We start from the raw sequence: 122,500 nt of genomic DNA, 5'->3' as shown, positions 1-122,500 counted from the left end.
CAGACTATAAACTAGAAACACATTCAAACAAGTCACAAAGCAGTCCTGTTAGTGTGCGGTATCCACCTAGCTTTTAAACCGTGACACGTGTTGTTGTTAAGTGACAGAGTTTCTTCCTTAGGTGCAAATCTGCCCCACTGTCACTAAACACAAAATATTTTAAGAGATGAAAGCAGCATGACGCTCAAATGAATCGTATGAATGGGTGTAGCGACAGGAGAGATTTGTTCAGTGGCTCGTTTAAGTGTTCTTTTGGACAATGAAAGTCTACAGCCCTTAAGGGTCTAGCGGCTGTTAGCTAGACAGACAATACTATTGGTTAATATAAAGATAAACAGAAGAAAATAAAAACTGAAATATCCATTCAACCTAGCTCTAACTCAATACACCTACAGCCACCTTCAGATTAACACTGGCAATAAAATAACCACCTATATATTTAGTTATCTGTAGACGGCTGGGAACAAACAGTACTACAGTTACAGTACAACCCTAAGTAAGAATACAAAATAATGGTAAAAGAAACATTTAATGTAATTAAATATAAAATCATTTCAAGGATTATTATTAATTATATCTTTCAAAACATTTAGCTGTGCTTCAAATGGGCTATTTCACCTCTCAGCACATCTATTGGTTGTAACAGCACACATGATGAATGGATCTGCCAGCCAGTCCAAAGCAATTAATGTATTATAAGGGTTATCCACACGCCTTGCCGCCATCTGAATAAACACCCCGGGGGTACTTCAGAGTGCTGACGGGTACCTTGGGTAAATACCCCATAATGCCCACACAATGGCCTTTCATCAAGACATCACACAAAGAGCGTGCAGTTGTGCACACGCTCAAATCAGCTGGACACACAAATGCATTTGTTCGACACCAAAACATGGTTTCAAAAAGAAGCCAGGTGGTGCGTTGAAAGTGGCACGCATACACGCACAACAAACCAACCGGCCATCAACAGGCAGAGTTGGCTTCACGTGACCAGTGTTAATCTTGTGGTCACATTTAGAACCTCTGTTTCTGCCCTAGGCTCTCTATTGTCAACTGGTTCACCTGGTCCTGGCTACTGGTTCACCTGGTCCTGGCTATGGTGGGGTGGTCCTGGCTATGGTGGGGTGGTCCTGGTGGGCTGGTCCTGGCTACGGTGGGGTGGTCCTGGCTATGGTGGGGTGGTCCTGGCTATGGTGAGATGGTCCTGGTGGGCTGGTCCTGGCTACGGTGGGGTGGTCCTGGCTACGGTGGGGTGGTCCTGGCTATCGTGGGGTGGTCCTGGCTATCGTGGGGGGGGGGGGTCCTGGCTAAGATCAGGTGTTCATGGCTACGATGGGGTGGTTGTGGCTACCTTGGGGTGTTGATTGCATTTATATAGCGCTGTTCAAGGTACCCAACGCGCTTTACACAGTGAGTTGTGCGTATGTGTGTGTATGTGTGTGTAGGGGGGTTACGCCATATCATGGGGTATTCATTGCTACAGTGGGGTCTTTGCTGTGGGTGGCTGGTGCCTATGGGGGAGTATTCACGGCTACGGTGGGTTGATGGTTGCTACGGTTCTGTGTTCCTGTTGGGGGGTGTGTGTGTGTGTGGCTATAGTCATGTGTTGCTGGCTATGGTATGGTGTCCGCGGCCACAGTAGGACGGCTGTTGCTAGGACGGTGTGTCTATGGCGGGGTGTGCTCTGGTGTCCTCCATGGCTACAGCGGGCTGTTTGTGTCTATGGCGGGGTGTGCTCTGGTGTCCTCCATGGCTACAGCGGGCTGTTTGTGTCTATGGCGGGGTGTGCTCTGGTGTCCTCCATGGCTACAGCGGGCTGTTTGTGTCTATGGCGGGGTGTGCTCTGGTGTCCTCCATGGCTACAGCGGGCTGTTTGTGTCTATGGCGGGGTGTGCTCTGGTGTCCTCCATGGCTACAGCGGGCTGTTTGTGTCTATGGCGGGGTGTGCTCTGGTGTCCTCCATGGCTACAGCGGGCTGTTTGTGTCTATGGCGGGGTGTGCTCTGGTGTCCTCCATGGCTACAGCGGGCTGTTTGTGTCTATGGCGGGGTGTGCTCTGGTGTCCTCCATGGCTACAGCGGGCTGTTTGTGTCTATGGCGGGGTGTGCTCTGGTGTCCTTCCTGGCCAGGGCAGGATGCGGGGAAGTCATTGCAATTATGCGTGCCAACTGATGAACTTGAACGCTGACAGATAGAGGATAACTAGCTGACTGTGCATTGGCAACCGCTGTCTGATGCATTACTTTCATTAACTGTGTCCACCCCTCCCCCCACACACACACACACACACACACACACACACACACACACACACCCTGTCCTTCCGTCTGTCCAAACATCTCTCTCTGTTGCCCTTGATGGGTTTCGGGATAAGAAATTGTCCATGGTGGATAGTTTCAAAAATTCAATGAGATTGCATAGTTGGAAGACCTATAGTTGGGCAAGCAGAGAAAATTATTTACAAAAGCATTATATGTAATTGGTAGACATTCTGAGCAACCAACACTACGGTATATGTAGGCTACAAGCATGTGTAAATTGGGCCCGTGAAGCCCTTGAGACATTTGATTCATTGTGACTTAAGTTGCTCTTCTCTTAGTCTGCTCTCTGTTTCCTTTCATTTATACCATTTTGTTTAGTGCTAACTATTGACTTTACAACTACTTATTGATATGTTTATTGCATACTTGAGTAGCTTTCTTTCACTGTGGTTTTACTTATTTGCTAACTATTGCAACTATCTGTACCCATTGAAGTAGAATCCCAGTTTCTGTAAGATTCCTACCTTTCTCCTAAAAGATCTTTGTTCTCCATGTCTGTATTCTGAGATTGACATGTTTGAGCTGAAGATGAGGCAAAGTACCTCGTAAGGTCCTAATATTTGACCTGCTAACAACGGATGCTAAAACTCTAATACTCAAACTAGTTGAGAGGCATCTCATTACAGTGAATCTATATTCACTTTATTTTACATTATATATTTTAATATGATACAATTGCATCTGGCTGGTTGTGGCCGTTTGTAATAGCTGGTAAATTGACTGCACATTATGTGAGTATATTTTATGCATATGTGACAGATATTCCTCCACACACCCCATTCCTCTGTTTCTTAATTAATCCCTTAAGAAGAATGTGTCTATGTTTATTTTGCCATAAGAGCAACTAGACCTTTGTTCTGTGAGTTCATTTTCTGCACAGTTGCTTTTAATTAAAAGTCTACAGAAGGCATATTTATAAAGGTTTATGACTGTAGTATCTGCCAGGTCTCACTGTAATTGCATATCAGAAGTGTGTTGTTAGAAAACAAGCCACCAGAGTACATGGAGGGTGGAGTAAGTTTGTCTTTTGCATGAAAATACTTGAGATTGACCAATGACCAATGCAGAAAACAGCACCCCACAAGTTTGAATCAATAAAAAAAATATTTACACTCATTTACACTCTCAGTAATTGGTTGTATTGCTAGTGTTAAGCTTGTTTTTTTTATTATTATTTTATATATATGATATGTGTTATTATATTATATGTGTAATTATATGGGTTGAATATTAAAATATTCAACACACAAACCTAATGCAAAATAATGGCTTATAGGTATGACGATAATTAATTTGAAATTATTTGATGGCGTTGGCTACGGTCGGAGAGACGGGATGTATGACACCAGACAGGATGGACGCCATCTGTCTTTTCCAAAGTGGCCATCAATCACTCACACATATAATACGGTCCAGCAGATTTCAACAATAAACTAAAGTGGCCAGACAGGTAGCTGGGCAGAACCACGCCTGCTATTCTGCACCGTGTTTCCACTGCGATGGAGCTCACTCTGGACAAGGACAGCAATTCAAGATTTTCATTCCACATCGCCTCACAAAGCATTTGTGCCTTGATTCAAATACTTCCCCTTCATTTAGTCTATCCTACTCGTTTTCCCCATGAGATTGTTCCTCCAGATCTCTGAAGATCCTGGGACGATTTCAGCAATTATCATTGTCTCTGTTCATCTTCAAAATATAATCTAGGAGAAGCAGTGCTGGCTGCTGGCCAGGGAGGACAAGAGGGGGACAGGAGAGGACAGGAGGGGGACAGGAGAGGACAAGAGGGGGACAGGAGAGGACAGGAGGGGACAGGAGAGGACAGGAGAGGACAGGAGAGGACAGGAGGGGACAGGAGAGGACAGGACAGGAGAGGACAGGACAGGACAGGAGAGGACAGGACAGGACAGGACAGGAGGGGACAGGAGAGGACAGGAGAGGACAGGAGAGGACAGGACAGGACAGGACAGGAGAGGACAGGAGAGGACAGGAGGGGACAGGAGAGGACAGGACAGGACAGGACAGGAGAGGACAGGAGAGGACAGGACAGGACAGGAGAGGACAGGAGAGGACAGGAGAGGACAGGAGGGGACAGGAGAGGACAGGAGAGGACAGGAGAGACCAGGAGGGGACAGGAGAGGACAGGAGAGGACAGGAGAGACCAGGAGGGGACAGGAGAGGACAGGACAGGACAGGACAGGAGAGGACAGGAGAGGACAGGAGAGGACAGGAGAGACCAGGAGGGGACAGGAGAGACCAGGAGAGGACAGGAGAGACCAGGAGAGGACAGGAGGGGACAGGAGAGGACAGGAGAGACCAGGAGGGGACAGGAGAGACCAGGAGGGGACAGGAGAGACCAGGAGGGGACAGGAGAGACCAGGAGGGGACAGGAGAGGACAGGAGAGGACAGGAGGGGACAGGAGAGGACAGGAGGGGACAGGAGAGACCAGGAGGGGACAGGAGAGGACAGGAGAGGACAGGAGGGGACAGGAGAGGACAGGAGAGGACAGGGGAGACCAGGAGGGGACAGGGATGTGCGATGAAAGGGTATCGCTGGAGCCAGCAGCAGCACCGTTCACCTTTGACCTCATGTAAATACTCGTTCAATATTAAATAGATTACATTAATCAGTAGTCAAATTAAAACAATATGATCCTCTTCCAGCACTTTCTTCCCATTCTTATTTAATTTTGCTCCATTTCACGTCAAGGAATGGTCCCTTTTTTGCCTTCTATATGTTGTATGATGATGTATGTCTATATTTTTAAGTGATGTTTATATAACTATGGCTTGAATGGTAAAGCAAGGCATTACAACCATGAGGGTGGGGGGGGGGGGTTGATTCCACACCCATGCTATGAAATGGACACGCTGTTGGACAGTTTGGATAAACACAGCCACCGAATGGCATATTATACATAAGAGTCAAGTCAAGCTATTTCATTTGTATTTTTTCATTTTAAAAGTCAATATACAGTAGATTTCAGTATTGACATTTGTGTTCAAATCTTCAACCTATTCATTATGACCTATATACCAGGCATGGATTTATTTCAGTCGGTTCATTGTGGACAGTTCCTCTACCTTCATTTTCAGCTCACTAGACTCTTCCTCTGCTGTTTAGTTTAATGTGAATATGTGAAGCTCTGCCAAAAAAGCCTATCCTCTAAAGCTCTAACCTTGGCTCTGGGCCTCTTTCTCCATATACCTAAAAATATGATGGGGTTTTCGATAATACTCTTCGATTTTCCTAATGTTTTAATCTCCTATAAGGATGTTTCCATGTATCTTACAAATGGGGGTGACTATACTGGCCATGTCTCGGTAGCTGCTCTGATTACGCTTTTCCAACATCAAATATTGAATCATAGAGCAAAGTATTTGTTTTTAAGAGTAACAAGATCCAAGACAACTCAGAAAAAGGATCAATCAATGATAAGAACATAAAAACAATAGCGTTCTCGTCTAAACTAAACCTTATGTGACCTTGCCAAATGAATGAATACCTTGAGATACAAATGTTCCACATGAAAACATGTCGTTGCTCTCTTGACCTTGAAGAAAACAAAATGGCTGAAACTAAAGCTCTCAAACCCGTATGACAAATTATGATGCTATAACTTAAGGTTGCATTCGAAAAGATTTCCCTTTCATTCTCTTTGACGGCAGCTTTTGCAATAAGCAGACATTTTACCCAAAGATACAAACAGTGTCTCCAACGACACTGACAAGTTACTAACATTCATAATACTGCGGATGCAAGCACTTTCAGTGGGCCATAAGCTCAAGCACCAGTGTGTTACCTCGTTCGGCGATATACTGTCTTAACAGTTAGTAACTGGCTTTTACATGAAAATCTTCTTTAACCTAAAATCATACTTTTTCCCATTGTGCTTATCCTATCGCCATTACAACCCAGCAAGCATTTTATAAAAACAGAAACCAGGATGTGGTTTTTGAGCAGGGTCAGGCAGGGAATTGAAACTCAAATCAGTTTCCTTGCCACTAAGAGGAAAGTGAGCGCATGCACTCGTGTTCTTGGGATATTGTGTTACGCTTTGACCACCAGCGAGCAGGTTTACAGACCTGTTATTTCTTATAAAGATAGCCCTTTTCGCAATTGCAACCCAGGCTTTTCTAGCCAGGTTCCACCGTCTTCACGAGCAAATCCAACTCATCATAGCACTGCTCTTGGTGGTGCATCAACACCTACGGACATTCACCTCTATCCCTTCTGGCGCTATATATGCTTATAATGGAGCCTGCTGTATACTTAAAGGACAATTCCAGTATTTAGCACATTGAGCCCCCCTTCTGGGTTGTCTAGGATGAAATAGTGGTATTTGTTGACACCGAAATCTCGACTATTGGTCCTGTCTCAGGTATTTGGCTCATTTCAAATCGCCCCTGCCTGCTTCAGAATGGCTGGCTATGGGCATTCACAAACCTGTCCAGTTCAAGCCCTACTGTTGAGACGTAGAATAGAGCGAAAAGACTACAACCAAACGTAAACAGCCCTCCTTTGTGTTTCCAGTTCCGGTCTGGTTTCCGTTTCAATGGGATTTACAAAATGCCAAATAAAACACAACATAAACTGTATTTCGCTACGATACTTGATTTGGAACATCAACACCATTAACCATTCGGTGAGTTGCACATAGCCAACCCGTAGCCAGCCATTCTGAAGCAGGCAGGGGCGATTAGAATTGAGCCAAATACCTGAGACAGGACAAATAGTCAAAATTTTGGTGTCAACCGCTCTATTTCATCCTAGACAACCCAGAAAGGGGTGCTAAATACCTGAATTGTCCTTTAACATACTGAAGAACACACACAGTGAATATCACATGCATAATTGTAATCATCTTTTTAAATGTTATGTCCACCATGATTCAGGATCTATAATTCAGAATTCAAGCCTATATGTTACGTTTAGTAATTCAAGTGTTATTTATTTATGTAGTTAAATAATGGGTAGTTAACACCACTGCCACAGGTCATTTCAGTAGCCCACATGTTCACGTTGACCATAATTAAATAGTTCTGTCTTGATAACATCTATACAACGAATCAATAAAAATACCTACTATAATTTAACAGCCCTGCCAGTTATTTGTCAGTGCAGAATGAACCCATATATCATAGATAGAGGCAAAATCCATTATGGTCAGACTTTAACAAGAAGAGATATTTAGTAATCGCATGGACACATGAACATATATTTGTAAAGCTGTTGATGTAGGCCTGGTTGTGGAGACATTTGTATGGGGTTTGTAAATAACTAAAAGTATTTATTTGTATGTAACTTGTAAAGAAATTATATGAAAACACTTGAACAAGCAATATGAATGAGACATATGACATGAATGACAAAAAGCAACCTCTTCACATTAATGGAGTTAACGCCAGAGATCCTCTCAAGTGGCTTCAGGTGTGTTTTACATTAAAGAAAGACAGATTTAGACATCAACCTATAAGAATGTAAGCAAACACAACAAACGATTATGTCTGTGTGGCTACATCTGCATGAGTCAGCAAAAATAATCCAAAATGTATTTTCTCTCTCTAGCCAACATATGAGGAGACATTATTTTACCACTGTGTCAAAAAATCCATTACAACAAATCAAGTAAAAAAGAGATAATGACTTTTATCATCTTTATTGTCCATTTCATATACAATGACCCTATTGCAATAGATGAGTATGGGACTCTCATCAACATGGCACTGCTATAAACACAGTTCAAAGTAACGCTGAGCTAAAGCATCTAACCAATCACATTCAAGTATTTTGAATTTGGTTTTGCATAGTCCGATGTCACCATTTAACACATAATATTTCAGTCTATTTTATTCATGCAAAACACAACCCGTACTATAATTTCGACCTTGGAACAAGCATTATGTCTCCATTGCTCTCCTGGAAGTAAACACACCAAACAATCCTGTCATCATCAAGTGTCAGTGCAGAAGGCAACAGCATGGATCGGTCCGCTGTTTGATACTGCAGATAGCCCAACGTGTTCGTTGTGTGTGTGTCCGCCTGGAACCACACACACACACACACACACACACACACACACACACACACACACACACACACACACACACACACACACACACAAGGGCAACATGTCCCAAAATGCTATTGACCACCACAGGGGCTATCCGGACGAATCTGGGCCTTGTGCTTTTCAGTCACTTCAAACTGCTTTGTTCCTTCCCAGCATCATTTAAAAACACATTCAACCGGACCATCAACCCAATTAAAGTAAACTACCAAAATTGTTTTCCCCTGGTGCAGTCATTTTCCCGGTCACTGTCGAAAGACTAGGGCCTAGACTAGTCTCTCATTGAGTTTGCTTAAAAGCCCACCCCCCTTCCTACAGTCAATGTGCATCATAATAAGTCACCTTGGAAGAGCACATTGAGGGGCTAGATGGTGGCTTATCCCCTCAGAGGAGAGAGCTAGGGCTGCTGCTGCTGCTGCTGCCGCCTCTTGAATGAAGCGGAGGACTAGGAATCATCAAGGGCGACGGCACCTTGATCCAAATGGCTGGCCGTCTCCAGCCGGACGCCTTATCAATGGGTGCTGAGGCTGGGCTCTGTAATTGGTTCAACTTGTGTTTGTGTCATTACGTTCAGTCAATGCAGTAGGCCCCACTATCTCTGCTCTCACCACAGGGGGGCTTCGAAAATTGCCTTCTTGTGCTCGTATTATGGAGCGTTTGATTAAATCTTTTTTTCATGGTTGGTGTTGATTTCGAAAGACAATCACTATTTTCTTTAATTTGTGAATGTGCTGCATGTGCGCTAGTATAGGCCTACTGGCCTTAACAGCGACACGGTGGCGGAGGCTTATGTAGGTCATCAATGACAGCGTCTGCCGTGCGAAAGGGGGACGGTGTGTCAGCGTGGCGTTATGAAGATACTACATCTTACCTTCTGCTGTCGCCTCGCCATGTCGGTGGGCTGCTTGGCGTTGAAGGGATACGCGACGCATCGCATCACAAACACATAGAGTTGGAGCTTCTTCTTACGCTCCTCTTCCTCCCGCTGCAGCTTCTCCACCTCCTCCTTCTCCTGCTCGCTGGCGGCCGAGGGGCTCGGGCTGGTCGGGCGGGCGCTAGTGCGACTGCTGCTGGGTGCCAGCCCGCCGGAGCTCTCGCTGGTCCGGCTGGGGGAAATGCGGGATCCGCCTGCCTGAGGTGCCGAAACCTCTTTGCTGCTCTCCTCTTCCACTATCCCATCGGATTCCTCCTCACTGGACGATGGATCCAACATTTTGTTGCCTCACAGACGATGCTTCTCTTTACAGCTTTTCTTTAATCTACTAATCGGTCAATCAAAACAAACCAAAAAATCAAAGGCTGTGATCTGACAAGGTCTCAGTGTCCAAACAGCATCGATATAAACTATGACTATGGAAGTCGGAATAAATTTGTGAAAGAGCTGATCTGAGTGCTCGTAGCAGAGATGCAGTCAGCTGCACGGATGTAGTGCTCGTAGCGGGCTGGGATAGCGTACTGCACGCAGAGCCTTCTCCGCCTGCGCCGAGTCGACTCGTCGATGCTTACGTATTTGGGATCTTTTACTCGCCAGTCACCGCAGCAGATGCAAGAGGGGAGGTGGGGGATAGAGGAGGCGAGGTTGAATAGAAGAGAGAGTGAGAGGGGGAGGGGGGTATGATATAGAGTGGGGGGAGAAGGAGGGTGAGAGAGAGATAGAGGGAGAGGTTTTTTTTTTTTTTTCGTATTATTATTATTATTGTTGAGCAAACGATGGCCTCTTCCTGCTTGGCTAGGACTGGCTAGTACGGGAGCTGGCTGTGGTCCTGAAGCTGAACACACAACAAAACGGTCCATCAGAGAAATGTTGCCGCTACAGTCGATGCTGATGCATTGCTACATCTAAGATGGCTGCCGAACAACTCAATGGATTTGTCAATGAAAAGAGAATTGTATTTGTTAAGGATGGATCTAAAACGTCTGCTGTTTATTTAGAGTGTAAATATACAGCTTCTCGATCTACCCCACCCCCCACCTCCAGCCCTCCTCTGCCCTTGGGTGGGGTTGTACTTACATTCTGTTGTATGTTTCAGTAGGCTTCAGGATTTGCATTGCTGTGGAAGCAAGGACGTGTGACTGAGTGAATTTTAATTGAAGGAAGTTGAGTATACCATGTTATTTTACATGTGTAGGCCTAACAATATAGCCGACCCAGTGGTTCTCAATAGTGACAATAAAAAAAATAAAAATTACCCAGTCAATCAAACAGTGACCTACAGAGTAGATTACCAGGGTGAAAGGTCGATACAAGATCAGAATTATGTTATGTGCATTTTACCGTAATACCTTGGTCATCTCCTCTTGTCTTTAAAAAAATGTGCTGTGTAACATTAGTGTTCATCAAAGCCATATCATTTATCATATTAGTATCTGATAGTCAATTACTTGAAATAGTAAAGTTAAGAGGTCTCACACTTAGAATAGCCTAATATAGAGTGCGGAAGTCAAGATCAAGATATTTGTTTATTTATGTCAGTGCATAAAAGGGGTGGCGCCATTATTTTTGAAAAGTATCCATTCACCGAAATCATGAATTTCGGTGAATTCCTGCATGTGAGCCGTGAGAAACCGAGACGTCAGCACGTGGGCGGAGGCTGGGCCCAGGGTAAACAAACCACAGTGGCCTTCCTTCAACTCAAGCCCTGTGATCGTATGTGACAGCGCCTGCCCAGATGACCCTCCTACCAACCCACCCACACACACACACACACACACCCTGCAACACCTTCCTTCCATGTATACCTCCTCCTCCTCTTTGCTGGACACACTCTTTCTGTTTTGACCATGCATTCTCCTCCCCCTCCACATTTCCAACCACCCATTGTAATGCCACCCTCCAGCTAGAGAACCCCCCCCCCAAGCTGGTGGAGAGCCCCCCTTGCACACACACACACACACACACGTACCGTACACACACACACACACACACACACCTCCTGGCTGCGATACAGGCCAATTTAGTTAGTCTGCCCCCGACAAGCACCTCCTCCTCCTCCTCCTCCTGCTCCTCCTCGGAGCTCCTCCCACGACGTGCTGCTCCCCAGGGACACTTCTAGCACTAACCTCTTCAGCCAACTCTCCCAGCCTCCTCCACATTAATAATTGACTGATGTTCTCTCGCTGCCTCAGACTGAAGACTCAGACGCAGACTTTTGCGGACACAATTCAACTTGATGCACTCAGCATTTTGGATTGTTTTAATTATTTCTGTGTTATTTTATTTAGAATGTTGATGTAGAAAATCTTTTTTTGGCGTAGGTTCAAACATGTTTTTGGGGGAAAATGTTTCCCTATTTTTCCTCACTTTTCAGTCATGTGATCAACAATCACATGACCTTTCCAGCGGGTGACATTTAGCTTGATGGATGACGTCGACTGAATGATTTTTGTGTCAGTTCAGTATCTGTAGATTACTTTTCTCCATTGAGATTTTATTGAATTACAATAACAACATAGATGTTTCATCCTGACCATGGTTTTCACCAAACCGCAAGCTGTCATGGGCCTACAGCATGTGCTTTTTTTAGTCTGTAGGCCATTCTCAAACAGAGGGTTAGGAGAAAGGTGTGTCTAAATAAAGCTAATGCATGTACACAGCCTCTCTGGAGTTAGCCTGGGAGCTCTTTGAAATATTAAAATGCTGCGAGTGCTTTAATCTGAGAGTGATGTAATAGGGTCAGTGTTAGCAGCGTGGCTACTATAGCATAGCTACAGAGCAAACGCTCATCAGCAGTTGATGAAACAAACAGCATATATTCAATGCAGCATATATTTGTGTACAGCATCTGTGTGATCTCGGGTGATTTGTTTTCTATAGTTGCCTATAAAATGCTGATTTGGATTAATCCTCTACTATGGATGTTCCAGGAAGTAAGTCATGTACATGGATGAATACAAACTGTACACCGTGTCTGTACTTCAATGCTCATTCCATTAACCATCATAAGTATGCATTATTCAATTTGAACCACATGTCAATTACCTTTCTGAAATAATCTTGTTTTCCCCTTAGTATGGATGTCCCCATTTGATCAATGGGGACAGATACGTCATTCAGACCATTTGCTTTCTGTTCATGTTGATGTTACCTAATGTTATTCACACTGGTGCAACATAACAAACAGATGATTTATGAAAAGATATATCACAACAAGGCACAATAAGACTAGCCCTTATCCTAGACCAGGGGTGTCAAACCTACGGCCCGCGGGCCTAATCCGGCCCGCAGTGTAATTTAATCCGGCCCGCCAGATAATATCTAATGTCTATCAGAACTGGCCCGCCGGCATATCGCATTTCAGCGTTAACGCACTGACACGCGTCTTGGTGCGGTAACCCTGCCGTGTCAACTCCGACAGATCGCCCTCCCCCCCCCGTCAACAACTCCGGCCCGCGACTTGGTCCAAGACTTCAATTTTGGCCCACTGTACAGTTTGAGTTTGACACCCCTGTCCTAGACAAATGGACTGGGTTAACATCTGATGTCAGGAAAAGTTATATGTTTGATGTTTTTCACCAAGGATATTAAAAAATAACTTGATTTGCTTGCGGAATTTGAGTCATTAGTTCAATACATGATGAAAAAAAGGATGATACCAAAAGTAATACAATATTAAAAATAAATACAAAAAATTATTATGACTATGATTCAATCTCGTGATTGTCAGAACCAGAAGATGATCTGTCACTGTGTGTGTGTGTGTGTGTGTGTGTGTGTGTGTGTGTGTGTGTGTGTGTGTGTGTGTGTGTGTGTGTGTGTGTGTGTGTGTGTGTGTGTGTGTGTGTGTGTGTGCGAGCGCACATGTTAAAAATATAATCAAATTGTTTTTAATTAACAAGATAATGGAATATTGAATTGTTCATGCAGCAAACCCCCAAAAAACCCATTCAGCTTTCCAACGGCCATTAGTTTAAACTCTCAGCCATTACGCCCGCGGCTGAAGTCCTTTGAGTAAAAATAAAACAAAATGGTTTTCTCTGTCGATGCTTCACTTCCTCCTTTGCACAGCGATGTTTGAAGGACATCAACAAACCTGCTTTCTGCTCATTCTCTCACACATTTTAAGATAGTAATGTAGGAAATAAGTAAGGAAGGAAATGGTGCCAAAAATGAATTCATCAATAATGCAAAGACTGACTGAAATATCTCTCTCTCTCTCTCTCTCTCTTTTCTCTCTCTCACTTTCTCTTACTCTTTTTTTTACTTTGGCACAATCCTCAGGCAACCAAGTGCATCTTCTTCTAAAAGACAGGATCCAGCCGGAGACATGTGTGTAGTATACCTCGCCAGAACTCTCCTGCGGCGAACAACTTCTGGGAACGAAGAGTAATAACTGTGGAAAAAAAATTTAGTTTATGATTGCCCATGGCCCAGAATAACCACATAAAGACATTTTTTGGTTTCATTCCAAGGCAACCAAATGAAGTGATTTCCAGCCATTCCATGTTTTATGTTTTTTAATTGTTGTTTGCACGTTTACCATTTATTACTTTTAATTGAGATTAGCTTGAAATGATTGGCCTGTAATGTTTTCATTAAAAGACAATCATATTATTCATACTAATCATTTTAAATGCATACTTAATGTATTTAAAATTGGATTTCTGTCAGCGTGAAGCAATAGATTTTTGAAGAGTGAAACTGTAGTAAACTGGCCATGCCTAAGTGTGTAAAAGAAAACAAAAGGTTCTTATAAACACTTCTTGGTAAACACAAAACAGAAGACCTCCGAGAATACACAGGCATACGTTATTTTTCTTAGGATTACCATTCAGGTGTGGTGTGAATCTAATAAATACGAGCAGGGTTCCTGTGGCTCTGGAACGTGGAATAACAAGCTGCCGTTTAGTATGTGTGCCGCTGATGCCAGAGCGCTGTAGAACTCTAGTGGATAAAGGCTCAATTCCCTCGCTCGGCAGGACTATTTATTCATTTAGCAGGCGCTTTCACCCAGAGGGACATCCCATGAACACAGGTACGATTGAAAGAAGTGACAGGTTTCGTGTTCATGGCTGTTCACAGGTAGGCCGGGGATGGAGAGGATTGAACGCAGAACCGTTGGGGCAGGCGAGCCACTACTGGGCTGTCAGTATATTTTGATGAATTCCAAGGAGGTTTCTGACAGAAGCCATTAAGGCCTGATGCAGGACCATAACACAATTCAGAGAACAGACCTTATACGGCCTTATACTGGCCTGCTCTCTATTCATACGTCTTCACAGAATGTTGAGTAATTATGGAGTCTCGTCGTCTTCAGCATGACACCTTTGAAGATAAAACAATACTATGTAGTAGGCCTACTCAAAACAACTCGTTGTATGAGAAACTCACAGCTAAGACTTGTTTTAAATTCCTCATCAGCCCCTCACCAAAACCCCTTCTGGCCCACTTACCAAGTGTGGATTAATGCATGTTAGATCTCTGACTGTCTCTCCACCATAAGTCCTTTTGGATTTGTAATATGTCTAATTCTCACTGATTACCCAAATCCTGGGAAGTTCAGGCGATGCTATGTGCCGCTAACTAAAAACCAACAACAAAGATAAGCTTTCTTCAGCCCAGGGCAGGCACCCTGCCAATCAAAGGTTTTGGGGAAGGCAGCAACGTTTTTTTTTCAAACCCTATAGGATTGCCCCATGGAAGAAAGGTGTATGATTTCCCTGAGCTCGCCCATCTCTCCCCTCCTCTTCACGTGCTCTGCGCCGGCGGACGGTGCGTGTCTTTAATGAGCACTGACAATCCAGGTCGGACAAATCAAACGGTGTGTTGCGCAATGCCAGCTCGCAGTAGCGGCAGTCACATACCTGCGTGAACACTCGAACGCTTAAGTGCGAATGGATGTCTGACCGATGCGGCGTGAGCACCTCTTAAATCAGTCACTAATGACGTGACATCACTACTTATGCACGACATTGTGATGAACAATAATTGGCGGCCGCCCCATGGCGGTTCAATCACTTTGGCCTCTCTATCGTCCCTCTCGCCTCTCAAGCCCGTATTCAAAGTAGGGATGGGTGACTTACATGACCTTAGGATAATTGCAACTTTGAAGCATTAACAAAGTAGTAGTAGGCCTACGTGGTGCACTCACAGTGAATTAATCATATATAGACGATTTGGTTCGTACTATGTGAATAGGCGCTAGTATACAACGCTTTGTTCACTAAAAAATGATGCACTTCATGAATAGTTCCGGTAGTTAAGATAAGCACACACACACGCATCTAACAGAATTGATAAATCCATCTCTACATGTAATTTAAAAATGCTTAGTTAGCATATATAGTTGGGTTTCCGGTTACTTTGAACATATCGAATGAGAACCCAAACCTTGCCTTTATTCTACATGATTTTCCTGGTATAAGGAGATTATATTAAAGATGTTACATTTAATCCCACATGTTCAAAACCGTTATCAAATACAAACAATTCTACGCTCACTTTTGATCTGCAGTATAGACACCTAGCCAGCAGAGGTCAGCAGTGGTCTATTCCTGAGGATGACGCTTCATGCTGCATGGTATTCAAAGACAATAAATCTCAATAAATGAATAATTTAGCAAATAAGAACCAATATAGCGTAGTATTACGCAATAGCACCATATCAATAAGTAAAAGGATAGACAGATACTGTCTGCTCATCAATATATTATCAAAGATGGGTAGCATGGTGAATAGGCTTTGAATTACACTTTCATTTTACTACCATGTTTAAAAAGTAAAAGCACATGCATTTTAATATGGAAGAATATTTGAGTACTGATGTTATGTTGAATGTAGCTCATTCACTTTATTTAAAAAATGTTTTATATAATATATATATATGTATAAAATCTGTTTGTTATACACTATATTATATTAGATATTTTGCAGTGTGCTCCTCTTCACATGCATTAATGAGAATGTAGGAACAGCAGGATACACCTCTCCCTAATCCACCTCAACAAATAGCCACCATGTGTCAAACACAGTTGTGTCCTCGCAAGGCATTTGTCAACTTTGTGCAACGTCTTGTGCTCATGTTTCCATGGCAACAAGTTATTCTTTGAGTGAGGGTGGTTGTTTTTTTCGTTCAGAAAAAGTCACCCACGTGCAAATCGCAAAATTAATTGAACCATCATTATAAAAAAAAAAAGCCTACAACTGATTGAAGTCATATTAACATATTTAGAAAAAAAAAAAGCCAGCTATTCAGCTATGACCCAGCTGGGTGAAAAAAAACAACAGGACGAATAAAAAGGCCCTCATTATGCTCTAATTACTGTGATTACGTCTCGCTATGACTGATCAATTGTCCACAAGCACGAGAATAGAGACAGGGGCAGGGTTAGGGACTGCTTGAGATCCACATGCTAAATTCATGGGCAATTGAACTACTCTTGAAATTGGAAAGACTATGCAACAGTAAAAACAAGATGGTGGGATGGATGGATAGATAAAAAGTGATAGATAGATCAATAGATAGATGGATGGATGATTGGATAGATAGATAGATAGATAGATAGATAGATAGATAGATGATAGATAGATAGATAGATAGATAGATAGATAGATAGATAGATAGATAGATAGCTCAATAGATTGATGGATGGAGGATTGGATAGATAGATAGATAGATAGATAGATAGATGATAGATGATAGATAGATAGATAGATAGATGATAGATAGATAGATAGATAGATAGATAGATAGATAGATAGATAGATAGATAGATAGATAGATAGATAGATAGATAGATAGATAGATAGATAGATAGATAGATGATAGATAGATAGATAGATAGATAGATAGATAGATAGATAGATGATAGATAGATAGATAGATAGAGAGATAGGCCTATATTGATAGATAGGCCCATAACATAGATACATAAATACATCTATTCATAGATAGAGGGTATAAACAGAGTAAGACATGCCCACAGATAGAGCCAACATGGATACAATCACAGCCCAAATCTCCACCCAAAACCAGATCAATGCCCGCTCTGCCCTCCCACTAACATTTCTCTCTCTCTCTCCTCACCTTACACTCCAGTGACATAGCAACAGTGAGATGAGAAGCTGTTTGAACACCGCGTGGAGTTGAGACTTGTGCTGTGGTTTTTAAATGTGCATGGTAATTTTTGCTCCGGTAAGTGTTATGTCTATATCTCTCATGTTCTGCATATCTCTGATCATTCATTTAGTTCTCAAATACCTGTATATAACTTTATTTTTGTTAATAGTTGGTTGTTTTTCTAATGCTGTACATTTCTGGTACCGCTTAAATTTTATTCAATATATGCTGTATTGTATTATATTCAATATATGCTGTATTATTAAAAATGTTATTGTTTTATTACATATGATGGTGTTTCGAGAGAGTCGGAGCCAGAGGGGCAGAGAGAGAGATAGAAAGACAGAGGGGCATGGAGAGAGAGGGAGAGATAGAGAGACAAAGGGGCTGTGGGTGTATAGCGTCTCTTCAAGTCCTGTCTCTGTACTACTGTGACCACCCTCTGGTTCCCAGCGAGTAGCTCTTCCCATCTTTTCAATTATTCATGGTTTGTTTTCCAAAACTCATTATGAACCTTGGATCCTGAGATTGGTAATTTATTGATGGCTAAGAAGTGGTATGGAACATGAACTGCCCTTTCCAGCCTGGATCGGTTAGGGTTAGGGTTAGATCGAGGGGCAGACTTGGTTTTGTTTTCATCAAATGTTCAGTGAGATTTAAAATGTCACTTTCTCTATGATCACGGCGTGATCATCAGAATCACTTTGGATTTGGAAAAAGGGAAAACCTACACACAGAATTACGCCAAAAAGGAGAAGGCACAGGGAATAAAGTTGTTAATAAGACTGCAAAATATGACAAATAAATGTTGCTGACCAAAACTCAGTTATAAATTGTAATGATAAACATGCATAATGGATAAACTTATCAAAATGTCACCTGGCAGAATTGTAATATTGGATTCAAGCATCCATATGAATTATGTTTTCCATAATGTCGATGCATCCTATTTTTTGTACAAGCTAATGTTTTTCCAACCCCTTCAAATGAACAGGGCTCTGCCTTTTGTTGGAGACAAACAGACGTTGTTGTTTTTTGTGTTCAATTTAGTATACCACCTACGGTCCTTTGTCGAGAGAATATTTTCTGAGAAATATTTGTAACACTTTTTTCCTGAACCTGTTTGTTTGTTTCACAGATTTTTGCCATCTGTGCTTTTGCAACATGCGGGGGCTACACTGGTCACCTGCAGGTTAGAGTGGACTGTGCAGACATGAGGCAGAGCAACCTCAGCATCAATATTGATTTTGGTTATCCTTTTAGGTAAGATAGGTAAATTCCTTACAGTTCACCTGATTGGGAATAATACATAATACCCAGCAGGCCATGTAAGACAGAATGGAATTGGGAGCAAACCTATGTGATTGGATTTCAGTTTGATTAGGCTATATTTGAGGAAAATCATACTGTCTGATAGATATGCCATTTTTATCAAATAATATATATTTTTAAAAGTGTGGGGGGGCCAAATACAGGATTTCTAAAAGTTGGCGGCTGTCCTGAGGGGATCTTACACCAATGCCTACCCACTATGCCACTACCTACCCTCATACTGACTCTTCCGCTCTCTTGTAGACTACAACAGGTCCATTTCCAAGCTCCCCTGTGTGAGAAGAATCGACAAGAGACCCTCTTCTTGGAAGGGGATTGTTCCCCTTCAGCTCAATTTTATTTGACCGTTGGTGTTCTTGCCTTCCTGTACTCGCTGTTGGCCACCATCATCTACATCTTCTACCAGAACAAATACAGAGAGAATAACAGAGGCCCCCTGGTGGTCAGTGAAGGAGTTTTTTTTAACCTCTAAAGTCTTCCTGAATAAAACAAAGGAGTTACCAGTACAATTAACAAACGTGTACTTCCTCTCTATCTCAATCTTGCTGAACAGGATTTCATTATCACAGTGGTTTTCTCCGTGGCGTGGCTTGTCAGTACTTGCTCCTGGGCCAAGGTTCTGTCCGACATCAAGACGGCCACAGACCCAACCCAGGTGCTCCTGCTCATCACTGCCTGCCGAGCCCAGACCAACAGATGTGCGGTCACCCATGAGCCCGTCTGGTCCCGCCTGAACACCTCAGTGGTGAGTAGCCATGGTCCAAACAGAGAACATGGCTGGTCGTCATCGATGAGAGCACTTATCGTTGAATTGGACTTGTTGATGATGTTGAAATTCTACATTTTCAACATTTTGATCATAAAAAACAACCAAAGATGTCTCTGTCCTTTCTGTTTTAGGTGTTTGGCTTTGTCAACCTAACCCTATGGGCTGGGAATATTTGGTTTGTCTACAAGGAGACCGGCTGCTATAAGACAGGTCAGAGGTACTCGACCAGGAGTGCTTCTGGGAAACGGGCCAACAGCATGAAGCAGCGACTGTACAGCGAGAGCAGCTTCGACCAGCCGGCAGACAGAGACGATCGCCGGCAGCTCTACAGACAGCAGAGTATCGCTCTGTCTGAGGGAAGTTTTGACCCACAAATCTACCGACAAGGTAGCCTCAATCAACCAGTTCAAAGTTTAAGCCTGCCCCAGACCCACCTCGGGCCCCCGATGGCGTACAGCCAGGGTAGCCCCACCAACTCCAAAGCCCCGGTGATAATTGTTGACAAGATTTAGGTGTTTGATCGGGAGATAGTCAAGGTGCCAAACAGAATGGTGCCAAACAGAGAGGCCATTTCCTGGGCATTATGGTGGTATATTGACATCCATTGGTAGCCTATACTAGTCTCAGTGCTCACGTACTCTTGGAATGTTGGTCGTGTTACCAGATTAATTTCTCTGTTAACATCCTACATTATCCTGGATTTATAGCTTCACATTTAAAGGCCCAAGACTAGTAAACAATATATAACTTACAAAGTTAGTGAATGGTTAAGATTGGTGAAAGGTTAGATTTCCATTTATTTTAATACTTGAACAATTGTTTATTAAAAGCTGTTGCTTTCTTTTCACCATAAATTAAACGTGACCATTCTCATTAATCTGATATATCTAACACTTGCAAGCAGATATAGCCTCAACGATATCCAAACAGGAAGTGATGAATAAATCATGCAGGGCACTCGCCTTCAGCCTAATCTGACACATTATCTTGGATTAGATTAGGGATTCCATATTACTTTGAAAAGGGATAAATTGGTCGTAGATGAGTCAACCGCTACACGCAGCTACATTTATTTATTTGAATACTAAAAGTGATTATTAATGTTGTTGTTGTTTTGCATGTGGCCAATTTTGTAGAAATTACCATTGTTCTGGTGACTCTTCATTTCATTCTGATAACCAACATGATGTAGACAGGAGATGTTTTTATTGACCCCATCAGTATTAAATGCAAGAGATGTTCATGCTGTATCTTCTTCCTGCAAATTCTGAAACATGTTTATTTAAAAACAAAGTAAAGGTGCTAAACGGTGTAGCTAATATTTAAGAGCTATAATTTGTGTCTCTTTAGGCCAAAATTTAGATTATTTTAGTTGAAATTCTTAGAAAAAAATATACAGGGAGTTTCAAATGGGAAAGGAAATGCAATTAAAAAGAATTACCAGTGTAAATATATGGTTAGCCTACTAACATTATCATGTCAAAGAAAAAAACAATGATCTTCTAATATGTAATGATATGGGTGCTCAATAAGAGAAGAAAATGTGGATTTCAATGTAGTGTAATTTTTGCTTAGTTTTAGCACAGTATATATAGTATACCTATTATGTTTCTCATTTGGGCTATTGCAGTTATATAATATCAAAATTTGTAATGTTTATTAAAGATCATTAACATTGCTGTCTGTTACCCACTGTTTTAGATACCTTAATGTGTGTTGATAATGTATAGCCTACCTTGCTTCATTGTGACACATCTATTGTGAATACTTCCATCCTCCACTACAAATACCAATTCACCAATACCTCACCACCGACCACCGTCATCAAACTACACATCCGTTGGGACTCATTTAGAAAGTAAATACTAAAATATGAATAATAAACACTAGGTAAAGAAATATGCTAATATATTATTAGTTATGAAGACGATGCGACTGCTCACACCTTGGTTCTACAACATATTTAGATGGTCACGACGTTCTCCTTTCAAACAAAGGCAATATGTTTGTATTCGATCGTCACCATATACACCAATACACCATACACCATATGCACCAAGCCGAAAGCGTGCAGGTGCCCCGTTCCATAGGAAATTATAGTGTGTGGGCATATCCAGAATATAGCAATTACAGTCATCCTATCAGGGGAAATGAGGGGTTACGCGCCAGAGCCGCGTTCGGAACGAAAGTGAGGCGGGCACGTGAGCTGGCGTTTTGTCATTTCATCACAGCAGGCTACATTTAGAAGGCTTGCGCTCTCACCATCCACATGCACAGTATCCAGAGAAGAAGGCAACACCAAATGCTTTCCTCAAGCATTTGGTGTGTTTTTGGTATTATTTTTTACTTCCAAAGGGGGGCGCTATGTCCTACTCTTTCGTATGAACAAGCTGACGTGTCGCCCAGTCAACAGTCTGCGCTCCAGGTGGTCTTTCACCCGTGCCTAACTGAATTATGCGCAGTGCTGACACACAAAAGGATGGTCCTACTTTGAGAGACTTTTAAAATAAATATATATTTAAAAAGAAAAGATGCCTCAGTGGTAAGGTTTGTGGCTCTTTGGCCTAACTTGTATAATCAGAATCTGCTCATGACAGATCATGACTGCTGACAAGCTGGCCTTTCAGTTGCTGATATTGTAAAAATAATTGTTACTTATGGGTATAGGATTTGTTGCATTAAAGTAGGCCGACCTTTGCAGGTACAAAAATCAACACATAATACACAAGTTTTGCATGCAATCATTTATTAGCTACTATTTTCTTCTTATTTATAAAATATATACAAGTGACTTTGGTTCAAATCATGAAGTTATTGTCAACGATATAAGTACATGAACATACTCAAATGCCTGATGCTTAATGAATGGATGTGGAGGGTGGAAAGACCACACTAGAGTAGCCATTTCCAATGATGTAATGCTCATAAACTCTCATGCTCATAAACCCATTCACTCACTCACTCTGTGTGGTGCTCACAAATGTTTTGGAATTGAAGTGAAAATCCATTCATTACTCTGAGAACATTTATCAATGTGTTCATTTGGCGATAGTGAAGACAGATGAAACCATTTAAAGTCATAACAAAACCAGAAAAGCACACTGTTTTCAGGTTATCTTTACGATGCTGTGGACACACTGGAGACTTCTGTCTTGCTGCCAGAGACTGAGGACTCATCATCCACAGCGCTTCCCATTCCAATGGTGCTAAGCATGCAGTTACGGAACTGGAATGAGACAAAAAACATACATTTGTTTAGCGTACAACATACGTCAGGTTACAGGGTTGTAGAAACTGGAAGTAAAAAGGAAAAGTGGACTGGTAATGTGAGTGATTAACCCACCTGCTTGTTGAACAGAACATAGATGATGGGGTTGAACAGCGCTGAGCTCTTTGCAAAGAAGGCAGGGATGGCCATGCCGACGGCAGTGAAACCGGCTCCCCTGTTGAAGAAGATCCAGGCGGCCAGAGAGGCATATGGCACCCAAGCAACCAGGAAACCAAGGACCATCAGGATGCACATGCGTGTCACTTCCTTCTCAGCCTTCTGGGTGGAGGCAGATTCCTGCTGCTGGGCTGCAGCCTATATATGGTGGAAGAGAACATATGCAAAGAGACTATAATACAACACTGACACACCAGGGGCTTTAAAGGTACTTATAAAAAAAGGAAATAGTTGTCACGTATTAGTACAATTCCAATAAACACGTTTTGGATACTGGTCACTTACAGCTTTGACTGTCAGCACAAGACTTCCGTAGGTGAAGGTGATGAGGAAGACTGGAACGAGGAAATGGCAAACAAACAGGTAGACGACGTAGGACTCATTGTTGTAGCCTTCAGCCAGGGTGTAGTAGTCTGGTCCGCAGGAGCACTGCATGCCCTCTGGAAGGTACCTGTAGAACAGCAGGGAAGAATCATCAGAATAAAATATACCCACATGATCTCTCTGGTCAGATCACTATGACTAGAACAAGGGGCCATTGTTTCATAAATACCTGGACCACCCAAAGAGGGGAGGGCCGGCGCAAGCAAAAGCCATGAACCAGGTGAAACCAACTCCGGCACCGGCGTGGGTGTTGGTGAACTTGAAGCTTCCCATGGGTTTGCAGACCACAATGTATCTCTCCACAGCCAGGACCACCAGGGACCACAGAGCCACTTGGCCTGGTATGAGAAGGTTGAATATTAAAAAAGGGTGGCAATTTAAATGTTCATAAATCAGTAGCCATGTGCATGAGGCTTGCAAGCCCACCTAGTGCTAATCATTCTTTGCTAGTTTCTAAACTAGTTTTGTTTGATTAACTGCCCTTGTGACGCTGAGGTAGATTCAGGTGTCTAGCTCATTTCATACTTCATCGTCCCTGTGGATAGCCATTGCAAGTTCTGCCTCCAACACAATGATAGAGAGACTATTATTGCCAAAATAAGGCAGGAAGGGGTTCTGGTCTTTACCTCCAAGCGTAGCCATGAATCCCTCCACGGCGCACGCGGTCGCTCCCAGAATGAAGTAGCCGCTGAGGGCAGAGGTGATGGTGATGGTGAAGCCGAAGCAGCACATGATGAGACCAGCCACAGCCAGGTTGACCAGGATGAAGTTCAGGGGTTGTTGGAGCTTCTTGTTCTGGAACGTGACCAGCAACGTGAGAGCGTTGATGGGGGTTCCAGTGCAGATCAGGAAGAACATGTAGATCGCCAACAGCTTGAACATGACCGGATCAGCAAGATAGTACTGCTGGTATTCAAAGGGGCTTCGTACAAGCCCAGTCCTGTTGGACATGGGGATGTAGAAGTTCTTTCCCTCTGTTCCGTTGGCCTCCATCTTCAGAGGGTCTCTGTACCTGACTGGTAGAAACACAAGGTTTGCTCCCAGCCAAGACTTTTTATACACCTCTGCCCACACTCAAACTGACCAAATTAGATTAGTGGAGGATTTTCCAGTGTAAGTCTGTTCGAAAAGTGGTCTTAACGACAGGTAGTGCGCTGTTGACTTAAACATAATTAGTCTAGTTTCCAAAGTTAAACCTCCATAATCCCTTTGCAGGAACTTTCAAACCTTGCCAGTTACTTTCAAACCTTACAATTTTTACCTTCCTAGATACATATCCAACTACGTTGCCCATAAAGGCACGGAAAATCAATCTCTCCCTTCATCCGCTAAGTCTAAATCTACATTATATTTACCTAATTCATCACTAATATGTTACCCTCTACCTTAAATCATCAGAATGAGAAGGCAAACCAGAGATTGACCATTTATTTAGGAGTTATATACCACGGCCAGTGAAAATTCAGTGTTGAAAGGTGTGCATTATGTAAGGGATAGACCACAACGGCTTGTCCTGTTATTGGAAAATAAGGTGATGCAGAGGAGAGCCCCTTCTTTGTCATGCATTGTTCTTTGAACACTACATCTACCACAGTTCTTGATTAGTTAACTGTGCTCTCTAAGAAGCCTTTCTCTAAGCCTTAAGGTGGCCCCGGCGATGTGTAGAGCTCTTAATGTGCTTAATAAGTGAGTGACTTTACACAGGCTTACATATGGGTAAACTTACTGTGGATACTGTCACTCTCTTTCTCTCACTCTCTTTACTTCTCTCTCTCCCTCTTTCTGTCTCTCTTTCTCTTCCCATCACCCTCTATTTTACTCTCTCTTCCTTTCTCTCTCTTCCTCTACCATGCTGTCTCTTTTTTCTCTCTTTCTCTCTTGTTTGCTCTATCTCATTCTGTTGCTCACTCTCTCTTTCCCTCTATTGTTCTCTGGCTCACAGTCTTTCTTAGCATTCAAAAGTTTGACAGAATAGTAAAAGTCTTAACACATGTATCTGGTTATTGGTGGTTATGGTGATCAAAAATATTTTCACTTCAGGCTGCATTCCAATCAAGAACTGTATTTAACATTGTCTGTTAATGTTAATTTTCCCAATCTTTTACACACGTTTCCTGAAACTATAGCTCCATTTCTAAAAACTCTAAACACAAAACTGAAAAGAGTTAACCATTTTGCCAAAACTCAGTCTGCATCCCGCCTCCGATTATGATCAGGCCAGAGGACCATCTACAAGACAGTAGAGCTAACCTGAGGCCTATTTTATGCTCTGACACATGGTTGAAGTGTTTTGTCAGTTGAGAATGAACAGGTGAGAAGTGAGTGAGACTAATTGGTGATTAGGTGTGGCATTTTGAAGGCCAGTGTTTTCCCGGTGAACCAAGTGTGCTAAATTATGTGGTTTGTACATAGACACAAAAATGTGATTTAGAATTAGTATGAGTGAAAACAATGGAATTATGCTTAGAGTTTAGCAGTCTGGAGTCTTGTTGTTGATACATTGTGGCAACCCCGCGCTGACGGGCGCTGACGATCCGCACCAGCGCCCAGAGCGGCTCCCTCTCCGCGGACAAGTGGTCCGCGGGAGATATGTGCCGCTCAGCACGGCGGCGCTGGAGGACACATCGAGCCGACCCCGACAATCAGGGAGATTGCGATCACCTGGGGGGGCGAGACGGGGGAGGGGATTTAAGGGCCGGGCCCGGAGAGGACAGGGGGAAAACAGTCGAGTGGAAGACGGACGCAGCAGGGGTTACGGACCGAGAACGCATTAACGCCTTTTTGCCATTCTTTCAACCCACAGTGCTGAGCGGCGGGAAGCCGGGAGCGAGCTCCACGCCGCCCTTCCGAACGGGCAAGGACCCGAGGCGCATTCCCTTTTGTCTACCCCGCTGGGGCAGTACCTGAGTTATTCTTTGATTTTCCTTTTGAGCTGCCTGCAATAAAACAAACCCGTTGCACAGCCACCTTGTTTCCGAGCATCTTTCCAGAAACCCTACCCGGCCGACGATCGGGGTTGCCACAGTGGTGGAGAATGCGGGCAACGCGATCCCTGGACGAACCCCAAACCAGAACATGATGCAGCCGGCAGGACAACCCGCAACGAGAGACGAGGAGATTGAGGGGTTGAGGAGATGCATGGTCCGGATGGCCGAGCAGCTGGGTCGGGAACCAGCCCACGCCGCCCCCACGAAGCGACTAACGAAAATGGGTCCGGATGATGACGTGGAGGCGTACCTCGAGATATTCGAGCGGACAGCAGATCGGGAGCAGTGGCCAGCAGACCAGTGGGGCCACATCCTAGCGCCCTTCCTGACCGGGGAAGCACAACGGGCCTACCGGGATCTCACGCCCCTCCAGGCGGGGCACTATCCCACGCTCAAACGGGCCATCCTCGCGCATTACGGTCACAGCCTACCAGCCCAAGCGCAGCGCTACCATGACTGGACGTACGACCCGCTCGGCTCGGTGAGGGGCCAGGTCTCACACCTCGTCCGCCTAGCTGAGCGGTGGCTCATGGAAGGAGATGGACCCCCGCTGCTGGACCGGCTCGTGATAGACCGCTGCATCCGGTCCCTACCCCCCGGGGCCAAACGCTGGGCCTCCGGGAACCAACCCCGGACGGTGAACGACCTCGTCGAGCTCCTGGAGAACCACCAAGTCACCCAGCGGCTGTGCAGAGGAACCGCCCCGACTCCGGGAGGGGACGAGACGCGACCCGAGCGACGCGGACGGAGGGCGGAGACCCAGCGCGTCCAGGCACCACCCTTCCGTGCCCCAGCCTACCCGTATCAGAACCCCGGGGTCCGCCGAGGCCCGGGCCCTCAGGCACCAAGAGAGGAGTGGAGGTGCTACACATGTGGACAGAAGGGCCACCTGGCACGCCATTGTCCCGGAGCAGGGGATGTGTCGATGCCCACGGCCAGTCTTACCGACCAGAGGGGAGGAGCCTGTCTCCGGACCACTTGCTGGTCGCACGAGGGCACCGTATCCCCAAGCCTGCCGGTACGGGTGGGGCGACACGACACCCATGCCCTCCTCGATTCAGGGAGCATGGTCACCTTGATCCGACCCGGTCTGGCCGACGGACCTCACGGGCAGGGAGTCGACGTGGGCTGCATCCACGGTCAAACAGAGACCTATGCTACCAGGCGGATCACCGTACGAACCCCGAAGGGGACCTTCACGATCCTGGCCGGGGTGGTGCCGAACCTCCCCGTACCCCTGTTAATTGGACAGGACTGCCCCATTTTTAAAAAACTGTTTGGGGCAGAGCTAGGGCCACCCCAACCCCGACAACCCCGGACCAGACCACGCCGGCTGCGTAGCCGGTCCGCCTATATGGCAGGACGCCCCACACCGTCCCGGTCCGACTCCGAGGACGAAGGGTCCCCCGACCGGCCCACGAGCGAGGAGGTACGGCCGCCACACGCCTCATCCACGGACTCCCTGCCACCGGGGACGCCGGACACGATGACCGCCTCCGAGCAGACACCCCCACCCGAGGAGAGAGAGAGCCCGCCCCTCACCGAATTCTCCGACTTCCCCCTGGCCATCGAGGGAGGTGAGGACCGGGGCGGTCGGTTCGCCACCGCCCAGCTGGAAGACGACGCCCTCAGACATGCCTGGGGACATGTACAAGTCCACGAGGGCGCATCACGGGACTCGGTGAGTGGCCGGCAGTACCCACACTTTAGTACCCGGGGGGGGTTACTATATAGGGTAGTACAGAGGGGGGGCGAGGAGGTGGAACAATTGGTGGTTCCCAGGACATATGTGAGCAAAATACTGTACCTGGCGCACACCCACCTCCTGGGGGCTCATCTGGGGATGGACAAGACGAGGGACAGAATACTGGATAGGTTTTACTGGCCAGGGGTGAAAAAGAATGTTGAGGATTACTGCCGGGCCTGCCCCGAATGTCAACGCACCGCCCCGAGGCCCTCGGTGCGGAACCCCCTCATTCCCATGCCACTGATAGAAGTCCCGTTCGACAGGCTTGGGTTAGACATTGTGGGCCCCCTCCCCAGAACTAGCCGAGGCCACCGATACATCTTAGTCATGGTAGACTACGCAACCCGCTACCCCGAGGCTGTCCCCCTCCGCGCAGCCACCGCCAAGGCAGTGGCAAGGGAACTAATGATTTTATTTAGCCGGGTGGGGATAGTCCGAGAAATACTGACCGATCAAGGCTCTTGTTTCATGTCCCGGGTGTTAAAAGACCTCCTCAGTATGTTGCAGATCCGCCACCTACGGACCTCCGTCTACCACCCCCAGACCGACGGCCTGGTGGAGAGGTTCAATAAGACGTTGAAAACCATGCTGAAGAAGGTCATGGAAGTGGATGGAAAAAACTGGGACCAACTGCTTCCACACGTCCTGTTTGCCATCCGAGAAGTACCCCAGGCCTCCACGGGCTTCTCACCATTCAAGCTACTATACGGCAGACGACCGAGGGGACTCCTCGACATCGCCCGGGACGCCTGGGAGAGCCGACCATCCCCCCACCGCACCGTCATCGAGCACGTCGAGCAGGTGCGGGGCCGGATGGCACAGATTTGGCCCGTGGTCCGGGAACACCTCGGACGAGCCCAACAAGCCCAAGCCCGGGTGTACAACCGAGGGGCCCAACTGCGCACCTTCAACCCGGGGGACCAGGTGCTCGTCCTCGTCCCCACCTCGGAATGCAAGTTCCTGGCCAAGTGGCAGGGGCCATATGACATTATCGACCGGGTCGGCGACGTCAATTACCGGGTGCGGCAACCGGGAAGACGCAAGGCCATCCAGCTCTACCACATCAACCTGCTGAAGCGGTGGCAACCGCTGACCGGCCCGCGGGACCCGGCTCTCCTGACACTGTCCGCTCGACTGCCCTTTCCCGAGGTACCAGTGGGGGAGGCACTGAGCCCGAGCCAGGTCCAGGACATGAGGGCGGTGGTACTCCAACACCTCGACGTCTTCTCCGAGCGACCCGGTAGGACCACAACGGCTAGCCACGACATCCGGACGGAACCGGGAGCCAGAGTCCGCCTACGCCCCTACCGCATTCCGGAAGCACGGCGCGCCGCCATCAGGGCGGAGGTCGCGAGCATGCTGCAGATGGGGGTCATAGAAGAGTCCCACAGTGCCTGGTCCAGCCCGGTGGTCCTAGTCCCCAAACCGGACGGGACATACCGGTTCTGTAACGACTTCCGGAAGCTAAACGAGGTATCAGCCTTCGACGCCTACCCCATGCCCCGGATAGACGAGCTGATAGAGCGGCTGGGCCCGGCTCGGTTCATATCCACCCTAGACCTGACCAAGGGATACTGGCAGGTCCCCCTTACCCAGAGGGCCCGGGAGAAGACGGCATTCGCCACCCCAGACGGGCTCTACCAATACACCGTCCTTCCGTTTGGGGTGCACGGGGCACCCGCAACCTTCCAGAGGATGATGGACCGGGTCCTTCGGGCCCACCGACAATATGCCGCCGCGTACATCGACGACATAGTGATACACAGCACCACCTGGACCCTGCATCTACACCACCTCCGAGCCGTCCTGGGAGCGCTCCGGGACGCCGGACTCACAGCCAACCCGAAAAAGTGCCACCTGGGCCTGGAAGAGGCCTCCTACCTGGGATATCGAGTCGGGAGGGGCAACGTAAAGCCCCAAGAGGACAAGGTGCAGAGCATCCGGACCTGGCCCAGGCCGAAAACTAAAAAACAGGTGAAGTCCTTCCTGGGGCTCGTCGGGTACTACCAAAGATTCATTCCCCAGTTCGCAACGCTGGCCAGCCCTCTCCATGAGTTGACGCGGAGGTCCCTACCCGACCGAGTGGAGTGGTCGGAGGAGGCCGAGGAGGCCTTCTCACGCCTACGGCAGGCCCTCTGCACAGAACCACTGCTCATCACCCCGGACTTTGACCTGCCCTTTGTGGTCCACACAGACGCATCCGAGGTGGGGCTGGGAGCGGTGCTATCCCAGGTCCGGTCAGGAGAGGAGCACCCGGTGACCTTCATCAGCCGCAAACTCCTGGCCAGTGAGAGGGCCTACTCGACTGTAGAGAAGGAAGCGCTGGCCATCAAGTGGTCCCTGGAGAAACTCCGGTATTACCTCCTCGGACGCCACTTTACCCTTGTCACAGACCACGCCCCCTTGAAATGGATGGCGTCGGCCAAAGACACCAATGCCAGAGTGACCCGCTGGTTCCTGGCGCTACAGGACTACAGTTTCCAGGTGGTCCATCGGCCAGGACGGGCCCACGCCAATGCGGACGCCCTATCCCGGAGGGACGCCTGCCTAGGGCTAACCCAAGGGACCCCCGGCTTGCTGCCGAGGGTGGGGGTGTGTGGCAACCCTGCGCTGACGGGCGCTGACGATCCGCACCAGCGCCCGGAGCGGCTCCCTCTCCGCGGACAAGTGGTCCGCGGGAGATATGTGCCGCTCAGCGCGGCGGCGCTGGAGGACACATCGAGCCGACCCCGACAATCAGGGAGATTGCGATCACCTGGGGGGGCGAGACGGGGGAGGGGATTTAAGGGCCAGGCCCGGAGAGGACAGGGGGAAAACAGTCGAGTGGAAGACGGACGCAGCAGGGGTTACGGACCGAGAACGCATTAACGCCTTTTTGCCATTCTTTCAACCCACAGTGCTGAGCGGCGGGAAGCCGGGAGCGAGCTCCACGCCGCCCTTCCGAACGGGCAAGGACCCGAGGCGCATTCCCTTTTGTCTACCCCGCTGGGGCAGTACCTGAGTTATTCTTTGATTTTCCTTTTGAGCTGCCTGCAATAAAACAAACCCGTTGCACAGCCACCTTGTTTCCGAGCATCTTTCCAGAAACCCTACCCGGCCGACGATCGGGGTTGCCACAACATGAGCAAGTTTTCAGAATTGTGTGCATGATTCTGTTTTTTGTGTGTAAACAATGGAGAAATACTGTAGGCCTAATGTTAACCATGTCACAAAGTAGCACATGTAGTTACATAGATTATCATACTTATATTGCTATCATGTGATAGTGTTAGCTGGCTCGTAAGTAGTGGTAATGCTATTATGAAATGAATCAGTAAACACACCATATCATTTTCATGCTTGCATTTATTTAGCTATATCTAGCTTTCAATATTTATAAAATGTACAGCAATGGATCCACATCCATAAAGACTCACAGATAGAAAAAAAAAGAGTCTTCCGGTAGATCAGACCACATATCCGTTCACAAAAAAGTGTTGCCAGTGATGAGGGTTAGTTTGACAGAATAAAGAGTAACCTTGGGATTTTAAAAGTAACACGTCACATCTCACAAACTCAAACAGCTCGTCTGAACTCCAAAGAGGAAAGGAACCTTTGCAAAGTTGTCTCACAGAACAAAACACAGGGCATACACTGCGACCATGACGCATCAGAGAATTTTAACCATTGCGAAAGTCAATTGATGAAAAAAAACAAAAAAACTGGCAATGTCCATAGAAGAACTTGATTGAGTCCAGGTAGAGAGTGGTGTAGAAATAGGAAGGGATGCAGAAGGAGAGGGTCCAGAGATTCATAAGTGTCTTTATATGTGGGAGACAGCAGATCTCTATGCGACAGAGGAGACAGATGAAACCAAGTCATGACAAAACCAGAAAAGCACTCTGTTTTCAGGTTATCTTTACGATGCTGTGGACACACTGGAGACTTCTGTCTTGCTTGAGACTGAGGACTCATCATCCACAGCACCGCCCATTCCGATAGTGCTGAGCATGCAGTTACGGAACTGGAATGGAGAGGAGAAAATGGTTCATATTAAAGTAGTAGGCAGCTGAGGTTCAGGACTGTGCAAACAAACACCCAAAGCCGTTTTTTGAGGTAATTTGAGTTTTGAGTTCATAAATGGTAAATGGTAAAAGTTTAGATAGTGTAACTGCAACCGACTAGCAGAGATCTAGAGAGACAAAGAGATGTTTAAAAACTTTGTGTGTATGAGAAGTACCCAGCACATGTAAGGATATGGACTTATGGAATTGAGATAGCCTACTGGTCATAGGTCAGAGGTCTATATAATAGGCCCATAAGAATACCATGGAGCCTCCACATGCGTGAAACAACCTACCTGCTTGTTGAACAGCACATAGATGATGGCATTGAACAGCGCTGAGCTCTTTGCAAAGAAGGCAGGGACGGCCATGCCGACGGCAGTGAAACTGGCTCCCCTGTTGAAGAAGATCCAAGCAGCCAGAGAGGCATATGGCACCCAAGCAACCAGGAAACCAAGGACCATCAGGATGCACATGCGTGTCACTTCCTTCTCAGCCTTCTGGGTGGAGGCAGATTCCTGTTGCTGGGCTGCAGCCTATATATGGTGGAAGAGAACAGATGTAAAGAGACTTTCATACAACACTGAAACACCAGGGGCTTTAAAGGTACTTATAAAAAAAGGAAATAGTTGTCACGTATTAGTACAATTCCAATAAACATGTTTTGGATACTGGTCACTTACAGCTTTGACTGTCAGCACAAGACTTCCGTAGGTGAAGCAGATGAGGAAGACTGGAACGAGGAAATGGCAAACAAACAGGTAGACGACGTAGGACTCATTGTTGTAGCCTTCAGCCAGGGTGTAGTAGTCTGGTCCGCAGGAGCACTGCAAGCCCTCTGGAAGGTACCTGTAGAACAGCAGGGAAGAATCATCAGAATAAAATATACCCACATGATCTCTCTGGTCAGATCACTATGACTAGAACAAGGGGCCATTGTTTCATAAATACCTGGACCACCCAAAGAGGGGAGGGCCGGCGCAAGCAAAAGCCATGAACCAGGTGAAACCAACTCCGGCACCGGCGTGGGTGTTGGTGAACTTGAAGCTTCCCATGGGTTTGCAGACCACAATGTATCTCTCCACAGCCAGGACCACCAGGGACCACAGAGCCACTTGGCCTGGTATGAGAAGGTTGAATATTAAAAAAGGGTGGCAATTTAAATGTTCATAAATCAGTAGCCATGCGCATGAGGCTTGCAAGCCCACCTAGTCCCCCTAGCCCACTCTAAGGCAACTACAGCTTGTAATGCTGCTTGTAATGCTGCTGCTAGAGTTCTAACAAAGACCAAAAAATGTGAACATATTACACCAATTCTTAAATCATTACATTGGCTCCCTGTATGTCAGAGAATTGATTTTAAAATCATGTTGCTAACCTATAAATCCCTACATGGTTTAGGGCCAAAATATTTAACTGATATGCTTCCACTACATAAGTCTTCTAGACCACTAAGATCCTCTGAGACCAATCTGTTAATTATCCCCAGAGTCAACACGAAACATGGGGAAGCAGGATTTAGTTACTATGCAACAAATAGCTGAAATAAACTCCCTGAGGATTTAAGACTTGCCCCAACTCTGACAGCTTTTAAAACAAGACTGAAGACTTTTATGTTTGCTTTAGCTTTCTGCTAAATCTTAAATCTACAATGCTTCTATTTTTTTATTTTATTAGTAACTTTGCCTTTATTTTCTCACTTTCTAAAATGCATTTTTATTAACTCTGCCTTTCTAAAAAAAATTTTTTTTTACTTTGCCTTTATTTTCTATCTATTTTACTTTTTACTTATCTATTATTTTATTTTATTGTATGACAATGTTTATATGTGAAGCACTTTGAGTCTGCCTTGTGTATGAAAAGTGCTATATAAATAAAGTTGCCTTGCCTTGCCTTGCCTTGCCTTGCCTAGTGCTAATCATTCTTTGCTAGTTTCTAAACTAGTTTTGTTTGATTAACTGCCCTTGTGACGCTGAGGTAGATTCAGGTGTCTAGATCATTTCATACTTCATCGTCCCTGTGGATAGCCATTGCAAGTTCGGCCTCCAACACAATGCTAGAGAGACAACTATTGCCAAAATAAGGCAGGAAGGGGTTCTGGTCTTTACCTCCAAGCGTAGCCATGAATCCCTCCGCGGCGCACGCGGTCGCTCCCAGAATGAAGTAGCCGCTGAGGGCAGAGGTGATGGTGATGGTGAAGCCGAAGCAGCACATGATGAGACCAGCCACAGCCAGGTTGACCAGGATGAAGTTCAGGGGTTGTTGGAGCTTCTTGTTCTGGAACGTGACCAGCAACGTGAGAGCGTTGATGGGGGTTCCAGTGCAGATCAGGAAGAACATGTAGATCGCCAACAGCTTGAACATGACCGGATCGGCAAGATAGTACTGCGGGTATTCATAGGGGCTTCGTACAAGCCCAGTCCTGTTGGACATGGGGATGTAGAAGTTCTTTCCTTCTGTTCCGTTGGCCTCCATCCTCATTCTCTCGATGGAGTCTCTGTTATGTGATTCTGTGGGCGCTACGAGTGTAGGTCCACCTCGGAGTATGCTGGCTGTTTAAATGCGTTTGATTTATATATCCAACTGATCCCAACTTCAAATGAAGTTAGGGAGGAATTTGGCTATATCAGATTAACTTAACACAAGTTAAAGGGATTAGATTGTTTAATCGTTTGGCTCTATTTCAAACCGATTAAGCAGCCAGTTGAGGTGTTGCTTTGTGGTGCACTGTTTGTCTAGACCAGGGTTCCCCAATTAGTTTTTTCAGAGGGCCAAATTTGGTCAAGCATGCCACGCCAAGGGCCAAGATATCGTTACATTTTTTTAATTTGCCATTTTTATGTGCACATTTTGCTTTAATTATCATTACTATAATTATTAGTAGTAGTTGAAAATACCCTGTGTTAGGAGTCACACAATAATGCTCTCTTGAAACAAAATTTGTCCAAAACCTACCATTAATTTATTAAAATGCCGCTGGAACATCAGCAAACAAAAAGTCCAGCAAACAAACACGCACACAGTGCAGCAGCCCCAAACATAAAAACTTAAATAGCATCAGCACAGTGTGTCTTCAACAGGGCATTGGGCCTGGTGCCATCCATCCAGATCAGTGTGTGTTCACATCCACTCTCTTCCCCGCTCTATAAGTCTCTCCCTCCCTCTCTAATGCCGCTTTTCCACCGCCAGTACCTACTCGACTCGACTCGACTCGACTCGACTCGCCACGCCTTATTTGCGTTTCCATTGGCAAAAAAAGTACCTGGTACCTAGTACCGGGTACTTTTTTTTAGTACTACCTCCGTCGAGGTTCCATGCCAGCGGAGTAGGTACTTTTGTGTGACGTAAACAGGCTGCTGGTAACTGATTGGCCAGCGGCTGTAAATGGGAATATTCACTCAAGTTAAGTTGTGTCCGGCGTGGTTGGAGTCCACGAACCCGCTCCCGAGGGGGACACTGATCAGCGTTTCGCCGTGTGTGTCGCTCCTTTCCCGGGGCTAGTTAGGCTGCGCGTCGTTATGTGTGTCGGGCGTGGTTGTGTGTGTCCGGCGTGGCTGGAGTCCACGGACCGGCGTTTCGCTGTTTCGTTTCAGTGTCGTTCCTTTCCTATAGGGCTCGAGTTTCGCCTCTATCAACGTTACCGTATGACAACAATAGACGCGCAGTCATTGCGCTTTTTATTTTATTTTATTTTATTTCCCATCATAACCTTTCCCGGGAATCAGGAAATAGTCTTGATCAGATTCAGATTTCCCGGGAATCGCGTCTCCCGTGATTAAAACCTAATGACGACCCGCCCATGGTGGAGAGGTTCTTTTCTACGACCCGCCCACATTGAAGAGGTACTTTTTTAGATGGAAACGCAACCAAACCGAGTTGAGTCGAGGCGAGTCGAGTCGAGTTGGTACTGGCGGTGGAAAAGCGGCATATGAGACACAGGAAGATTTTAGTTAGTTAGCTTTAAAATGTGATACCACAATATGTGACATTAGTTTTAAACTTTTTAAATATGTGTAGCAAATAACATCAGTCTGTAAACAACAACAACAAAAAAAAAAAAAAAAATTTTTTTTTTACATGTGAATGCCACTGGGTCAGCGCGGGCCGGACATTTGGCTCCTGTGGGCCGGATCTGGCTAATTGTGGTTCACTGGTCTAGACTTTCATGCTAAAGTGAAATAACCTAAAGATTAAAGATTGGTGAAATACTAGTTTATTTTGCATCGTCCTCAACTGCAAGTTTTCCATATTATAAAATTTACTTTAAGTATACATAAACATTAGTGCTTGATGATCAAACACACACACACACACACACACTAATAATGTGAGGCTAAGATATATTAATATATAAATAAATGTATATCTAATAATAATAATTATATATATTATAATAATAAATTATAATAATTATATAATATATAAATTGAATATATACATCTATATATTATAAATAAATATATGGTTAGACTATATAAAAAACTATTGTTTTCATAAATTCTTTAGTTTTGTACATTAATTATGGAAGTGCTGTTTGTAAAAATTTGGTTAAAATTTTTTAGCTGATACATTTTCAACATTTAGCTCACTTTCCTCACATTTAGCGCATTTTCCTCACATTTGAGACAGAAATTCATGTAAAACAACACGTTATATGTAATTTTCATGTTATATCTAAATGTTATATCTAAACCTAAATGTTAAATATAAATATAAATGTTAAATATAAATATAAATGTTACATTTATATCTAAATGTTAAATGTTAAATCTAAATGTTAAATCTAAATATAAATGTTGTATATAAATCTAAATGTTAAATCTCAATGTTATATCTAAATCTTAAATTTATATCTAAATGTTAAATGTTAAATCTAAATCTAAATCTTAAATTCATATCTAAATGTTAAATGTTAAATCTAAATGTTAAATCTAAATCTAAATCTTACATTTATATCTAAATGTTAAATGTTAAATCTAAATGTTAAATCTATATCTAAATGTTAAATGTTAAATCTAAATGTTAAATCTAAATCTAAATGTTAAATCTAAATCTAAATGTTAAATCTAAATGTTAAATGTTAAATCTAGATGTTAAATCTAAATGGGTCGCCAAGTGTAAAGCTAAATGTTTAGAAAATATTCAAATCCCCAAGGAAACCACGCCCACTACAGTGGCTTCAAATCGTGCGGCAACGATCGCACGGCCCCGCCCCCCTCCCCCGGACTTGTGGTGAACGGCAGGCAGGCATGGCCGGTTAGGAGTCCTAGACATCGAACGGGCGGTTATTGCAGCTGTACGGGCTGCACTCCAAGGTGTTGCTCCCCCGGTCTAGGACTCCTAGAGAACCAGCCATGCCTGCCTGCCTTTCACTACAAGTAACATTAACATTTAGGTTTATATTTAACATTTAGATTTTGATTCAACATTTAGATTTAGATATTAACATTTATATATAATTTTTAACATGGATTTCTGTTACATTTGAACATATTGTTGACAATTACAATTCTGTCTCAAATGTGAGGAAAATTCACTAAATGTGAGGAAAGTGAGCTAAATGTTGAAAATGTATCAGCTAAAAAATTGTAACCGAATTTTTACAAACGACACCCCATAATTAATATGTAGAAGGATCCACGTTACACATTTGTTTTACTGCATTGCCATTAGGGGGCAGCATATCACATACTGGATTAGTCCGATTGGTAGCTTTAAATGAACTTATTGATGTCAGTGTCACAACAGAATAAGCAATAAGCAACATCCATTAACATTGAATGGTTGCAATGTTATTGATTTGGATGAACTGTAAATATTTACATCAGAAATATATAACGTTGACAAAGGCCAACCTTTTGCGAAGGTTAAAAGGAGATCAAATAAGGTGAGTCTTTAGCGAGTGCACTGTGTGCAGTGCCCGGGAATAGGCAAGCTTTATTCCAACTCCGACATCACAGGTTAAACTTCAGTAATTAAGGTGAATCCAATCAAGAAGAAACAGGAACGTTTAAGCTACGTCCAGATGGTGTCGGGAGGCAAACGGCCATAATGCGACACCACCGGGGCGACTTAGCGGTGTGAACTTACAACGAGATTCTGCCTGGATTTCGCGTGCTTGTAGTTAAGGGATAAAATTAGCCATAGCCTCCCATTGACGTCAATGGGAGTACGAGAGAGAGAGAGAGAGAGAGAGAGAGAGAGAGAGAGAGAGAGAGAGAGAGAGAGAGAGAGAGAGAGAGAGAGAGAGAGAGAGAGAGAGAGAGAGAGAGAGAGAGAGAGAGAGAGAGAGAGATTCATGATGTTTCAATTCAAAAAAAAAATAATAATAATTGAAGAAACAAATAGGCCTACTAATAAATTGTTTGTTCAAAAAATGTAACCTAAAATGTAGTAGGCTACAATTCATTAAAATACCAAATATATTTATACTAGACGTCTCCTTTTGGCCGTGTGGTAGGTTGCAATTCTAACAATCTGATTATTCCTAATATTAAAAAGGGTTTCTTAGAATACGCTTATCTACGATAGGAGGCAGTACAAAAGTCCCTTGAATTTATTGGATAGTGTAACGTTATTAGGAGAGTGCTGTAGGCAGCGCTCAACTATTGTTCTCTTAGGCTTTATTATAACTTTCGTTCTAAATTATTTTCTACAAACTTTGGCACCACACTTCTTCCAACATTTTCCACAATAGGAGGACGGCAACACCATCCTCAGACTAGTAAAACTTGATTTGTTGTTGTGTTGACCACTCAATGTGTAGACAAGAGGCTATTCAGGACTGGTGTTTAGCACTAATATAAATATGTGTTCCAATGAGGTACTGATGCTAGCTTGAATATCATGTGGTCTAAATAAGGCATTGAAGAAATTAATTATCATCACCGTTGAACTTTGTTCAAACAATAAACAAATCGACACTCATCTTTAAATTTATCTAAACAGATTTTTGATGTCATTTAAACTTGTGGAGATTCAACAGTTTTAGTTTTAATTTATTGGTTTATTGGTTGGTCTCATTGGCCTCTGTTGAGCCCTGGATGCAGTTGCTTTTTTCTCTCCACAATGTAGAACTGTAGTATAGTAACTATAGTGCATATGTCTGGCCTAGTAGGTGACATGACAGAACAACTGAACCCACAGTGTTAATCCGACTTCCTCCATATGCCACCAAGTTGGTGATTTTTAACATTTATTCTATTTCCTCCCTATTCTTCACACGTTTAAATGTATCTTATGATATGACATTGCATTTGGCCCCTGTATCGACTTTCATTTTGATGGGCTTGCCATCGATGTGAACAGCCGTGAATGCTTCACTTCTCTCCTCAGCATGTGAGTCTACTGTGTCAACGTTCTCCAGTGTTATTCCATCCACATAGTATTTTCTGCAGGAAAGACATTTGCTAGTTACTTCATGACCTACAAACAAACAGTTTGTAGGTCAAAAAACTCAGGATTATGGTAGGGGACTTAACTAGAAAGTAGCACAGAGGGATAGAGCGCTGCAGTGTATTTTCTTTCAAGTGTTAAGATCAATTATCCGCCTCTTTTTAACGCAAGCCCACCTCCCAATCCCTCAGTAATCTAACGTTTACCAGTTTAAGGCTAAGTTGGAAGGTATAAAGACTCACAACCGGCCTTCACTTGTGGAGTCGATCAAGACGGTTGCTTGGAGCTTCTAGAGATGGGCTGGGACAGTGGACACAATGAGCCTAACGGCACAGAGGGAAAGAACTTCTACATCCCCATGTCCAACAGGACTGGGCTTGTACGAAGCCCCTTTGAATACCAGCAGTACTATCTTGCTGATCCGATCATGTTCAAGATGTTGGCGATCTACATGTTCTTCCTGATCTGCACTGGAACCCCCATCAACGCTCTCACGTTGCTGGTCACGTTCCAGAACAAGAAGCTCCAACAACCCCTGAACTTCATCCTGGTCAACCTGGCTGTGGCTGGTCTCATCATGTGCTGCTTCGGCTTCACCATCACCATCACCTCTGCCCTCAGCGGCTACTTCATTCTGGGAGCGACCGCGTGCGCCGTGGAGGGATTCATGGCTACGCTTGGAGGTAAAGACCAGAACCCCTTCCTGCCTTATTTTGGCAATAATAGTCTCTCTATCATTGTGTTGGAGGCAGAACTTGCAATGGCTATCCACAGGGACGATGAAGTATGAAATGAGCTAGACACCTGAATCTACCTCAGCGTCACAAGGGCAGTTAATCAAACAAAACTAGTTTAGAAACTAGCAAAGAATGATTAGCACTAGGTGGGCTTGCAAGCCTCATGCACATGGCTACTGATTTATGAACATTTAAATTGCCACCCTTTTTTAATATTCAACCTTCTCATACCAGGCCAAGTGGCTCTGTGGTCCCTGGTGGTCCTGGCTGTGGAGAGATACATTGTGGTCTGCAAACCCATGGGAAGCTTCAAGTTCACCAACACCCACGCCGGTGCCGGAGTTGGTTTCACCTGGTTCATGGCTTTTGCTTGCGCCGGCCCTCCCCTCTTTGGGTGGTCCAGGTATTTATGAAACAATGGCCCCTTGTTCTAGTCATAGTGATCTGACCAGAGAGATCATGTGGGTATATTTTATTCTGATGATTCTTCCCTGCTGTTCTACAGGTACCTTCCAGAGGGCATGCAGTGCTCCTGCGGACCAGACTACTACACCCTGGCTGAAGGCTACAACAATGAGTCCTACGTCGTCTACCTGTTTGTTTGCCATTTCCTCGTTCCAGTCTTCCTCATCACCTTCACCTACGGAAGTCTTGTGCTGACAGTCAAAGCTGTAAGTGACCAGTATCCAAAACGTGTTTATTGGAATTGTACTAATACGTGACAACTATTTCCTTTTTTTATAAGTACCTTTAAAGCCCCTGGTGTGTCAGTGTTGTATTATAGTCTCTTTGCATATGTTCTCTTCCACCATATATAGGCTGCAGCCCAGCAGCAGGAATCTGCCTCCACCCAGAAGGCTGAGAAGGAAGTGACACGCATGTGCATCCTGATGGTCCTTGGTTTCCTGGTTGCTTGGGTGCCATATGCCTCTCTGGCCGCCTGGATCTTCTTCAACAGGGGAGCCGGTTTCACTGCCGTCGGCATGGCCATCCCTGCCTTCTTTGCAAAGAGCTCAGCGCTGTTCAACCCCATCATCTATGTTCTGTTCAACAAGCAGGTGGGTTAATCACTCACATTACCAGTCCACTTTTCCTTTTTACTTCCAGTTTCTACAACCCTGTAACCTGACGTATGTTGTACGCTAAACAAATGTATGTTTTTTGTCTCATTCCAGTTCCGTAACTGCATGCTTAGCACCATTGGAATGGGAAGCGCTGTGGATGATGAGTCCTCAGTCTCTGGCAGCAAGACAGAAGTCTCCAGTGTGTCCACAGCATCGTAAAGATAACCTGAAAACAGTGTGCTTTTCTGGTTTCTGGTTTCTGAATGCAAAGACATTTTTACAATCTCTGGACATTCTTCTCCATGCTACTTGATTTGGAATAACTGTTTCCATGGGTTGAACCAAACTCACCATATCTGAGGAAAAAACAGGACACCTGATAGCAACCATTTATTCCAATGTGACCCAAGGGTACAGTCTGGACCGTATCATTTGTTCATTGCGATCGCTCGGTTCTGCTTGTTGATGTATCACCTGTGAGGTGTATGTAAGTGTGTGTGTGTGTGTGTGTGTGTGTGTGGGGGGGGGGGTGTTTGTGTGTGCATTTGGGTGTGTGTGTGTGTGTGTGTGTGTGTGTGTGTGTGAGCATGCTCAGAATCAGCAGCAGGCCGAGTCATTCACCTACATTAGGCCATCACGGCAGGAAATGGCATTTTCTGGAAGATGGTTTTCTGAGCTCTAAGCACAATGTCTTGGTGTTCTCTAGAAAAAAAGTATTTTCAAGTTGATGGGAACACACATTAATACTGTTAAAGGACCATCATGCTTTCAGGAACAAACAAATGTATATTTTTGGTGGAAAGTACATCAATTATTTTATGGATTTTGTCATCTTGTATTTTATAATTGACTACAACACTTAGCCATAGGTATATAAATAAATGCATGCATATGATTTTGTTGTCATGTCCTATTTACTTCAGCCGCTGGTGCTATCAACAATTCAGATAGCATGGGCTACTCTCCAGAAGACTAAGACGAGAGACACCAGAGCCCTCCCTCTTTCTACTTAGTGTTTACTATTTTACCCTGTATACTTTTACTATACTGACGACCAAAGATCAGGAAGTGTGTATCGCCATTAGGCCAGAGGAACCAGAGCCCGCCAGATATAGACACTGACATTCAGAACACTCCCAGTATGAAGGGAAAAAACATGTTTTCACTTCATACTGGGAAGTATGGTGTACTGGGAATAACATCACTTCAATTGACACAAGTGTCAATCCATATCACTCATTTAAAAGTTGCACACTAAATCTTGACTTTGTGTCCGCCCGACCCTAATGAGTTTTGATAAATCCCCTCTCTACTATTGTAGAGGTCAGAGCCTGTATGGAATATAATCCTAAATGGATAACACCCCTGGTTTCACCCCTAGATTTTCAAGCAACCACATGATTCAGCCAATGAGAACAAACATAGGAAGGAAGAGTGTAGGCGTGTGTTTAAGTTTTACAATTTATTTCATTGTTTCGTTTCACCGTTTGCCTTTGATCCTGTCCTTGAGATTCAAGAAATGCCTAAATGTACCAGACACCTTCCCCCATTTCATCCATGATAAGATAAGATAACACAACACCTCAATATAAAACCATCAGAAATGTCAATGTTTTATGAAGAAATAAGGATCTTGGTAAAATGGGTAAAATTGGGAAATGGTGTCTGAGAGGAAGGTGCTCTTTTTGTCAACAGTGAACAAATCCTGCCTTTTGAGAACGTCACCAGCCGTCAGCTACTGAGCACGCGTTACGTTTGCCGAGGGGCCGCTGCCAATCTATTTCATTAGGACGCTATCCTTTAAGTTTGGACGCACCTAACCTGGTTTTAAATGGATGAATGCGTGCGGGCTGGGAGGCAGCTGGTCAGGAGGCTCAGCGCTGAGACAGGAAGTCTCCTAGTGGGACGCATGTGGAAGAAATCCCAGCATAGCTGTCACCGGGACACAGATCACCACGCGTGACACAGATCAACGTGTTAGCACACATTATGCAACATATTTACCTATTTGAGACCATGTCCTACGTTTGTAGCATATTTTATATGAGTTCATGACAGGGTGTGTTCATGTTAGATTGTTTTGATTTCCTGTGTTACCGTTCAACCGGAAAACCCTTGATTTATGTTGTTTGTGTATTGATTGGCGTTGAATCTTCGTTGCGTTCAGTGACGCAACCCTTCAACTAAGGCCGGCTGTTCACTAACCCACACCCACCAGTGTTTGGCGTACCTACAGCAATCCCTTTATGATCTGTCAAACACAGGTGGGTGTGGTTACATGACCTCCTGAGTTTACTTCATTAGACCTTTCCAGACTTGTGATGTGATTACTTGAAAAACCAATGGACTCCCAAACTCAATTACTCCATGAAATTATCACTGCTAAGCTAATCTAACACATCCCAGTGGTCAGCATGTCAAACAGATAACGTTTAGGAAACATTGGTTAAAACAGAGATAGAATAATTATTAGAATAATTACGATAAGACAGTTAGAATTAATTGTATGTGTGTGAACAAGAAAAGCAACCCCCTTTTCCTTTCGTTGGTGTTTTTTGTTGTTTTGGCAAAAGATGAAATCAAAATGGATGTGCAGTTATGACAAGGCAGTTACGTTGAACTTTGTTAACGCTAACCATGAGAACTCAGTGCTGAGGGAAGGCCTTCACTGAGCATGTGGCCTGTGTCAGACCCTGTGTGTCGCTATATAGTTAGTTCAGTAAACAGTATTTTAAGTCACCTAAGGTAATCCCTTAGTAAGTATTGAACGAGGAGGCTTCAAGTGCATTTCTTAAAATCAACATATGAATCTTGTTTGTAATAATTCATCTAGGGGGGAGGTGGGGGGGGGGAGAAGTTGGTCTGTTGATCCCCTCACTAAGTGCACTAAAAGACCTACCTTGCTGATTAGTGGCTCTGATGCTCTGTGTTTGAATCAAGAGGCAACCGTTGGGGATTTATGGCCCGTAGTGAGGACATTTTATCATAGAGAGAAGATGATACTATTCACTGCTATAACGTTGAGGGGGAAAATCCACAACACAAATTAAAACTCATTATTATTAAAAACATTATTTAGAATTTTTGTTAATCCAATTTTGGCTTCCTTCTTACAATTGTTGATGGGTTAATAATCTGCACCGGACAAATTCTCATAGGCCCGTTCAACCTTCTCTTTTCCCTGACTGGACACCGCTCACAAACATCTTATGTACGAACTGGGTGATAAAATACTAAAACCAGAGAGAGAGAAAAAAAAACGAGAGAGAGAGAGAGAGAGAGAGAGAGAGAGAGAGAGAGAGAGAGAGAGAGAGAGAGAGAGAGAGAGAGAGAGAGAGAGAGTGATGTAAGCAAAGGGCAAATATGCAGCATTTATCAATAGATCTTGGTTAATTTGTCAACGTCTCCACGGGGGATTCCAAGGAGCTTCTCTCTATCCGCTTAATGTAAAAAAAGGTCCCCGACATGCTGTTAACGAGGAGGGGTTTGTACAACCAACCCCCCCCCCCCCCCCCCCCCCCCCCCCCCTAATCTATAAACCCTCACAAATTGGATTCCCACCTCGTACGTAATGCGGAGCTAAAGCTACGAGCATGTGTCGGACATGGCACCTGTCACTCTCAATCGGACGTGCGTGTGGAGAGGCTCACTGCACCTCCACACGGACGTCAGGGGTCAGATCGTAAGGTCATGATAAATGGCATACTGACCCCCCTGCGGCCCCGGCACTACCTCCTATGATTTATTGTGACGTGTTGTTACATTTCCTTATTATCGACTTAGTTGACACTGATGCGAGTGTGATTAAACAGCACACATCCAGGTTTTTCTCATGGTCGGTCTGGCGATATTTTAACCCATAATGCATTTTAACCCATCCGAACTACCTTTGACAAACTCTAACTTTAAGCAGAAATTGATATTATTCATGTATTACAATAAATAAACACATTGAAAAGACTGTCAATGGAATATACAATGTATTTTCTTGCCACTTTGACGATATTTTACAGATACTTCTCCCTAAAGACAAACATCTAACATTAAAATGATATCCATACCAGAATAGCCCTTTATAAAGGCCCGGATACACCATTCTGACTGCCCATCGTCGGCAAAAAAGGCAGTCGGACCGATTTGGTCATGGCCGATTCAACTCACTCAATCCATGCGTACTCGACTGAAAAGAACACAGGCGGCTTTGACGACGTTCGATCGCACAGCACACACCGAACAGACTCAGGTCACAGCACACACCCAACAGACTCAGGTCACAGCACACACCCAACAGACTCAGGTCACAGCACACACCCAACAGACTCAGGTCACAGCACACACCCAACAGACTCAGGTCACAGCACACATCCAACAGACTCAGGTCACAGCACACACCCAACAGACTCAGGTCACAGCACACACCCAACAGACGCATATACATAACGGTCATGTTTTCGTTCAGTTTAAATATACAACAGGGTAATAAAAAAACGTTGTTATCTTACATATTCTGAGCATGTGGCCCACCTCACTGAGTCCCAAATGGGATTGGTGTGGCAGCTTGGAGGCGTCTATAAGCTTCTGGGGAGAAAGCTAAAATAAACGAGACCAATTGGATGTGTCCCGCGTGCCCACAGTCACACTAAGCTAACTGGGATTAGCATCTCGGTTAACGGCGAGGCGAGTGATTAACACTTCCTGCAGAGAATTAGCAGTTTGAAAGTGCGGTAGGAAACTACCTCAAAACTGCACCACTTAAGCTGAACATGTATGATTATAGCAGGCCTCATGCGTAAAAGTGACCCAGCTGGATGCATATCGAATGACCTGCATGCTTTCTGAACTTGATTATTTTATTAATTTTGTTTAATGTTTTTGAATGTATGAGTTAATAGCCCAACATTTTCCCACTATTCATCTCATTTTTACATATTGCCTGGATCTTGCCTATCAGGCGGCAGGCCCACAGTAGCAAATTGACGGCTTTAAGGTTGAATGTTACAGTGACAACATATAGAAATAGAAAAAATTACAAAGAGCATTGAGTAAAATTGTGTTTTGAAAACAATAATAACAGCGTGCAGGCCTATTTGACGTGGGCATGGACACTGATTACCCAAGGACGTTTCGAAGTCTTAACTCATGACATTGTTCAGCGAAAGGGCAGTAGAGGGTAGTTGTTGTTATACATCAGCACTGGAGGGTGCTGGTGAGGCCTGTGTGTGTTGTGTGAGTATGTGGCTGGTCACGGCTCTTGGTATCGTTAACGTTTTATTTTATTTAACAGCCACCAGGGGGCGTATTTTCATAGGAAAAAGATGCTTATAAAATCCTGTACACCGTTTCGTTGACCTACTGATCTCCATCTCATACTGTTGATAGCGCAATAGCGCATAATATTCAACCGTTTGTAAAAATAGATAAAAAAATAATAATGCTTATACAACATGCTGTTCAACGGAGAATATGCTGCTTTTGAGCATTTTTGGAAAATAAATATCACTGTTTTTTCCACTGCTGAAGACCGTATTGAGCTACAAATGGAGCTAATTCATGTGACATGTCAAATGTCATTCCTCGCCACAGGTCAGACCTGGGATGACATCATCATGACCTGCCACCATCCGATTTGAGCTGCTGTCAACCGTGCACACCAGTCATGTGTGAGTAGTCCATATGTCATCTCTGTTCCACCAACAGCAGGGGAGCTGTTGATTGACGGCTCCACAGGTCGCATTGGATGTCCAGAGATCTTTGTGATATATAACTGTGACAGACCGCAAAGTGCACACGCAGCTGTGAGAGGGCAGTGGAAAAATGTATTTCACACGCAAACGAAAGTTACTAGGTCCGATTACGAATATTTGCTGGCATCTTTGAGCAAAATGCCTAACTTCTACATGCTCTTTAATGACCTGTCTCTGAACGCTCACTAAGTCACTTTGGATAAAAGCGTCGGCTAAATGATGGTAAACATTGTTCTCCTCCTTTCATGTTCTTCGCTTGGTGGCCTCTAGGGGCCAGTGTGGACATTAGGTAAATGATAGCGTTTCTGATTTATTTTCTTTCTTTTTCTACAGGACTGTATCCAGAGATGCCAGACGATTCACAGCTTGATTTCTCTGCTCTTAAAGAAGAGGTACTCCAATTCTTGGCTTCTTCCCCTTAAGGTCTCTGGTTGTGTTGTATTTTCCAGAATATTGACCATTATTTATGTTATGTTGTGTTTATCTGTTGGGTTAGGGTTATTTATTCGTTTTGCTTACCTGTTGTTTTCATAACGGGATGTCACAGATAATGCAGAATTATCTAGATAAAATCAGAAGTTTTTCGGTAGGGCACATACAATCTTATAGTTCATTGTAGTCACAAAGAAAAGGCACATAAAGAATCCACTCATGTGTCAAGCAAAAAAAATATTTATTGGTTCTGTCTTTTAAGTAGCCTATGTACAGCATATGGGATACTGCAGGTCTGACCAGTGCATGAAAAGAGACAATGCAATCAAACATAGAGCTGTAACGGCAAGCAATAGAGTCTTATTTAAGAAATGAAGAGCTGCATAGGTGACATGTTTGTGAAAAGCTACATATCTGTATTCACATAATTTACGATATTCAGCCCAAAGAGAGGAATACTTTTTAAACCAAACTAGCTGCATACTATGCAGGGGGCTAAAATGCTGACATACTTTGAATAGTTCAGCAGTAATCTTACTGGGCAAAAAGTGTCGTGCAGTAAACATACAAAGATCAAAACCTGTTCGGCCATCTAGTCAAATATCATGACTCACTGACCTGAAGAAAGGTCTGCCTCATTCACACAACACTCAGAAGTAAATGCACGTGCTTCAGCTTCTGGAATTGTGATCCTATTCTCTGTGTATACTTGATGGTGGAAAACAACGAATTGCAAGTCATTCTTTATGTTTTGGGCTAGTTTCATATTCAGATTTGAAACGTCTAAATAAAGGCAGCAGTCTTGTATCTAATTAGCTATTCAAGCCACATTTGGGATTGAAATATCGTATTTTTGCTCACCCATCGCACATTCTGGTCTTGCATATTACTTTTGAAACAAACCATCAATACATTTTCCCAATCTATAATTGAATAAAATTACAAAGGCAACAATGTCGATAAAGCTATTGGCGTTGTCAAGATGTAGCATGGTTATGGTTCAGGAAAACCTCCCACATCATCCATCACCCGTCCTCATTGGACAAACTAAGACCACGTTGCCATGGCGTCATTCACAATACCCACCTCCGGTGCACTTTCCGAATAACAGTGGATAATGCAGGTTATGTGGCACGTGATTAACATTACGGTTATAACCTAGAGGCTACCAATAAGGTGCCCGATATCACTGAATAATATCCCTTTATAAGATATCATTTATATTACCAAAATTTGGGACATTTTAGGAACTGCTTTGGGGGGGCAAATCATGCTGTTGAATTCCATTTCAAACTGAATCAAAGATACATTGTGACAGTGTTACATTGAAGATACATTATTTCTTAAGAGCCCATTCAAATCAATGTTTTTTTTTCTATTCTATATTCAATTATCCATTATTTTCTCGGGGGAAAACTGAAACTGCATTTCAAGGCACTCTCTCAGGAATGTTTCACCTGAAGGTAAAGTTCAAGTTCTTTCAGTGGAGGACATTTCAAATGGTTGTTGTGCTGTGAGCGATAAAAAGAATAAGAGCAGGAATCTATCGCATCGGGCAGCGTAACGCAGCCAGTCATATACGTTGAAGGGACCGGAAGGACAAGGCTTCACAGTGATGCTTTGGCGGTGACGGTTTCACTAATGTCGCAATCGGAGAATGCCTTGGTGTCGTTGCATCGTAATCTGCAACACCTATAGCAAGTGATGTATTAAGTATCTGATGCTAACTGTACAAACACACAGGCTAAGTATGTACACACCGCTTGGAAGTTTATATACATGTCCTCTTACAGACACATGGCTATCATGGGCACAAAACATAAACCGATTTTTAAATAGAAATTTCAAGTGTCATACTTCAATTGGAAGTACAAACCAACCATGTAATCTGAACGTCGTACAGAGAAACACATAACGGTCCTAAATGAGCATACGATAATTCATAAAACCTAAAACATTCTAATTATATTACTTTAGATATCCGACTACTAGCAATCGTCTCGCACACGTGTGCAAAACATGAGGTATGTGTATGCTAAGTAGATCAAGTAGAACTCAAGACGTATGATAGGCTATGTACACGGGGGGGGGGGGGGGGGGGGGCCACTATGAACACACATGCTGGTTAAATGCCTGCAGCATATACACTGCAGTTCGTCTAGCGCTAGAACGAGAGCTTTTCTCTTCTTTTCTTTGTGTTGTGGTGGATGGAAGGCGCCGCCGCCGCCGCCGCCGCCGCCGCCGCCGCCGCCGCCGCAGCCGCCGAGGTTACAGAGTCCTGGTTTTGGGGTCGGGGGCCTCGAAGGCCGGGTGCTGAGCGGCGGGGGAGGGCGCCCCGGGGAAGGCGAAGACCCCGGCGGGGAGGGGTGCCAGGAGGCTCGGCCACTGCGTCACGCAGAGGGGCGAGGACAGGTCCAGGGGGTAGCTGGACCGGCACCCTGCGGCGGCGGCGGCGGCGGGCTGGCTGAGCGTGGCCGAGGAACGCCGCTCACCCATTGGCCAGGACTGGAGGAGCTGCTGCTGCTGCTGCTGCTGCCGTCCCCGTGCAGGATCTAAGGCCGTCCTCGGTGGAACCTGAGGACGGCCCAGAGCAGCGCGGTTACAATCACATCGACCGCGCAGACGCTTCCGACGCGGTCCTTTCACCTGTTTGGGTCCTGCGTCGGGTTTTAGTGCGCGGACCAATCACAGCCCTTGCTGCCGCGTCGACCTCGACGGAGGGTTACAATTTTTGGGAGGCCGCGCGTCAGGCCCTTGCGGTGGACGCAAGGACGTAAGGGGTCCGCAAACCCCCTTGCGTTGCGTCGACATGGAACCATAACTAAGCCTTAAAGTTCCCCCTAGTTCACCTTCACCATAACACACACGTAGTAGCTACTACCACGCGTGGTGCATATAGGACGGCTGTAGGACGAAGCTGGGAGTAGGGCTCGTTGTTCTTGCACATTGTAGCAACACCAACACATTCATTTGAAGCTCATTCATTACAGCAGGAGTTTGAGGCGCTATAGACTGCCCAGAGCTGACAACAATATGTATGGAAGCTGCTTAATCCATTAGGGTCGTGAACCAGTATGTTAAAGAGTGCAGGCTGGAAATGTTTCTACTTTAGCAAACTGTTAATTGTTAGGGTGAACGCATCGGTTTACGACCACTGGTTTTACTGATCGTCTGTTTATAATTCCTGTTGTTTTATATGTTCCATGAAGACGACGATCAGTCTCCACTCTGTGGACAATGAAACGTCTCTCTGTCCGTCTATCATCAACATCATTCATACGCGCTGACAGTGATCGCCTGGTGAAAACATGCCTGTCTGTCCAGTGTCTGGGTGTGGACCATGTGTGCAGAGCAGACGTGCTCCTGGGTGAGTCTGAGGGAGTTGCTGCGGGGTCTCTGGGTGACCACCAGCACCTCCTGGGCCCAGTTGTCCATCAGCAGCTGGAGCTCATCCGTCAGGCAGCCCTCGCTGATGCCCATCCAGGTCCCGCAGTAGCTGGCCTTCTTGTTGTTGCTGTTGTTGACCTGGGACTGGGCCAGGCCCACCACGGGCTGGTGGGGTGGGGGCGTTGACGTGGCTGCCGGCTGGCCGGGCGGATGGCATGACGCCCCGGGCCCTGCTCCAGACCCTGGATACGCACATGCGCACACACACACACACACACACACACACACACACACACACACACACACACATTCAACCACACCAGACACACACACACACACACACACACATTCAACCACACCAGGCACACACACGCACACACACACACACACACACACACACATACATGCACACAATCAAACACACACACACACACATGCACAGGCATGCACACACACACACACATACAGGCATGTGCACACACACACACAAACCACAAGCACAGACAGGGGAAGACATACACGCATAAACACATAGGTGCACACATATTGATTAGTTTCCTCACAATTATTAGTGGTGAAAAATTTGTGAAAACTTTCTCAAAATAAAGTAAGACTACATACTGCCCCGTTCCTTGCCGAGACACAACCGTTTGAGTGTTGTCCCTGTTGGAGGAAAAACAGCAAGAACTTTAGACAAACACAAGCTAACGTACAGCTGGTATTACAGGTATTAGTCACATAAAAGGAGGGGGCAACGGCCAACAGAGTTGTTAAATCAATTGGTTAGACATGATCACTACGTAAACTATGGGAAGGTTAATTAATACTCTTTATTTAGAATGAACAGGTTACTAAAGGTTCATGCAGGAAGGACCAAGAAGGAGAGAGGAGGATAGAGGTTCCTGTGAAGCAAATCACCTCGGGCATGCTTCTTGACTTGCACGTCAAGAAGCATGCCGTGTACTCTATTATTAATGGTAATATTTATCTTAATTCTAAATGTGTTCCTGTACAGCTGAGACTTGACTCATCTCAACCTCAAATGGGGTTTAAAATAAACGTCTGGAGTATGCAATGTCTATACAGCAACCGAATGATTTTGAAATATTTTAGTAGGTGTGAAATGAATGACGAATCAGCTGTACGAGCAACTACATATCCGATGCAACAAAATATATCCAGCTTGTTTGAAAGAAGAGAGATAGGAATTAGGAAGGGAAAGGCACGAGGAAAGCTAAGGGGAAAACCAAAGAGATACAAACAGATGGACAGAGACACAGGCCCACTGAGAAATCTAGCTCTTGGCTTGCTACTCGATTTATGGGTCACTCTCTCAGATGGTGGAGGGTTATTAGACCAGCCTGGGAGTGAAGAGAAGAGGGCAGAGGGCACCAGAGTCAGAGGATCATACGTTCACGACAGACAAAAAAATCACACAACGTAACATCCAATCAAAAGCCATTTCCGTGAATAAAGGCCACATCAACTCAACGCACAGTTCCTTTGACCCACTGACGCAAGTCTTCCTCTGCTGATCAGTATCAGTCACTGTGGTAATGTAGTAGCATTAGCTCGCATACAAGTCAAATCTGCAAGGATACTGTCACACTTTGCGTTGATGGTCTCATTTGCCTTTAGGTTCTACAAATACAGCTCGGCAGGTAGCATTCAAATCAAATTCACGGCTTTAACACGTAACTAGACACTTCCATCACATCATCATTTTGTTAAGTCATCACTTAACTTAGACAAACAAAGAAAAAAAACTGTTTAGTCTCCTTGCCACATACACAGTGCTGGGCGATCACCTTGTCCGCAGGGAGGTTGCGTAGAGGTCATCTCACCATGGAGACCGGTGTAAATATTATCCGACGACAGGGAGCCCTTGAGCGAGCAGGGCTGCTGGGTGTGCACGGGCTCTGACAGGGGGCTGGGCAGGTGTCCGGTGCCAGACTGAGTGCGGCTGTGTGTGGGGAGAGAGACTTTGGCCGGAGACCCGTTCAAACTCACCGCCGGTTCACCTCCACCTGCAAAACGTAGCAACGTGCCCAGATAAACACACACACACACACACACACACACACACGTTTCTGCAGAGATGTCATTCAGGACATTGTGTTGTACGCAGTTATGCAATGAAACACGCACGGTTGAACAGGGCGCGCGCACACACACACACACACACACGTGGCAATCGGAGCCCGACAAGTCAGCAACTTCATAGGCAGCGTTATAAAAATAGATATTCAGACATAGCAATATATTGACAACACGCCCACATGATTTTCCTAATAAAAGAAGGGGATTCGAAGGAAGCAAAGTAGTAGAAAGGATTTTTTTTCTTGTGAAATGTTTTTTTCTCATGCCAGTGGCCTCCAGGAGAAGATAACCACATGTTTACCCCCTTTTCTTCTTTCCTTCTTCTTTTCCAAGACTTGGAAGGTAATCTCTTCTTCACTGTATACTATTATTTAAATGAACCCATCAAGTCTCCAAAGGGGTTGGATTAAAGACTGGTGTTTCTTTCTGGTGTTTCGTGTTCTTAACCACGCTCGCTAAAGTAGACCCAGTAAAATAACACATTTTCATCTTTACCATAGGGATGAAAAGTACAACTTGATTGTGTATGGAAAAGTGATACTATTGGAGACTTTTCTGGAGTCCCAAAGAGGCAAGAGCTTCTACCCGACAGTTAAGAGAAGAATTCAACCTAGTATAAGAGATATACAAGGTTATAAGAGATAAGAGTTGTCAGATTGAGCTTGCTAGGTTCTTGCGTCTTAACAGGGAGATTGGTAAGCAGTGACTGAAATCCAACACAGGGGGAATGCAAGTGTTATAGGGTTTTTATAGAAAACTCTTGCACACACACTGCACGCACACACACACACAAACACAGACACACACAAACACACACAGTCAATGTTACTGTATATTCTTAGCGGATACTTACTGGCTTTATTACTGTCGCTCATTTTAGTCGTAACGTTTTTAAACTGCTGCACCAGGGGGCTGAGGAGTTTTCCAGCTTTGAGTTTGTGCTTACTGGACTTCCTCCTGCGGCCAGCGGGGGGCGCTGTGTGCACATGGCCGGGCGGAGGGTTCTTGCCAAGGCGGTGATACAGCAGTTCTACTTCTCCCCTCTGATTGGCCTGCAGCTCAGAGATCTCCTTCAGATGTCTGTGTGGGGGGGGTGGAGCCACAAATAGAAACTCATGATCCATGCTTAAAAAACTATGATAAAGACGAGGAATACTACAAAACGGGAGGAATGTCAGCAAAGCGAGGACGGTGGCTTTATTTATACAGCACCCCTGAACAAAAGCAGAAGCTTTACATAATCAGGGGGCAGGACGCTTAACGCATGCACGCGTTCTAGAAGGGAATCACGTTGAGGTCGAACGTTGGGGGGGGGGCACTCACTTCTCCCGCAGCCTCTGCAGCTCCCTCTTCATGTCCGACTCCTCCATCTCCGAGTCGTTGTCGCTGCTGGCGTAGGCGGAGCCCGGCATGCCCGTGCGCCGGCCGGGCGAGTCGGAGCTCTGCACGCTGCTGCTGCGGCCGGGCCGCCGCAGGAAGGCCACCGCCCTCTTCATGAGGTCGCTGCCCCGGCGCTCGGAGCGCGCGTGGCGCGACGGCGTGGCGTGGGCCAGCTTGACCGGGCTGCTCTCGGCGCCCGAGTCCGAGGACAGGAAGCGGGCGTGCGCCGTGGCAGCGGCGGGCCCGGCGGCGCCGGCGGTGGCGCCGGCGGCGGGGGAGGTGAGGGAGTGCGGGATGGCGGGCCGCTTGGCCAGGGGAGGGGGCGTGTCCAGGTAGAAGTCGGGCGGGGCGGAGTAGCGGCTGCTGCAGGTCCTCTGCGTCAGGTCGTCCTCGGCGCTCACCACCGAGAAGCGGCCGATGCGGGTGGCGGCGGCGGCGGCGGCGACGACGGCGTCCCCGCCGCCCACGTCCGCCAGCGCCGCCCCGCTCCGGCCGCAGCCGCCGCCACCGCCGCCGCCGCCGCCGCCGCCGCAGCCGCCGGGGTGCGGCGGCGAGGCGGCCACGCTCCAGCTCCTCAGCTTGACGTCCCGTCTGGGGACGACCTCGGGAGCCACGGGGATCATCTGCTGCTGCCGGGACAGACGGACGGGGACGGGGACGGGGGGGGGGGGGGGGGGAGGAGAACGTCAGGAGGGAGGGCGGCGGGGGGGGCCCCGACGACAAAACACCGTGTGAAGGCGACTTATGCACGCGTGGTTGTACGTCGACGCAGCGCAAGGGCCGTTTAGGGAGCCCTCACGACCTCGCGGACCCTCCGTGCCTCCGCCTCCCGATTTATTTTTGGGAGGCGGTCGCAGCGAGGGTCTGCGATCGGTCACGCTAACGTAAACCCCCCCGACGTGAACCCGACGCAGAACCAAAACAGGTTCCCGGTTCCCCGGCTGCGTTCGCAGCGGCCGCGCGGTGGTTGCGTTGCGTTGCGCTGCGTCGACGTGGTAACCGTTAAACCGACGCTTGTTGTTCCCGTCCCGCCCCGTACCTTGAAGCGGCCTCTGGTGCCGCAGCAGGAGGCGGAGTGAGGGACGTGTCTCCGCGAGAGGGGAGCTGCAGGGGGCGGGGGGGGTGGGGGGGGGGGCGGGGTTACACAGCACTCAGGGTTTTGAACGGTTAAAAACACATTTATTCATTCATTCCAGGGGATGTGATTGGTCTGTCCCACGTGCGGTGAGGTGGACGAGTGGACGCTTGTACGTACCGCAGACTGCCGAGTCACTCAGGGTGCTCAGACTGTCCATCCTCTCCGGGATCTGAGGCTGAGGGGGGGGGGGGGGTCAGAGGGAGGAGCGATTAAGCCAGGCTAATAAACGACTGTTACCGCTGACAACAGGGAGGACATGGCGCCCGTACATCCAACAATTAAGTACTGATGTGGAAAGTAGTGCGATGACGTATCAGACAGCATCCCGTCTGTGGCTTTAGGGTAAGCTCGAATCTTTGACGATTCCAATCGTTCCGTATCACACCGCGCCTAACTTGAACTTTAGTTTATTTATATATGAAAGCAATAGCATAGTTCACTGAAGCCTAAAAATATGTTGGTTGCTGGAGAGGGTGGAAATGTTGTAAAGCAATAGGCACACGGTGAGTGAACTCGATAGTAGGTTAAATTGCCGGCGAACCAAGCTACCGTCTCTAGCCTTCTCTGTGAAGGACGCTACAGTGTGTTGCATAGCAACCGCCGCTCACTTTGCAGGTAGCCAGGAGGGACTACTTTTTTGTATTCGTTAAAAAAACGAATTTTCCGACTTTCTCGTTTTTTCAAAATTGAGGGTGTCTATGACTTTCATTTCGCCATACTTACGTAACCGTTTTATAAAAGCAATAGATCACGACAGGCTGTGAAATGTCCTCATTATACCACAGTTAAGGAGGTCGCTGTCCCTCCACTGCGCGTCGGGACGGACAACGGCCCTTAACTGTGGTATAATGAGGACATTCCACAGCCTGTCGTGATCTATTGCTTAATTAATGGTTGAATCGGTGTGTGTGGTGGACCAGTGGGACCTTCCATTGGGGCGGTGGGGTGCCAGATGTGGTGCCATCCCAATGGTGGAGCCATAAACACGATGCAACTGAGACTGCGCCTTCCCTAAAGTAAGCTGTGAAGGATCCTGATAAGCCAATTGGTTATTTTGAAACCATGCAGAAGTCTGAACAAAACAAGGAACAAACAAATCATTGAGCAAAATGTAACAAAAAAACACGATTGGACCATCAGTCGACAATCAGTCTGGCCAATGAGATTCGACTACGGTTTCAATCGTAACCCCCGACGACGGGCCCTGCTACGGTTTACCAGCTGTTCCCCGGCGCGGTACCGCCCTTCTCCCATGGGCCCCGGGGTCCCGGCGGCGCTGTCGGGCCCGGGGGGCGACTGGACGTACTCCGTCCCCGACCCGGGTGTCTCGGCGCTGGTCCCCGACGGGTACATGGGCGCGTACTCCTGGTACAGCAGGTTCCTCAGCTTCTCGTCCAGGGTCTTGATGGTGCTGTCCACGAAGCCGCCGCCACCGCCGCCGCCGCCGCCGCCGCCGCCGCGGCCCACCCGCCCCTCCCCGTCCGACTCGCCGGGCCCCGCCGGCAGCTGGGTGGGGGGCCCCGGGCTCTGGGGCAGGGAGGAGCCTTTGGCCCCCGCCACGCTGGAGAAGGGTTGGTGGAGGACCACGGGCGGCTGCTGCTGCTGCTGCTGCAGGGGAGGAGGAGGAGCAGCTGCAGCACAGCGCTCCACCTTGGCCGAGGAGGAGGAGGAGCAGGAGGCGTAGGAGAGGGGCGCGGCCGACTCCTGCGGCGGCGGCGGCGGGGGCTCCGTCGCCCTCACGTCCAGGGACAGGGGCATGACCAGCGGGCAGCAGGGCACCTCGTCCACCATGGAAGCCGCGCACGCCCTCTCCTTCTTCTGCTGGGCGCCGCCGCCGCGCTGCACCGGGGACCCGGGCGCCGCCGGTGGCGGCGGCGGCGGGGGGGGGGCCTGGGACTCGTCCAGGGGGGCCAGCGAGGCCAGCAGGCCGCCGGGGGGCTGGGGGATGAGGGTGAGCTGCGCGTGAGGCTCCTCCGACTGGAGCAGGGGCGGCGCCGAGACGGGGGGAGACAAGGCGGCCAGGAGGAGCGGGTCCGTGTTGGACATGATGGGGGGGCTGCAGAAGGCGTAGCCGTCGTAGATGAAGCCCCCGCTGCCCCCGGACATGGTGGAGGACGAGCCGTGGCGGCGGCCGCCCTCGTCTGGACGGGACGAAAAACGAGTCCCGACGTCAAAGGGATCGGAAACATCACGGAGACACGGGCATAAGAAACATCAACCCCCTTAAAGACACGAGCGGTCGTGGTTCTACGGTCCCCCACTGTAAACGCCACGGCAGATGAGCGTGCTGCTGCCATATGGATTGTAGCTCATTTAAAGTGAATTGGTTCAAAAAGTGAATTGGTTCATGACGTTAGTTGGTTTCACTGAGAGAAGACACACGAAGAGAAGTTGCCTTTTTTTACTTTGTTTACTCCCCCGGAGTTAACGTGGCCAATGAGGTATGAAAAGCTATTTTTATGTTGAATAATCAATGTGAAAGCATAACTGATGGTGAATTGAGTTGATTGCACGTTATGCATATTTGTTCAAATACTAGTCTCTGTGAGAATATTCTTGTTTCTTTAACACATGTGATTTCTGTTGTTTTTATTTAGTTCTCACGGCCTGCGTGGTGGCGTCTTACAAGACACGACACAGCTAATAAACGGCCCCCGTAAAAGAAGAACGCCTTGTGTCTGGTGATTGGTTAACTGGAGAGGGCTACATGAAGACGGAGCCGTTTGCCCCGTTCAAGGTCACCTCTGGCGGTGGCGGGCCCCGGGGGCCCCCCGTCGGCCGGCTGGGTGGCGGCGGAGCTCCCGGGGGTGGTGGTGGCTTCGGAGGCGGTCTCCTGGCTGGATAAGGGGGTCTCCTCCACGGGGCAGATTATAAACCAGCGTTTGCCTGTATGGAGAACTGGGCAGTCAAGAGAAGACCAGGGGAGTGCGTATATCAGGACAGGGTCTGGGTGGAAGATCGGCCGCAGGAAGGCAGCCGGCCAACATGCAGTGAGCACAACAGGTCCGATGACACCGAGGAAAAACACAATGCGTGAATTACCATTCTGCTGATAGACCGGCTGGGACACCCCGGGAGGCTGATTCTGCAATAGGAAGACGTAATTGCTGTGTAAGAGAGTCACACTTCATTCAAACAACACAACTTAATGTCCCTCGCTTTCTCTGACTGAGTCTCTCTGCCTCTCTTTCTCTGTCTGAGTCTCTCTCTCGCTCTCTCCCTCTCTCTCCCTCTCTTTCTCTCTCTCTCTCTCTCTCTCTCACCTCACTCACTAGCCCTTCAATCTGGCCCGGTTGGGAACTTCCAACCGATGTGGAGACGGTTTCTCCTTCCATGTCCTCATTCAGCATGTCTTCGGCTTTGTCCACAATGTCCTTCAGCTGGTCAATGAAGATCTCCTTCTCTACGTTTAAGATGAAGCCATTTTCTACCTGAAAAGAAAAACGTAAAAAAAAAAATGGACTTACTTAAAAAAAAAAAAAAAGGTTCAAAGTAAGTGATGCCGCTACAAAATAAATAGGATCTGCTGATTCTCCATTTTTTTTTTAAATGTAATCATTACAGCTTTAGTATTTAATGCATGCTTCATCCTGCGTACATAAGGCTCGATCCAAGCTTACCTGTAGCGACAGCTACAGGTCAACTCCAGGACCAAACTGAAACCACCAGAGGTGAAAGGTCAAATTGACTTAACCATAAACGTGGCGATTTCCTCCGGAGCGTCGCCGTCCAGATCAAACTTGAACGTCACCATTTTGTGGTTGTGCGTCTCCAGCTGGCACTCCACCATTTTGTCCCCCTTGTTCACCACCTACAGGCAGGGAGGGAGCAGACCCACCGTCACATGACAACAGGCGGCAGCAGCTCAGGAGGCAGAGCGGCGTGGGCCGGTAGCCGCAAGGTTGCGGCCTCCCGGTTCGATCCCCGGCTCCTCCTGGCTAGAGTGTCGAGGTGTCCCCTGAGCGAGACGCCCTCACCCTGACTGCTCCCGACGCCCTGCGTGGTCGACTCCGCCGTCGGCGTGTGAATGTGTGCGTGAACGGGTGAATGTCAGGCAACGTTGTGAATCGCTTTGGGGCGGGCCGCTTACAAATAAGGCGTTTACCATTTACCAGGTAACACATCGCCGGAGGACTCACGTTCAGCATGCTGAGCTTCGGTTTGCTGATCTTCTCCTGGCGGGAGCGCGTGCGGGACGACTTGCGGTGGTGCTTCCGGTGTTTTCCGTCGGCCCGCCCGCCGCCGCTGGCCAGCCCCTCACAGCCGTCGCTGGTCTCCTTACCCGACGCCACAGAGTCAGAGTGGACGCTAGGCACACACACACACACACACACGCGCACGCGCGTGTTAACGCACAACGTTTATATCCGCTGCGGCTTGGCTGTTAGAGTGAGATTTAAAGAGCTGTTTGAGTGTGTGCGTGTGTGTGTGTGTGACTGTGTGTGAACGATTGGGCCACACACCTTTCATAAGCATAATTGGGTAACAGTATTGGCTTCTCTGGAAGCACTTCCTACGGATAGAAAATGGTGAAGGACAATAAACAATACTACACTGCAGCTCACTCTATATAGCGTGCAATAAACTGGAATACGATGTATAGGGGAACATAATCACATTTGCAACATGGTGCTTTTAATGCAGTTAACGGCTAAAACAGATGAGTTGTGAATGCGAATATACAGTCGATGCTGTGAGAGACCCAGATTAAGAGCTATATCTTTACCTCCGCAGCCGTCTCTGTTTGTTGGGGTGCAGACGCTGATGCAGAGTCGAAATTTTGCTGAGTTGCAAGCAGGGCCGCATCAGGAGCTTGGGGAATAGTCTGCATGCCAGCTGACTGAAGAACTGGAAGTGGTCCTGATGCGGGGGCAGCTTGTTCAACAGCTAGCTGAACAGACACTGACTGTTCCCCCGGACCTGCGGCTACGGAGACCAGACCTGGGCCCAGGGAGGACGGCTGACCTGAAGCACAATATGCGCTAGGGCTTTGGGTTGTGACCTCCACAGGATCTAAAATGGAAGTTAGCATAGACAACATGGGGCGGCCACCGTTGGTCTGTGGGTGAGTCAGAGGTAGGGCCGGGGCTGCGGAAGGCCCCGGTGCGAGGCCTTGAACCGGGACGGAGGCGGGCGGCGGGGCGTGATGGTGGGGCAGGGCTGTGCCGTGGCCCGGCCCTGGAGCTTGCGCTAAGGCTGGGGCTTGAGATGCCACCTGGGCGGAGGTGGCCTGGGTCGGGGCCTGGGCAGGGTGGTTCATAGAGGACACGGCAGATAGGTCCAGACCGGCTGCAGCAGCTTCTGCCTGCGGACCACTCCCCCAGGCGGGAGGCTCCATGGCCAGCGTCGGGGGCTGGTTCTGAGCCAGACCGTGAACATGTCCCCGGCCCTCCTGGGTAGGAACCGCTTGCATCTGGAAAACAAGCCATTGTTTAGACATCTTTATGAGCGGAGCCAGACGGTGTTAACCTCTATGCTGCGTTCCAGGGGATTTCAACCAAATCACACTTTGAAGGATGGGAGTTGGATTGAAATCGGGCGAAGCCAGCAAATGGGGACAATAATGGTTTGACAGCATCTCCATCCAAAGTTACAGTGTTTTGCACGTAAAAAACGTGTCGCATACAGAGAAAGTAAGACAAATAATGAGAGGAAAACCATCGCCAGGTTCCTGGATAAGCGTGTGCCCGAATCTAGCAGATTCTACAGGTCTTAACCCCTTTGCGATGGTGGTACCTGAGTGACATATTCACCTTGACAGGCGGCTCTGCCCATTCCTGCTCAGGGTTGGGGGCGGGGTAAAGGGTGGGTTGCACCTGGGAGAGAGGCAGGGTGTGGGTGAGATGGAAGGGGCAGAAGTTGTGCTGGGGGATGGCGGGGTACCCGTGGTCCCCCCCGGGCCCCGCGGGGGGCGTCGGCGCGGGGAGACGCGGCGGGGGCACCCACCCGGACACGGACACGGGGGTCAGCGGCGTGCCGAGCGCTGGCGTGTCCGGCAAGGCGGCGTTGAGGATGAGGGGCAGTGAGGGGGGCGGGGCCCTGGGCGGGTAGTGGCAGGCGCTAGGGGGCATGAGGGGGGTGACGGGGCGCATGTAGGCCGATGACAGAGGAGTGGGGGGACGGGAGGGAGGCTCGTAGCCCAGCGTGGGAGCGTTAGGGTATGGCGAGGGAAACTGAGAAAGAAAAGGGGAAAACGATGTATAATATAAAGAACATAAAGTAAGAAGGCAACATTCTTATGAAAGACATTCAGACCCTTGAGTCGTTCTCTAGTTAATCCTAAGGCCGTCTTGTGGCCCCTGAATATCCCTAGTCACAGTATTGATCTGAATAACAAGTCTCAAGTGACACCATAACACACCTGTGGGTTCAGATGCAGAGGAGGCAGAGTAGGATCGGCGTTGGAGAAGGGTAGGGAGAAACTTGTGGCCATGTCAGGAGGACTGAGGTGAGATATTGCCTGACCAGCGGACGGCTGGATGCACAGGAGATATAAAGCATGGACAGCAGAGGGACAAAGAATTAAAGCCACTCAACAGGCGAGACATGTAATCATTATGCAATACGTAATATGCTTATGTTTGATGTACGTGATGTATTAGGAAACCACTTTGGTATCAGGTCATGACTCTGGTAGTGCTTTAACAGTCTGGGAAACTTTCTTTAACCATTAATTAACTAACGATATGAATGTTTTCCCACAAAATATCAAAATGGTCAACTGTGGATGATGCTCTCTACAGTTCATGAGCAGGTCAACGGAGGACTGTGTGTGTTTGTGTGGCTCTGTGGGGCCGGCCCCGGGCCCCCGCCTGTGGCCCCGGGCCCCGGGCCCCCGCCTGCGGCCCCTGGCTGCTGGTTCTACCTGGGGGGGGATACCAGTTGTTTGGACATGATACTAAGTAAAGTTCAAACAAATGAGGGGGGGAGGAAACACAAAAGACAACATTAACGACATCACAACCAACTCATCTCTGCTGTGGAGAAACCACAACGCACACAACACACACAACGTCTCCCCCACCGCCACATACACAACGCACACAACACACACAACGTCTCCAGCACCACCACACACACAACACACACAAACACACACAACGTCTCCCCCACCGCCACATACACAACGCACACAACACACACAACGTCTCCAGCACCACCACACACACAACACACACAAACACACACAACGTCTCCCCCACCGCCACATACACAACGCACACAACACACACAACGTCTCCAGCACCGCCACATACACAACGCACACAACACACACAACGTCTCCAGCACCACCACACACACAGCGCACACAAACGCGGTGGTGGCAGAGCAAATGAATGCTGTTCCACCACCACTGCATACACTCACACATAGAAATCACACAAAGACACACATTCACACACATGTGCACAAACCAATACGGATTAATGCACAAACCAATGAAGCCATATTAACAAAGCTTAAGTGTTCCTACTTATGAAACCATATGAAGGTGGAGCAACGACGCAGCCTAACAACATTTGAATCTGTGTATCCGTCCATCTACTGCATGCCAATGTGACCTGTCAGACTCCTCCTACCTGCTCGTGGCCGGGCCGGGCAGCAAGTTGAGGTTGAGCGGTGGCGTCTGCAGGCAGGTAGCTTTGTGCTCTGGGTCTACTCTGGTATACTGACGGGCCCGGCGTCGCTGGAGCACAAACGGCTGTCTGTCAGGAGCACAGAAGAGCCGGCCTCAGGGGTTCATTCATGTACGAGAAGAAAGGACCGCTGGAGAGAAATGCTCTCATTTAAAATACACAATCAGTTTGTCACAAAGCAGGACACAAGGCCTATCTCCGGCCCTTCAGTTTATGGTGTCAGGCCAAGGCTCTGAGCTGTCTCCCCTCAGAAGTTCTGGGGCAGCGGGGCAGTGGCACCTTACCAATTACCATCAGAGACAGCACGACTTATTAAATCATGTGGGAAGTAATGGCGAATGAAAGCCCATCCCTATTAGGCAGAAAGAAGGCAGTTCTGCTGAAGAGTTATACAATGTATCTTTTCAATCTGACACTATTTGAGTGTATGCTAGCTCCTTGAATGACTTATGTATTGATGTTTATAATTGAAATGTCTGCGGCGCGTGGTATTTACAACTCCTGCCCAGGGACTCAAGAGGAGAATTTGCCTCATAGCTTCTTTTCCAGTGCAATAAATACGCGTTCACCTTCCTAGTGAAAAAAACAAATGCAACATTTCTAAATAAATAAAAGAGTAATACTGTTACAGTACATTCAGCAGCACAGCAAATGCAGAAAGTCACAACGCCAAGTGGCTCAGCATTTTAAGACGGACAGGCCTGTCAACGTGGAAAGTGTTTCACTCTTTGCAATCAGTGAGGCCACGCATGGATGATTGACACCGTTAGTTTGTTAGTCGGCGTCTGCTCCTAATTGCCCTTTTCGATTCCACACCACTTCACACTGTCATACACTTGTTGATACCATTACACCCACACACCCATCAAAACAAACCAACTTCAATCTGTGGGGTAAACAGTGGGGAAGTGCATGCTCGGTGAGTCAAGGAGCAGGGACAGCAGGTGTTAAGCAGGTGTTAAGCAAAGCAGGTCAAAAATCAGCATACAAAATCTGCAAGTACACAGAGCGTCCCCCACGGCCCCCAGTCTGCCGCATTAGGCTGTGGACCGGACGTACACGGCGGACACATAGCAGCCTTCGCCCCCGCCGCTGGCGTCTCTACGCTTACCGTGGGACCCGGTCTGCCCTGGCTGCCGCACGGCGACAGCTGACCCTGGTCACGCTCCTCAGCTAGACGGGACGTGCCGCCGTCCCCCTCGCGGCTGTGAGCGGGCCGATGCGCGGCCCCCATTTCCAGCGGACTCATTGAGCTGGTTCTGCCGCGTCTCACGATGTTCCGGAGACGGTGATGAAGGAGGCCCAGCCCCCCGTCGCCGTTCACACCCGCGTGGCCGAGGTCCAGCCAAGGACCCGAGGCGCTGCGCGAGGGCGAAGTGTCCGGGGACGCTGCCAGGCTGGCGAGAGGCAAACGTCCAGAGGTTGCCGTCGACGTGAGCGTGGGCGACGCCGGTGAGTCGGTGGCAGGGTTCTGGCAGAGAGAACCGGAGCGCTCGCGCTCGTGCGCGAGACGGCCCTCGTCCGCGAGACGGCCCTCGTCCTCTGCCTCGTCCTTCTGGAGGAGGGACGCGGCGCGGGCCTCGCAGCCGTCGGGGGAATTTGACCCGCGCCGGGAGCTGAGACGCGACCCAGAGGGACGCCTTGAGGGCACCGGGCCCGGGACAGCATCGCACTCGGGAAGGACTGCAGAGTCATAACGGCAGCAGGGGCGGTGGTGGTGAGGGTGGTGGTGAGGGTGGGGAGGGTGCATAAGAGATGAAGGCAACGTGGCACCAGGAGATCCACAGATGGCTTCGGAGCCGAGGCTACTAGCGAGCAATGTGTCCTTCTGGGCTTCTACGCTGGCTGCGTGACCCCGACCCCTGCCGGGATGGAGGTCGCGGTGGGGGGGAGGCTGCATAGGGAGAGACATTGTCCGACATCTTGAGATGTCAACCAATGGGGCACTTCCACGCGTTAGGCACGGAGTGCTCTCATTGGGGAGGGGAGCCCCCTGGCATGTATCGGACTCACCGGGACGGAGCTGCTAACGTGAAATTCGGCAAAAGAAAAACGAATGTGCTGTTATCTCACGCAGTCGTGGACAGAAAACCAAAAATGAAGGGTATTCACCCCAAGGGCTCAATCACACTTTGAGTACACACAGACTGAGAGTGCAGGTACTCACTGTTGGGGACTGGTAGGGCCCCGGGGGGCCGTGCAATGCAGACGGTTGGTAGGCTACTTGGAGGGGCTGGCTGTTCTGCTGGTAGGCTCCCAGGTGCGGCTGCGGCTGCGGCTGCGGCTGCGTGGAGGCCGGTGCGTAGCTGTCGTGCGGGGGCTGTGCCGTAGGCGTCGGCAGGGCCTCTTGTTGCATGTGATCGGGCAGGGACGGGGGGCTGTACAGCGTCTGGACGGCGGGCTCCGGTAGGGACGGGTAGGCGCCGGCCCTCTGCTGACTGTCCTCCAGCGGCACGGCGGCGCTCACACCGCTGTCGGCTGGAGCGGCACCAGAACGGTAGGCAGAAGAAGACAGCTTACATTAACACGGGGACACACACACACACACACACACACACACACACACACACACACACACACACACACACACACACACACACACACACACGGGGGATGTAGAGGAGACAGGATGAAGAAGGAACGGGAATAAGCATTTTCCAATTGTAATTCAGATCAGCTCCGGGATGATGACTCATAGGTTCATCAACGTTGGTTTCCTTCCCCAGTGGTTCCTTTCTGTCTCAGTTCTCCTCACGCAGAATAACACGACGATGACGACGACCTGTCATTCTGCATCCACTTCGCAGCCCGCAGCACTAACTGACCATTAAACACGTCCTTAATTATCATGTATCCATCACAAAAACAGATCCAACGGCCCTAATCAGCTTACGGTGCTTAGCGACTTAGCCTGGAATGCGGGTCTCTCTGTGTGTGTGTGTGTGTGTGTGCGACACACAACGGCGTCTCTCACATGCGATGGACGCAGCGTCCGGCACCACGTAGCAGACGGCGACCGGTGGCTCCTCCTCCGGGTCGCAGTCCGCCGCGCCCGCCGCCGCCGCCGCCGCCGCCGCCACCGCCGCCGCCCCGGGCCGCACGGGGGCCGCGCCCGGCACCTGCAGGACGTCCGCCGCCTGCCGCTTCTTGGCGGGCGGCTCCCCCTCGCCGGGCGCCACGGTCCGCTCCCGCCGCCATTTGATCAGCGCCACGCGGTCCCGGATGGACTTGGCCACGATCTTAGCGTCGCTCTCCAGGAAGAAACCCGACTCCACCTGCAGGACAGACGCAGGGTTTAAAAGCCGTTACAAGCCGTTTTTTTTTATTTAAAATCTGCCTCTTCTGACATCACAAGTGGGCGTGTCCACCGCCCTAGATGTGTGCCGGGTAGATCAGTCTACCGGCCTGCCCAGCGGACTGTAGCAAACGTTGCTCCTCTAGCCGTCAGACGTCCAGGTGGACAACACGCCCACTTGTGGGGCCTCGTCAGAAGAGGCAGATTTTCAAAACGGCTTGCAGCGGCTAATCACACTCACACCTGGTGGTGTAACATGTCAACTTTGATTGACGTTGGTTTATTGACTTTGGTTTGTCTGAGAACGTAAATTAGGAGCTTGAATGTGTTTCCGTTATAGTTCCCGATTGATAACGATACTCTGGATGAAATATGGATTGCCCTGCAGTTTACCAATCTAGAACACGGGATGTCTGCCCTATGCCACTCAAAATGTTTAAGGCTACTGATCAATCCACTCAGTTGACTTGAGCTGATCTGGTTTCAATCAATGGAGGACATGGCTCGATCACATTAGAGTCGGCATGTCCTCCTAATTGAGTCCCAAGGCTAAAAGGCCGGAATCATGATTAACTCACACGCAACCATCTCCCTTTCTAAGGCGGAGGGTGTAAACCTCCGCCCCGCTGTTTCTCCCCCCCCCCCCCCCCTCAGGGTACGCAGCTGGAGCCGCTGTGTTTACCATCTCCTGAGCAACTCCGTCCGGGACCTCCGTCTCCAGGTCGTAGCTGAACTCGATGACGCCCGTGTCCTTGTACTTCCCCTTTAGCTTCTTCGGGTCCTCCACCCACAGCTTGAGGGCGATGGCCGACTTCTTCCCGTCGTCCTCCTCCGCCAGCTCCACCCTCACGCCGGTGTCCTCTGCGAAGAAGGCGTGGTTCAGGAGGTCCTTGATGGAGTATCTGTGGCGGGCGTTTTTTTTTTTTGAAAAACAAACGTCGACACTTAATGAGGAAACGCAAAACAGTGGAAATGAGACCAAAATACGGGCGTGACAGAGCCTTGAGCCTGCAGAGGAAATCTGCCTGTGTTCAGGACGGCCACAATTCAAATGAGAGGGGACACTCAGACACACACGCAACACCCCCCCAACCGACATTCAAATGACATTCAAAAAACGTTCGGGTCACTCACCTCTCCTCCCATCGATGACAAATGCATTCGCCGATTATTTCCTTGATCTCCGGGTCGCTGACTTTACAGTAGCTGGCGGGTTTTACTCCCTGAAGTGACACAGAACACGACATAAAACACGTGTTTGTGATCCGTCATGTCCGGTCACAAGTTAGCAGGTCAGCATGTAACCTGCGCCCAGTGGCTGGCTCCCGTTTGAGGTGTCAGATATCTTACAGTACAGACTCCAAACAAAGGCCTGCCGTTGCAGCGCACACACCCACAAATGCACAAAAGGAAACAAAAACGACTACGAAAAACCACAACAGCAGCCCGATGACTTAAGTTGAGCTCGGTGTGTTCAAAAGAGTCAACAACAGTCAACAACAATAAGAGGAGTGCTTGAGTGACAGTAGACCTTGTGTACTCACGCTGGTGACTTTGCGGTAGATCTGCGCAGCGTTCTGGCACTCAGAGTAGGGGTACTCGGAGGTGGCCATCTCCAGCATGCACATCCCAAAGGCATAGACGTCCACGGCCTCGTCGTAGTGCTCCTCGTACATCTCCGGGGCCATGAACTCCGGGGTACCTGGGGAGCAGAGGGGGGTGGATGAGGCAGACTGTTGGAAGGAAATGATTCACCTCCTTTTTCTGAAAGCCTGAGGCTTGGTTGATTGCGTTATTGGATTTGCGCTCTTTGTGCAACATTCTAAAGATTTGTATTTTTCTTTGGTCTATAATCTTAAAATGTTTACTGTTCCTGGTGATTGTTTTGTATGCAATCTGTCCGCTTACTGTTTCAATTCATTTGAACAAATGTATTATTATCATTTAAAAGGATCTAGTTATTTTTAGAATTTTTTTTTTTTCTTGATTGTTATTCCGAAACAACAGATACATGAAAAACATTGAAATGTGAAATCCTGCCAGGAACCTGCAGAGCATGCATGTAACTAGCAAAATCGATCGCTTCCATGGCGGAAAACAGATCCTTCTCAGGTTTCAACTCAAAATCATCAAATATTCAACACGTGTATAAGCCAGCTGAGCTCCACTACTGATCCTACTACTACTACGGGATACTAACCGATGACGCTCTTAGCGAAAGAGGCCCTCTTAAGGGTGGCCAGGCCCAGATCCCCTATCTTGACGGAGCCCGTGGGGCCCGTGATGAAGATGTTGTCACACTTGAGGTCCCTGTGGATGATAGGAGGGGTCCGGGTGTGCAGGAAGTGGAGGCCCTTCAGGATCTGTCTGCACCAGCTCCTTAGAACCTTGGGCTTCATCACCTTGAAGCGCTTCAGATACCTGGGAGAAGATGCATCGGAATTAAGTAAGGTGTGTTAAGATGCTATGGTGGTTTATGAGAGAAAGCGGGCTAGAGAGAGAGGGAGATAGACAGAAAGTGAGGGAGAGAGAGAGACAGAGAGAGAGAGAGACAGAGACACACAGAGACAGAGACAGAGAGAGAGACAGAGAGAGAGGGAGAGAGAAAGAGAAAGAGGGAGAGAGCGATGGAGGAAGCGAGAGACAGATAGAGTGAGATGGGGGAGAGAGAGAGGCAGGGAGACAGAGAAAGAGGGAGAGAAAGACTGAGAGAGACAGATGGAGAGAGAGATGGAGAGAGAGAACGACGCAATAAAACATTAATAAAAGTGTTTGCGAGATCGAAGGGGCCCGTTACAGGCTCTTATTTAGTTATTTAGTGTCTTTAATTCTTACGTTTTAAGTGTCCCTGAGGTCATGAGCTCCGTCACCAGGACGATGCACTTCTTCCCTTTCACCGGGGACTCCCAGAAGTCGTAAAAGCGGACGATGTTGGGATGCTGCAGTGCTTTCAACATCTCCGCCTCCTCTTTGAACCTCTGCCTCTCCACCTTGGAGAGCTTTCGTTCCTGAGACATTAAGAAGACAGGAGAAGGGGGATACAGTAATTCACTGAGCCACTCTCCGTTCACGCCATTTCCTCATATGGCTTCTCACACGTTTCTCAAACCACACCATTTGTCGTATTATTCCCTTCACGATTTGTCGTGAAGGGAATGCTGTTAAGAGACCGAAAATTGTTCGGGTGAACAAACATTTCGTTGCTTCGGCGTTTTAAAGCTAAAGGAGGAAATAATAATAGTTGCGATGAGTGAGGAGAAGCCTTAAAAAGTGTGACGTGTGTACTGTGTACTTAGTGGGCCGAGCTCTGTCAGAGATTTGACCGTACCGTGTTGATAGTAAACACCGGCCAGGCCCTGAAGCAGGCCTAACGTAGGGGACTGAACTGTGTACTCCTCGTATTACGACCGTGTACTGAAAACACTCACCTGCAATAACTTTGTGTTGTACTGGAATGTAGAGTGTATAGCTATGGAAAATATATTTTAAAATATAGACATGACCCAAGAGTGCAGCCTAGCCGGAATTTGACAACGTTTCACACACTTCTGTTACTACAAAGGAACACCTTTGTAGAATAACACAGCTATTGCTGGTTGCATTACATTATATATTATAATATTATGTATATTATTAGTATGTATAATGTACAAATATGTGAAAAAGGGGAAAAATTCTATATTTACAGTAAATTGCGTTTCTGGATTATTAGATTTGGTTTGAGAGCGTAATCCTAGTAAACAGCATTAGGTTAGATAAACGTAACACAGCCTGATCAATATCGGGGGCCAGCCTTGACCGAACTGTCGTATAAATAGAAAACCGCTGACACCGAAGATCCTCCACATTTCTGTTTCTCTTTACTCAGCAGGGCTGATACGACCATCATCTCGTGACCCTAAAGACGGCAATAAAACCCTGCGCGCTGGCCCCCTCTTCACCCAGCCTTTGCGGGGAACCATGAGTGTGCATATATTTCCTTAAGATGTCAGTAATAAGCATGCAAATCCTCTTCTTCTACGGCTCCTCGCATTGATCATTGCAGAGCGATGGAGCATCATGTTTCATTTCCTCACTAGGGCTGCAGCTAACGCTATGACTACTTTGCATAGCATGTATCTTACAAACAAATAAGACAATGGGTGTCGCACAACACAAAACATGTCACCCTGCTGTAGCTGCTCCAGTGATACATGTAGGGCAAAGGATGTTTGTTCAGAGGGCTGGGTGAGAGCCACTGGTGGAACAGGGTTTCAAAGACAAATAAAGAGATGACACGGGGTGGACTGGCTATCTGATCTGCTTCTCTAAGCAGGGTGTGGCCATAACAGGATCCCACAAGCAACACATAATAACTTGTTTGTGTTTACACATCATAAAAGGGAAGGGGGGGGGGGGGGGGGGGATGAGATTTGTGTGGCGTTGGGGATTACGATCCAGCGCTCCAGTGCTTAGGACCTCTTCAAACCCTGCGGTCGTCTTTAAACCACCGTCTAGCAGAAGCCCGGGCCCGAGCCCCTGTCCTCGTGTGACCTGCACTCTCCCACACCTTTTGGTTTGGCTCCCACGATCGCCGACTGCAGATTGTTGCGTCAGCAGCAGCCTTGCCCTCCCCAGACATATCTCTGCACCTTTCGTGAGGACCCCCCCGTGGGATTGGCCTCGCATTTAGTCATACAATTAGCTCATCACACCGTCTAAGTAGTATATAGATCTGTGCTGTAGAGATTTTACCATCAGGCCAATTACCCCTGAGTCATGCTGGGTCGAGTCCCACCGCGGGAGATCGCTACCTGATGATTTAATCGGATAATTAAACAACCTAGTGGGTCGTCTGTCGTGGACTCAACAACATTATGAGGAGTTGATTTTATGACGATCTTTTAAACCGCATCTTCTTCTTTATTTCTTTGACCCATAATGGCTGCCATGCTTTTTGCTTTGTCTCGGACACACACACTCACTCACACACACTCACACACACACACACACACACACACACACACACACACACACACACACACACACACACACACACACACACACACACACACACACACATGATGCATCCTTGCCACAGGACATGAAATACAGTACAAGTAGTGTAGTAGTAGTAGCAGCATGTAGTACAAGTGCAAACCATTTACATTGTATGTTCTGTTGTTTGTTTAGTTAAAGGTAACTGTATGATAAATACAATCTGAACTGATCAAAATCAGTGCTAATATCTGTGCTAAATAAATAGAGAAGACTTCCTTATTAGCATCAATTGCCCAAATATGACTACTGCTGTTTCTTTTTATTCAGTTTGGATTTATTGGAACTGTGGTTGAAGGGTTGCATGTTGAACCCCCCTTAACCTTCAACTTAACCCTTTCAGACACTTTAAATTCATATAAGTGTACCCGTGTCTTTCTCTATGACTGCTGTGACAGCTCATGTTAGTTATAATAGCCTGGATCAGTATTATTAAGTGTGTGTGTGTGTGTGTGTGTGTGTGTGTGTGTGTGTGTGTGTGTGTGTGTGTGTGTGTGTGTGTGTGTGTGTGTGTGTGTGTGTGTGTGATATAATGGAAAGTGAAGTCCAGTGTACCAGGTTGCTTTTTAGTTATGATAGGGCCGGTGTGAGTCGGTGACATGAAGAAAAATGACCACCCACCTGCAGCTCACACCACGCCACCTCCACCCACGTGTCAGTGTCAAGCCCCTTGTAGACCGTTTTGAAAGACCCTCTCCCAAGTTCAATGTCGAACTTGAGGAAACGCCCTCCGGGTGAGGTGGACACGGCTTTCATGCCGGCTTCCTCCTCATTCTCGTCACTTCCTGCGGTGACATCCGACGGCACGTCTCCCTTGTTGTCCCCGTTGGAGACGTTGTCCTCGTCCGTGTTCACGCTGTCCGTGGCGCTCCGACTGAGCGCCACCGGTACGACCACCGCCAAGACCTCTGTCTCAGCCCGGTCCTCCTGGGTGGCCCTGAGGGTCTCAACCACCGTCCTGTTGCTCCGAGTTCGATCCACGATGGTGCGCAGGTGGATGCTGAGCACCGGGCTGCTGTGGAGACTCTCCGTCTGCTCGGGCTGCGGGTCCTCCGTCTCGGAGAACCACAGGCTCCGGCGGATGAACCGCTGCCGGACCATCCCTCGGTAGTCCGCGGCGGGGTATACCGTGGGGTCGCTGGACCCCCGCATGGCCTCGTTCTGTAGGTTAACGTTGTAGTCGGCCGCCCCATTCTCGTATATATGACCGATGGCGTTTGCATTTTCGTCCGAATCCAAATTTGGGACCGAGGAAAATGTGGATCCCAACGGCGCGTCCGTGTCGTCCGCCGACTCCATCCGTGTAGTGAAACCTCAAACGCTTACCGGAAACATCAAGCCTCACAGCCTCCTTCCAGGCATAGGAGAGTATAAGCTCACCTTATGCTTGGCTAATAGCGCCTGCATCACCTGCCGGGGGATGACGCAGCTTTCTCACATGTGACAGACTCAACCTTGATGTGATATCTTGAGTCTTCGGGAGAACTTCTCAGATGTGAACCGAATGTCAAACTTAGGATGAAGGGCGCATCGCTCCGTGCTCCGCTGTAGCCCCTCTCTCACACGCCGATCACCCGTGCCACAGTAGCACGTACAGCCCGTAGTTTAGTCCGGTGCCATTGTCGTTTGGACGGTATAGGCTACCTTCATTAAATCATTGTGTTTCCTTCCTCTTAACGCTTTACTCCCCGTGTTGATGGCGTCTAGGAAAATTTTATGAAAGACCACCGGAGGGTAGGAAGGCGAGGTGGGTGTGCGCGCGTGAGTCCAGGTCTCGCAGCGGTATCTTTGAAGACACGGTCACGCGACATGAGCCCAGTGCGCAGCTGTCATCCTCTGGACGCAAAGGTGCGATTCACAATACTGGTTAATAATAAAATAAATAGTTTGGTAGGCTAGTTCCCAGGAGACAAAACAAATCCGAATTTGTCGTTAATGAAGTGACCCGAAAACACCCCGAGTTAGACCAGAACTAATACTTTTGTATTCTGAGCGTTGTCTTGGGAGCGGGGGAAAAAAAGGCGCCTATCCGATTATATGCCCACTGCGGCAGCGTGCCTCCGGCGGTGGAATATGATGTGCGTAGCAGCGCGTCGCCCATGCACAGACCTCGCCAAGATATAGTCCGGGTCTTCCAGAACCTTTCACCTCGGGACCACGCATCGACACGCTGATACTTGTTCTACCTTCGACGCAGAGCAACACGCCCCTAGCAACAACACGCACCCAATGCCTGGCCCACGTTCCGCGGCTGCAGCCTCAGCCTCCTCGGACTCGGCTTGTTGTGGGCCTCATCACCATCGCCTCGTCCGCCCCATATCGTGACGCAGCACATTTCCAACGGGAAAGCACCGCGCTCATCCCTGCTGTATTATGGATGAGAGCCCACGTGCTCTTTGGAGAACACGACCATACATCTGATCATTAAAGGCCCCTGTGTCTTTATCTTTAGGAATATATGAAGACTATATATATATCGTGAAATATTGCTTATGAAATATAATCAAAGTTATGCCTGCGCATTTTTAACTTTCAATAGGTATATGTGAATATTTTATGATGCGACTTTTAAATGTTTTAACCTTGAACAAGTGAACCACAATGAAGTGAGCTGCCTGCACGTATAGGCAACTTCTGGTGCATAATTTACCGAAGATAGGCCGAAGATAGTTTAACCGTTCAAGTTATGGGCTGAATCATATGGTTGGTGTTAGTTTTAAATAATTAGAATTTCCCTTCCGATGCGCTGCCCCCAAAACACGTAAGTAAGCTGTGGCATATTGTACATTAATGGCAATGGGGAAAAAAAAAAAATAGGCCTATACAGAATATTTATAAAATATATTTGTATAATAAGGCACTATACAATACCTCGATTCAGACCCCACTGCCTATGTAAGCAGCTACTTTTCTATCCACGTATCCACCTGTATTTCTATAAACATTCAATGCATTTGATTGAACAAATATAACAAATCTATATTATATAAAACAAAATATTTTTGTCTGTGTAACATTAGGCCCAGGCTATGCACTACAAGGTGTGGATAACGATGTGTTTAGTAGGCATGTGCTATGAATTACAGCACTATGGGCTTATTTAGGACTAGTTCAGCACTAGTTTAGATAAATGCAAGCCTATCTCTAAATAAAGACACAAAATGAGGACTGGTGCACTTTTCATTTTCTCTTATTCTATTTCAACACTAGAGGGAGCTCCACTTCTATGTGGATATAATGCATGTGGTTATTCTATTTTAAAAATACATGTTGTTGTGTTATTCTTACTTATTCAGTTATTCATCATAGTTATTTAACTATAACTACTTTTTATGAAGAAAAAAATATATAGTCATGTTCAACTGATTTGTCTTTTGATTATCATCAGTTTATTATGAGGCCTATTAACACACAGCTATCGTATGTAGTTCACATGGTAGACCGGTCCTCATGATATAGGCCTGCTATATATTGTATAGTTCTAATTTAACCTTCGATAGCAATAATTTGATGGGGTTTCTTATTTCCCCCAACGTTATTATCAGGTTTTGCTAATTTAGGGTGCGATACTGCGTGCGGCCGCCTGGTGGCGGTGACGTCTCGGTTACCCTGCCGACTCACATACACACTACTGTCTTGTGGAACTTTGCTTTTGTTTTTTCGTCTAGACGCATATAAGTGTTAATATTCCAATGAAAAATAGCTAAATTTATATTTATACAGAGAATGTTTTTTTGTGGGGGGGTTTCCCTTACAAGGGGAGTACGCAAGGTACTCCCCTTGTAAGGGAATCTCCCCCCAGATTAGGGGCGGTATTCAAGCCAATTGTCAGTGTCTCGTCCCAAGTCCACACGACCCGACTCACTCGGTGCGACCATTGACGGTGGAAACACAGCACAACTACCAGTTCGGTCTACTACTACTACATGTAAAACATAGCAGAGAGGACTACGCCTAGTCTTTCCCACTATTACCGAGGATGGCGTCAGAACGTCTGGAGATGAACGGGGATGCTGACGGAGATACAGAGGTAAAATAACTCAGAGTCCGCAACAATGGGGAGAATGCTGCTGTTATTATAGCGATCATTTGCTATTAGAGGCGCAATGCGACGCAATTTCCTGCGATCCGTTACCGTGTGTGTGTGTGTGTGTGTGTGTGTGTGTGTGTGTGTGTGTGTGTGTGTGTGTGTGTGTGTGTGTGTGTGTGTGTGTGTGTGTGTGTGTGTGTGTGTAGGGGCAACACAACCAAATGACTACCGGTTGATGTTGACAATCGGTGTCTTACTTTTTCAAAAGCACTGCTCGACCCACTGAGGGTAGTAGATCCAGGGTACATTGTGTCCGTTAACGTAAACGTGCGAATACAACCTTTCGAGAATACAGGTGTCACTGAATCAAACGTGTGTGTCCTCAGATTTTCCCTGGTCATCTGGTCAGGAGTAACTCGTTTGCATTGCTCTACATATAAAAGCAATTGCATAGGCTGAGTTGAGTTAATAGCCCCCCGATGTCCGAGTGGGTCCAGTTCATTCGAGCTATGGCGAAAGACCTTAATCTGATTAGTTGTAGTGATCTCACGCCACACGAGAGAGGGCTAATAGCTTCCAGCTTTGAACGAAATCCCACTAATATACGGGGTTGGATTAGTGCGCGACAGAGCATGTATGCTCTTGCAATATAATTAAGGATGCCTGTACATGTATTAACAAGACTGAATGGATTAATGAATGTTTATTCAGTCTTGATAATACATCATATGGATTACACAGAGGTCACCTGTAGGCCTACTTCACACATATAAACACACAGAAACACACACACACGCACGCACGCACGCACGCACACACACACACACACACACACACACACACACACACACACACACACACACACACACACACACACACACACACACACACACACAAATACAGATCCACAAGTTGACCTACAAAGTTCATGTTGGCGTAGAATAGAGTTGATAGTCCTTACCTAGGTTATTATTGTAAAGGATCCCCTGTCATTTAGTGAACTATTTCATACTGAGTGGGTTTGTATATGGGTCTGTCATAACATACGATGTAATAGCAGGGTGTACTCTTTGTAATGTGGAAAGCCATGACATGGATGTAACGACAAGTTGGAATACAAATTTAGCTCACATATGCCAGTACTTTATCTAAAAATAACTTTAAACATTGACCTGAGCAGCAGGGGACTCTTCAAACCCCAGATTGTGCTTCATTAGTGGATCTTGTCTTTATACTCACATATGTAATAACTTATTACATAATCATATGACTTTTCTATAATAAATAAAGATTACTTTCTTAAAGGAAATATTATCAGCAAGAAAGACATTTTTCGAGACCAAAGCCTGGTAAAGAGTCAAACATTTGGAAATCTGGCATTTGTCTGAATTCTGTCAGCCGAAGAATAAAGGTAGGAAAATAAATAGCATCTTTAGTTTTGAATACTGAGCGGTATAGTCCAAAAATCCCCCCCCAAAATATTAAAGTGCCTCATAATACCAGGGAGCCACACAAACAAAGATGTTTGGCTTCACTACCCCTAAGGATAGTTCTATAGGATAATTCATTATTCAAATAATTAATCATGGAAACATATCGTTTTCCTTTCTTTTGTCCAGTCCGGTCCCAGTTACAGTTTCAGTCTCAGTTGAGTCACAGGAAACACCAGAGCTAGTACACGTGGTGGCTTGCTATGGTTACCGTGGCAGAGGGGGGGGGGGGGGGGGGGGGTGCAGAGCGTGGTATTGTTCTCCACGGTGGGATGTTTACTTTCCCTCCTTCCCAGTGTTTACTTTAGCGCTGTCTCGCTGTTCAGGGATCCTTTCTCCACACACATTGGGTAGCAGCATGTGGATGTGGATGACGTCATCCTTGTTGCCGTTCCATCTCCAGCCTTTCATTCATTCACAAAACTCGTATCTATTATCTATTATTTAAGGTTCATGATTTCAAAAATCCTCATCCTTGACGATGAGGATGAGGATTTCAAAAGACGGTCGCAAGCTGATTGTCATCGACGGTGCACGCTACAACCAACACACTGAATACTATTTTTTTTAAATATATTTATTAGTTGAATCAAAGCAAACAGACCCACCAGAGCAGGGACAGTGGTGGGCAGGTGCTGGATGACCTCTGGAGCTTTTGGTCTACCATGTTATTTCACGCATGGCCTGGCAGACCTCAGAGTCACAACAAAGCCCTTGTTGTGAGGACAGTTCTGCCTGTACTACACCCTGTACTACACCCTACTACACCCGCTGCTCTCTGCTGAAGCCCTGAGACCAGAGCGAGTGGAGCCGCCCGATGCTGTACTTTTGTGGACTTTGGCTCGTTCCCATTTTCTGTCAGTAGTGTTTTGATTCATTTGTTGACTTGAACATGTGGTTAATTCCTTAAGTGTTCAACTTTGAAACACATGTAGGCTATTTGTTTAGCCTATACTTTTCCCCCATTAAATTATTCACCCGTGTGTTACTGTGGGCCAGCACGGCCTTCTGGGTGAGGAATATCCGCAAGTTGAGGGGCATGAATCTGCATAAGTGGGTTACTTAATGCAGAGTCCAACAGAGATGACATATATTTTCATGTATTTCTTTATGTAGGTTGAGTCCTTAGTCTCAGCGTTTGGAAATATCACGTCATGGTTGACATCATTGCGCCAAATGCCAAACCAAAACAGAGTCTCCCGAATATGGGGTGCTGTTATGGAGGGCTGTTAACTGGTTTCTGGTGGGAGTGGGCTGACACCATGGTAATGAAAAGAGTCTTTGTGTTTCTCTATGATTCCCTCAAAGGAAGCACCGAGAATGAAAAGAAGATGGGTCCTAAAAGGGAACCTTGAAAAAGCCCAGTTAAGTCATTGTTAAAACCAATCTGACTGTCACTTCTCATCATGCTGTTGAAAGGACGAAAAAGATTAATAATCAACAGGAATGTGGAAATGGCCTTCTAGGCCTCATTCCAAAGTATGGGGAAGAACAGGCACACAGGAACATAGATTTCATGTTTCCTGTTTCCTGTTTAGTCCTTCGACGTCAGTGGTTTTCCGCGGTCGGAACGAAACAAACTGAAACTGCTTGTCACAGCTAGCTACAAAATGTCCATTGTCTTATTGCTGTTAAATGTGTTGTATGTGGTATTCCCTGTTCTTCTTTGGAAACTTCTCTTTTCATTGTTACTCACATGGTAAGTGAATAACACTTTGACCTTGAGGTCAAGGTCCAAGAATGAACTTTATTGAAAGATTACAGTAGTGAAACAAAAAGTGAAGCAGGCTTTGGCATTTTTGCCATTGTGTCATTCTGTATTTTCTAGGTTCCAGAATGAGAAGATGCTTTCTCCAGCACATTTCCAGCGCATCTAAAAAAAAAACGAAAACCGTTGAATTGCTAGTGGAACTAACTCAGATGTCAGAATGAACATTTGAGCATCAGTGAATCATGTCATTAGAAACCCATCCTTAAAAATAGGTTAAATCTCCATTCCTAAAACAAATGACAAATTCACGTTCCCAGTGAGTTACCTGAATGGACCCGATGGTCACCGCTCACCTCTGCTTGATTTGTGTGCTTGTGCTCAGGTTCCACCGCAGGGCGGGCGGTACTTGCGGCGACCCATAAACATGAATCACTACGCCAACAAGAAGAGTGCGGTGGAAAGCATGCTGGACGTGGCTCTGCTAATGGCCAACGCCTCCCAGCTGAAGGCCGTGCTGGAACAAGGCCCTGGCTTCACCTTCTACACAGCTCTCATTGCACTGCTGAGCATCTCGCTCATCCTGCAAATTGTCGTGGGCATTATGCTTATCTTCATCGGTAGGTGTCATTGATAGTGCGACTAAATTTTACTCTTTTTGTTTCACCCCCCCTGCCAGCTTTTATCAGCTTATGTATTAGCATGGCATAACGTAACAACATAACAACCCCCTGACAAATTGTTGAGCATTTGTGACTATGTTGTATGTTATAGGCTTTGTTCAGTGTAGTTGTGTTACCAGCATGGGCCATCACTGGCAGTTAAAGTCAATGGCACGCACGATGAACAATAAAATGGGGTTCTAATTTACCTACACAGGCAAATGACACATACATAAACTATAGAGTTCATGGTTTAAGGTCAACTCTGCTTCTGCATTCTTAAATCCTTCCCCTTTCTATACAACATATTTCCATATTTTTTCCATATTTTATTTTTATATTATTTAACATATTGTCAGGCACACCAACTGACTGACTGAGTGGGGAATTTGACCCTGTTAAATGGAACGGGAGAGGGCCTGATTCCACAAGAACCAGCAGCCTAATAATAATAACATGATACTGGGCTACTACTGGGCTAAAAATAGTAGCATCCCACCCACACCTCTCAGAACACTGTGGGGTATTGTGTCGTACAAGATGGAGAGGACTGGGTTACTTTAACAGGAAACAAGACCATGGCAGTCTGCCCATGTGACCCCTTCACATATTATCTGTTGGGGACAGACATGACCCTCTCCTGCCTCCACTACACATGCTCTCTCTGTTTAGGCCAGAGGGGGAAAGCACAAAGGCGTGCCATGCCACTTCTAATATGTCACCGGCAAACGGTTTGCATTCCTCTGCGTCCATGTGCCCCTCAGAGTCCCATTCCTGAGGACGCTGATGCGCGTGATCTCATAATGAACGACAGATACCTGGTCACCGGAGGCCTGTTAGTGTCGAAACAAGTTAATAATGGAATACATTTCTAAACAGGATTCCTAAATGTTAACTCATAAACTCGACAGGGGAATAATATATAAGTGTGGGAACCAGACGCGAGCTCCACCGACCGCGGAGTCCACCGGGACTCCCAGGTCACCCGACCACCGCTGACCTCTCAATCCTCTCTCCCCGCAGTGAAGTGGAACCTGAACGACGCCAGCAACCACTACAAGCTCACCATCCTAGAGAACGTCTCCACGGCCCTCGTCTTCCTCATCGTCGTCGTCAACGTCTTCGTCACCGCCTTCGGAGTCCAGGGGCCGGTATCCAAGGGATGAGCCCTCCACGCAAGCCTCCTCCCCCCCCCCCCGCCCCCCCCACACCCCCGACCCCCTCTCACTCCGCTCCCTATGAACACGTCGGGCATTTGGCTCGTCCTCCCTGACTACTTTGATAAACATTCGGTGTAAACATCGGCGAAACCAGGAGAATGGTTTATGTTGCACTCTGGAATCTGCCCCAGGGTTCATCTTCCTTCAGTTCTCAGGGCCGTATGTCCAGGAATGGCTTCAAGGGTAATACAGGCGAGAGAGGCACGGTGCTGTGCGGTAGCCGATCAATACGTAGACTGATAGAAATTAAGGAAATGGCCAGATTAGTAGGCTGTCCTCTTGGTTGCCTTGTGTAATATATTCTACATATCAGAAGGATATACTATAAGTAACAGAGGCCCTATGCACAAAATAAAATTCAATAATTATCGTGGCATGGGCCTCTTGAGAGAATGAGTGTACCGTCATGTCTGTTGGTTGGAAAAAGTGTGTGTATGTCTTAAGAAAAAAAACTTTTTTTACCACTTTGCTTTAATCCAAAGTCACTGTCAGAGCTTGCAATTCAGGTGTAGAATTTTGTTATTATGATTACTATAACAGTTTTCACAACTACACTGACCATGTGTACTGGCCTTCTGTGCTCTTGCTGCAATTGGGTTCAGGGTGGAAGTTCATCTCCCTATAAAGCCTAGCATGAGGCCTTGTCACAGGATACAACAGCTTTATGTTGGCGCTGGCAATTACAGCAATGTTTACAGTCAATCATGATATCATACCATACATGCTGAGTTCAGATAAGCACTATGCAAAGATTACGTTAGTGATGTTTCAGTTTTCTACGTATTATTATTATTTTTTTAAAATGTCATGCACTGTTGACCTCTTGTACTCCTTCGAAGGACCAAATTATTAGCATTTTTTACTGTTGCGATATATTCTTGAGTTTGTTGAACAAATAAAGTAGTTATACGAGTGACAAAATAAATGGCAAAAAACGAGTGTCTCGTAGAGTGTTTAATGAATTGGGAGTGCATGAGACGTTTGTGTTAGAACAAAACGATGCTATATATATATGACATGGCGACCGCTGTGGGCCTGTAATTAACCTTTCTTACCACTTGAATCCAACATACAGTATGCTTCAGCTAAACATCATTATTTCCAGTACCCTTACATTTCCTTTCAAACTTACAGAAAAGTTAATTCAATAAAAATGAAACAATGAACTGAAGTAGTAACATAGCGAAGAGTACATTAACCAAGCAAAACATTGTATTATGCTGTAAATTGAAAATAACCACTTAGAATGTGTTCTCTGAGAAATATTGTATACCTGTTCAACAATCAGTTGTGCACTTAAGTTTTATTTTTGTTGAATTAATTTAAAGTGTAAATGAAATAGAAATATGGATTGTTCCATCTTGAAACACAACAGGTTTTGAAAACCAGGGGAAATAAATAGTCCCCTTTGAGTATGCGGGACATTGTAGCAGACGACGTTGTAATAATCCGTGTTGATTTTGATAGAAATTAAGAGCACCATGTCATTAAAAAACTTGGTCAGAGATGCCACGAAGTAGGTGGCAATGCCTTAACCGTATATGTGTTGAAGGCCACAAGGGCCTCTTCCATCCTTGTCAAGGGGAGTGCTAACCTTCTCTCCTTTCATACAACACAACAGAGAAAGGCGAACGGGTCTTTATATACCCAGGCTTATTCAGCTAGTTGTCTTGTTATGGTTGTGCTTCCGGTTTACTTTGGACCGGATCATAACAATAGTAATAACGTTCCACTCCAAATCATACTCGTTCAAGTGATATATGATAGTTATAGATAGTTCTAAATAATGTATAATGTAAAACTATGTTTCTGTTTTATACTCCCACAATGCACCGCTCGCTCGCGACCAATCGAAATATTACTGTTGAATCACATCCCGAAAACCTTTTTAAATGTATTACGCGGCAGAAACCGATTGCCATCATTCCTTTCTTTATTTGATTTTAATCGTACTACTTTTTTTTTAAGATTAATACCAAACGCTGAATACACAAATAGTCGCAGATTTGTAGTGAATAGTAAGAATAGTGCCTCTTAGTGGCCAGGAGAGAGCAGCAAATTCAACAAAAATAAATGTAACATACAATAAAAAAAATTGTTGACAGTCTCACACATATTACAGTCATATAAATGTGTAGGCCTATTTGTCACTACACTGTGGCTGGTTTCAAACCCCATTGTGTGCTATATCATATTACTTTTAAGCAATATTTCAAGAAATAAATAGTAGGCTAACAACACCGTCTGTTATTCATGCTTGCGGCACAGAGGCCACAGTACATTGGGACCTCACAAAACATTTAGAAATAGAAACCGATAATTTATCAGATAATAGATGGGGACTTCAAATAAAACAAGGACGGAGTACCATTACAATCTATGAAGGTTATGGCTTAACTTCATGTTGTTACAAATTGAAAAAAGTATATGAACGAAAAAGGCATTTGATTATTTACTCTCATCCTAATTATAACCAATTCATTAATCTTCTAGATAAATTCACTCGCATATTAAAAAAATTAAATAAAACAAACTTTGTGGCAAAACATACTCGTGGAAAATCCAAATTCTTCCCTTTTTAGATCAGCAAGGCAACATAGTTAGTTATATACAAAAATAGTATTCAACACGTATAATAACAAAAAGGTTTTCACCACCACCACCACCACTATTTGGTGGAGCCTTCCTCCGTGTACCAGATGAGGACCTCCCTGGCCTGCCTGCTCAGCCCAAGAGCAGCCAAACCAACAACCCGGCTTCCTCCAGACACTTTGGACTCTACAGGGGAGGACAAGCATGTCAGCCATTTTGGATGTACAGTATAAAGCTTAATGAACCAAGACTCATACATTAGTTTGTGATTTAACTGAAAGGCAGACGAATGGTAGTGAACAAGTAAGGTGCATAGACCCACCGCTGTAGTAATACAACACGGCCGCTCCTACCGCTAAACTGAAACAGCTGAGGAAGAACATGGGGCCTGGGAGAGAAGGAGAAAGGAGGATATTCAAACGTCTGTGTCCATCTTGTGAACCAGACTTCTAAAATGTAGTTTGTAACTTTGCATTTATTATCCCATCTTACCGAAGACATACAGTATATCACGTGGAAGCCTACTATTGGCCGAGTATACATTTTTGAAAAGGATTTTTCTGTATTTTAACAAAGTTATGTGACACCATTAACTCTTAGACACATTTGGACATTGTACATGTTTTTTCTGATGGCACGTCTTACTTCTTTCATTGAGGTCATATCTCTGTCTGGGAACAGATCTCTGTTTCAGCGGATCAGAGTCTGGGGATGGAACAAGGATTTAACATACATAACATTAACATAAAGTTTCATAACCATTTCAGAAAACGTAATAAATAAACATTGAACTAGAAAAAAACCCCAGCATAAATCAGCAGGGAAATAAAAACCATTACAACATTGTCTGTGAATTCCCATTTGTAGCAGGTGGGTCTAGGTAGAATGTGTTTAGACGACTAATGGCATGGAACAACCTTTGAGTCGGAGGCGTGTGGGCAAACTGTAGTACACTTCTTCCACGTGCAAGTGGAGTGCACGATAGAACTCCTTGCAGGCTTCCTCGCCTTTCCCCTGCAGGTGAGTTAGGAGCTCACCAAGGCGCACACAGGTGGGCACATCCAAGTCTCTGAACTAGACAGTTTCAAAGAAGAAAAGTAATGCATTAAAATCCACACTCTTTTCTTTTTGCAAAGATGTCAACAAGTGTGTGCCCATTACAAAATCAAACCACAGTGTATAAAGTAGGCCTATATGCTGGCTAGGGTGGACTGTGTATGTTGTACAATTTAGCATCACTCGCCTTGGTGGCCTCCTTGTCAGAGAGGATCTGGGGATATATCCTGTTCAGCTGCAGAATGAGTTTATCTACTAGCTCTGTATCCAATCGTTGGTCTGCTTTGAGGAACCGGCTGTCCTCCAGCAGCTGGTCGTGGAAGCTGTCTGCGGAATGTAAATAGAAAGTACCTTAGAAGAATGCCTTGGAAGTATGTTAGACATACGCATTGTGCCTTTTACCGATACATACATGGATAGCGCGCTAAAAGTACTGAAATAACTCGTTACGTATCGTTCCTACCCATGCTCCAGATAGCTGCAGATTGCCAAAAGAACTACGCGTTAAAAGTTGCCTTCAAAAGCGTTAGATACAAAATCCTGGCGAACATCGCTTTACTGGAATGAGATATGAGATATGATATGATCAACTGCTAATATAGCGGATCTAAAGACGAATGGTTGCAGCGAGAAAACTTGAGGAAACAACCTTAGGACTGGGAATGCAAGGTTGTATGGAAAAAAGTAAGCAAACTGGGAATCGTGGAACTTCGTACTTTTACTTGAAAACGAGAAACGATCGTCACTTTCAAACAAATCAGTAAAATGTAATTCAATGGTATGGTAAACGCAACATGTATTTAAAAACTCAGACACAAACCTCCCATTGCAGAGAAGCCCGGACACGTCCTTTGTTAGGCTCCTCCCCCTGAGGTCATGTACTGACAGGAGTGGCACACCGGAAATGACAGATGAAAGTTTCTTAACCAATACGCCCTTTCATGTTTTCAGTCCTCGTTTTAAACCACTCTACATTGTTGTTTTGATGCAAATACTTGCATTTATTGCATGCTTCTTGAGATATTAATAACTCTATTTTTGGATGCATAAATAAACACAAAGGCCATGTCTTGAACAGTGAGATTTATTTATTTGCATTAGTTATAAACTATAACTAAGCAGGGACACCAGCTAAGGCATTTACCATAGCAGCGTGTTACCACAGTTATTGTATGTTGAATATTTGACCAAGCATCACACCCAAGTCTTCATTGAAACAAAAGGCACCAATACTTGTAACAGTTTGACATTGTATTAAATAAATAGATACTTGAAAGGTTAAAATAAAATCATATACAACTTAGTTAGGTGAGCAAACGTGAGCAAAACGTACAATGGTTTAAATGGCACAAACTATTAATAGATTCTTGATATAAATTGCACTTTATAAAAAAAACTGACAACAAAATGGCACCGCATGCTTAAGAAGACGCTAACATCTTCCATCATTTGCTTGGCATTGTAGTAGATTTTAACATTGCAGTAAAACAATAACATTATTAGCATTTCTTTATGACTTAGCATTGATAACGAATATTAACTTAATCACATGACTTTAAATTATAAAGCTTGCATATAAATATACATTTTGCATTATTCCTTTCTTAAGCCCTATCACACATACTTTACAATACCTGCGAAGAACAATGTGTCTTTAAGGCAAAATACTAAGTGTCTTATTGAACAGAAGCTGGTTAAGACCCTGAAATTGTATTTGTACCCTTGTGGTAACGTCCTATCTGTTACTAGTCATTCTTTCTATTCTTCTTTCTGGAAAAGAAATAGTCCAAAAAGGCACGCCTAAATCAAAATAACTGAGGGGGGGGGGGGGGGGGGGGGGACATTGAAATCCAAATGAATCCCTTGATTCGTTGTGTCAGAATCTTTCTGGAAGACACCTTTAAAAACACTGGTTTCATTGTTCATCGACCCCGTTCAAAATAAAACAACCATTTCTTTGTACAAAATAAACTTTAAAAAATAAATATGGAAAAGCCATTGTGGTGTTATTTAGATATATTCTTTATCCGCCATGTCGCCCGTTTAGACGACATGGCAGAAATGTTAACAAAAAAAAAACACATTTATGCTAATACTAAAAATAATTAACATGGGTATCTCTGAGACAGCACAAGGCACACAGGACAAAGTGCTTTGTCAGCAAAGTATGAAAGACAGGACATACAGGTACTGTGCGACTGCATCGGACGCACGAACGCCGCGTGCTCGTGTGCTTTAGAAATGAAGGGACTACAACACACAGCGGGACACCGCCAGTCATGCCTTCTGCAGTCACGCCGCTGGGAGTGAAACGTTTGGAATTGGGTGTTTCGGGGGTTCATTTACAGTTACGGGTGTGCTACAATGAGAAAAAAAGAGAGAGCAGCGACGGGGTAGTAGGGGCTAACTCCCCGCCCCCCCACCCCCACCCTGACATGCGTCTTTGACCGCTGCATTTGTCTTTAGCTCCAGGTTACATCCCCGCAGACGCCATCAGCGCCGGCACGTGTTACACACACATACACACACACACACGCACGCACGCGTGCGCTGACGGACCTCCATAGCGACGCTGGCTCTCAAGTCATTTACTGCAAATGGGAGAGATGAAACAACAAGACAAGGTCAACCAAGCAATCCATCCATCCATCTGCGGGGAGAACTTGAATGAGTGTGGAGGTTGGTGATGCATTAGTGGGATGGAGCTTACGAGGAGGTTAGGTGGTGCAGTGGTGGGGTCTGCGGGGAGCAGGGAGACTCACGACGCCCCAAAGCCCCCGTGCACGGTTCTCTTAAAGAGGGGGGTGACGAGGTATCCCGTATGAAGTGAGGAATGAAATGTTAAACAGAGTGAGGGAAAACAAATGTAGATGAGATGCAGCATCCATGGCTCTCGTGAGAGGGATCATGACTGACTTGATGTTGGATTTACACAGCGCCACACACTTGTGTGAGCAAGTCATGTGGCAGGTTGCCCTGTTGCGTTTGACAACGGTTGCCAGTGACAACCGTAGCCGTTGACAACACCGATGCATTACAAAGACGGAGACATTCCATAGGATGATTGAGTCAAGGCACGTTTCTCTGTGCATGCGAGAAGCTGAAACGACTAAGTATCAATTGGCATTCAGATAACGCACTATAACGCAAAATACATAATTAGTAGCGTATTAATTTAACAACATAACCTTGGAAAATTGCTTCCCAGGTTGTAAAAGTCCCTGATTAACAACAAATGCTTGTTTCCTCAGTAGACTCAAACTAGCTTTTGCTCCAAAGACAATCCAATGTCTAAAGCGACAGCTTTGTTGAACTTCCTGTGAATAACATTAAAGTCACGTGACACCATAGAACAGTGTGACTCGGCCCTTTGAGTCCCATTCACTGGAAACATTACGCTGGCACTTTAATTGCAATGACTCGAGAACTAGTCTATACTGTAGATAATCTAAGCAAAATAATAATACAGCAATTATGTCATAATGTATAATTCTTTCCAAAAGGAAACCAATTTTGTCCTGTATGTTTTGGGTTAAGGATTTTGCCTAGACTTGAACTAAATATTAGTTCATTAGTAATGAAAACAATAAGCAACATCTCTTTAGATCGTCTAGCAGCCAGCCGCAGGCAGTAAATACCAACAGGGACCTAAGCGTCATTCCCATGCCCGAATCTCCGAACAGTGCGGCTCTGAATCGTGCAAAACTCATCCATGTCATTTCAAGTAACACGCCGGCACAAAAAAAAAAAAAAAAAAAACACAAAAAGGAAAATGCACAATCAACTCAGGCATGTTGACGATGAAACGGTTGGCGACGGGCTGATGCAGGCAGGGGGGGGGTGTGACCCGACTGGGCGGGGGCCAGCGGAGGAAGAAGGAGGAGGAGGCGCTGGAGAACAGGTTACCATGCCGACGCCGGGGGTTAGTCGCTAAAGCCCGAGGTGGCGGAGGCGGGCGCGGGTCTTCGACTTACACGATGGCTCGCCGGCGCCCCCTTGCCCTTGGGCTTGCTCCTGACGGCGGCGGCGGCGGGGCCGATGCCGGCGGCGGTGCGGCGGGCCTGCTCGTGGTCGAACTCCAGGTCCTCCAGCCGCTGGGTGAGTGCCAGCTTCTGCTGGATGGCCATGCGGAGCAGCGAGTTGAGGGTCTTCTTCTCGTCCTCGGCGGCCGTCAGCTGCCTCTGCATGTCGTCCAGCTGGGTCACGTACTCGTCGCACCTGAGCGGCGCCGGGGGGGGGGGGGGGGGATGGAGGAGAGGTGAGGGTGGGGGTTGGGGTGGGGGGGGGTAACAGAGGAAAGGGTGATGGTCGTCAAAGTAGAGCAGTGGCGCGCGGGTGGATGTAGTGTAAGTGGCCGGGGTGTTTGACTACCGGTCGAGAGGTACCGGGTGCGATTCCCGGATGTTGATACGGTGCGTGGCAAAAAATGGATTCATGTAAGAATCGCAAGTCTCCGGTGATTCTGATCTGATTTACAACTTCCAAAAATAAACACAAAAATTCAAATAATTTCCTCCAAATAAAGTTAGGTTTGCTTGCGGGTTTACAACACACACACACACACACACACACACACACACACACACACACACACACACACACACACACACACACACACACACACACACACACACACACACACACACACACACACACACTATGGTTATCAGTTGATAACTTTGTCATATATAAAAACAACCTCATCTTATACACACTAATCTGCTTTCATGCCATCATTTGCCACGCCGCCTTTCTTAACGCACAGCGGACTGGAGTAGATCCTGAAAGTAGCCCCACTCTGTACTGAACATGCTCCGTATTGACCTCTACATGTTAAAGCCGTCAATGGCTCTGGATAAGTGTGGCTGCTAAATGAACAAATAGTAAGTTACACTCCATGGCCAGCAGGTGGTAGGATTAACACAGCAGACTTCTTGTCCACCCTCCCCACCCCCCAGCCTGCGATTGCCAGATGCAGGGATGATGACTTTGCCAGCCCTCTGACTCCAGCTATTATTACATCAGACATTTCCCACAATGCTCTGCTTCTCTCACATATGCAGAACTTCTTTGCTTTTTTTTTTGTGCCGACCTAAATTTAGCCACGTAAACCAATCCCAATTCTCTCTTTGAATAATCGAAAATTATTCTAAATAGGATTAACGTCACCCCTAAGTGAACAATTTATGTTCATATATATATATATATATATGAATATATGAATATATGAATGTCTGCGCGAATAATATAAAACTAAGCAGAGTACTGGCTAGGGAGGTTCCTGCATCTGCACTAACTTGCTCAAGCGTCTCCTAAACGGCTAAATATTTAAAAGGCTTGGTTAAAAAAAAAGAAAAAGAAAGAACCGTACCTCGTCGCAAACATGGCACGGAGGGAGGAGAAGGTGGCGGCGTCTTCCTTCAGCGCCTTGAGCTCGTTGCGGAGCTTCATCATGGTCTCCGTCACCATGGCCTTCTCGTTGTCGTACTTACTCTTCAGGTTGCCCAGCGCCACCTCAGCTGTCTGCAGGCGGCAGACGGCAGCTTGTTAGCACTCATTGAAGCCTTGATTGCTATTTCGGAGACAATTCACACGTTATATATATTTGCAGAGGGGGGGGGCCTCCTCGCGCTGTACAGGACTGCAGCTGCAGCGTGTTCGCCAGGCGAGCCACCCACTCAATCACGTGTCGTACAATGCTTCGGTTCCCCCAACCCCCCCCATTGAGTTATACTTCTCTTTTAAACAGTTACGACACGCTCACGACCACACCCCGCCCAAAAAAACAAACACCCGACAACGTTAGGACCCTTGACGCGACTGACATGCTTGTTGGCCTTGAGGACCGTCCGCAGCGTGGCGATCTGCTCCCGCTTGGTGCTCAGCAGGGACTTGAGCTTCAGGATGTCGCCCATCCAGGCCTCCTTGTCCGTGTCCGCCACGCCGTTCATCTCCGCGCTGGCCAGCCGCTGGCGCGACAGCTCCGTGGTGCGGTCCACCGCCTGCTGCAGGTGGCGGATCTGGTCGCGGATGATGGTCACCAGGTTGTAGATGTTCATGGGCTCGGGCCGGTGGGCGGGGCTAGGGGGCGGGGCGGGGGCGGCGGCGGCGGCGGCGGGGCACGCCTCGCCGTTACCCTCGGGCGCCGGCGCCGCGGCGTTGGGCGCCGCGTCGTTCTCGGGGATCAGGCCCCGGGTGAGGAGCACGGGGGCCCAGGGCTGCTCCTTGCCCTCGGCGGCGGCGGCGGCGACGCCGCGCACGCTGGCCAGGCCCTCGCGGTAGTAGTCCAGCATGACGCGGTTGGGCATCTCGTTGTTGCACATGCACACGTGGTTGTAGAGGTTGGCCAGCTCCTCGCTGAACGCCACCAGCTCGTCCTGCGCCACGTTCAGGCTGCCCAGGGACTCGCCGGCCGCCGCGCTGACCAGCCGCAGCTCCGTCTCCAGCCGCAGCACCTCCTGCCGGTCGGCGCGGCTGCTCTTCTCCAGGGCGGCCAGGCCGCCGCTCAGCTCCCGCACCTCCGCCGCCAGCCGGGCGCGCTCCTCCTCGTAGCGGCCGCGGCACGCCTGGTACTCGGCCGTGAGCGTCTTCAGCTCCTGCCGCAGCTCGCCGGCCTCGGACACCGCCAGCGTGTACTTGCACTGCAGGATCTCCGGCCCGTTGATGTCCAGCTCGTAGTAGTCGCCGTCGCCGGCGTCGCGGCTGTCCCGCTCCTTCTCGCTGTCCAGCGCCGAGTGGCGCTCCTTGGTGGCCTGCAGCTTGCGCATGGCCACCAGGTTCTCCGTGAGCCGGCCCACCGTCTCCTGCTGGTCCGACAGGGTGCCGTGGGCGTGCTCCAGCTGCTTCTGCGTGTCCTGCAGGGAGCTGAGCAGGGACATCTTCTCCCGCTCCACCTGGGGGAACAACCGGTCTGTTAGTGAGGCTGCACTACACTGGAGGGGGACGATGACGTGTCCCTGCTGATGAGTAATAACACAATACTCCTATTGCATATATTTTAGTTATTCAACTGTTGACAAAGAAGTGTCAACATAATAAAGCAACATGCAGTGATGGAATCATTTCATAAATATGAATCATTAATACCACACTTTGCACCTATTAATGGACTCCAGTGCTTCCGAGTGCCCGTGCCCACAATCAGAGTGCGGGACTGTCAGGGAGCCCGGGAGAGTGTGTTTCCCCCGTTCACCAAAAACGCTCGTGCGGTCCGGCTCGTTTCTCTCGCCTCTAAACGCGCTCCTTGTCCCGCTTGACCGCGCCGCCGTACCTGCATGAGCTGCTGCTTCAGCTTCTGGATCTCCGAGATGTTGAGCTCGCTCAGCAGGTCGTCCACCAGGCTGGGCGCCGGCTTCATCAGCTCCCCCTTCTTCCGCGGCGTGGACGCCAGCGACGCCAGGCCGTTCTCCAGGCCCCGGAGCAGGTCGCGGCCGTCCGTCTCGCCGCCGCCGCCGAACGGGTCGTCGGGCAGCTTGAGGTTGTCCACCGACACGTTGCAGGAGCCCTGGTAGAGGGAGTCGCCGATGGTCATGTAGTGGGAGAGCTCCTTGCGCAGCGAGGCCTTCTGCTCGCGCTCCGTCTTCACCGTCTCCAGGGCCTCGGCCAGCTGGCGCTCGGCGATCTCCCGCAGACGCACCGCCTCCTCCAGCGTGCTCTGCAGGCACTGGGAGTCCTCCTCCAGCCGCCGGATCTCGTGCTTCAGGCCCTCGAACTCCACCTGTGATCGGGGGGGGACGCCGCACACCGCTCTGTGAGTTACAGCTGGCTCAGAGTGTGTCTGAGTTCAAGTGTTAATATTTGAGAATATGACTTTTTTTTTTCCCCCTCAAAAATGTTTGCTTGTAATACTTCTTTGTGCGTCAATGATGACACCCGTTGCACTCCCAGCCCTCGCATGAAGGGAGGGGGACCCCCCACTCTGCGCACCTCTCAAGGGTCCCTCCTTGATACTTAAGGGAGGATCTTTGCTGCTCATTGGAGGGCTAGGGCTAGGGGGTAATTCCTGTAAAGCCCTTTGGGGCAGTAACTGTGATGTTGGGCTATACAAATAAAATTGACTTGACTTGAGTTTCCATCTTCTAGTACCATTTACTGTAGAAGTAAGCCTTGAAGAGACTGGGGCTGGGTCTGAGTTGTTTTAGTCTAGATACCACTAAACCCAACGTTCCGCCAATCCCATAAGAAGTGTGTGTGTAAAGTAATGTGTGTGTGCTCTTCAACAGTGAACGTCACAGGTTGGTACTAGTGAGCAGCAGGCTGTGTTGTACTAAATGTACAGTATAGACCCTTCATTTAAAGCGGATACATTACACCACCAGGTGTGAGTGCGATTAGCCATTACAAGCCGTTTTGAAAATGTGGCGCTTCTGACATCACAGGTGGGCGTGTCCACCTAGATGTGCGCCGGACAGATCAGTCTACCAGCCTACCCAGTGGACTGTAGCAAACGTTGCTCATCTATCCGTCATGCATCTAGGTGGACACGCCCACCTGTGATGTCAGAAGCGGCACATTTTCAAAAACAAAAACGTTTTCAAAACAGCTTGTAATGGCTAATCACACTCACACCTGGTGGTATAACATGTCCCCTTTAACTTCCCTGTTTACATTTGAAATAAACAGCACTCATAAGACAAAAGGTTAAAAAACATAAATGCACTTCCTTAAATATCGATGCCTTCTTCAAAACAAATAAAGCTAATGCTAGGTTCTCATGGTGGCAGGCCACTGCAGACCACTTTTTAATACACTAATGAGATATTGATGGTGTAGCCGGGAATACAAAATAAAAGACCTTGGGTTACTGGAACTCTTGATGTGTAAGAAGAAGTATAAAGTGTGTATTGATTATATTACAGTGTTATTAAATATGCCTCTAATATAAGTCAATATAAAAAGAACATTTGTGAAAGGATGCAATCTAGGCCAGTGTAATTTTCAGTTACAGGATACTGCGCTGCATGTAGACATGCCGGGTAGTTTGGCTAATAGATTAGATGTGGATTTGGTTAGTAGATTAGATATAACTTTGTAGTTTGATAATAGTCTCAAAGTGATTTCCAGCAGGTTTATATCAAGTGAACAACTGAATTTAAAGATAAATACAATTATATTGCATTATTATTGTTGGAATATACTGAAGAACAACTAAAATCATCTATCCTATTCTCTGTTTCATTTACTAATTAATGAACACACAACGGTACAATAAAATCTCCTAACAACTAAGGGCAAATAAAACATTTTAAGTAAACAACATGGAGGGCATAAGCAAGAAATTCCACTCATACTACCGCAGAACACCATTGTAAATAGGAACTGATATATTTTCTTATTGCATAAGCTACGTATATTTAATAGTCATACAAAATTAAGGAAGGAAGGAACACTATATCATACTTTAAAAAAATCAGAATTTGACAAACCACTAGTCTGTTTTCCACATCCCACATAACTGACAGACGTCATGGAGAATTCTGTGTAAGTAAGAAATTACTGGAAGTGTTGCTGATTCACATTGACTAGATATCTTCCAAAGAAACACATGGCCTTTTTTAAAAGGTATGAGACATTGAGATATCTAATGGATATTTGTCAAATTCCTTCAAGTTGTAATTATAAAGAAGGTATCCCTGGAACTAGGTAGCATTGTCATTCCCATATTAGTTTGCTGACAGCCTGAATACCTCAATATTAACCACTTGATTTTCCTTGGCTATTTACTACACTTCATACATTTGAGAGACCCACAATGTGGATCTGATGGGCAGATGCTGGAGGCATCTTTCATATTCTTATCCTGTTAGACATCTCATCGTACTCTGTCTTACAAGTTATTAATCAACAGCTCCTTCACTGTAAGGCAGCTCTTAGAACACTTCCCACACTACGGATCCCAGATAACATCCTCATCATGGTCTGTATATGTCGCCCGTTTCCGGGCGAGGTGAGGGAGGGCCTGGGGTGTCTCACCTGGCTCTGCCTCAGCACGGACACCTGCTTCTGCAGGGAGATGTTCTCGTCCTCCAGCTCGCTGTAGTCCTGCAGCAGCCGGACCTCCCGCACCTTGTACTCTCTGATGTCATCACGCAGCTGGACCCGCTGCAGCTCCACCTGCTCAGAGCTCTGCGCGCACACACACACACACACACACACACACACACACACACACACACACACACACACACACACACACACACACACACACACACACACACACACACACACACACACACACACACACACACACACAATAAATAAATGAGACTAAGAGAGACAGCAGTGAATGAACAGATGAGGCATGAATTTGGCAACTGAGAACAGCGAACGATGAGCAGTTGTATACACATTTCCCTGGCCAATTCAACCCACTTCAGAGAGTAGGTGGCAGAGGCTTCTTCTGAGGCAGCAATCCTCCCACAACAAAAATGTACTGGTTAGTATTGGCATATTCATTCATTCCTGATGATGAATGTTAACCATCTGCAGGTGCATGCAAAACGCCTACGTCTGTTCAGCATACCCCTGCCACGCACTTTGCTCACAACACTGGCCAAAGAACCGTGCAATCTCTGCAGTACGGCTGCCCACTGCTCCTCAACAGAGCACTCAGGGATAACTCGACATCACAGGCGTCCCCGCGGCCCAGGGAGAGACACACCGGGGGTAAGGCTCACCTCTTTAGCCTCGAGTGCGACGGAAACCAGCCGGTCGTTCTCTGCCTGCACGCTGGCCACCGAGGCCTTGGCCTGCCGGAGGTCATTCTGCAGCTCCAGGACCTTCTGCTGGTACTGGGCCTCCTTGCTGGCAGACTCCAGCATGAGAGATTCTTCCCGGCTCTCCCCATCGGCCGCCACCTTCCTGTGGGTGTGGTGGGCCTGTCCAAAGGCCTGGAGGACGGCAGAGGGGCGGGAGGAGCACGCGTGTTAGAACGGGCCCAAAGAAAAAAACTCTATTTATATTTGAATTGATTGACTTGGTGGATGTTGGTATTATGTAAGGATACAGAGACACAAATATAAACATTGTTGTGGGTTTTGTAGAAGTAAAGTTTATCTTGAATCTGTAATAAACAAAATCGACAACTTCCCTTTTTGTTTTGATCTATTGTTGCCTTGACGGAATACATTTGTCTAGTATTTGAAACCTCTTTTGAGAGGCGAGATGGGTGTATGAGATTAAACATAACATTATCACATTGATCTCATTGACACAGCAGCGTCAATATTGACTTCTTTAGTTACTTTGTGCTGTATCATCAACCCAACAGGAAGATATTAATGATATTAATTAATTAATCTATGATGTCATTCTAATGGCCTTATGGCCACTGGGCCCAATAGCAGCATGTGATGTAGCTAGCACATGGCTAACACATTTGACAAATAGGGATGAACAAAGACTGCACATTCCCACAGCTGCCCTTAAGAACACCCATACAACCCAGTGAACTGGGGTTCCGACTGGTGGTGCTTATGTAACATATTTGGTCTCTTAAGGCCTTGAAGCCCCCAACAAATCAACAGCTCCTGCCAATACATCGCTCTATTGCTGCCCTTCTGCCTTTCCTTTTCAGAATATGCAGAAAGAGAGCATGAAAAGCATCGTATGGAGTAGGAGACACGATTGGTCGTGGGTTTAATGTTGACGGAGGACCCAAGACGTCCGACTGACACGGAAGGGCTTAGTCAGCGTTAGATACTTGGAAGGTGACTCACGGAGGAAGCGTTTGATACGACCACGAATCAGTGACAAAACCACGACGACTACAACAACTGCAAAGTAAGAGGAACAGCAGCTGACAGGTTCAATCAGACGGAGGAAGACAAACCGCCACAAGTCTCAGTTCAGTCACATGAGCCATTTACATAATGTCGGCTACACAGTAAGACGTCTACATATGAAGGCTTTGGATTTCACAGGCTGGTAGAAGCAACCAGTGGGGAAAAAAAACACATGTCGGTTAATGAGCAGCAGATGTGTCAAAACTGGTGATTAGTCGTGTTTGTCCCAGAGAAATCCTATTTTGATATTAAACCTTACCATAAATGTGTATTATACATTCCCTGAACATAGGGAATGTATGGACTGAGCAGGTTAGTCAGGCTGAGGCACCATATTTTCAATAAAACTCATGCTGCATTGTTCAAACAGCCACATGTGTGAGGCTGATCCACGTCTAGACAGGTAATACTTTTGTTTATAATAGCGTCAAATGAATAAGTTATAATAAGCCATAACGGGATGCACCAAATAATATAGCATCAGCAAATAGCTTAGGAATAGTGATCTGTTTCCATGCCCTCAAAACACAGATTAAACATCTACCATTGAAGGAAAGCAAAGTGTACTACCCTTAATCTTCTCTCACACTAGGGGCTACAAGCACGGTAGCTGTCAGGGTCCAGACAGGAAGTACTGCAGACTACCAGATGGGACTTTCATCATGGCTGACATTGTCTATGGTCATTGCATACTAGTAGACATTTTTTGTGCAAAGAATGGGATTCCTTTTTGTATGTTTGTATGTCCTGTGTGTATGTGTGTGTGTGTGTGTGTGTGTGTGTGTGTGTGTGTGTGTGTGTGTGTGTGTGTGTGTGTGTGTGTGTGTGTGTGTGTGTGCTCTACATTCACTACATTATTCAACCTGCTCTAGTGAGTAAGAGAGTCCCAGACAGACTGTGTGGCTGACGTTTGACGTCTGTCGTCGCTGTTCCAGAGATACAGCACCGTGGCATTAGATAGCAGAAAGAAAACGGGGATGAGAAGTAAAGTAGACGCTGTATCACACTACTGAGTGATGTGTTATTCAATTGCCAATCAGGTGGTTGGTTAAAAGGTGATTTGATATGGTTAATAAAGATGTAACTTAATCGTATAAGGAGGTAAGCTCCAGCCAAGGTCAGACAACACGTCGGTTTGTGTGGAGCGGGAGCAGATGGGCTTGGGGACTTCCTCCATAAACAAACGAGTGTTTGTCAGCTAACTTGAACAATGTGTGCCTGGTTTACAGTTTATTTTGGTACGGATCACTTGGCCATTTTTAATTACACTGTTATAAATCACGTTGGATCACTGCTGACTATATGACAGCTCACAGCGACCCGACAGACAACTTATTTTAAGTTATTGTCTCGCTCGACAGGGTTGGTTGAATTAACAAAAACCCATGTTGCACATTCATCTTTTCCATCGCATCGGGGATCGGTTACCTCTTTTAGGTGGTCCAGTTCTTGTCGAACTGTTTCGAACTCGGTCTCCAACTCGTCATATCGCTGTTTGAGCTGTTGTTTCTCCTCCAGGACCGCCAGGCCGTACTCCGCCGCTTGGATCTTCTCATGGGTGGTTTCCCGCAACTCCCGGGAAAGACGTTCAATCTCCACATGGGCCCACTGGGGCCCGGCTTCCTTCACCAGGGTGGCCTCCGGATATTCCTGATCCTTCGTGGACATCTTGGTCGGTCTGGGGTGTACACACACTACACACAATACCCCTGGACCCAGCCCAGGACGAACTGCAACCAATCTACAATGGGAATCGATTCCCTTTGTGTTTAAACGACATGGCTGTTGCTTTACCTCTAAGATGCCTCAGCCCAATGACGAAGAAGAGATCAAGACATACTCCGAGTGAGCACGCTAACATTCTCGACTATCTTATTAGTGCAGATCATTGGAATTTTTTTGGGCTCTCCGTGAGACTGGGGAAGGAAACTAAGTTGAGATCATCGGTTGGCTACCCGGGCACGCTGGTTCACAACCCTGTATGCGGCAGTGGAAATGTAGTTCTTACACGCTGACATTATAAAGGACGTGTACGTCAATTTCTACATTCGAACGCCAAGGACCACAATGCTTTGCGACCTTTTTCGAATTTTCCTGGAGGAGCGTTTCCCAGCCAAACCCCCGAACCGCATTCGAGGCAGTGCTGCCACCTAGAGGTAGCACTGACAATTGAAATACCAACGCTAAATATGTTTTCTTCGAAGAAAGTGAATTTCCACCATTTTTGTGAATGCGGGCTATTGCATTGAAGGAGGCATAGAATACTTTAACAATACTTTCTTATTTATTAGCTGTATGGGGTATTGTCATAAGGTTGTCAAATGTATTTGACTAAATGTAAGTAGGCCTATTGTTTCTATATTCTGTGCAGTGTGCTATGTGATTTTTCATTTATAAAAAACACTGTTTTAAAGGTCACATCATTTGACCTCATAATGGTCACATGAACAGTAAACCCATGAAAAATTATAATTCTTAACCTTGAATATAGCTGTAGCCTTCTTGATTATACTTTTGTCTAAAAATAATTCTCCCTACAAGAATGGCTTTCAAAACACATCCCTGACATTGAAATATTCATCCCAAAAAAAAAGTTAGATATTATATTTCTATATATGTTCTATTTTTCTTTATTTTTTACCTGACTGAAACAATAACCTACTCAAAATAAATTTGTATCGCAGTTCTACAAGGAAATCGGCCTCATAAAGATATTACTGGGTCTGATAATTTATCATCAGAAACAAATGATGATCATCACAAAATGAGTCCTGTCGTATGTTGCGTATGAGAAACCAATGACCAATGAAGAAAGCAATGCACGGTAATGTCCTTGCAGAGAATGTGGACATATTCGTCAGCATAAATATGTAAAATCACGACATTCTTAAAATCAAATGTAGAAGGCTTTATTACATGGAAGCAAGGTACAGACAACATCTCAAGCAAAACAAGGTGTTATTGTGCCAGAAAGCTGATGAATACAACAATCATATCCCTATGACTTTGTCACCAACTACCACACAAACGTCATAACTGGAGTGTCAAACTGAATAGTTTGTACGACAGATCTGAGTCGAATGGTTTGTTTATTTGAAATGTAATAAAACCGTGTTAGAAATGACAGCAGATATTTGCTAACTAAAGGGTTGACCGGTAAGTATGCGCTGTGGGCTTTGAAATATGGGTTTAGCAGGACAGATTGGTGTGGCTACGTCTACATTTGACTTTTTATTTTCAAGACTAAATACTACAAACATCGATTCCATTTCATTCTGAGAGACAGTAGTCATTTAATATTAGATGCATGAGGATCTAATGGATGACGATATGCCCCACCTTGTCCTAAGAGTATTATAAAAGTTATAAAACAGATCCCAGTAAGGTGGCATGATCAAAATCTTAAAATCCAGTACAGTAAATATGTTGAGCCAATACTGCAGCTGAGCAGAACCTGAAATGGTGGAGATGAATGACAAAAAACAGGGATAAGAAATATGAGGAGCAGGCGGTGCTCTGTGTGTAGTGGAAGAAAAGTGGGATAAAAGAAAGTGGACCGTGGAACTTCACGTCAAAAGTTGTACGTCACAAACTCACATTACATTAGGTTAACACGTATTTGGGCATTCACAGGTGTACACGGCCCCCCCGAGATGGGGACCCTCGTGTGTGAACTGAAGACACACACACGCTGTGTGTGGTTGAAGTGGGGGGGGGCGGGCTGGGGGAAAGTGTGAGGCGATGGCGTCGGGTGGGGGGAGAGTTACTTGGCGTTGGCAGAGTTGTTGAGCATCTTGCGGATCGCCAGGACGATGGCGTCGCGGTCGATGCCGTAGAGCTTGAGCAGCTCGTGGGGCTTGCCGCTGCGGGGGGTGTGGGACACCGCCAGGCGCTGCAGGTTGAAGTTGGACTCGTTGACCACCGCTGCGGCCACAGCCTCCCCGAGACCCCCTGTAAGGGAAGAGGACACAAGGGAAGTACGCCTGTCTTCGTAGTGGACCCACCGAAAGGGTGAGGACTACGGAATCTCACTTACCAAAACCCTGAGCATCGTTTGTAATCTTAATTGCAAAGGGAGGTATACAGCGAACAGAACGGTGCCTACGGATTACAAACAATAGGTTCTAGTAACATACATCTAGTGTGTAGCCCTCAGGTTGCGTTAGGGTCAGTCCTTCTGAATAAGCCTCAGCGGTAGGAAGAATATCCTGCCAGACATCCGAGCGGTTACAGATGCAAGGCATCCTCGGTCCAGCAGCCTGTGCTCCAACCCATCATATCACATGACACCGGGCTGGCCACGGCCGCCAGCGCTATCTAGGTCACAGCGAGCCCCGCGGGCGCATGCTTAGCTAAGGAAATCTGACAGTGCTCCGCATGTCCGGGCCCTTACCCACTCAGCGACCCTCCATGCTGCACTAAAAGCACCCCCTCCATGCCGGCTCGAATGCCCGAGGACCTCTCCCTGGCCAATGACTGGATGCCAACGGATCACAGCTCAGCAATGCAGCAGCCATGCAAACATGCCACCACAACTCATGCCGCCGTCTGGACCAATGAGAAGACCCTTAGTGCTGCAGGGGCCGTACAGCCGCGCTCCCGGTTGCCAGGACAACAGTTGTCCACCCACCGTGCCAAGCCTTTAATGTTTCACGACGTGTACTCCGAGGCGCGTTACCTTCGTAGTAGTGGTCTTCCACGGCGATGATGCGGCCCTTGGTGGCGCGGGTGTGGTCGATGATGGTTTTGGAGTCCAGTGGTTTGATGGTGAAGGGGTCGATCACCCTGACGTAGATCCTCTCTGGAAGACGATTTAGTACAAACGGGGAAAGTCGCAAAAAAGACGACAGAAAATTGTACGGACGATTAGAATGTAATTGGACGTTGATCATTTTCAGCCTTTGCTAAATTCATCCAGTTGATCAGAGTTTAAATGAGTAGTTGTTGGTCACGCTGTACCTTTCTTCAGGTGTTCGGCTGCAGCCAGCGCTTCATGCAGAGTGACTCCGGCAGCCACCACAGTGACCTGGTCGTCCTTGCTCTGGTACACCACCTGGGGAGATCACCACAGACCATCACAGTTGCATCAAAGTCACGTGACCATCATTCATTATGATGCGTGAAGTGTGTGCCACAACACACATAAGATTAAAAAAAAAAAAACTCACCTTGGACTGTCCAACATGGAAGTCCTCATTGCTGTTGTAAATGATGGGATTCTCTGGACGGCTGGTGCGGATGTAGCAAACACCCTTTTATGCAGAGATACACAATTGACCGTGTCATTGTTATTGTTCTTGACAAACGGGTGCATGACATCTGAAAGTGTGTGGGTGTCCGGGGGTTTTTCCGCTGGCGTACCTTAGTGATCGCAGCCAGCTCCACTGCCTTCTCAGTGGACACAGCGTCACTGGGGTAGAACACGGTGGCTGTGGGGAGAGCCCTGAACATGGACATATCCTCCAGACCCATCTGGGATGGGCCATCCTCTCCTGAAACACACACACACACACATTTACAACAATGGACACCAATACAAAACCTAAAGCATACTTTGCAATGGATTGTGTTCATCGACTATTAGGAGGATTAGTCATGCACAGTGTGTCAAACAGGGTAGGTAGGATCGACAGACAGAGTGGCATGCGAGAGTACCTTCACCGCCAGGGTTCCCATGGCGACAGCCTCCAGGACAGACGGGAAAGGTGAAAGAGGGAAGGGCTGAGGGCTAAGGGTGTGAGGGGTGAGGAGAAGACACAGGTATTACCAGGAAAAAGGATGGGAAAACATCCACGCCGACAGAGGGAGCAGTTCAGTGAGGATCAGCTGTGTGTATCTACAAGGTTGTGAGGTTACTGAGGCTCTAAAAGCCAAAGGGTGAGGGAAGAGGAAAAGGTGTCGTGGGGGCAGAAAGTCCGGGACGGCACTTTAGTTGTTATTGAGACGGACCGGTAGAGACTCCGCAGTGGGAGCCACACAGGGTGATGTTGCTCTCTGAGATGGCGGCCATGCGGAGCTGGTCGTAGGCCCGGGTGAAGAAGGAGGCCAGGGTGCTGGCGAACACAATGTTACGGTCCCGGGCCGCACAGCCCATGGCAACACTGACCTGGAGGGGGAGAAGAGGGGGGTTGAGCGTATTCCAGGGCTCTCTGGAGTCCTATATATGTTGAATCAGCAACATACTTCCCCTAACGCACCATTTCCTGTTTCCTGTCCCACAATCCCCCTGTCTCTTTTTCTAGATTTGTCTAAAGCTCCAGGGTGCCTGAGGGGGGAACAATGCCTTTTATTTTGCCCTTCCAGAGGCTAGAGCGATCCATGGCAGATCGTGGCTGGAGGTTGAAATGTGGGTGATGCAAAAATGTAATATCTGTATATTATCTTCATCCATTGTTCTCAGCTTAACCGTGGTGACTTCTGAATATACGAAAAGTCGCTAAATTGCGAAATCCACTTCACTTATCACGCACTTCAGCAGATGGCTCCACCGGATGGCCTTTATGAATATTTCACTTCACAATAGACTTGTCATAACCACTTCTCGTCACACGCATGTCTGAGCGAGTTCCCAACTGGCTTCTCTTCCAGACCAGCAGGAGGAACAAAGGGCCTCTCTTTTTAATTACTCTAAGGTCAGCTCTGAAATTAGCAGCGGGAAGCGATGGTCAGAAGAAACGTAAATAAAAGGTTGATTTCTTCAGTAAGTAGGTCATGTCTGGCTCCATGAGTGCATTATATATGGACATGTTATGTATTATTCAATCGGTCAGTGTAAACACAGCAGTTCCATTATGGTAATTCTAACCAGTCAGAGCTACGCGATCGCCCACCAGAGAGGGAGTGAGACAGAGTGAGAGAGAAAGAGAGAGCGCAAGAGAAAGAGAGAGCGAGAGAGAGAAAATGAGAGAGGAGGCGGTGGCGATAGATCAATTAGCGATGAGCAATGCATAAAAGGAATGCTCTCTGACTAGTTTTATTCATGGTTTCGGTTGGCCGACGACAAAATGTCAATTGATTCAGAAAAGGTCATACAATTATGTCAGTAGGCCAGTAATCATCAGTCATTTAAATTTAAAAAAATGGTATAAATATGTTCTCTTTCAGGCGTCCTACCATGTTTTGCTGGGCGATGTAGCACTCGACAAAGCGGTTGGGATGCTCGTTCTTGAAGATCTCCGAGTAGGTGAGGTTGTTGGTGTCTCCGTCCAGGGCCACCACGCGCTCGTTGTAGCGGCCCAGCTTGGCGATGGCCGTCCCGTAGGCCTTACGGGTGGACACCTGCACAGGGACGGGGAGCAGTGAGGGGCCCGTCGGCGGAAAGCGCACGCGTGAGATTTGGGTGTGCACGACATCTCCATGCTTGTCTTTGTAGAGCTAGATGACGATTCTACCAATTCAACCGACTTTTGAGTCCGCATGTTTGAGTATAAAATAGAGGGTTGCAAATTATTTGTCATTTTTTATTTCTAGTTTTTATTGGATTTGTTGTGTGTGGAATTTAAACGGATTTTGATCCCTAATAAACATAATATGTAAATATCATAAAAACGAAATAAATCCATCTAATCTATAAATGCATAAACTAAAAGTGATCAAATACATCAAATAATACACTTTATATGCCGTCTCATTGCTTGTGTTGCGTTGGTTTGGTTGTATCTGGTCCGTGTGTGTCGACGGTGTGTGCGATGGGGCCACCTTCTCCCCGGCCTTGTAGCTGGGGGCGCTGGGCATGCGGACGTTCCTCAGGCTGACGGGGGGGGAGTCCTCGGTGGGGGGGGTCGGGTACAGGCGCTTGCTGCTGTTCACCAGGCGGCTCTGCAGCTCCTTCACCACCACCTCCGCCATGTCCTTGGTCAGCGTCTTGGCGTGCCAGCCCATCTTGTCCTCCGCAGCTGAGAGAACCAGGGGAGACCAGGGAGACCAGGGAGACCAGGAGACCAGGGAGACCAGGGAGACCAGGAGACCAGGGAGACCAGGAGACCAGGGAGACCAGGAGACCAGGGAGACCAGGAGACCAGGGAGACCAGGAGACCAGGGAGACCAGGAGACCATCAGGTGGAGCCAGACACAACAAGACCCGGACCACGACTCTTCACATACATGTTCAGTTTTACACTGCCTTAGCATTGCTTTTTTTTATTCTCTGTTTGTGATACTTCTGATATTTCCAATCTTTTTATCTTTCTGAATGTCTAAATTTGTACATTATAGCACATTATTATTATTAAGTGTTAAAAGTGTGTAAGTCGCTTTGGATAAAAGCGTCTAAAGGCCCTAAATGTAAATAGTAGTAGTAGTAGGATTAGCAGTATAACTAGTAGTAGTAGGATTAGCAGTAGTAGTAGTAGCAGTAGTAGTAGTAGTAGTAGTATGAGTTATAATAATAATGATAGTATATTTCATTAATAACGCACTATTGAAAACCCATGCACAAAGTGCTTTAGGCAGCAGTGGCAGGCTGCCTTTCCACCGGTCTGGAGAGGTCGTACGCTGGTGGAGCAGGGGGCGGGGGGGCGGGGGTTACCTGGAATGCCTTTGCCTTTGACCGTCTTGGCCAGGATGGCGGTGGGCTGGTGGCGGGCCTGGCTCAGCGCCTTGCACAGCTCCTCCACACTGTGGCCGTCCACGATGATGGTGTGCCAGCTACACACACACACACACACACACACACACGATCACACAGACAACATAGAGACTTTATTTGCGTAACGGCCTGATGCTGCTTTAACCACACACACTGCACTGACTGCATGACGGTTAATCCTGATTTAAATGTAGGTCAGGAATCACACTGGCAGACCCCCACTGGTCTCCCAATCCCTCCCAAAAGCCCGTCATTACCCAAAAGCTTCGCAGCGCTTCTGGTATTTGTCCAGGTGGTGTTGCAGGGGGGCCGGCTCACTCTGGCCCAGCCGGTTGATGTCCAGGATAGCCACCAGGTTGTCCAGCTGGTAGTATGAGGCGAAGGACATGGCCTCCCACACCGAGCCCTCTGACAGCTCACCATCCCCCAACAGGCAGTACACATGATAGCTGAAACACGGAAGACACGGGCGTGGTCAGCCATGGCGTGTGGGTGTGTTGTGTTGGGTTTGTGGGGGGGTGGGGGCGTGGCTTGTTGGGTGTGTGTGTGTGTGTGTGTGTGTGTGTGTGTGTGTGTGTGTGTGTGTGTGTGTGTGGGAAAGCTATATTAAGAAGAGAGTAAAAGAGGGATAAAGAGAGAGAGAGAAGCGTGTGAGTAGAAGGGTGTGTTGGCCTGACACTAATGCACCGTGACAGTTTTCCACTCGATCAGTTAAGGTTTCTCCATTTGACAGAATCACTTGGTAAGCATCTGGGACCTGAGGAACTCCCTAGAGTCCATGATGGACTTCCCACTTCTCACACCTTTCTGTGTCATAAAGCACTCAGTAAACCAGTTTTACATATTACATATTTTACAGATTTTTTATATTTTAAGTATTTTTGTTTTTTTTAAGAAATGTTATTACCCAATTATATATCTATCTGCAAGGCTGTTTAGGCAACACTGAAGAAAGAAGAAAGAACGATCTGAAGTCAAGGTATGGCGGTAATCCAGGACAATAGACTGAGGACAAAGGGACACCAGGTTGAATGCACCAATTTTGAGTGTGATGTTGAGGCGAGATCAGTGTGGAATGGCTGCGCAGGCACAGATATGGCTGCTGGGCCTGTGGTTATTAGAGCAGAAGAATCGGGAGCGTAAAGCATGAAGCCAGGCTACACTCCCACCCAGACGGGAAACCCTCACGCTCACTATGAAATGTATCCACCATCACGTTTTTTAAGTATGCAATATTCAATATCCCTCAATTACCTATTGTGTTTGTGTGCACGAGTGTGGGCATGTATTTGTGTATTTGTGGGCATGTGTCAGTGTCTGTGTGTGTGTGTGTGTGTATTATGTGTGCACGTGTGCATGGGTGTGCGTGAGCATGGTTGCGTGGTGTATGCATGTGCATGTGTGTGTTTGTGTGTGTGTCAGTGGGTCTTACCTGGCCTTGTCAAAGTACTTGGCTGTGTAGGCCATTCCGCAGGCCACTCCAAGGCCCTGGCCCAAAGATCCTGTGGCAACATCCACAAACTGCTGCCTCTGCACACACACACACACACACACACACACACACACACACACACACACACACACACACCCCCAGATGACAAAATAAGTGGTATCCTTCCCAAAGTGGGTCTAAACTTGGGCATAAGCATGTGTGACTGTTCTAATCTAATCCTATTCTACACAGCAGAATAGTGCAGGACCAAGGCATGCCGGAAGAAAGAGTGAAGGAAGGGATGGCGGACATACGGTACGTGGGACTACTCTTACAGGAGTAGGGTGGCTCTCCAGAGCAGAGTCCACCTGGCACAGGGTGAGCAGCTCGCTCTCCTTGATGAAGCCGGTCTCCGTCCACATGGAGTAGAGGGCCGGGGCGGCATGGCCCTGGGGACAAACGGCACATTAACAACACGTCCGAGGCTCTCCACTTCCTTTGTCTGCCTCTCGTCTGCCCTTCTAGCTCTCACTTCTTTCACTCATGCACTCTCTCTCTCTCTCTCTCTCTCTCTCTCTCTCTCTGGCCCATTGTCCCTTTTACACACACACACACACACACACACACACATCGACTAATTAAATGTCCATTCTACCATGCTCCACACACCTTCCCTCGCCCATGGAGGGGCTTGGGGGGGGGGGGGGGTCCTGCGTCTCACCTTGGACAGGATGAAGCGGTCGTTGTTGATGTAGCGGGGGTCTTCCGGGCGGTACTTCATGGTGTGGAAGAACAGCACCGACATGATCTCCGCCACGCTGCAGCATGACGTAGGGTACCTGGAGGACACAGAAAACACGTCTCCATGGATACCGTCTCTACGACGACCACCACCACCACCGCTGGACCACTGCACCGCTGGGGTCTGGCACTCACAGTACAGTCAGAGGGTAGTGAGTGTAGTGTAGCACTAGTGTACTACCGCTTTGTGAGGGACGTGCAGTCAGGAATGCACAGGCCTCTGCTTTCACACCGATGCTGCCGTCACATACACAGTTTAGTGTACGTGCCGTTTTATAATTGTTGGTGTTTAAGTATAAACCGGCTTTGAATAATTGTAGTTTGTTCTTTTTGCCTCGGCGATGTTTAACGATGATTTGTAATATTGAAAATATGATTCATATTGTGTTATTGAAATAGGATTTAATGGTTTGTATTTCTGGATTTGAAACTTTCAAGTCAATAAAATGAATTGGCGAGTAAATACTCATAGTCTGTTAGCAGCCATGCTTAGGTAGACCATGCTTCACCCCAAGCCTTTGTTCTCCACAAAGGCCTAGACCACAACAGCTATGTATGTGGGATGTGGCCTTACCTATTACAGGAGGCATGTTATAAACCTTATTCAAAACGCATTACCATATTTCATGTTAACATTTTGATAAAATTGAATTTATTTTCTCTGTAGAAAAGTGCTGTTATAGCATTTCTGAGTAATTCTAAGCCAGACAAATTCCATAAAGATATTTGAGCGTTAAGGACATGTAACCTGCCATAAATGATTAAAATAAAAAAAAGCTTTACAGGATTAGAGTGAGCAGGCAGACCTCAAGGCCGTGTGTAAATCTAACAAAAGATCATGTCCCTATCGATTGAGACAACTGGAATCAGGTCAAGGATTATTTCTACATTGATTTAATTCAATATAATATATATATTTTTATCATTTTGGATCATTTTCTTTATTATGTTTGAAAATAAAAGTAAATGATTAATATTAGGGTAATAAAAAAAGAATTCTAAAGAAAATGACAAGGCGGATACATTGATATCATAACAATGCTGTTGTTTAGGAAATTAAGAGATTAAGAAATTAATGTCATAAAAGTAAAAAAAAGTAGCCTTAATGTTAGAATAAAACATTAACAAAATATGTACGACTGTCATACAAACACAGATTTATTTTTTAACGATCCATAAACAGTATACTAGAACCCATTTTATTCCCCAATTTTAAAAAATGGGGAAAGTAAATCCTAAAGCAATTCCTTTGTCACCTTAAGATGCGTCTAGTGAGCCTGCGAGCGCCGCACGAGAACAAAAGCGGGACACGCTGTTCCCGACGCTCTTTGCGCGCAGCTGTGTCTCGCGTCGTGTGAGCACGCGAGTCTGTAGAGCGTTGAGGACGGAGGCGAGCGGGAGCGTTGCACTTTATGGAACTGCGGTACAGAACACCTGCGAGTGGCCTTGATAATAAAGCCTGAGAAGTGAACGTCTATGAGGAAAGTGTAAATGATATAAAGGGGACTCACCCAGTGCCGGCAGCAGTGGTGGCCTTGATGGAGTTGATCCTGAGGCGGATAGCGATGTTCCTCAGAGCCTGGACGGTCTGCTGGTCTGGCTTGTGGTAGTCCTCCATGAAGGCAAACTGAAAAAGTTCCAGGGCAACAAAAAAGTGGAACAAATACTTTAGGAATGTGTGTGTGTGTGTATGTGTGTGTGTGTGTTTGTGCGTGTGTGCGTGTGGGAGTACAGTGAGCGAGGGATGGGTAGGACTTGTGTGTTGAGTGGCAGCAGAGAGAGAAAGAGAGAAAGGAGGGAGAAAGGGGAGAGAAGCAGGATTTATCCTGTCGGGCGAAAATAACTCCCCCCCCCCCCCGCACACCCTCACCGTCCTCCTCATCCAACGCCGCCCCTCCCACCCCCACCCTCACACAGATGAACGCACACACAGGAGGGTGCTGCCCAGTGACGAGGGATGGGTCTCTGTGCTGAAGTCAAACCGCAGCCATTTCATTGGTTACTCTGTGACATGGACGCAGTGGGGTGGGCGGGTCCCAGCCTAGGCCACGAGTGAGGACACATTTGGAGAAGGGGGCGGGGTGGGGGAGGAGGGGGGGGGGGGGGTTGCAGATGGGCGGACGACAGGACGGCAGACATCTTTGATGCATGCAGTAGCAGTTAATTCATTTGGCTTTACTGTCAAAACTCATAACTTGAGACGATCAGAGCGATTAGCTGTTCTTTGTTCTGTACATCCCCCCCCCCCCACCCACATACTCCTGGTTGAATCAGCGTCGCCGTCTGTTTGGATTATAGTTTGGGGATGTTATGTGAGTCGATGTGACAAAACAAAGAGTAAAAAGGCAGGAATGTGATCTTCGTGATTCAAAGTGTGTTCAAGTGTTCAACTTAGGTTCAACTCAAAGTTTCCCTTCAAACCCTGACGTAAACATCTTATATTAGAGTTATGGATCTAGTACTACTCCTCTTCGAACTGTTCTTGTGTTGTGACAAAATGTACGGTCAATGGCTATGACCATAGTATGGTAGGGTGGTAGTCTTTGTATATTTTTTGTAGGATTGAGTGATATTTCAAGATATCACTCAATCCTACAAAAAATATACACAGACTACCATCAATAAATGCAATAGAAGTTTTCATTCGGTTGTTTTGTTGTATACCTCTGGTGATGTAGAATTTGAAGATTGAAGAATAGTGCTTTGTGGTGATATTACAGCCTACTAGCGTGTGCAGTGAGAGGTGCATGCATGTGCAATGAGAGCTGCATGCATGTGCAGCGATGTAGAAAAACATAGGTTGAAGACTAGCCTGCCACCCAGAGGATAACAATGAACGTGCATGTGCCTTTTTTCAACAATCAATCAATATAGTTATCTTTCTGCATATACTAACATTTACAGTGTATCTATCCATTAGTTAATTTGAGACAACGACGAAATTCAAATTTTTAAATATGATTGAAGGAAACTACCTGGTGTGTTTATTTCATTAGTATTTGCGAATATGTTAAGTTGAACAAAAATCAGGAAGTGTGAATGCAGGGGAGATATGCTATCTATCAAATCTATAAATGTAATGCAATGTTTGATTGCATTACAAAAAGATTGCATATCTTGTAATGAGTAGTAATTATTATTGCTCTGAATACAATTTTATAAAATATGGAAATTAAATCATCAATAGCCAAAATAACTGATGTGCAATGAATAGTTCAATTATTACATCACTCAATTTTTTCATGTGCTTTCTGTCCCCACGAGTTGTATTATCACACATTGTACACTAGAGGACACTGTCACTCAATTAATGCGCAATGTAAATGCTTGTCATATTTTTATATTTATTCAATACTAATATTAAAATAGATTAATAAACAGGAAAGCTGTTCCCATTCTTTAATGATGTGATCATTTGCAAATATTAGGCAGTGTGTGTGTGTGTGTGTGTGTGTGTGCACAAGTGCATGCGTGTGTGTGTGTGTGTGTGTGTGTGTGTGTGTGTCTTTGTGTGTGCCCGTGTGTATGTGCATGTGTATGTGTATGTGTGTGTGTGTGTGTATGTATGCGTTCTGCATATTCTTCATAGGATTCTTCAGTAAAGTAAAATCCATTCCCTTGAAGCCACAGTCGGGGTCGAGCATGGACTCGAATCGATCACATTCTGATTCATGTTCCGTTTATTAACGACTCCAATAAACCTAAAATTTGTGACTTCTTCAATCTCAACTGCCCTAACACAACCAAGACCTAAAAATCATGGATTCACCAAAGGCTGACCTCTCCTCAGTGATGAGCTCCCCCCACGTGACATGCTTCCCAGGGCTGCTATGCATCATCCTGCTGCTGCTACACATCATCTCCCTGTGTTCCTCTTCTGTGCCGTGCCTGTGAAGTCATCAGACCCCAGCACCTTTAACCTTCCAGCTCCAGTGATGCCACACTGCTCTCCCTCCCCCTCTCTCTCTCTCTCTCTCTCTCTCGCCCTCTCTCCCTCCCTCCCTCCCTCCCTCCCTCCCCCCCCCCCCTGCTCTCCCTCTCCCGTTCCCACCGACGCTGTCCTTCTCCCCGCTTCCCATGCAGCTCCTCTGGGCCCCTGAGTCCCGTCAGAAAGGCTCTTCCTCAAAGAGCCCCCACAGGTGCCAGCCAATGGACGCCTGCGAAGAGAACGCCACATGACGCGGCGCAACCAATCTTAAGGCTCCACAGCGGCACACTTCCTGGAGGGAATGTATGTTCAGAGTGCACGAACATTTCTATTTTTATTCCCTCCGTTGGAAAAAAAAAGAGGAGCGATGCGACCGCTTTTAAAACATTTGCCTTAATATAACGCGGGGCACGTGTACGTGCATATTTTCCCCCGTCTAAACGACGGCGGTTGGGTGAGATATACGAGTCTGTTTTCTGATCAAGCACCAGTCACACACCTGACATGCACGAGCGGTAACGGAAGAAAAAATATACTCTCTTGCCAAAGCATGCAAACCAGACAGCGATGAAAAATGAACACACACATGCACCCTGCACGCACGCTAAAAAACACACACACGCACACACACACACACACACACACACACACACAGCGTGTTCCATTGCTTTAATGCCAGTTACTCCTTGAGGCCGGGGCCTCTTCCTGCTCTAATCACTCCATTGCCTTAAACCGCTCGGCGGTCACAGCACTTACCCTTCAATCCAAGGGCTGTCCGTCACCCAACGTCCCGCCCCCTTGACAATGCATGACAACAGCAGCAGTAGATCAATGACTGACCGTTCAACACAGCCATCATCGGCCGATGTTCACTTGATCGCCTTGGCATTAACGGTGTTGATCCTCCTTGACGGGCAGGTGTGTGTGGTTTGAGGCCGAGGGAAGACCTTGAGAGGAGAAAACAAAATGGGAGACAATGACATTAGAGAGGAGAACATGACGGACAGGGCTGGACTAAGGCGAGGACTAAGACAGCAGATGGTGTAAAATGGTGGGAGTTGGACAAAGGGGTTGTTTTTCAAGCGATAACACAGTCAGAGTGGTAGAGAGAGAGAGAGGGCGAGGGATATAGAGATCCACTGTGAGACAGTGGGCTCAGCGGTGAAGTTGACGATGTACTTGGAGAACAGCTGCGCCGCAGGGCTTTCAGGCTACATCACTACTGCTCTCCTTCAAGCAGCTCCACCAACACACACACACACACACACACACACTATCTATCTCACTCTCTCTTGCTCTCCTCATTCTCCATCCCTCGCTCTCTATGGCGTTCTCTTCCTCACTCCCCCCCCTCTCTCTCTCTCATATTCTTCTCTCGCTCTCCTCTCGTCCTTTCACTTGGTTCCTCTCACTCTCTATTCCTTCTTGCTTCCTCTCTTCTCTCCAATACAGAAATACAATGGCATACACACACACACACACACACACACACACACACACACACATAGACGCAGTGACAAGCTCACTAACATGTCATGTTCAGCCTCATAGAAATGCCAAACACCTGATTATGGAGTCAAAAACACAAAGCCGTACAGTAAGAGGGGCCAGATTAGATGGTGCGTGTTTGAATAAGGCATCCGTTTGGACACAGGGCTATCCACTTTCACACCGTACCACATTTTAGCGATGGCTAAAATGTGCTGACTGACGTTTGTTAAATGATGCTAACTGGAGACACATCCACAAGGCGGGCACGTTATAAAGGCTACATTAGATATGCCCAAGTGAACAACATGACACATGCGCACAATATGCACACATCTGCATCAGTTTGGGTTATTTCTTACCCAACACACACATTCGGGCAACATTCAAAGCGGATACTAAATTATAGATTGAATCAGGACAAGCTCCCGAATGGAAAAAGAGTCTTTTAGCATTTTCATGATTGGCTCGTAGCTTGAGTGAAGCTCTCGTATGCTGGCGAGAGATTTCCAGACAATCAGATTGAAAAGACTCGTGGGGGGGTGGGGGGGGGGGGGGGGGAGACGGTGAGGCGAGACGGGGGAGACAGAGGACGGGAGTACGCAGAGATAAAGCAAAACGCATGTATAGGAGAGACAGAAATACATCAGCAGCTGTTTCTCATGAATGCCAAGCGTAAAAGAAACACACAGACAATTTAACAGCTGGAAGAGACTCATTACTCTCATTCAAAAGTAGGCCGTAGCACAGAAACCAGCGGTCCAGATATTCCCATGTAAGGCCGTATTCACCACAATGAATGATATATTATAGCTAGCCTGACAACCGCGGGCTAACACCTACATAAGCATGTGTGTCGAAGCAGTATTTGGGAATTGGACAACTTTTGGAAAAAAAACATTTCAGCAGCAAGAAAAGAGAGCCTTTAGCTAGTGTGTGGAGGTTGAGAGCAGGTAAAGAATCAAGATTTCCTAGAGGTTGTTAGACTGTTGTGCCATTGTTAGACAGCAGGTTAACATATAAAGCCAAATGGCATCCACACTTCCTGGTGGGGCCACTGCAAAGCAATCCGTGTTTTTATTCCATTTTTAGTCGAAACAAACTGCAATGCGCCAGTCTCCGTACAGGACCTGAGGAGAAATGTTGTGTCGTTCTCATATGGGAGGGGAAAAAGCTTTTGCACAGACAGACACACACACACACACACACACACACACACGTGCATGGGCGTGCATGCACACACATATGCACAGGATCCCCCTTCCCCCACGCAAAATAAAACACAGACGCAAGCATCAGTTATTTCAGGTGAATGAACATTGTGTATAATTGCTATTTCAACCATCCCCACAACCACAGAGTGGTCTTTAAGCGATGAGACATCATCGTTGTGGCAGGTAGAGAGGGAAACCAGGCCATGCGAGTCTCAGAAGAAGGACACTAAAGGTGGGTCTGAGAGAGGACACGCTGCTAGAGAGTTGCTGGATCTTGGAACCTGAACTACAGCTAACACACAAGCATGTTGGTTAAGGGCCATGTTCTGACCAATATAATGGATGCAGAATGGAAACTATATTTAGTGCTGCTGACCGAGTCATAAGATGTCAAAGTGTAAGAGATGTTTTTTTCTAATCCTGTACTTAAATAAATTAAATTTCACTGCACAATACTAGGCACATCAGATCAATACCTATTTTGGTACAATAATAGCTATCGTGCATATATTCTCATATGGATTTTACATGCATGGTACTGTATATGACCTTTCGATCTTAATTCTCCCAGTCAAAATGAGTATCAGTAGTAACAGTAGGGATTTGATCCAAAATCTTCCATGTAAATGGAAGATTTTGGAAGATTTGGGAATGGAAGGTATCCATCTAAACAGAGAATAGAAAGGTTTTAGTTGCATTAAACACAGCTGCACACACATTGGTTATTTTTCTGCTACCACCAAGCTACACACATGGACACAGAGTGCTCTGTCCAGAGTTTAATAATTCAGACACATTCTCGTAGAAACCATTATCTTGGGTAGACAGGTAAGGTGATACAGCAGGTGAGCCTAGTCTCTCTCTCTGGCCATTCTATCACCACCCATCTCTTAAGCCTTAGTCTTCTTCTGGCCAACAGAATATGTGTCTCTGTGATGTTTGTGTTGTTGTTATTGCCGGTAACTTATAGGGAACACCAAGGATTTTCATCGAGAACAGAGGGTTTATATTACTATGGCTATCTGTTGTGAATTCAGCGTGTATGAATGAAGTAGGCATACTAATTTCATTAGTAATTCAAATGGACTGGTGACACTTTCTGCAGTTGAATGGGTTTACTCTATGGTTAAGGCTGCAGTTGAATGGGTTTACTCTATGGTTAAGGCTACGCTAATGTAATAGTGGTTTAATTGACCAATTCATACAATCCAATTTGTTGATCTCAATTTGTTTTGTCAATTAGGTTAAATAACCGGATTGCTGGGCCGTACAGGGAACTGTGGGCTATTTTCCTCATTACTGTTTAACAACGGGGGACTTCATTTGTTACAATTAACGCAAGGTAAATAGAAAAGTGTATTGAAACATTTTGAAACCACAGTTTAATGACAATAGGCCTGTTTCAGAGACAGAACGCCTTACAAATGCAATAGAGATAAACATAACAAATATGGGCTTGAAATATTAAATGCAGATCGTCTACATGGGGTACACGTGTAATTCCCATGAAGAATATTCTGGAACGTATGAGTAACTGTAAGAAGAGAGGCATGCGGCACTGTGGTGTTAACTTACTTTCTCATTGGGGATGACTTTGTTGGCTGAAGGTTAGCAGGGTAAGGCCCAGAGTTAGTCACCAAAGGACAATTTAGACAAATAGATTATGTTATTATTGTCATGAACTCGATGTATAAGAGATGTGTTCAATTTAAATTTGTCGAAATACGTACAATCTGTGTTATAATCATCCATTTGAAAGGATGGATGTGAATAGGATGTGTTGTGAGCTTCGTTTCTGGACTGGTTGGGCAGAGCTTCATTGCCAAAAGGCTAGTATAGTAGCAGTGATGGGTTCAGAGGATGGTGTCAGCTGCCAAGGTCACACAAGGTCACACTATGGGATAGACGTTTACCACATAACATCAACATATCCTCCATTATTACATAAACTGTGATAAACCCTCATATGGTTGTTGTTGTTGTTTTCAACTGGCACAAATGTATACATATTTATGCCGTCACAATTTCTATCAAATTTGCATTTTTGTAGGGCAAAGACAATCTAGCGCTAACCAAAACAATGCAGGAACGTTGGTGCCATTTTGAATGAATCCTTTGGCCCAATGTTGTCTTTCCATGGACTAACACACCATGTGGCCCTATTACCTCCCAATTATTTTTTTTAACATACCAGCCTGGGGAAAAGCACTTCACCAAACACACGCAAAGCACACACATTAAATTGTTGTTGTTGTTGTTGTTTTTGCTCTGTTAGCTTACCTTGCCATGCAAATAAGCAAAAGGCATGTGAAGGAACAGAGGAGGGACACACAGCCAGAAGGAAGAGAGAGAGAGAGAGAGAGAGAGAGAGAGAGAGAGAGAGAGAGAGAGAGAGAGAGAGAGAGAGAGAGAGAGAGAGAGAGAGAGAGAGAGAGAGAGAGAGATAGTATGTACTCTTTACTGTTCACTGACGCCGTGACGATGAACTGGCCGCACGCCGCAGATGATGATGAGGATGCTCTGTTCTCTCGTGCGCACTCTCTCCTGTCTCCCGCTCCCCACGAGCATCATGGAGGGGCTTAATTAATGCATAGCTCATGTGTCCCTCCTGCCCCGCAGCCCGTGCTTTTCCTCTGCCCTTTGAGTCCGGTCCTGCGTTATATCGTCCGCCAAATCCCTGGACTTTTCTCGGTGTATGGAGAGGAGGACCGTGGCAACAATTAAGTCTCCAGTGAAGGTATGGTTGTATGGTTCCTTGTATGTAGTCTGCGGTGTGAAGTTAGCCTCCTAGCCTAGCTGCGGTTTTAAATAGGCAATGATGTCGCTGTTTTTCATGCTTTTCAGAGGACAGTTATTAATGGCCAATTTCCTTGCGACCGGTTGCCCTTCACACTTATAAGCGAGGCTTTATTTTTTTTTTTGTTGCAGTGAGCATCACGTTACATGCACGGTACACACGGTGGGCAATTTGCGGACGCGGACGCGTCTCTCCCAGGCTGGCCGGTAGGTAACCCGTAACCCATTTGGACAGGGGGATGTTGCATGTCGGACCGGCCGCTATATGAGCCGTCGGTCGTCGGACCGCCAGGGATGAAGAGCAGCTTTGTTGTAACAGCTCGGCCAGCTGTTTTCCGCTGAGCGTCGATAAGACCTGACGGCGATGCGTTGCTCAGTTTTTTTTTTAACCGCTGTCAGAGCCTCGCGTCAGGCTGTCATTTCACGTCGTTTTTGGGATTATTATCTTTTGTAACGATTTTTTTTTTTTTTTACCTTGCTCGCTTTTCAAGGAGAAAGGATTGGGACAGTTACATCGTGGTGGCTTTGTCACGACTCGATGGGTGTAATGTCAGTGTTTATTCTCACCACGGTCCCGTGCTCCCTGTTATAGACGTGGCATTCATATGAATAATCCAAAATGCGATTATATGATACACTGTTTTCGCACATTGGCCTTGTACTACCGTAGGCTAGAATAAAGCACAGCAGTGTAGAGGACGACGTGCCTCTCTCAAGGCAATCATATAAACAGCGTCGACAGTCCTAAAAACATTCAGATTTTACACCACATTTAACAGATTCGTATTTTTTTTGCCACTTGCCTCTCGTTTTCATATGACCATGTTTCGTTCTTTCTATGCGTGGCCTGCTCGTAGTTCAAGCACATACACAACTGATTTGAACAAGTGTTGCGTTAGTGTGAATGTAGCCTACATGCTTAATCTGCATGTGTTTTGGGCCGGGATTCATTTTTCAAGCAGTGGTGATATTTCATTGCTGATAAATGAATAATGGATACTGTAAAACGATGATACAGTGAAATGTATTGCATATCTAAATCCATATCTAGATATAGACAGATAGTTGGATAGATGGATGGATAGATAGATAGGCCTAAATAATTATATGGATAGATAGATTGATAGGTAGACTGACAGACAGACAGAGAGATTTGCTATCTTGCTATCTTTCACGATATCTTCTCTTTTGTCAATCACCAAAATGACCTGAGCAACTTATGAATTATCATTATGGAGGCAGATGGACGAGTCTGACATTAAACATAACCGGATATCGTTGGCTAGCTGTGAAGACATTGGAGCGAACCACGCTGGGGTGTTATTGACATTAACATTAAGCTACAGGCTTATTCACCCATCTAACCTCTTCTGCTTGAATGCTTCTCTTCGGTCTACATGTTCAGCTCACTGCTGGGAAACAAGACACATTCACTTAAATGATGTGATCTCTAACCTTAAAGGAATGGCTCCTTGTCTTTGGCTATTTCCTATTGAACCAGGAAAATCGTCATGCCCCCATCCACCACCTTTGTACCAATAGAAAACACTGAAGGTCCACAGCTTACTACAATGAGAAGCACTACTGCTTTAGTGGAACACCTGGGTTTGGGAGACAAGAATCAGAACGTACCCCCTAGAACAGCCAAGGCGCGGTGGATCCGACTATGTGCACGAGTGTGTGTGTGACTGCTGTATCCAACTAACTCCTGCCCTCTCTCTCCCCCACCCCACCTCGGCCGTCCACTCAGAGGCAAAGCTATGCCAGCAGCAGCAGCAGCGTCTTTCTTCCTGCTGAGGTGCGGGCCAACCGGTCAGACCCTTCTGCCTTGTTCTAGCGTTGCTGTCTACCCTGGCAGATCCATGCTGCTGGATGTTAGTCTCAGAGCCACGCCCGCAGAATGAGCGCCAACGGGCCCGCCCCAGGCCCAGTCCCCCCTACAGCCCCACAAGCAGCTCCCCCTGCGCCGGCCTCCGCCCCGGCGCCGACCCCAGCCCCAGCGCCGCCGCCGCCCCCCGCCTCCGTGGCGCCCACCGTCCCGGCGACCACCACCACCATCCCGGTCGGGGCGCTAGCGCAGAAGAAGCGGCAGCAGTATGCCAAAAGCAAGAAGCAGGGCAGTAACGCCAACAGCAGGCCGCCCAGGGCTCTGTTCTGCCTCAAACTCAACAACCCCATACGCAGGGCCTGCATCAGCCTGGTGGAGTGGAAGTATCCTTTGTGCAGTGTGGCTGGGTGTGAGGGGGGGTGGCTGGATGTGAAGAGGTGTGCCATTAGTTTATTAGTGCATCTCTGGACTGCTACATGGATTAGTGCCTTAGTGCATGTATTAGTGTGCATATATCCTGGATGTGTAGGTGTGTATTGTTAGTATGTATTGGTGGTTGTATTTTCGTTGTTGATGGGTATATATCGATTTATATGTATTGGCTGCTATATTATTAGTGGGTATATGATTTTGTTACTATGTTTTTGTTATAGGGTAAGGGTATAATACATATTGGTTACAGAATACAGTATTATGGCTGATTGAGATTTGACAGATACATATCTATACTGTACATATCAGGTATCTACAGTATATGTTAATAGTCAATCAGCCAAATGGCTGATTCTAAGCTGCCATATACATAATCAATGTTATTTAGAGCAATGCTAAACTTAAATGCAAAAAAATGGCACCTACTTTACTTATTATTATTTTGTGTGTTCTATGTTCAAAAACAATCTGAGCTTTCCTTAACATTCCTCCTCAGGCCATTTGATATCTTTATATTAATTGCTATTTTTGCCAACTGTATGGCCTTAGCTGTCTATATTCCCTTTCCTGCAGATGATTCCAACTCCACAAACCATGACCTGGTGAGTAAAACACATGGCAAGGTTCAATCGATCAGTTCGAGTCGCTCTGTTATTTGTGTTGTTCCTGGGAAATATCTGACGTGTCATCAGATGGCTTAATGTGCAGTATCACACACAGCATAGGAGGACTCATAGCGTGCTTTGTTGAGTTTCTAGCTACTGTTCTCTAAACAGAAGAGGCGTTAAGTTGTGTCTTCAGTGCCTTGCTTCATCATGCTGAATATGAATACTGACTGTGCTTATACGGAGCAACATCTCAACCACCATCCTCGCCGGCGATATATCATGTCATAGCTTATCCTCTATGGGGGTATTATTCAGCTTTCTATTTTTAGGGTTCCTCATCACTGCACCACTCTGTGCACCTTTTGCATATATGTCTTTGTGATGAATTATGGGTGATGTAGTGTTGTAAGCAATGTTCCACAGCTGAGGACGAGTGTGCTGCTCCGTGGCGGCCAGACAACACACAGATTCGGTTTTTAACAAGTGCAGTATTTAGTGCCTCTGTTCAATGATTCATACAGGGCTCATATGTCTGCCAGAGCAGAATATTCTTTGAAGTGACATCTTAAAGCGAGAGGCTTTGTACGGGTTACCAGACGGCCATAAAGGGAATTAAGGCAGAATGTATGTTTTTAAGACTGTGCACACACTTTTAACACTTTTAAGACTGTGCTGTATACACAACCAAGCTTAAACCTTGGGTGTCAGTGGGAGTTTGGAGAAGTGTTCGCCGGTGTGTGCCTTCCAGTTTAACCTCAGTTAGGATGACCTCCGGCTGTGAGTTTGCATGCTGGTGTTGCATTGGAGGAAAGTAGGTCATCCGAGACAATACAGTGTGACACTGTATCATCTGGGATGGCAGTACTACCTGGGAACCAAAGTTAGACAAGGAGAAGTTTCTGCAGAATGACCGGAATATGTATGCAGCGGTTATGGAGTCTGTAGAGGTTATTGAGCAAAAAAACGACCATAGTTATTATGGTGCCTTCGATTTGTACTGTTTCTACTACCTGTCCCTGAGACTCAAATGTGCTGTTTTATTCATGGGTCTTGATCGTTATACAAAGTGATGTTTAATGAATGATGAATTTGTTCACTATACATAACGAAACTCGAAATAATATGATCACCACCACTGTGCTTTTGGTTGGGCCAGGGGAATCCTAATTTTATCGATGCAGTAAGATCATCTCCGACATGGTTCCCATATGAGAGATCATGCTGACATCATGCTTTCTACCACATATTTCATGTGGCAGTCGCAGTGACGAGTGAGTTTTTCTTGTTGAAGGGAACTTGTAAAACACAGCTCCACACGACCTGGGTTTGGTGTGGGATACGATTCTGCAGTGTCACCGTTAGTTCAGACCCAAGTCAACACAGTACAGCGTTTATTTATGTTCCTGCTGCTTCACTGCAGAGGTGGAACAACAGCACGCTTTGTAGGGCAGGTGTACCAGCGTGCCCTCAGTGGTTTCATACAGTATCCATACCGTACACACCGGAGGAGTGTGAGAGAGAGAGAGAGAGAGAGAGAGAGAGAGAGAGAGGGAGGGAGAGAGAGTGAGAGGAGTGAGAGTGGGAGATGTAGAGAGAGAGAGAGAGAGAGAGAGAGAGAGAGAGAGAGAGAGAGGGAGCCAAAGAGAGAGAGAACGAGAGAGAGAGAGAGTGGGAGACGTAGAGTGGGAGAGAGAGAGAGGGCCAAAGAGAGAGAGAGAGAGAGAAAATGCTGAAGTGGCTTGATGTGGCAGCCAGCGGGCCGGGCTGTGGAGCAGTGTGCCATCTCGCACCGCTTTGCTCTACAGCTCAAGATAGATGCTGGGGGACTCAAGGTGTGTTGCTGAGAAAGCTTTAGCTGCAAAATCATCGCAGAGACACACACTGCCGAACGGCGCACAGCTTGGAGACAAAGAAAGACAAACAGAAACCATTTGAAGCGACAGCAGATACCGTAGCGAAGCTAGCCTCCGAGCATCCTGCAGATCATGCTGGGAAACAGTGTTGTGCTGTTTGATACTGAATAATTATCCAGTGCTGGAAAACACAGTGTAGAACATGCTGGATGAACATTGATACGCTGCAGTGCGACAATGCACCGGTTCTGGTCCACTGGTCCTGTTAGCTAGGCGTATTCAAATGCTGCTCATTATAGACCTAAAAAGAAAGACACATTTTCCCTGGGGCTAAGACTCCAGGCTCTCTACCACCAGGAGGCACCAGTGAGCAGCGGTCACACACATGCACACACACACACACACACACACACACACACACGCACACGCACACACGCATACACGCGGACACACACACACAACGACACAAACACACACACTCATACACAGACACTCTCTCACACACACACACACACACACACACACACACACACACACACACACACACACACACACACACACACAGAAACAGTAACTCAGCCCCCACCTCTATTGGCCTGTTTTCTCTTGTTACATCAAGGCTGTATCCTTTTCCATTGTAGTATGCTGTGGGTACACTACACACACACACACACATTGACACCATGTCAAAAGAACACACAGTCATACACCTCACCCGCACCACCAGCCACCCCCCCCACCCCCCCACACATACACACACACCCTTTATTTTTGCGTTAAGGTCATTTCTGACCTATCTATCTGTGCTTCACACACACTGCGGGCAGCTCCCCGCTGAAGGTAACAGAGCACTCTGAAACAATGACCTTTCTGCGGTGGACGTGATTCATGTATCTTACCCTTCACAAGGTAACATGCAGCGCGTCCAGTGTGCTTCTCGCCGAGTATGATTTCCCTGTATCGCTGTCATTGCATAACCTCCCAGTCGCAAGGCTATTTATTGTACTGGAGGACAGGAGGACACCATCTCACAAAGAGCGAAATGACCGCACATCCACCCAACAGGGAGGTAGCACTCAGAGACTACCGTTCTTGAGGAGCTGCTGCTATTGGCTGCTCGTCCCTCACACTGTTATTCACACACGATGAATACCTTTATATTGTGTTTGCGCTATATGAATCGCTGCTTATTTGTGTCATACGGTTCTGTTGTCAAATTATAGTGTGACATTCAGGGAAAACTGTTGGAGCTCTGATCCTTTGTTTGAACTAGAGGCCATTATCAAAAGCCATATTGTGATGGCTCAGAGATCCTACTGACAGCGACTCTGGCGAGTTGTTGTTGCCATTTGATTGGCACGCTGGGTATTGTGTCACGTTGTGTAAAACAGTCCCTCTGGAGCCCCTGTGAATGGAAAGAGCACAATCCACGTCATCCCCGTCTACAGCACCAGCACCACCTACGACCACATAAGAGTGGTTAATGATTTAT

General features: G+C 46.7%; 10 protein-coding genes and 1 non-coding gene across 12 annotated transcripts in view; 3 read left to right on the top strand and 8 right to left on the bottom strand.

Moving 5' to 3' along the window:
* The window catches only part of LOC311339145 (calcium-dependent secretion activator 1-like), a gene marked incomplete at its 3' end in the record, with an annotated part of 64,933 nt that extends 55,048 nt beyond the window's left edge, over positions 1-9,885 (bottom strand). The window contains exon 1 of the mRNA XM_084464517.1: positions 9,263-9,885. Within this exon, the coding sequence (XP_084320643.1) occupies positions 9,263-9,604 (342 nt within the window). The 5' untranslated portion in view covers positions 9,605-9,885. The remainder of the gene's footprint in view (positions 1-9,262) is intronic.
* A 7,613-nt stretch (positions 9,886-17,498) lies between these two features.
* On the top strand, positions 17,499-20,060 carry synprb (synaptoporin b; the record flags this gene model as incomplete). Its single annotated transcript, XM_084464512.1, has 5 exons — positions 17,499-17,522; positions 18,586-18,710; positions 19,023-19,221; positions 19,333-19,524; positions 19,680-20,060. The coding sequence occupies 5 exons, from the start codon at positions 17,499-17,501 to the stop codon at positions 20,058-20,060; spliced, it is 921 nt and encodes a 306-aa protein (XP_084320638.1).
* Positions 20,061-22,666: 2,606 nt separating this feature from the next.
* LOC311338666 (green-sensitive opsin-like) lies at positions 22,667-24,370 on the bottom strand (the record flags this gene model as incomplete). The annotated part of the gene is made up of 5 exons (XM_084463947.1): positions 22,667-22,774; positions 22,892-23,131; positions 23,279-23,444; positions 23,547-23,715; positions 24,004-24,370. 5 exons carry the CDS (start codon positions 24,368-24,370, stop codon positions 22,667-22,669), a joined length of 1,050 nt encoding a protein of 349 aa, XP_084320073.1.
* A 7,639-nt stretch (positions 24,371-32,009) lies between these two features.
* Positions 32,010-34,629, bottom strand: LOC311338667 (green-sensitive opsin-like; the record flags this gene model as incomplete). The annotated part of the gene is made up of 5 exons (XM_084463948.1): positions 32,010-32,114; positions 32,451-32,690; positions 32,838-33,003; positions 33,106-33,274; positions 34,263-34,629. 5 exons carry the CDS (start codon positions 34,627-34,629, stop codon positions 32,010-32,012), a joined length of 1,047 nt encoding a protein of 348 aa, XP_084320074.1.
* Positions 34,630-39,844: 5,215 nt separating this feature from the next.
* Positions 39,845-41,569, top strand: LOC311338663 (green-sensitive opsin-like; the record flags this gene model as incomplete). The annotated part of the gene is made up of 5 exons (XM_084463945.1): positions 39,845-40,232; positions 40,521-40,689; positions 40,792-40,957; positions 41,105-41,344; positions 41,462-41,569. The coding sequence occupies 5 exons, from the start codon at positions 39,845-39,847 to the stop codon at positions 41,567-41,569; spliced, it is 1,071 nt and encodes a 356-aa protein (XP_084320071.1).
* An 8,225-nt stretch (positions 41,570-49,794) lies between these two features.
* wnk2 (WNK lysine deficient protein kinase 2) lies at positions 49,795-72,799 on the bottom strand (the record flags this gene model as incomplete). The annotated part of the gene is made up of 29 exons (XM_084464483.1): positions 49,795-50,100; positions 50,884-51,155; positions 51,535-51,576; positions 52,176-52,274; positions 52,722-52,940; positions 53,867-54,093; positions 54,337-55,016; positions 55,433-55,497; positions 55,649-55,706; positions 56,750-57,672; positions 58,274-58,429; positions 58,574-58,616; positions 58,795-58,962; positions 59,226-59,342; positions 59,671-59,839; positions 60,258-60,391; positions 60,651-60,944; positions 61,285-61,704; positions 61,893-62,006; positions 63,112-63,237; positions 64,280-65,062; positions 65,336-65,646; positions 66,143-66,443; positions 67,146-67,365; positions 67,598-67,686; positions 68,008-68,165; positions 68,664-68,884; positions 69,299-69,471; positions 72,122-72,799. The coding sequence occupies 29 exons, from the start codon at positions 72,797-72,799 to the stop codon at positions 49,795-49,797; spliced, it is 7,566 nt and encodes a 2,521-aa protein (XP_084320609.1).
* A 2,566-nt stretch (positions 72,800-75,365) lies between these two features.
* ninj1 (ninjurin 1) lies at positions 75,366-81,548 on the top strand. Its single transcript, XM_084463950.1, has 3 exons — positions 75,366-75,530; positions 79,114-79,348; positions 80,414-81,548. The coding sequence occupies exons 1-3, from the start codon at positions 75,480-75,482 to the stop codon at positions 80,554-80,556; spliced, it is 429 nt and encodes a 142-aa protein (XP_084320076.1). The 5' UTR covers positions 75,366-75,479; the 3' UTR covers positions 80,557-81,548.
* Positions 81,549-81,586: 38 nt separating this feature from the next.
* Positions 81,587-85,128, bottom strand: card19 (caspase recruitment domain family, member 19). Its single transcript, XM_084463949.1, has 6 exons — positions 85,079-85,128; positions 84,446-84,585; positions 84,120-84,276; positions 83,848-83,907; positions 83,525-83,590; positions 81,587-83,388 (listed from the first exon to the last, which is right to left on the bottom strand). Exons 1-6 carry the CDS (start codon positions 85,083-85,085, stop codon positions 83,279-83,281), a joined length of 540 nt encoding a protein of 179 aa, XP_084320075.1. The 5' UTR covers positions 85,086-85,128; the 3' UTR covers positions 81,587-83,278.
* Positions 82,099-82,226, bottom strand: LOC311339510 (U6atac minor spliceosomal RNA). Its single transcript, XR_014633223.1, has one exon. It is a non-coding gene; the product is annotated as a U6atac minor spliceosomal RNA (small nuclear RNA).
* Positions 85,129-85,326: 198 nt separating the features above from the next.
* Positions 85,327-98,003, bottom strand: LOC311338662 (protein bicaudal D homolog 2-like). 2 transcript variants are annotated; one of them, XM_084463944.1, is made up of 9 exons: positions 97,470-98,003; positions 94,935-95,147; positions 94,231-94,383; positions 91,529-91,975; positions 90,084-91,151; positions 89,630-89,781; positions 88,233-88,476; positions 86,969-87,049; positions 85,327-86,849 (listed from the first exon to the last, which is right to left on the bottom strand). In XM_084463944.1, the coding sequence occupies exons 1-8, from the start codon at positions 97,707-97,709 to the stop codon at positions 87,017-87,019; spliced, it is 2,550 nt and encodes an 849-aa protein (XP_084320070.1). In that variant the 5' UTR covers positions 97,710-98,003; the 3' UTR covers positions 85,327-86,849; positions 86,969-87,016. The 2 variants fall into 2 exon arrangements, 1 of the variants encoding a protein (XP_084320070.1); XR_014633173.1 differs by having other exon boundaries at positions 86,969-88,476.
* A 951-nt stretch (positions 98,004-98,954) lies between these two features.
* tkta (transketolase a) lies at positions 98,955-108,479 on the bottom strand (the record flags this gene model as incomplete). Its single annotated transcript, XM_084463859.1, has 14 exons — positions 98,955-99,992; positions 100,720-100,842; positions 101,001-101,094; positions 101,210-101,293; positions 101,403-101,533; positions 101,991-102,147; positions 103,155-103,319; positions 103,740-103,936; positions 104,569-104,687; positions 104,886-105,077; positions 106,061-106,158; positions 106,396-106,509; positions 106,782-106,899; positions 108,373-108,479. The coding sequence occupies 14 exons, from the start codon at positions 108,477-108,479 to the stop codon at positions 99,805-99,807; spliced, it is 1,887 nt and encodes a 628-aa protein (XP_084319985.1). The 3' UTR covers positions 98,955-99,804.
* Positions 108,480-122,500: the final 14,021 nt, after the last annotated feature.

The sequence above is a fragment of the Micromesistius poutassou genome, assembly GCF_964030765.1.
Source record: "Micromesistius poutassou genome assembly, chromosome: 2".
Lineage (NCBI taxonomy): Eukaryota > Metazoa > Chordata > Actinopteri > Gadiformes > Gadidae > Micromesistius > Micromesistius poutassou.
Note: the sequence above shows the minus strand (reverse complement) of the source record. Positions and strands in the feature narration are given on the sequence as shown.

Coding starts and splice junctions, on each gene's coding strand:
- card19 (XM_084463949.1), bottom strand. Junction 83,591..83,847: donor ATATGACCTCAATGAAAGAA/GTAAGACGTGCC, acceptor CTTCTCTCCCAG/GCCCCATGTTCTTCCTCAGC. Junction 83,389..83,524: donor CGTGTTGTATTACTACAGCG/GTGGGTCTATGC, acceptor CCTCCCCTGTAG/AGTCCAAAGTGTCTGGAGGA.
- ninj1 (XM_084463950.1), top strand. CDS start 75,480: ATGGCGTCAGAACGTCTGGAGATGAACGGGGATGCTGACGGAGATACA. Junction 75,531..79,113: donor ATGCTGACGGAGATACAGAG/GTAAAATAACTC, acceptor GCTTGTGCTCAG/GTTCCACCGCAGGGCGGGCG. Junction 79,349..80,413: donor CATTATGCTTATCTTCATCG/GTAGGTGTCATT, acceptor CTCTCCCCGCAG/TGAAGTGGAACCTGAACGAC.
- LOC311338662 (XM_084463944.1), bottom strand. CDS start 97,709: ATGTCCACGAAGGATCAGGAATATCCGGAGGCCACCCTGGTGAAGGAA. Junction 94,384..94,934: donor TCGCACTCGAGGCTAAAGAG/GTGAGCCTTACC, acceptor GTGTGCGCGCAG/AGCTCTGAGCAGGTGGAGCT. Junction 87,050..88,232: donor GGGCGCCGGCGAGCCATCGT/GTAAGTCGAAGA, acceptor CCCCTCTTTAAG/AGAACCGTGCACGGGGGCTT.